Source organism: Vulpes vulpes, chromosome 8 (assembly GCF_048418805.1).
Source record: "Vulpes vulpes isolate BD-2025 chromosome 8, VulVul3, whole genome shotgun sequence".
In the NCBI taxonomy this organism is placed as follows: domain Eukaryota; kingdom Metazoa; phylum Chordata; class Mammalia; order Carnivora; family Canidae; genus Vulpes; species Vulpes vulpes.
Window position 1 is genome coordinate 62,779,600 of NC_132787.1, and position 130,033 is coordinate 62,909,632.

General features: G+C 46.5%; 1 protein-coding gene across 2 annotated transcripts; it reads left to right on the forward strand.

The window, feature by feature from the left end:
* Window positions 1–2,486: 2,486 nt before the first annotated feature.
* TET3 (tet methylcytosine dioxygenase 3) lies at window positions 2,487–107,457 on the forward strand. Of its 2 annotated transcripts, XM_072766942.1 has the most exons (12): window positions 2,487–2,607; window positions 3,448–4,180; window positions 19,582–19,638; window positions 55,951–58,090; window positions 74,562–74,652; window positions 81,777–81,870; window positions 88,321–88,529; window positions 89,851–90,001; window positions 92,676–92,765; window positions 93,275–93,412; window positions 98,708–99,044; window positions 99,641–107,457. In XM_072766942.1, exons 2-12 carry the CDS (start codon window positions 3,878–3,880, stop codon window positions 101,416–101,418), a joined length of 5,388 nt encoding a protein of 1,795 aa, XP_072623043.1. In that variant the 5' UTR covers window positions 2,487–2,607; window positions 3,448–3,877; the 3' UTR covers window positions 101,419–107,457. The 2 variants fall into 2 exon arrangements, with proteins under 2 accessions (XP_072623043.1, XP_025850312.2); XM_025994527.2 differs by lacking the exons at window positions 2,487–2,607; window positions 3,448–4,180 and adding an exon at window positions 18,996–19,269.
* The last annotated feature ends 22,576 nt before the right edge of the window (window positions 107,458–130,033 follow it).

The window sequence follows — 130,033 nt, forward strand, 5'->3', positions numbered from 1 at the left end:
TGATCCCACGACCCTGGGATCTCAACGTGATCAGAAGGCAGATGCTCAACCACTGAGTCACCTAAGTGTCCCCAAGTCAGAGGATTCTGTGAAACAACCCCCTCATAGGTAGCTGGTGGAAACTACTTTGGCACGGTAAATTGCTCTGAATACAGAAGGAAAGGTGCCGGCCTTAAATTCTGAATCTACCATTTACTAGCTGAGTGACCTTGGGCAAGCTACTTAATCTTTCTGTTTATCTGTAAAATGAGTTTAATGATACCACCTACTTCACTTGGTTGTTCTACGGATACAGATACGACAATAGCTGTTCTCATTTATTATGCCCTATGAAGAAAAAAAGAAGGAACTGATTTGAGGTAGCATTGTCCCAAAAGCCCTTGGCCAAGTACTTGGATTCTCTCAGAGATGGTACCTTGTCCAAGGTCACTCTGCTAATAAATACCACAGTGGGGTCTGGAACCCAGAATTCGCTGTCCCTAAGCCACATTCTTCACCCCATTGTCATACTAGATTGTGTAACAAACAGGGAAATGCTTATGGTATAATGTTAAGTGAAAACAGGGCCGCAAATTGCAGAGTGCATACAATCATGTTATTAAAAAAAAAAAAAAAGGCAACTAATCTACAAATAGAAAAGGCTAGATGAAAAAAAAAAGGCTAGAAGGAAATATAGCATATGGTTAAATGTGGTTGTATTTGGGTGATGTTTGTCTTCTAATTCTCTGTGTATTCTACATTTTCTCTAATATGTATAACTTTTATTAAAATGAAATTATTTAAAACATCGACAATTTCAAGTCCACAACCTGTTCTTCTGTTTGATTGAAAATTACACCAAGTATCTCTTTTCGGTTCTAGACTTACTTCCCTGAACAGAAACTCTTTAGTCCTCTCAAACACCCGGGTAGGAACTAGGTCTTGCAGCCATGTTCCGCACCCACCCACAGCTGACAACCTGGCCAGTGGTGCAGGCTGTCAGAAAAGAAAAAGGCCTGCGAGGAGGGAAGTTCCAGGCAGAACCCCGGCTTTTCCTCCAGTCTAGGGCTTTCTGGACAGCGCTACTTGAGATCAGTTACTTTTTTTGTTTCTTCTAAATAGCCCGCCGAATGCTCTTTTTCCAGTTCTGGCTGAGTTGTTAGCTTCAGCGGGTCGGGGATGATTGCCAGGCACCTGGCTCCCTGAGCACCGCCCAAACTGGTCAGGCCAGTCCGCCCCATGGTTGTTTCTGCCAGGACTTGCCCGCGCGCCAGTGTGTGTGTGTGTGTTAGAGACCCACCCTTCTCCCCAGCAACCCAGGTAGGTGGAAGGCAGCTGCGGGCACCAGCCTGGCAGTCAGGCCAGATGGGTGGAGCTGAACTAATATAACCTGGAATTTCAACTTGGCCTGAACAACAGGTGAGGGGGAAAAAAAAAAAAGCAGCAGCGAGAACGGGCAGTTTGGCAACTTGGAAATATTCTTGTGCCTTGCTCCTTGTCCTTTGCCTGGAAAATAGCCCAGGGTGACTTTCCAAAGTGTCTGCACTGGCTAATGGGGCTTGGCTGCGCCACGGCCCCCCTGGAGGCTCCCCAGCCCCTCCTGAACGCTGTCCTCCGCGTTACCCTCCGCGACGCGCCCGTTCCCCCTCCTCTGGGAGGCAGGGCGGGGGTATCGGATTAGTCTTTGTTTTCGACGCGAAAGAGCCGAGCGCGGCGCGGGGGAGGCTCGCGATGGCACGGCCCTGGGGTCCGCCTGAGTAGGGCGCTCGGCCGTGGCCCTCGCCAGGGTGCCCCGCGGCCGGCCCGCAGCCTCGGCCCCCGGTGCCCCCTCCTTGCCGGCCAGGCTGACTCGGTACGCACACGCGCGATGTCCCCCATTGTCCTGCCTCGGAATCCGCGAGCGGCAGCCGGGAGGGGGGGTCAGTCGGGCCCGGGCTCGCGGCTCCCGGGGGCTCCGGGCCGCCCCACGTCGCTCGGGCCCGCAGGGAGCGGCAGGAAGCGGGGACCCCGGGGCCGGCGCGGCCGAGGGCCTAGGCTGGGAGGTCCGCGTGCCCCACCCCGCGCGGCCCGCCTCGCCCGCCGGGGCTGCAGAAGCGCCGGAGGGCCGGGGCCGCTGGCCCGAAGCGGGCGGCCGGGTCCTGGGAGGGCCGGCGCGGGCGCGGGGAGGTCCTGCAGGTGCAAAGGCGCGGCGGCCGGGCCGGGCCCGCCGCCACCGCTCGCCGGCCGCCCGCCCCGTCCCCCCCTCCCCCTCCCCCCCGCGGGAGCTCCCCCCTCGCGCAGCCCCGGGCCCGGCGGAGGGGGCGGCGGGGCCGGCGGGGCTCGGCGGGGCCGCACGTGCGCGCCCTCCCGGGCGGGGGAGTCCCCGGGCGAGCACGTGCCGCGGCGCGCGGGGGGCGGGGAGTCCCGCGGACGCCTTCATTGCTGCTGCTGCTGCCGCCGCGGCCGCCGCTGCCTCTTCCTTCCTCCTGCGCCGTCCCCTCCTCGGCCCGGGCGGGGGGCTCCGCGCGCAGAGCTCGGCCGGGCCAGGCGCTCCGAGAGGCGGGCGCCCCAGGCGGCGGCGGCGGCGGCCGCGGCGCGGGCCGGGAAACTTTGCCCCTTTGTGCGCTCCGCCCCGGAGGCGGCGGGCAGGTCGGTGCAGTCGGTGCCTTTCCGGCTCCGGGGTGGGGGAGGGGCGGCGGGGAGGCGTGGGGGGCCCGGCCGGGCGGGGGAGGGGACGGCCCGGGGGCCGGCCGGGGGGCCGCTACTTTGTTGCGGGGGACGGGGCGTGGGTGCTACGGGTCACAGTGTAGCGGAGCCGGGCGGGGGCGGCGGGGCGGGGCGGGGGCTGCGGAGCCGCCGGAGCCGAGCGGCCGAGGCCCCAGAACAAAGGAGCCCGAGCGGCGGCGCGCGCGCGGCCCGGCCCGAGCTGGAGCGCGCCCCCTTCTCCGCGCCCCTCGGCGGAGCGGGCCGCCCTCCCCGGGTCTGGCCGGCGGGCGGGGGGCGCGGCGGGGCGGCCGGCGGGGGCCACCGGGCGCGCCCCGGCCCAGGCCGCTTGCGTGCGGGGGGCGCTCGGGCAGCAGCGCCGAGGGAAGCTCTCCGCAAACTTTATTTTGAAAGCTCTGCTCCCTTGGGGAGGCCCGGCGACCTCCAGTGAGGGGTGTGTGTGGGAATTTTGGTGAAACTCTCCCAAGCCCGTGGGGTGGGGTAGAGGACAACTTGCTTGGAAATCTCACCTGGATCACCCCTTCAGATCCGTGGGGCGGGTTCCCCCGCTGATGGGATCGCCCCACCAGGCGCTCACAGGCCTTCTGGCCCAGGCGGGGGGCGGGCGCTGGTGCGCCCTGCCAGAGGTTCTGGGCAGGACTTCATTTGAGCAAGCCCTTTCTCTTCCCCCATTTTCTCTTTTTCCAGAAGCAGGAAGAGGTAACATGTGAAAGTTGTCGCCGAGCCTCCAGTGATGCGCTTCCCCTTTTTCTGTCTCTGTTTTAGGCAGCGCTGCCTTCTCCATCATCCGGCCCCCCCCACCCCCCCGCCCCCGGAGGAGAAGTACCAGGAGAAACTCCTCACCCTGCCCAGCCCCCACCACACACCCACCTGCTTACCTCATGCCTGGGTCCAGGGCGGGTGAGGGTGAAGAACCCACCCAGCCAAGATGATCCCTTCTCTGGGGACCGCCGCTGGCGTCCTGCCCCAGATCCTGGGCCCCAGCAGATGGGAGAGTGGCCCCCAACTGAGCCCTATCAGACTGCTTCAGAGGAGGTGAAGAGGCGCCCATCCTGGAGACTGGAGCTACCTGCCTTCACCCTTGTGCACTCTTGACTGTTTTAGGAAAGAAGGACCCAGTGGTGGCCTTGGCAGGCGGCGGGAGGCCGGACCGTGGCTCCGCTCCGGCACCTATGCCCCTACCTCTGGCAGCATCATGAGCCAGTTTCAGGTGCCCCTGGCAGTCCAGCCGGACCTGCCAGGCCTTTATGACTTCCCTCAGGGCCAGGTGATGGTAGGGGGTTTCCAGGGGCCTGGGCTCCCAATGGCTGGGAGTGAGCCCCAACTCCGAGGCGGTGGAGATGGGCGAAAGAAGCGAAAGCGGTGTGGTACTTGTGAGCCCTGCCGGCGGCTAGAAAACTGCGGGGCTTGTACCAGCTGCACCAACCGCCGCACGCACCAGATCTGCAAACTGCGCAAGTGTGAGGTGCTGAAGAAGAAAGTGGGGCTTCTCAAGGAGGTAAGCTGGCCCTGGCTTGGCTACCCCGCCCTTTACACCAAGGCGCTGTACTCACAGGGTCTTGTTAGAGACCATCAAGCCCGTTCTTTCGTTTGGATCCTTTTGGTCTTTGAATGGGGCCGTGGGTAGGAGCCGGCTTGCTTGCGCGCATTTGCCGGGCTGACAGTTTGTACGAGAGTGCCCAGGGGGCTGGGGTCTCCGGTTAGCACTCTCATCGCTGATGTTTGCATTTGATGCAGGACCTATCCAGCCTTAGTTCTAGGAGGTTTTTGTTTTTTGTTTTTTGCCTTTTTTTGTCCTGCTTGAAGCCTCAGATGTATTTCAAGGTCACACCAATGCTTGGGTGATATGGGGAATGATGGATTTGGAAAGGAAGATTTGGGGTGATGGCGTGGTTTTGTGCTGCCTTGATGGAATGGAATGTTTCGTTTCCTGGAGCCTTTTTTTTTGGGTACCATCATTCTCAGAAAGAGGGCAGGAGAGCCATTTGGAACTGGAAATTTAATGACAGCTCATGATTTGGGTTCCCCTACCGGACTGAGGTACTTCTGGAGGTCAAAGACTTTTCTTTATCTCTGTGTTCTCGGGACCTGGCTCGGTTCCTTGATGTGTAGTTGGCACTCGGAGACCGGGTGAAAGAATGAATGAATGCCTGTGCCTTTGAGACACTGTCAGGCGCTGGGAAGAGTACTCCCTTTATTTGGAATAGGGGGACAGAGGGAGGAAAGGAGGAGTGGGGATGAGATGAGAGGGGGAAGTGGAGAGGTAGTGACCCTGCATTGGGTCTTTCCCATCTTTCCCTTCTATTCTGATGGCGGGCTGCCAGCACGAGGTTGGTGGCAGCCTCGATAGCCGAGAGTTGGCAGAAGTAGGGACGAGTGAAGTGGCGCAGCTTGGGAGGAGCGGTGTAGCAGCTGAGGTCTCTCCAGGCAGCGGAACCCGCGCTGGACAGAGCCGGAGGCCTGCGCTGTGTCTGCGGGGCGCCTGCGCTCTGCCACTGATTTGTCCAAGGGCTCAGACAGCTCGGGCCCCCTCTCTGGGCCTGTCTTCTCCCTGGGGAAATGGAGGGGTTGTGCTTGATGGCCTTTGAAGCCTTTTCCAGCGGGGCTGGGAGCTGCTACGCTTCTGAGGGCTAGGGCACCTGTGGCTTCCATGGGCTGGCGGCTGGCGCTCGGGATTTCCCTGACCGCTGAGCGCCCAGCTGTGCGGTGAGCGTGGTGGGGCTGTGGTCCTGTGGCCGAGAAGAAAGCTGCAAGTGTTGGGGGCAGGGAGGTGGGTGTTGCTGGGATGTTTTTTTTGCCCCCTTTTACCTTTTTCTTGTCCATTCCTGGTGGAAGTTGCATATCGTGCATGGCCCAGGACCACAGACTCTGTGCTCTATTTCCCTGGTCTCTGGCTGGAGCAGACATCTGGATCATATGCACAGCTCCCCACCCTAGCCTGGAAGACGGTGTCCAGCCGCTGTATGTTGCAGGTGTTGTGGGGAGTTGGCATCCTGCTGGCCTAGGGCCCTTCGGTCATTTCTGAAAGGGCGGGGGAGTAGGGGTAGGCTTCACTCCTGGGCATGATGATATCTTGTGTGTTGGTGTAAGGAAGATGTGCCTAGACGACTTTTAAAGCTTGGTTCCACTGCTTGCTTCCTTCAGGCATTCACCCCCCTTCTCACCCCTCAGTTTCACTCCATTTCTCCCATGATCAAACCGGAGGAGGAAGGGGGCTGAGCTTTCTAAGCTGGATATTCCTGGAACCAGTGGCCCTGGTGAACCATGTTTGAGCTTTTCTTATGGTGGTACCGATTCAGCATACCTTAGTGAAAGGGGCAGGGAGTAAGGCCAAGGTCCCGTCATCCTTGTACAGAAGCTGCTGGCCTGGGCTGTTGGGTGATCATGGTTAAGATACACGGATCTGGCTTGGCTGAGGCATAGAGACAGCCCTGCTGAGAGATCTATATATGCTGGTGGACCTCGCTGTGGCTGGCTGCCCCTCTAGGCCCCCAGGGTCTGTGGCTGGTGGCCCAAGGTGTTCCAGGACAGAAGGTCCACATACTGGTGTGTAGACCAGTGGTGGCCCACAACAAAGCTCTCCCAGTTTCTAGAGAAACAATGAAAAGGGGGCAATGGAGTGAACAAACTTTTTCTGACCTGCTTTAAGGATAGGTTCCTTTCTATTTGATGTTCAAAATGTGCTTTCTTTTACAAAATGAAGATGCTGATAGAAAGTAGACCTATTTTTTAAAAGTCTTGACTTGATAAAATACAAGATGGTAATAAGTATTTCTAGATTTATGACTTTCTTTTTATTGGTCCATGAAAGCTGAAAGCAGGGGAACCACTGTCCAGGCTACACTGCATTTAATGACTGTATCCCTGGAGTAGTCACAGAGCTGAGAAACGCCCAGAGAGGCTCTGTGATTGAGCCGGAGAACCAGCCCAGCATTTACCAGCCCCAAGGGGACTCCTGGGACCTTAACCATTAGATTTGAGCAGCCGTGTAGCAGACATCCTGGGATTGGGGAGGTTGGGAAAGGGGGAGACATGTTACTGGCATCTGAGGATTTTTTTTTTGACTCTGGAATAGAATTTTAGAGTTTGGCCCTGGTTTTTCAGGTGAGACAAGCACAGCATCCAGGAGTCTCTTGAGAACCAATCCATTTCCTTACATCCTGCTCCTGGGCATTTCTTCTCCTAGGCACCTTTTTCTTCCATCCTGTCTCCACCTCCACCTGCTGCCTTTGAGCTGACAGCTGCTTTGTGTCATTCTGTAAGGGGGGAGCATTATCTTGGGTATCCCATCTTTCTTCCCTGCTCCTCATTCTGTTTTGCAGTGTGTGTCTATATGTGTGGAGGGGGAGGTGCTGTGGAGCCCCTTCACTCAGAAAAGAAGTTCAGCATTTTAAGACTAGAGATAGCTCCCAGGGATGCGTCCTCCCACCAGAGCCAGGTGATTGCTTCTCTGGGACCAGAAGTGAGGTAATCCACCTTGATGTGGTTCATTCTTGTACGTGGCAGGAAGGATTTACATCCCAGGCTGATGTTCAAGGCTGTTAGTGTTCCTTCCCATTCTTTTTGCCTGAGTTTTGGCTTATAGTACAAGAAGATGCTTACTTAGTAAAGTAAGGTTTGGTGGGGGTAAGGACAAAGTAGGCCTCAGACCCCAGAGTAAGCATTGTGCTTCTTACTGTGTTATCAGTTTCTTGCTCATTCTCTCTCTCTCTCTCTCTCTCTCTCTCTCTCTCTTTTTAAGATTTTATTTATTCATGAGAGACACAGAGAGGGGCAGAGACACAGGCAGAGGGAGAAGTAGGCTCCATGCAGGGAGCCTGATGCGGGACTCAATCTCGGGACTCCAGGATCATGCCTTGGGCTGAAGGCAGGCACTAAACCGTTGAGCCACCCAGGTATCATCCTCCTCCTCCTTTCTTCTTCTTTTCCTCCTCCTTTCTTCTTCTTTTCCTCCTCCTTTCTTCTTCTTCTCCTCCTTTCTTCTTCTGTAGGCTTCACATCCAGCATAGAGCCGAAAGCAGGGCTTGAACTCACGACTCAGATCATGACCTGAGCTGAGATCAAGAGTTGACACTTAACCAACTGAGCCACCCAGGTGCCTCCTGAGCATTGGTTTCTTATATGTCAGATGGAGTAATTCTTCTCTGCAGGGTTGTTGTGAGGATTAATGGCGATTAAAATATGCATAATGTTGGGCACTTAGTAGTTGATCAATAGACAGGGACAAAACCTTCCTAGAAATCTAGAGAAGATGGTTGGGAGTGAACCCCAACTCTGAGGGGGTAAAGATGGGTGAAAGACAGTGTGGTATCTTCATGCCTAAACAATTATGCTTTAGTCTCTGAGTTGTAGTTGTGGAGATATAATACAGATTAAATATTTATCTCAAGACCTCTTCTAGCTTGTTCATAGAAGAACCAGGGAGCCAGACTGAAGGAGGGAGAAGTTTGCCAGCCTTTCTGCTGCGGGGAGGAACCTAGACCCCCAGGAGCAAGGAGCTGCTGTGGTCCGGGGCCTGACAAATTGCTCATGGATGAAGGAAATAAACACCTGATAGGAAGAGTAGGAAAATAATTTTATGGAGAAAAAAAAAACAAAACAGAACAAAACTTGCTTAGAGAAACACATGAGTAAGGTTGGGAGCTTGACTAAGAACATTGTGGGTGAAAAATGAAGATAAATGGGGGGGGGGGGGGAATATATATAGTGTGAAAACACTGTCCAGCCCTCAGTCAAGTGGATTCAGTGGCTGAAACAGCTCTCTATGCCAGTTTTGAGACAAAATACCTCAGAATTGGGAATCTCTCAACAGTATCAGAATTCTTGCCTTGCCTGTCAGGAGTTCTGTGTTCCTGAAGACAGAGGCTGTGAGGAAGGGGTGCTTTAAGTCTGGCCCCAGTTCCCACCAGCAAAGGGAGAACTGACTGATAGGTAAAATAGAGGTGATGAGATTCTTTAGAGAAAGGAATCCCGTCTTAGCGTTCATGAAGCCAGAGTGAAAGACCGGGCAAGGGGAGGCATTTACCACAGCCTTTAGAAATCGTTTTTCAGATGCAGTTTTTAACCCCATGGCCACATACTCTAAAAGGGAAGTTAGCCGGAGGAATGGGATTGCTCTTTAAAAAGGAAATGCTGACAGTACAGTCCTGAATGGTGCCCCAAGGAGGAAGGTGGTGGGACTCAGGGAGAACTGAACCATCTGTGTGGCTACAGGGGCTGCTGTGCAGTGAGGGCAGATGGTGGAAGACCACACTCCTGTGGGAGGGGGGTGCGTCACTGTAGGTAGATTCAGGAGTGGCCTGACCCCTGAAGAGGAGTGTCAGGAAGTCCAGAGGCCCGAATGTGCTGAGGCTGGTGGAAAATGCTCAAGACACAAATGTCTTTTATATATTCCCTGGGCAAGGATGAGAAGGAAGAGTAGTAGGTTTATAACTTTGGGCTTCGTGACTGTGGATGGGGAACAGCCACTGAGGCCCTGTCCTTTTGGGAGGAGTGAGGGTGGCGAAGACCACAGTGTGAGTGCTTGGGAAGGGGGGCCAGCCAGCTGCCTCAACCTGAGTCTGAGCCATTTGCTGCCTATGGAACACCTTCACCTGTGCTCACAGAGTGACAATTGTTATGTGATGTTAATTGTTGAAAAGGGGACCAGAGATGGGCAAAAAGTCCCGTTTTTCAGAGAGATTTTGGAAATTATTAATGCATAAGCTTGATGTCAGTTTTTGACAGCTCTAGAGCAGATTGTTAAAAAGGTGGTTTGTGAGACTAGAAAAGCAAGTGGTGAGCTTTGGTGGGGGTGTGGTCCCTGTGGCTCTTTAAAGCAGCCCAGCCAGATTAATAGATCTGGATTTCTGCAAATAAATGGCATCTCCTGCAGCTTCTTGGACAGATCAGAGGGCCAGTTTTTTTTTATTTAAAATCATCCTGAAGAGAGGCTACTGGCGTAACTGCCCTGTTCAGTCTTTTTATCAACCATGGGGATCAGGGATTCCAACTTGCAGTCCCCTGGGTTCCACTCCCAGGGATTCTGATTTAATTGGTCTGTGGTGAACCCAATTGGGCTGGGGCTCCCCAGGTGTATCTAATGTGTAGTTAGAGTGGAAATTCTCTGATGCAGATAAGAGACTGAGATGTTGGGCACTGACCTGGGCTCTTCTACTGCAGGTGGTTCACTTGCCCTGAGTTTTAGAGTAACTGAATGGTTCGTGACCAGATATCCTCCTTGCCTATCAGTGGACCAGCAGCACTGGCGTTACCTGGGAGCTTGTTAGAAATGCAGAATTTTGGGCCCTACCTAGGACATACTGAATCAGAATCTGTACCAGATTCCCAGGTGATTGGTATGTGCGTGAGAGTTTGAGCAGTTGATCTTCAGCACTTGTATAACTGGGAAAAGGGGGTGGAGCTTGGAGAAGGGGATGAGAAGTAAGTCTTGATGAGCAGCTAGAGAATTCCTGTTGCCAACAACAGTAAGGAAGATGACCCAGCTCCTCCCTCCTTCCTTCCCTTCCTTATTTGAGAGAGAGCATGCGAGTGAGCGCCTGTGTGTACACACACACACACACACACACACACACACACCAGGTGGGGGGAGGGCAGAGGGAGAGAGAAACTTAAGCAGACTCCAAGCTGAGCCTGGAGCCCAACAGACACAGGGCTCCATCTCACAACCCTGAAATCATGACCTGAGCAGAAACCAAGAGTCGGGCGCTCAACCAACTTGAGCCACCTAGGTGCCCCCAACCCATTTCTTCACCCTGCAGATCAGAGAGACAAGAACCTCTTGAGATTTACTTTGGGCTTATTCTTACTCTTCTGGAGCCCATTCCCTTCTTGAGTTATCAATAAAACCCCATAAGAACTTGGGGAACTTGTATGTGTGTGTGTGTTGAGAATGGTCAGGAAAGGGCTCTCAGAAGATGTCTGCTGGCAAGCAACCTGGCTCAGGATCTTGGAGCACATGAGGGAGGAGTAGTTGGTGGTGTTGTGAAGAGGAGAGGTGTGTTTGTAGAACCTCGGGTCTTATGGGGAGGCTTGGAGACTTAGTGAAGAGAAGACAGGTGTACCATCTAACTAAGATGTCGGTAGGGAGTAGGTGTGTCAGATCTGTGGGTGGGGTGGGATGGTGAATGGTGATGGTGGAGGTGTTAGGTTGAATGATAGAGTGAGGGGTTAAGGAGACTGGGGCAGTTTGGAGAAATGGACCCCAGCCAAACTTGATGGAATTTAGTTAGTAAATCCAGAGTCTTACACTTGTTTAAAAAAAGAAAGAGTAATGGAAAAGTAAGAATCCCTGGTTTCCTAGCAAGTAGGAAGAGCTGAAACTCTATGAGGGTTGTTGAGAGCTATCTCCAGATCTGTCAGAGTGATCATGGGCAGGGTAATTGAAGGAAATGGGTCTGTTCAGCTTGGACATGAAGAAAGCTAAGGTGAGTGTTATGTGAAAGGAGTCAATGTCTATGCGTAGAGGAGTGTGCAGAACTTTTAGTAGTGGGTGGAAGTTTATAAGCAGGGAGATTGAACCCATGTTAGAAAAAAGAATTGACTAGAGGCACCTGCTGGCTCAGTCGGTGAGCATGTACTCTTGCTCTCAGGGTTGTGAGTTCAAGCCCCACTTTGGGTGTAAAGCTTATTTTAAAAAAAGAAAGAAAAAGAATTATCTAACATTAACAAGTATTAGACAGATGTACCAAAAACGAAGAGCCACAGTGGTTTAGCGCCTGCCTTTGGCCCAGGGTGTGATCCTGGAGTCCTGGGATCGAGTCTCGCATAGGGCTCCCTACATGGAGCCTGCTTCTCCCTCTGCCTGTGTCTCTTCCTCTCTCTCTTTCTGTGTCTCTCATGAATAAATAAATAAAATCTTAAAAAAAAAATGAAGAGCCAACCCTGAGAGCGGGTGCCTCTCCTGTGCTTGCATGTGTCGGGGGATAGGCTGGGTGTTGACTGGTAGGGATGTTACGAGGACATTCCCTATTAGGTGGAGGCTTCCCTGCTTGGTGTCTTCTGCTAAGACTGTAAAGTATAGCATCAGGTCTGTTTTCATATTAGACAATTACATTGCAGAAGAAATATCTCTTTTAGGCCATGAAAGATTTTGGTCAAGTTCTAGACAATTTTAGACCTAGACCTAATCTCAGACCTACATTGGAATAGTGTCTCTGAACTTTCTGAAAATTTCTGCCAAATAATATGTGAAGGTGCGGAGGTATGTTTTCTCAGGGGAGAGGGCCCATGGTTTTCCGCAGAGTCTCAGTAGTATTCATGGCCTTCTGAAATTGAAGAAATATGCTCTGAGTTGTCCACTATGGTAGCCATTAGCCGTGGTGTGGCTTTTTAAATTAATTGAAATGAAATAAAACTAGATTCAGTGACTCAGTTGCACTAGCTACCTTTCCGTTGCTCGAAATCCACTTGTGGCTAGTGCCGTGTGTATGCGATAGTATAGATACAGAACATTACCATTACTATGAGAAGCTCTTTTGAAGATGGAGTTTTCTTGTGTGATCTCTGAGCCCTCACTGAAACCTGTATCTGGGTTGGGAAATCATTGTTTCTGCTGGCTCTTCTCAGAAGGATATTTTGGATTGGGATCTCTGTCCCCACCCCAAGGTAAGTGGTGAAGGGTGTGTAAGGGACTAGTGCTTTCCTGGGTTCTAACACACCCTGAAGCTCATTGCTTCTCCTGGAAGGCAAGGGCTGTGTTTTAATTGCATGCTATGGGGAAAGAATAACAATAGGTGTGGCTCCCCACCCAAAGGCTCTCTCCAAAGCTCCCTAGGGGGAAGTGGCCTCTCCCACCCCCAGTCTTGACCAGCAGCCTTGGCTAACCCTGCCTGTGTTTATATCTAGCGCTGTTGTCTCCTCTTTGCCTTGGGCCTCTTATTCTGGAGAAGGCAGTGCGGGGACCCTACCAGTCAGAAGACCACATCAGGGGTCACAGGAGTTGTCACTAATTCCCTACTCCCTTTCTCATCCCTTCTTTATATACAGCTCCCTTGTGGATCCAAGGCAGGATGCTTAGGAAGGAGAGGGGTTAGAAAGGAAAGGCACTCCTTCATCTTCCTTGGGCCCAACTGTGGCCTGGCTGGCTCTTCCGAAGGTGGGTGGGTGGGGGTCGTTCAGGGCTGCTGTAGGCCTCTCCCTGGGTGTGGTCATACAGGGCGGAGGCTGCTGGCACACCTGCAGTGGACACACCCCTCTCTGGCCTTGTCTTCTGTCATTTGCATAAGAAATCCGATAACCTAAGTTTTTATTAGTCTTGGAGGGAGGGAGAAAAGAAAGCTGGCAGTTTGGTTGCGGGGTGCCTGGCTGGCCTTCAGGTGACCGCAGGTCTGGGGGTTGCTCGCTTCTGTTGGGTTGCACAAGCTCTTCTTGCACTGCTGGCTCTGCCCTGTGTAAGTTCCAAGTCCAGTGTGCCCTACCTCCTCACACCCAGCCAGAGTCTGGATAGAATAGTGTACCTACTGCTGCTGGTAGAGCAGCAATTCTGGATTCTCCAAATGGAAGGGGAATTACATTGGGTAAAGTCATTTCAGGACACTTACCAGACTTCATGTGCCCCATAGGCCCCCACTGCTCCTAATTATTGCCAGAGGAAGCCTCAGGAAGGGATGTGGAGAGGCTGGATCGAAAGCAAATACCAAGGTACCAGACTAGAATCTGTTCCACTTCTGAGCCACCCGTGTGGGAACGACACGGAGTGACTCTCTCTTGCCTCATCTTTTTCTCTTTATTGACTGCTCTGTTCTTTAAGGGTATGCATTCCTGCTACAGCAAGGTGTGGGGCATTGGGAAGACCTGGTGCTCAGACAAGGAGGAGAGGCACCTTCCTGGTATGTTTCCTTGGTCCCAGGACCTGCAACGTCCCCTGTGCACAGGGAGGGCCGCTCTTCTCTCTGGCATGGGCTTTAGTTTCCCAGAGCAGGACGTCATCTGCTCTGACTTGTAGACTTGCGAGTTGCCTTCCCAGCCTCACTCAGGGAGTCTCGCCTGGGACTAGCTGTGCACAAGGCGCACTGGGCTCTGAGCCTCGGTGGGTGAAGAGGAGGCAGTGCTTATGCCATCCTTAATGAGCTCACAGTCTGGGGAGGGAGACAAGCATGGAAACAAATAATTACAGTACAGTCTGTCAGGGCTGTAAGGGAAGGACGCCTTGAGGGCAGAGACCAGCCTTACTCACCTTTGGGCCCAGTGGGGAAGGAAGGGCACATGTTCTGAGAGTTTTAATGTGGCCATATGTGAAGGATGAGGGGGCATCCAGGAGGAAGGGGGCATCGTCCCTGAGCCTGAGGTGTGTGGAGATGCTTCCTGAATGCTCATGGCTGGTGGCAGGGGCTACCTGAGGGTATTCCCAGATCCTGCAGGTGGTAGGTAAGACACTTTGTGTTCATTTCTCTTGGAAGTCTTCCACGGGTGCTTTCCCCAGCTTTTTAAACCACTCAGCATTCCTGTCCTACCTCTCAATGAGCTCTTCAGGTCTCCTGTTGTTTGCTTGGATCCTGGAACATTTGGTGACCCAGGCTGTTGAATTTGGGGTGAGGAAACGCTGATGAAGTTCATAGACTAGAAGACTTTCTCACCAGCTTCTAGGAGGGCGTGCAGAGTATGAGCAGAGCTACAACCGCTGTCTGGTGGGGGTGGGGTGGGCAGGTGCCTTCTGTTTGTCAGTGTGGAAGCACATGGGTGGAGTTGTTGGCTGGCTCTGACTGCATTCTCTCGGACATTGCTGGGTGTATGGGTTCATTCAGTCTGTCTCTGCTGCATCTACAGGAGAAGCACCTTTTTTCCTCCTCTTCCTCCTCTTTCTCCTCTTCCTCCACTTCCTTCACTTCCTCCACTTCCTCCTCCTTCTCCTTGTGACTGCTGTTGACACAGACTTCTGCTGCCAAAGCTAATTGTGAGGCCTGATCAGTGAATGAAGGCAAAGGCAGTTGCCATGACAACTGCAAAGAGTTTCAAATATAGGGGATGATGTATGTGATGCGCTGCAATTACTTGGTTGGAAATTGATGCGTGGACACCGGGGACTTCAAACATAGGCTCTGAAGGTGGAGGGGGTATTGGGTTTCTTTGGCACAATGCTTTAAAAAAAAAAAAGATTTATTTATTTATTTATTCATGAGAGACACAGAGAGAAAGAGAGGCAGAGACACAGGCAGAGGGAGAAGCAGGCTCCATGCAGGGAGCTCAACATGGGACTCGATCCTGGATCTCCAGGATCACACCTCAGGCTGCAGGCGGCGCTAAGCCACTGCGCCACCGGGGCCGCCCTGGCACAATGATTTGTGTGATGGAGAGGGAGGAAAGAAGGGTACGACTTCCCCCATAGTTGACTTCAGTTTCATTCAGTATTTGGAATGTTGGGCAAAACTCCTCAGGGGCTTTGGGAAGGCACAACTCCAGCCATTCTGGTGTGTGTGTGTGGGGGCAGGACACCTAGCCAAATAGCACCAAGTGTCAAATGAGAAACCTTAGAAGTACTGTCAGCTGGCTGAGGATTGGGGTAACCCTTAAAGGCTTCCTGGAGGAAGTGGGTCTTGAACTGAACTTTAAAGCTTTGTGGGGAGTGACCTCATTCAGGACACAGCTGTGCCAGAGAAGAGAAGTTTGTCTATCCTCTGCCAACTCTAGAAGAGGTAGGTTGATATGAAAATCATAGAACTAGGGAAACCTGGGTGCCTCACCAGTTGAGCATCTGCTTTTGGCCCAGGGCATGATCCTGGAGTCCCGGGATTGAGTCCCACATCAGGCTCCCTGAATGGAGCCTACTTCTCTCTCTGCCTATGTCTCTACCTCTCTTTCTCTGTGTCTCTCATGAATAAATAAATTTAAAAAAGAAAGAAAGAAAGAAAAGAAAGAAAGAAAGAAAGAAAGAAAGAAAGAAAGAAAGAAAGAAAGAAATGGGTGTAACTGTCTTTAAAAAAAAAAAAATCAGAACTATACAAAGCAGCCCCGACTGTTTCACTATAAGTGAGGGATGGCAAGAGCCCTGCTCATTTTCTTGTTGTGTGACCTTAGGCAAGGTGCTTAGTCTCCCTGTAAACTAATTTTTCTGTCTGTAGAATGGGGGTGAATAATTCTATTTCACTGGTTTGTTTTGAGGATTAAGCAAGATCTGCTCTGTAATGCTCCAAGTATGGGGTCCTGTATACAGTTGGGGTTGATGTTTGGTTGATGCTCTTGCATGAGCTCCTGAATCTTCGTCTGGATGTGTCCCCATTCACTAGTCTTTGCGTGGTTTCTGGCCTGTGGGTATCTGTGTTACAGAGGTTCTCAATGTTGGGGGTAATTCGTGTGTTCTGAGAGTGAATAAATCCATTTGCCTCTTCTCAATGGGGATGGCTATGTCCCTATTCCCAGTGGAGAAGTACCCTTAGCCCCTAGGGGTCCCAAGTACCTCTGGGTCAATCACTGAGAAGGCCAAAATGTAGAAAGAGAGGCCAGTAGAGATGGGAGAAGGTTGGTTGTGGGTTGTGGGCTGTGGAGAGTGTCTCTGCTGGGAGCATGGCCTTTGTGACTCCTTGGAGCCCTGGCATTCCAGTTGCCTCAGGAAAGGACAGGAGGCCAGTGTGGGACAGAGATGGGGGGCAGGTGGACTGCCTTGGGAGACTATAGGCTCTTCTAGTGTAGCCAGAGACTGCTGGGGGAGTGAGCTAGGATCCGTGGGTGTGGTAGGACTGAGTTAGCACTGAAGTTGGTGGAGGGAAGCGGGGGGGGGTCAAACAGTCTCCTGCAGGCTAGGGAGGAAGACATGTGCTGTCTGAACAGGGCTGAAGTTCAGCTGTAGTCTGGTTTAAGCAGGTCCTGCCCTCTCCAAAGAGCAGGTGTCCCTCCGATCCTTAGGGACCTCAAAGAGAAGGTCACCAGGAGAATGGCCTCCACATTTCAGCACCCAAATCCCCTGCCTCTCCACCCTCCTTGTCTAGAAACTCAGCACATTCCAGCTCTGTGCAGAGCCTAGTAAAGTGGGGAAGACAGGGCCTCTGCCCACCTGGGGAAGACCGCCGTGTAAATAAATAACTGTGCTTGATTGTGACTGGTGCTCTAGAAGAGGCTCTGAGCTGTGCTGTGAGGCCCCGGAGGAGTGGGGGATGCTTGTGGGGGCTAGAGGAGCTGGGAGAGCTGCACAGGGAGGGGACAGTCAGGGAGGGCACCATCTGAGGAAGCCTAGCACCAGGCGGGGGAGGGGCAGAGGCAGCGGAACTGAGTCCAGAAGCAGCCTCATGAAGTCTCTGAGGCATGAAAAACGTTACTATTCTCAGACCCATAGCTTGAAGGGAAGTGGTTAGGTTCAGATGACCCTGTCCCTTTTTGCATTTCCCTGGGGTTGGCAGAGGGAGAGAAGGGTTAGAGAACCGGAATGAGAAAGGCCTAGATTGGAATTCTAGCTCCCTGCTCACTAGCTGTGTGTTGGTGGGCAAGTGACTTAACCTCTCGAAGTCTGCTTCCCCATTAGAGCCAAGGCTGTGTGTGGAGGAAGTCAAAACCCCAGTCAGATGCTCCTATGGCATAATTGGCACCGGGCCTGGGACATAGCAGGGGCTTTGATAAACTGTGGCAGCCGCAGCAGCAACAGTATGAATTGTTACTGTCCAAGCATGTTAGTCACTCTTCCCCAGCAGCAGACTGCATGTGGGGTGACTGGGTGGGCCGGGGGTTCCAGGGACCATAGTGAAGAAGGGGCTTCACTTGGCCTGGCCCAGGTAAGAGCTATGTGGTACAGAAACCATTTCCCATCTTGAGCCATGGCTCAGGACACTGCATCACGCCTCACTTCACCTCACCTCGCTACCTACCCTGGAGAGGAGCCAGAAGGGCTGCCCTCTATCCCCAGAGGGGAGGCAGGTGTGCGCCCTAGCGCTTCTTGGAGTCTCCTCACCGAGGCCCACTTTGCCGTCTCTCCTAAGGCAGCTCATCCTGTTCTGAGTATCCACCTTGGGGCCTCATGGAGGAAGCAGCAATTGGGCATCTGTAGTGGGACAGGTAGCAGAGCGTGTCCCTGAAACAGAGGCTCTCACGCATCCTGATAAGTCTGACCAGTCACCTTTTCCTCTGTAGCCTCAGCTGTTCTATCTGTGAGATGAGGAGTAGCACACAGCGAGCTCCCCCAGGAATTAAGATGGGAGTGGGCTCTGCTTGGTCATATGGTGGTCTCCGTGCTCCGTTTCTCTGTAGAATCCTCTGTAGAATCTGTCCAGGAGTTAGCTGTTATTTGTAGTTTCATTTGACAAGAGAGCAGAGTGAGGCTAAGAGAGGTAAAGTAACTCGGCCAAGGTGCTGCAGTGAGCTGGTGATGGAGCCAGGAACTGAACCAGACATACGAGCACCAGAGTCTGTGGGCTGTCCCCTTCCCAGGAGATGGAAACTCTAGGATGTTCAGCTCCAGGGAGGGGACAGTGTGGAGCAGGGTGTACCCAGGGATGCCCAGGCAGTGAAATCCAGGAGTGGTTTGAAGGACCTTCCTCTCCCCATTCTGTTCTTTCTTCCCTTGCCCTTTTAGTCTCCTGGGTGTTGTAGCGTTCAAAGGCTCAGAGTCTGGGGAGTGGAGGCCAGACCTCTTAGGGTCTGGGTCACTGCCCCTCCTCAGCCTTTCCCAGGGATGGGAAGCCCTGGGATCTGAGAGACCCCTGAGACTTGATGGGCCACCTTCAATGGCCTTTGAGAGGAGGAAACATCCTAGTGGTGGTGGTGGTGGTGGAGGCTGTCTGGATGGGGTGGGGTATGTGCAAGCATGAGAGATGAGTGATCTAGGGTGAGGTGTGGGTGTTTGTGTGTAAGGGGAGGGCAAGGCTGACTTGGTGAGGCTTTGAGCCACGGGCAGTGTGGGCTTCAAGCAGTCTGTTTTCTGAGGTGGGCGCTCGAGGGAGGGAGGAGCCAGGACTGTGTTATGGTTAAGAGTCTGGTCTTTAGAGCCAGATGGATCCGGCTTAGACTCCCGGCCCTGCTGTGTTCTAGCTGTTGTCACCTTGGGTAAGTTCCCTTACTTCTTGCCTTGTTTCCTTATATACAAAAATGGGGTAAAGGTTCATACCGCCAAGACTTCTTTCTGTTTCTTCTTCTTGGAAGGTTGCTGGGGCCGGGGCCTGCTCTTACCGGAGCACCGTCCTAGCTGCTGCGAGGATGAGGCAGCTTGCTGGTGTCCCGGAGAGGGGCCGAGGGGGAATCCCGCCAGTCCACCCCAGCTCCACCCGGGCGCCGTCTGTCATCCTTGACCCTGGAGGCGCAGAGGACGCCCTGGGTATTACCTTCAGAGGCCCCTCCTCGGGAGGAAGCGGGGTGCCCCGGGATCCCCGGCCTGCCGGGGAGCGGCAGCAGACCTGGGCAGCAGCCAGCGCGGCTCCGCGGCACCCTTGGCGGCGCCCCCGCCTCCCGGCTGGGCAGGTCCAGCCCCCGGCGGCCCTGCCCCCGCCCGGCGGGCCGCGGGGATTGGCTGGCGAGCGCGCCGCCCCCTCCACACCAGCCTCGCCGGCGGCGGGGAGGGGAGCCGAGCCGGCAGCTGGCCGCCGCCTCCTCTGCAGTGCCTCCCTCCGTGCGCTCCGGCGGGGATAATGGGAGGCCCGGCGGCCGAGGCGCCACGGGAGGCCGGCCGAGGTAGAGCGGGCAGGGCGGGGAGGGACGGGCCAGCCGGACGCAGGAGGAGGGGCAGTGCCCTCCTGGGTCTGGGGGGGCGGTGGAAAAGGGAGAAATGAAAACAAAACCACAGGGAGGTGAAGGAGCGCAGCCACCGGGAGTCTGGGCGGCAGCTGGAGCAGGAAGATGGTCCCTGCTATCCTTTCTTCCCGCGGCCCTCTCCCCCCCACTCTCCCGCTTCCCCTGCGGTGCTGCTGGGGGCGTGCAGCAGCAGGACTTTGCTTCTTTCCCGGTGTCTGCCTGGCTCATCCGCCTCTCTGGCTTCTTTTGCAGGTGGAAATAAAGGCTGGTGAAGGAGCCGGGTCGTGGGGACAAGGGGCTGCTGTCAAGGTACCTTGTGTGTGTGTGTGTGTGTGTGTGTGCGCGCGGGCGCGGGCGCGTGTGCACGCGCGCGCGCGTGTGTGTGTGTGTGTGTGTGGTGGGGGTGAAGTGTTTGACTGGATTGGATAAAAATAAAGGGTCTCCTCTGGTGATCCCTTAATCTCCCGCTGCGTGTGTAGCAGCAGCTGAGGGGGAGGGGTGGTGGGGGTGTGGGCGACCAATGAATTCTCAGGCCTGTGTGGGTTTTGTTTGGATTCTTTTTGCTTTCTTAGCTGGATGGTTTGGGTGCAGTTGGGATTGGGTTTGTTGAACTGTTTTGTTTTTTGTTGTTGTTGTGTGTGTGTCTCTGTGTGTGTGTGACATGCAACCCACTCCCCACCCTTGCCTCTGGAAATCTCTCGAGAATGTCCCTGGTACTGTTGGTTTGCATCCAACCTGCAGAAATCCCGGGGCGCGGTGGTGGGGGGGGATTGTGCTCCTGAGTCTGAAGCTGATAGGGTGTCATTAGTCATGCTGTCACCATGGAGATGGCTGGAGAGGAGAGGAGGTGGTGGGGGTGAGGATATTTTGGGTAGGGTGGGGGCTGATGCAACATCATGACTGGGAATCCGGCGGGCGGCTGTTGTTACTCTGTGTAGCTTGGTGTCTGGGGGACTGGAAAGAGAATGTTACCAGGTGCGTGGGAAGCAGAGAAGGAGGCACTGTGATCGTCTTGAGGGCCGGGACTAGGGTATTTGGGGCAGTGCAGGCCAGAATCTGGTGGGGTATCAGCCATTACTAGGGAATACAGATGTTCCTCTCAGGTTGGCAAGGACCAAGATCAGTAGGATTCCTTGGGCTTTGCCCCTCTTTTCAGGGCTGGGGACCCGCCGAGTGTTTGGGATTACTCAGCAGTATCCTCTGCTGGCCCAGGGTGGAGAAAACAAACTGAGCAGGAGGCAGCTTCATGTGGCTGCGCTCAAGTCAAGAGCAGAGAAGCTGGGGAAGGAGTGTGGGGATTCTTGGGCAGGGGTATGCAGGGAGGGGGCCTGTCCCTGCCCCTGCCTCAGCCCTACTTTCCCCTTTGGCTCGTGGAGCCTGTGGAGAGCTGTAGGAATCAGGTTGCTTGGGTAGCAGGTGGGCAAGCTGCTCAAGTCCCCAGACGCTCTTAGACTTTGGTCCCTGGAAATCCTCCCCCCTGCTTCCTGGGAAAGCTGTGGGAAGCTCTGTGGAGGTGCTGGAAGTGGCAGCCTGCCACCTCACTGCCTGGGTGGGGACACTGGCAGGGAGGGGCTCTGCTTCTCCACGTTGGATGGGGGCTCCTGGGTGAGGTGGCTGCTGGATGGATCAGGAGCCAGGGTGGTTCCCTGGCCTCCTCCCAAGGAACTTGAGGCAGGGAAGTGCTCGGAAGAGGGCATGAATTTTGTTTCTGAAGCCTATTCTGGGGGAAGAAGAAGAGCCAGGTGGCATTAGCTCCCCTGGGGAGCCGGGCATGCCTCGGTGAGGCTGGGAGTAGTGGGCGGACCCTGAGGCAAGCAGAGGGTGGTTGATACTGGCGGTGCTATGGGTGGGGAGGAGAGAGAGCTGTGAGCTCACTCGCTCACTTCTCCAGAGCAGAACCCCCGTTCCACCTCCACTTCCTTCCCTGGCCTCCCACTGCTGACTGAGGGAGCTGTAATCACTGTGCGCTGAGGGCTGTGGGCATGGAGATCATGCAGTGCACCTGTTCTGCCCCCCACCCTGGGGAACACAGGACAAGGGGATGAGGACAGATGGGCTCAGGGAGGAGGCAGTTCCCCCCCTCCTCTGTCTCCGGCCTTGTCAGCCAGAGCTTCCCTCTCTGCTGGAGGAAGGACTGCTGGCAGGTTTGTTTACTCCCCGAAGCACCCCCCTCCTGCCTAGTGATGGCTTCTCTTCAGTTCTTTCCAAGTGTGTTCTCCATTTCTCCCTGCCTGCATTCTGCTGGCCCTGCAGTCCTGCTGGAAGCTCTCAGCCTAATACCTCAACCTTTGGTGTTGTGAGCATGCGGCAGAGGCTACTGCAAAAAGCAGAGGAAGCCTTTCAACCATGTCTTCCTCCCTCCCCCTTCTCAGAGTAGGGCCTGAGCTGGCTGCATTTTTGAAGTTCTGAGATTGTGTCTGTGCTTATTGTTATTGTTCTCTGTCTGAGAATCCTAGCCTCCCCTTGGCCTGGCTTGACATTGCCAACAAGCACTTAGATCTGACATCTCCCCCTTTCCCCAATTCCTGGTGCGACCTTTCCCTCACATGGAGTTTTCTTAGGTGGCCGATCGGGTGTGGTGTCCCACATACCCCGATGAGGCAGTTTTACCAGATCCTCTTCCCTCAGCAGGTCATGGTGTAGGAAGATGTGTCTGGTGCGTGAGCTCCTTCTGAGACCAGGCCAAGACTCTGGGACGTGGGACAAGGGGATGTCACATGTCACAGTCTGTGTTCCCACAGGATGGGTGCAAGATGGGTAAAACCTCATGGGTGAGCAGTATGCAGCAGGCAGTGAGCGTGTTCCGCTCATCTGCTGTGTGCTGAGTCCTGCCAGAGTTTCAGGAATATCCATGATGTAGGGTTTGCGTAATGCCTAGCACAGGCACAGAGTCGAGCTTGATAAACGCGATTTGTCATTTTACTGGCTAGTGTGTTATGTGTCTACCCATGATATCCCAAGGAACATGCCATAGCACACACTGTTGCCACCGCCTCCTCCTTGGCAGCCTGGACAGGAGTGAGTGCCCAGTGCCGAGAGCTCCAGGCCACCCCTGCTTTCGGGCTCCCACGCTGCTCCCACGCTCTGCCTCATGGGAATCCTTGACTGGCTGAGGATGTCTGGAAACTATTTTGGGACTGTGCCCGGGATCTCTGCCTTCTGTCTCTCCTTTGGACCACTGCAGAAATGCCCCTTTGTCGAGGATCTATGATCCACACACTGTGGGTGACTCCTACTACTTCTTGCTTGCCTGCTCTTTCTTCTCTCCAGCCCTTTGTGAGGGTCTAGCAGAAACTCCTTTTCTCTGAGGTAAGTTTACAAGCAGCAGTGAGCTTGGGGAGATAAGGACTCAGGTGAGTGTGTCTGGCTAGAGCAGGAAGGGAACCAAGCCACCCCACCCCCAAGTGATAAAGACTGCAGTTAGAGTCCCAGAACCCGGCCCCACCTCATTAGTGACCCCTTCCACTTTTAGAATGTCCTGGGAGGGGAGAGGACAGTGTAGGGTAGATGTGAGAGTGAGCTGAAGGGAGAGTCTTCCCAAAGCCTGCCACAGTGCAGGGGCCACTGCCCCTCAGGGATCAGAGTGAGGACTCCAGTGGTCCTCTCGCTGGGTTTGCTGAGGAGGGGCCTGGACTCCGGGCTCCCCCCCCTCCCCACCCCCCCCCACCCCCCAGCTACTAGAAATGGTCTTTGTGGTCCTGCGGAGTCCCCTCCCATACCCTGAGGCTGTAAGCAAAGGGTTTGGCTTGCTGGGGGTGGGGGCAGGGAGCATGGGAGGGGCTTTGATTTGGCTCCGCTTCTGGGTCTCCCAGCTCTCTTTCCCATCCTGACCTCTTGGGCTTTTGGCCTCATTTCCTCTCACACTGGCACATCTGGGAGTCAGCTGAGCACTCCCCCTGTTTCCAGCATGTGTGCAGCTTCTGAGGTGGCTTCCTTGGGGGTTAGTTTCCAAAGCTTTGGGACAAATAGGGGCTAGGCTATGGCTCAGATGGCGAAAATCTCTTGATTATCATATTATCCAGGACTGTGATCCTACTCCTCTTCTGTTCCTTTGTCTTTCAATATTTACGAGCATTTACCAAGTTCCAGGTACAGTGCTAGATCCTGAAAAAGAAAATAAGTCATTATTTGCTCTTCACACTACCACTGGAAGCAAGAGACATTGCCTAAATTATCCAAAATCATAACTCGAGTGACAAGTTGTGTTTTTTGTGCAGCGAAGCCTTTTGAATTTTGTGTTTGGGGCTGTGAACTTGCACATGGCTGACCAGACCCTTCACCCCCAGCTGTGCCTATATCCTAGCTCTTTCTGTTTGCTTTCATCGCTGGGTCAGTGGACCTCAAGGGACTTTGCAGGAAGAATCCATATGCCAGACTTGTTTTTAGTAAGTCGGTGTTTCTGGAATCTCTTGCTTACAGATTAGGGTAGTGCGGTCAGGAATGAAATAGTGGAGAAGAAAGCTTAGTTTTGAAAGGAGAGTGTTGGTGTTGGTTCTAGATGTGTTGCGTTTGAGATGCAGGTAGAGCAGGCTGGAGATACTGTGCCTGGGTGTTCCTCCTTGAATCATGAATTGGCCTTCTGCTCAGTGGGAATGTGTGGGTCCTGCTGCTTCCTGCCTCAGGGTTCCTGTGGAGACATGGACTGAAAAGAGGAAGCGGGGAAGTACAGTTGTCTGGTTTCTTCTCTCTGTTCCCCACTCTGTTCCTATGCATTAGGCATGGGGATATTTCATGTTCCTGGACTTCAGTTTTCTTTTTAAAATGAAGGGGTTCCCCAAAGCTGGTTTTTCTCAAACTAAATGTGGCAAAGTGCCAGTTTTCTTTTCTTTTTTTTTCTCTTGCCTCCCAAAATGTTGCAGATAGAAACCTAGTCTACTTTGTATAAGAGTTTGCAGCTTGCGCCAGGCATGGCTCACCTTGGGAGTTCAGCACCTTGCAGATTGGTGTGTGAGCCACTGACTGGGGCCTGGCCAGCGAACATGCTCTTGCTTGTCGTGGCAGGTGCAAATAGCTGCGATAGCTTTAGAAGTTGTGGACTGGTGATAAACAGTTTATGGGCCATATCCTGAGCTGCATTACTTCTGAACTTTGCTTCTAGGAGAGCAGACAGTCTCTGTTTTGACCCCCTTCCTCTGTCCCTTTCTGGACTTGCCCTCTTTTCTGTACTGTCCATCTGTACACTTGGAAGAATAGGGACCTTACTATCCCAGAGATTCTTTCTGAGTACCTTGAAAGATATCCTTATGTAGTAGATAAGGATGCCTCCTCTTTGCCCTTTCTTCTTTCTTCTCTGTGAGTCTCAGATTCTGATGGAGAGGTGTCAGAACCTGTGGAGGACCCTGAAGGGGCGGGAGTGTCAGTGCTTGTGGGCGTGTGTGTGTGTGTGTGTGTGTGTGTGTGTGTGTGAGAGAGAGAGAGAGAGAGAGAGAGAGTGTGTGTGTACCACATGCCTGAGAGGAAGAGGACAGTTAAGGAGAAGCCAGGTCTCCTGCAGATGCCAGAGCAGACTTGGGCCCTGCAAGACACCAAAGCTCCATTGCCTCAGGCAGGGCACCTTGACTTGAGCTTTCTCCGTTTGGCAGCTCTCAGTTATCCAGAGGTGTAGCTCTTTTTGTCTGAGGGCTGATCATGAACTCTGTGCTGATTTCTGTAAGGACAGGCATCTCAATATTTTTGATGGCTAGAGTTTGTACATTGCCTTCCTTCTTGATCCCACCTTCCACCCTACACACTCTGCAAAGCTTATGGCTTTTTTTTTTTTTTTTTTTCTGTTGAGGCTCTCTGATCTTTTCATTTAGGTTGCTAAAGACTAGACAACAAACAAAACAAAACAAAAAAACCCCCAAGTTCCGACTATCCCGGCTGCCTCATCCTAGAGGAGAGTGGGCAGGGGCTCAGGTATAGGTAACACTGTCCTGCCGCAGAAATATTCCTTATGAGGCAAACATCCCAAGGATGGCAAGATTAGGGTCTGAGCAAATCCTGGTTACCTCTGAAGCCTGGAACTCTGGTGCCCTGGGTGCTTAAGTAATTGGATTTCTCAACCCCGCCTCCAAGCATTTTTCACATGTAATCCTAAACTCATGGGCCTTGGGAAGGAAACAAAGACATTTGAAAGGGTTTGCAACTTGTCCCTGACACTGAGCTCCTAAACTCCCTGCCCTATTGACTGAGTTTTCCTGCTTTGCCTCTTCTGCATTATGCACCCACATCCCCCTGCCCCCTCAGTGTTCTCCTCCCCCAGAGTCTGCTCTTTTTAGCCTGTGGACTTTGGTTTTGGGCCCTGCTACAGAAGGAGCTCTCTCTGCCCATCCACCATCCTGTACCTTAGGAAGTTTCCATCCCTGATTCTGCTGGCTGCTCTGCAGAAGGTGGAAGAACTAGGGAGACGAGTATCTATGGCAGAGGCAGGGACCCTAGAAGGGTACTAGGCTGAGAGTCCCATCTGCATCCCAGGACAGACTTCTCCTCCATCTTCTCCCTTGAGTGTGGGCCAAGGTCCAGGTCCCCTGTGCCAAATCATTTTTCTACTGGCTTGAACAAGTTCAGGCTGGGTGCAGGGAGCACCCTCTGACCACCAGGCTCTGCTGGACTCAGAGAAGGGAGGCTGCCTTCCTGAGTGGGATCATTGTTGCCCTTCACCCTAAGCTCAGTGATGGTGGGGGGCACACAGAGATGGATTTTTCAGTGCAGTGGAGGAGGCGATGCCCCAGAGATGTCCATTGTGTTTTTCCTGGTGCAACACATCCCTTTGACTTCTCTTGCTGTGTTCTCCATCCTGGAACATTGTTCACAGCCTCAGCTCATCCCCACTCTGACCTCTGTGCTTTGTGCTCTGCCCCAAGTTCTAGACTGAGCAGAGAGGGCCTTTCAGGGAGCTGCTTTGTAGGGTATAGGCCCGGGACTCCTTTGTGTCAGTTATCTAGGAGCTTACAAGATGCTGTGGGGCTGCTGGGCCAAGATACCCATCTGCTGGGGTCAGACTTGTGGGTTCCTCACTCACACATTTAGGTAGAGTGAATGCAAGATGAGAGTGGTATGGGGGTCCCAAAGATGAGTGTTGGACACTCTGGGCAGGTGGTCTGTGTGGCTTCCCTTCCTCACTGACCCTGCCACTTGTCTCTGAGCCAGGTCCTATGTGATGGTCGAGTTATACACTGACCTCTGCCCTATAGTCTTTCTTCTCACTGTTATTTTTTCCTCAGTTTCCTGTTTTCCAGCTGTGGGTTCCCAGTGGTGTCATTTGGACCCTGGGTAGTAGTTAGGGCTTAGTTCTGGGGTTGTGTGGTTGGAGTGGTACATGTCTTGGGGCTGTACTGGCAAGTGATCCAGAGTACTCTGAACACTTGGCTGGGAGCCAGAGCCCAGGGTTCTGTGTCCAACCCTTGGGAAGCTCCTCTCCCACCCTTCCAGAGGCTGCCTCCTTCGTGTGGGGGCATGGCTCCCCACTGGTTTCTGCATGAGGTCTGAGGGGAGTGGGGTGTGGAGGAGGACCTGGGAGGGTGCCAGGGCACTTCACCCCCAAATACTCGCTCTTACCCCCAGAGCCTCCACCAGGACAAGCAGGGACCATGCTTGAGCTTGCTAAGAGAGTGCCTGGTGGCCAGTCCCTCCGGTTCAGCTAGTTTACTGGTTCTCCATCCCACTGCATGCTAGAATCATCTGGGGAGCTTTGAAAAAAAGAAAATATCAGTGCCTGGGCCCCAGCCCCTGAGAGGCTGATGTAATTAGTCTGGAGTAGAGCCTGGGTACCAGCATTTTTCAGGACTCCTCAGGTGATTCTGATGTGTGCTCAGGGTTTGAAAGCCAATGCCCTCATCCGGCTTGTCTTTCCTGTGTCTCCCATAGTGCCCCCCAATTTTTTTCCCATTGATAATTTTAGTAGTAATCAACAAAGAGTCTGGAAAAATTAAGGCAACGAGACACGTCAGGCAAAATACTGGATTGAATATTCTGTTACATGAAACTGATCCATGAGTTCATATTTATTAAAACCAGAATTTAAGAATTTAAGAGGGAAACTGTCAGATGACAGAAACTGCATATTCTCCTCTCAGTTTTTAATTATTATTATTTTTTTTAAATTGAAGTATAGCATACACACAAAAGAGTACATGCTATATGTAGTTTGGTGAGTTTTCACAAAGTAAACACACCTGCATAACAATCACCTGGCTGGAGAAATTAGTCCTCTCACCCTATTCCCATCATCCAGGATTTCTGTGTCATTTGCACAAAGTCAGGTCAGGATATGCATAGTGCAGTATTGTGCCCTGGCTTCAGGCCTGGAGGGCTTCAGCTTGTCCTCCGCCAGGAGCACCGCTCCGCACTTGTGTGAGTGATAACCGAGGATTTTTCACTGCTAGGACCCAGGGTGGCAGAAGCCCGCAAGCCCCTCCCCTGTGGAACTGCAGCTGGCTACCTGTAGTTCCATCACTCCCTCAGCCTTTAGGCTTGCCAGCCCTCAATCTTGGCTAAATCCAGAACTCTGTTACCATTTTTTAGCTTTTTAGTCTCTTTTTGTATTTTACAGATAACACACGTTCTTTGGCAAAATTAGAAAGTAGAAATAGAAGGGGAAGAATTTTCCCATAATTTCACAACCCAGTTAACCACCGTTCACCCGTGTTCCTCCAGCCTCGACTCTGTGCACACAGGTGACCCTTGAACAACATGGGTTTGAACTGTGTGGGTCCACCGATACGTGCATTTTTTTCCAATAAAAATTGAAAATTGGGCAGCCCGGGTGGCTCAGTGGTTTAGTGCCTGCCTTCGGCCCAGAGTGTGATCTTGGAGACCCGGGATCGAGTCCCACATCAGGCTCCCTGCATGGAGACTGCTTCTCCCTCTGCCTGTGTCTCTGTCTCTCTTCCTGTGTCTCTCATGAATAAATAAATAAAATCTTTTTTAAAAAGTCATACAGAAAACACACTGACAATACCATACTGTCAATTTTCAATTTTTTAAAAAGATTGGGCCCCACCTTTCAGATAAGAAACCTGAGATTCAGGCCAGTAGCCTGGCCAAGGGCCGATGTTTCCTGAGGGGTGGAGCTGACTTCAGACCTGATCCACTTGTCAGTAAACTACTGCCTCTCTCCTAGGACTGTCCTTCCATGTTAAATTCATTTGGCAAATATTTAGTGAGCAGAAGCCATTGTTCTCTTTAGTGATTTTTTTTCCCTCCCTTTTCACTCTAATATGAATGTCTCTAGTGTTTTACCCATAAGCATGGTATTGCTGATTGTTTGAGGTCTTTATGTCATGTTCGGGAACTTGCCTCTTGTTCCATTTTATTAAAAGTTTTTCCTTATTAGTAGTGGATGTTTCATTTTGTCACATCTATTTAACGTGGTTTGAAGGTGAAATATTTCTCCTTTGCCTGTTATTTGATAAGTTGTGCTAATGCATTTTTTAATACTGCACTATCTTTACATTCCTTAAATGTTCTATACTTGATAATGGGGTTGTTGTTTTTTTAGCATGCTATTTGATTTATCAGTATGGGAGTTTTGCATTTATTTTTGTGAAAGAGATTGACCTATAATTTATCTTCTGTGACTGTTATAAAACATTTACTCTGTGTTTTCTGTGAAAGTGATCTGTTTTCAAATTTAATAGCATCATATGTATATATTGTTGCTCTTTAGTTTCCTAAGTAGCTGTGATTTTTTTTTCACTTCTAACCTCATATATTAATTTCTTTTTTTAATGTAATTTAAAAGCGCATAGATTTGTCAGTTGTGCTTTCTGTTCCTTTTTTTTTTTTTTTTTTTTTTTTTTAAAGTAGGCTTCATGCCCGACGTGAGGCTTGAACACACGACCCTGAGATCAAGAGTCATGTGCTCTACTGACCGAGCCAGCCTGGCATCCCAGCTTCCTGTTTTCTAAAGCATGAATTTCTGCTTTAGTATTTATTGTCTTCTTAGGTTTATTTGGTATGTGCTTTTTCTAGATTCTCCATTGGATCTGTAAGACACACTATTTCTTTTTCTACATTTTTTTTTTTAAATCACATTTAAAAATATGACATTTTTCTCTGAGTTCTGTTGAGTCCTTTTTTGCAGGTTTTGCTATTTCGTGTCTGCTAGTGCTCTTGGGGAGATGCTGATGGCACACCCAATGTGAGAATACCAAGTCCTGATGCAGTGTGGCTCCCTTTCCTCCCAACCAGGGAAAATGACTGGATGTGGAACAATGGCAGGACCAAAGAATGCCCTTGATTACTTTTAGGGGCTTTGTCTCTAAACTGCTGGGCTGGGCCTTCATAATAGCTTACCAGCTTAGCAGCCAGACCTGTGGGGGGAAAATTTTATTTTATTTTATTTTATTATTTTTTTTAATTTTTATTTTTTAAGATTTTATTTATGAAAAAAAATTTAAACTAAACAAAATCAGTTTGAATGTATTGCTTAGGACTAGAGCATATCCTAGGCCCATATAGAAGTTTCAGTAGTGTTTAGAAAAGTCTCTTGCATTAGCAGCAGAGGAATTGAAGCTAGATGCTAAGGAGAGTAAAGTTGCAGGGGGCGGGGGGGGGGGGTGGGGGGAAGATAAAATTTTGACCCAGAGCTCATGACCTAGCTGAGCTGGCTTAGGCTGTAAATTCAGGTCTTGCTCTGTGTGTCTTTCATGCACTTCTGGAAGATAAGGCCCAGTTAGTGCCCTGAGGCTGTGAAGAGTGCTCTAGAATGGGCAGGACATTAGGGTAGGAGAGAGAGATACATAGCATTACGAAGAACAGTATGGGCATCTTTTGGGGATAGTCTCCAGTGTTCGACTGAGAATCCATGTCTTTATTCCCCCTAGAGCTCAGGGTGTAGGGCAATGATGATCCCAACTGAAAAGGCACAGTCTCCCCTCTTCAGGTCCAGCAGAGTCTGGTGTGGTGGGGAGCCTTCCTCACCCGAGCCTGAACTTGTTGAAACCAGCAGAGAAATGGTTTGGCTCAGGGGTCACACTGGAGGGAGGAGGTGCAGCACATCAGGGGTAGATTTTCTTACCCTCTACTTTGACTCCATGGAGGGCAGTAAAGGCCAGGGACAGAGAAGGGGTGGATTTTGAGTTTAGCCTAGAAACCACTAGCAATATTATTTCTTTTTTTTTTTCCCCAAATGGGAAATACAGTTTTGGACCTTAAATAAAAGTAATACATGCTCATTTGACAAACTCAAATAATATAAAAGGATATAAATTAGAAACTGAAAATTGCCATTTCTTCTCTATCCTAGTATAATCTCTATTATCAATCTATGCATATCTTTGTAGACTTTAAAGTGAGTACATGAACTTACTACTTTTCCTGCAGTAATGTGTTTGTACCATACTATATTTTTGGTGTTCTTTTATTTGCTCGTTAATATGTTGAGGGTATCTTTCCACGTCAGCACATCTATCTTAGCCTTTTAAAGGCTGTAGAGTCTTGCATGTTGTGTGTTTATTGTAATTAAATTGATTCCCATTGATGGACGTGTACAGTTCCAATTTTTTGTAATTATAAATGTTGTGGTCATTAAGGTATTTGTATATATATTTTTTGGCTATTTGTTCAAGATATAATTTTGTATATGATTTGATAGGGATTGAATTATTCCCAGATATCTCTAGTCTATTTATTGAATATTTATAGTATTCCAAGTGGTTTATAATTATACCTTAAGCATTTTATAAATTCTCATGTATTTGTGGGCATTCTAGAGCCTCTCTTCAGTTCCACTGAATTATTTATCTGCTTCTTTGTCAATATTTTATTGTTTTAATTATAGCAGTTTTTATATAACAGTTGGATTAAAAAAAAAAACTCATCCCCCCCCCCCATTTTTTGGCTTTTCTTTAGTATTGCCTTTTCCAAATAAGCTTATAAACAACTTGTCAAGTTCTGTGAAAAATGTGATTTTTTTTCAGTTGGAATCACATGGAATTTATAGATTATTTGGGGGAGAATGGAGAACTTTACAATGAGTCTTCCTATCCAGGAAATAGGAAGTATATTTTTCCATCTATTCTAGTCTTTTTGTATGTCCACCAGAGTTTTAAAGTTTTGGCTCTCACACATTTCTCATTAGGTTCTTTCTTTCTTTCTTTTTTTTTTTTTTAAGATTTTATTTATTTATTCATGAGAGACACAGAGAGAGAGGGGGGCACAGACACAGGCAGAGGGAGAGGGAGAAGCAGGCTTCATGCAGGGAGCCGGATGTGGGACTCGATCCCGGGTCTCCAGGATCAGGCTCTGGGCTGAAGGTGGAGCTAAACCGCTGAACCACCCGGGCTGCCCCTCATTAGGTTCATTTCTAGGATGTCATAGGTCTTGTTGTTACTGCAGTGAATGGGATCTTTTTCTCTTACATTTGCTTTCTTTTTTAAACAAAATTATTTATTCATGAGAGACACAGAGAGAGAGAGAGAGGCACAGACACAGGCACAGGGAGAAGCAGGCTCCATGCAGGAAAGCCCAATGTGGGACTCAATCCCGGGTCTCCAGGATCAGGCTCCGGGCTGAAAGCAGCACTAAACCACTGAGCCACCCTGGCTGCTCCTCTCTTAAACTTTCTTAAAGTTATATTTACTCAAGTAACCCTTACACCCAGTGTGGGGCTCGAACTCACAACCCCAAGATCAAGAGTCATGTACTCCTCTGAGCCAGCCAGGTGCCCCTGTGTTACTCTTTTTAATCTGTTACTGCAAGTATATTGGAAATACTCTGGGTTTTGTCATCTGCTCTGTGATGCGATCTCTCACACTCCCACTGTCTGGCCCCCAGAGGCCCCTCGGTCCTCATGCACAAAGTCTATACTTCTATAGGAGTACTTTAGGGCCTGGTATGAGTTCTTGTGGTGAGGTGCTTGTTCCTCTTACTCAATTTCATTTCCCAGTAGCTGGCACAAAGCCTGGCCTGCAGTAAATCCTTTTAATAAATGCTATAGAATCAAATTGATGAGAGAGACAATGAGCTTCACCTCCTCAAAAATGTGACAACCTAGGCCAGTCTGAGGAGCAGAATCTAAAGCAGCCCTGGCTGTAAGCCTGGAGATTGTAAGCTGGATAACAGAGATGGGGCACCTGCCTCATCCCCCACAGCAAAAAGAAGGTCCTGGGTTGTTTTCACACAGGCAGACATTAGGGAGGGGCCCTGTGAACCCAAACTTTGTAATTACCCTGGGACTAAGAGCCCACTTATCATTAACTCTCATTAGTACTAACTAGTAGGGAGAGTTGCCTTCTCAGTTCCCAGATAACTGAAGGTCGCATAAAACACAAACTTACGTGCAACTGCTCTTTGGGGATGAAGATTTCAATGAGGCTGCAAGTATGGCTTACAAAGACCACTGGTGAAATTGGCTCCACTTGTGTGTGCCTGGTCTCCTTTCCTGAGGTAGCAGCTTTGTTCTTTGCCCTGCTATTCTCCCGAGTCTAAGACTCCCACAAGTGTCTTCTTAGAGCCTGTCAAGGCATTAATCCTTCATGTTGTGTTTGCATTTTTATTTACTTATTTTTTAAGTAGGTTCCAGGCCTAGCATGGAGCCTAGCTTAAGGCCTGAACTCACAACCCTGAGATCAAGTGCAAGCCCCTCTGTCCTGCTTCCCCTTCCACTCACCCCATAACTGTAGCTCCCTGGTCTCTGCTGCCCCGAGAGCTAGGATGGAGATTGGAGCTGTCTGTCTGCCTAGGAAGGCTGTGTCTACTGAGAGCCATGAACCCGGAACATCCCCCTGCCCTGGGAGATTTGGGAATCTCTGCTGTTGTAAAGCAGGGGCCAGATTCCTGCCTCCCCAAAAAGAAGGTGGGGGGAGGGATCACTTGGCTTGAAATGAAATGCCAAAAGAAATGAAATGAAATGCCAGTTAAAGGTGGGCTGTGAGCCACTTCGCAATCACCATAAGAGTTGTTGAGCATCTGGTTCAGGGTGTCACTCTGGTTGTGTTTGCAGCAGCAGCAGTGAACAGTGCTGGGTTAACTGGTGATCTACACTCCTCCCCTTTCACATTCAGGTGGCATAGCAGACAGGAGCACTTTCTCTGGCTCCTCTGCTAGCTTAAGTCCCCTGGGAAACAGTGGAACTGAGGGATACCCGAGAGGTTGAGGAGGGAGGGGAAACCTTGCTTTGGTCTCTACCCCATCTGAGCCTTACTCCCTCTCCCACTGCCCGCCTGGGGCAAGGGAGCAACCCCAGGGCTGAAGGAGGTCACTGTCAGCCCTGCAAGCACCATGCCAAGTCCTTGAGCCCCTTGTGGCAGCCATGCTGCATCTCTGCCAGCTCTGGATGAACTGCCTTCCTAGGGTGCTGAGCGGAAACTGATAGATGGACCTCCATGAACCTGTGGAGCTGTTCCAAATGCCTCTCCTGGAGCAGAGCACATTCTGGCAGGGAGGCTGGGACACAGGGCTGCTCTGGACTTCAGCTCACCTGGTGGAGGATGCCTTTTCCTACCCCTGCCTCCCCTGCCCACTTGTTGCCCTCTTTCAAGAACAGAAGCCCTGACCACTGACTGGTCGAGCCTGCATGTGCACATAGTGGGGGGTGGGTGGAAAGAGACCACTGTCCCCTGCCAACCCCGTAAGACCGTCTGTTCACCCAATTTCTCAACTTGTTGAGACTCCCTTTTTCTGTACTTACCCTCATTCCTCTAGGGTTATCAGCGGGGCAAAGACTTCTCAGAAGGTATTTTGGGGACCACCTGGTTCCAGATCCCCTCCGTGGACACACAGGGTGGATCTCTGAGGGTAGGACCCAGGGATCTGCAGGTGATTATTGTGTCCCCTGGAGTTTGAGAATTTCCAGGCTGCAGAGTAATGTAAAAGGGCTCTGTTTATTTGGGGCTCCAATACTTGATGAGGATTGAAAGGACATGCCTTTACAAACGTGATTTGTGGGGCAGCCCGGGTGGCTCAGCAGTTTGGCACTGCCTTTAGCCCAGGGCCTGATCCTGGACTGGGGGTCGAGTCTGACATCGGGCTCCCTGAATGGAGCCAGCTTCTCCCTCTGCCTGTGTCTCTGCCTCTCTCTCTCTCTCTCTGTCTCTCATGAATAGATAAATAAAATTAAAAAAAAAATCTTATAAAGAAAAAAAAGACCGTGATTTGTGAAAAGGCCAAATATTAGGTGAGGATTTGTGAAAATCCAAGAGAGACGAAGCGTAAAAGCTGTTAAATTTTAGGTAAGGTCAAACTCTAGGAAATAAAACTTTTTGTTGTTTGTTACAAAGAATGCAAATTCATTGCAGAAAAACTAGGAAGTTTAGATAAGCAAATAGAGAAAACACCTATAATTTCACCACTTTGAACTCCTGTTAATATTTGGGCCTTTTTAGAACAATCATATATATGTTTTTGTTTTTCATTTTAAATGTCTTTATTTTCTCCGATTACCAATAAGATAATACAGGTTTATTATAAAAGCTTTATTTTTTATTTTAAAGATTTTATTTATTTATTTGAGAAAGATCATGAGTTGGGGGGAGAGGGGCAGAGAGAAGAGGAGAAGCAGGCTCTCCTGCTGAGTGACATGGGGCTCAATTTCTAGGACCCTGGGATCATGACCTGAGCTGAAGGCAGATACTTAACCAACTGAGGCACCCAGGTGCTCCAATAAAATCTTTATTTTTTAATTGGTATAAAAAATTGGCATAACATTTGATTTACAAATTTCTTATTGCTATGTTTAGTTGGATGTGCACTTCTATGTGAATTTATTTTTATTTCCTTTGCCTACTTGTGTGTGTGTTTATGAATTAGCTTTGTCTATTAGTGGTATTCTTATCAGACTGTGATAAATATTACTGAATTTTAAATTTTTTAATGTTTTATTTTGCTACACTTTTGTTGCACATGGTTATATGATCAGATCTTGTTCCAATTGTTTATCAGTTGATTATTTACTTATTTACTTATTTACTTATTTATTTTTGGTTGTGCTACACAGAACAGGCACTGCTTTTGCAAATTTTAAAAGGGATTGAAGGAGATTGGACAGCTAGATATAGGACAGACCAGTGCTTCTCACATTTTAATGTTCATCCACATTGCCTAGGAATCTCTTTATGGTGCATTTTCGATTCAGCAGGCCTGGGGTGGGGCCTGATATTCTGCATTCCTAACAAGCTCTCAGGTGATGCTGCTGCTGCTGTTTTTGAACCAGACTTCAGGTAGCAAGGGCCTAGAAGTTCCTAACCCTGGCTGATCACAGAGGTACTTGGGCATTTTGGAACACAGAATTTTCTGGGCCTTACCCAGAAATGTCAGGCTGTGGAACTGAGTCCCAGGTTGGCCATGTGTGGCTAGGTAACTTAGAGACAATGCTTGAGCCCCTCTGACCCCTTGGACTCCTTGTCTGTGAAATAGAAAGATAATGCTTACCTCATAGGGAACTGTGAGAATTAAATGAAAGAATAAAAGAGGTCAACATTTTTATAAGCTAGAAAAATAATGTAATAACTCTTGGGCCTGGTGCCCTTTTTAGGGGGAGGGGTAGTCAGAGGATATATTTCTACTTGTCTGGTAATTGGTATTTTTAATATTTCTGCCTCTTCCTAGAAAACTGTCCTTTGGTTAATATTTTCAAAGTTTTTAGTAATGCACTTCATGCCTTATTCACTGATAATAGTTATATTCCTTTTCACATTTCTAATATTGTTTTTCTTTTTCAAATGATCAGCCTTGCCAGAAGTTTAATCTGTTAGTCTTTTAGAAAGCCATCTCTTAGATTCCATTTATAAATACCACTACACTTTCTTTTCTTTTCTTTTTTTAAGATTTTGTTTATTTATTTATGAGAAACAGAGAGGGGGGGGGGGGCAGAGACACAGGCAGAGGGAGAAGCAGGTCCATGCAAGGAGCCTGACGCGGAACTAGATCCCAGGTCTCCAGGATCATGCCCTGGGCTGAAGGCGGCACTAAACTGCTTAGCCACCCAGTCTGCCCTACACTTAGTTTTCTAATCAACTATTTCTGTCTTTACTGATTCCATTTTTTCTACATTTTTATTTATGTTTTATCTTTTAAAAGGTTTTATTTAGTCTCTATACTCTACATGGGGCTTGAACTCAAACCCCGAGATCAAGAGTCCCATGTTCCTCTGGCTGAGCCAGCTAGGTGCCCATTTCCTGCAGTTTTGAAGTTTTTATTATCTAGCTTCTTGGCTTGAACCTTAATTTATTTTCCTTTGTATTTAGTAAAAGTATTTATAGAAGCAGCTTTAGAAGAATATAGAAGAATTTTTCTCTGTAAAATAGCTATTATTTTCATTGACCTTAATCTTCAAATCTGTGATTGTGATTTCTTTCCACAGAAACAACTCTATATTTATACTCAAATCAGTTTCCATGTTAGTGATATTTAAAGTACATACTTACCATGACATGTACAAGTAGTGTAAATAAATTGGAAAGAAATATAATTGTGATTTTGATTTTTCCCCCCCTTTGACTCTAGAGTTATTTAGGAGACTGACAGGATTTCCAGATGTTGTGCTCCTTTTGGTTGGAGACGGATGAAGGCTGCCCTCTCAGGGCTGTACTGCTTGCCTAGGTTGTGTTCTGTGTTCCCTGTGGGGCTGTGTATTCTGGTAGAGTTAGTGCACACGTGTTACTGAAGCTTCTGGTTAGCCTCTGGGGTGTGCATGAGAGGAGCTGTCTGTGCCCTGCGCACATGGAAGGGTTTTGGGAGGAGAACAGGGTGGTCTATTTTCTGAAGCTTTCTACTTCTCCTCACAGCCTCCCAGACACTGTGCAGGTGGCCCCTTTCTTACTGCCTTTCTTACTGTGCTGAGCTTGCCTTCAGCTGCTTATCCAGTGCCTGGGGTGGTGTCTGGGGCTCGCCGTCCCTTTGCCATTTGGAAGACCTGAAGTCTGGGTGGAGGGGGGACTTGAGTGTCCCTTGAGAGAGCCTGAGTTCTGGAGCCCTCCTGCTGCTGCTGAGGAGCTGTCCTCTTCCCGTTTCCTGTCCTTGTCTGTAAAATGTGGAGAATGTTACCTTTTTTACAGAAGCTAGGAGAGTCTTAGCAATCATCTAGTAACATAATTCTTTTAAAAACTATTTTAATTTTGGCACACTTTCAGAGTTTCAGAAAAGTTGCAAGAATAGTGCAAAGAATTCTCTTCACTCAGATTTCCAAATGTTAACATTTTACTACATTTGCTTTGTTTTCTTTTTCTAATTTTTATTTGAACCACTTGAAAGTAAGTAGCGGACATGATACCTTTTACATCTAACTACTTGAGTGTGGGTTTTCTTTTTCTTTTTCTTTTTCTACATTTTTATCTTTTAAGTAATCTCTACTCCCAACATGGGGCTTGAACTTTAAAACCCCCAAATCAAGAGCGCATGCTCTATGACGGAGCCACTCAGTTGCCCTGAGTGTGGATTTTCTAAAATCACATAAACTACTACAGTGCCATGATCAAACTCAGGAAATTAACATACATACAAATACTGCTACAGACCTGATCTACAGACTTTACAAACATTAACATTATGAACATTAATCTACAGGCGCTATTCAGATTTTGCTCATTGTCACAACCAGATTTATAGAGGGGTGAAAAAACAACCCAGGTCACACATATTCAGTGCTCAGGATTCTTAGTCTCCTTTAATATGGAGTGGATCTTCAGTTTTTCCTGACATTTGTAAAGAATTATTTAAGAGCAGATGAGGAATTTGAGGCCCAGAGAGATACAATGACTTATCCAGGGCCTATAGCAAGACAACTTTGGAAGAGGTGGGGCTGGCAATCTGCTGTCTCTGCTAAAGTGCTGTTCTGGGCACATGCGCCCAAGCCACCCACCCCCACTCCAGATGAACACCTCCCTACTAGGTCTTTATCATCAGCCACTTGCCTTCTCCTGCCTTTGCCCTTCCATCTTTTCAATGTCAGGCCACAGCACCCCACCCCTTTCCTAGCCAATTTGGTATTGGCCAGAGATCAAGGCCATAGTTGGAGAGAGAAAGGGACTTTAAAACTGGTCCAGTCTTTCCCTTGAGAACAAGGCTGAGGAGCAAGGATAGTGGCCTTGGGTGGGGCACAGCTGCTGCTTTCTGAGGAGTGACACACTCAGGTTGGGGATGTGATTTTTAATCTCCCTCCCCTGGCAGTTTTGGGGTTAGTGGCTAGGACTTGTTCATCTCTAGCCAGAAGTGGGAGGCTGAACCTGAGTATACACTTCACCTCCTTACCTGCCCTGGATCCTTTCCTGGAGGTTCTGGAGTGGTCGTTTGCGTGACAAGGTGGGGACACTTAGCCGGTAGTTGACCATAAGGTTATTTGGCAGTAGCAGTGTGCTCTTGTATTGTGGGTATTAAAAACACGATTCAGTTTTTCAGCAAAATGGTTTGCATTTAACTTTTAAATTTTTTTTTAAAGATTTTATTTATTCATGAGAGAGAGAGAGAGAGAGAGAGAGAGAAGCAGAGACACAGGCAGAGGGAGAAGCAGGCTCCATGCAGGCAGCCTGATATGGAACTCGATCCTGGGTCTCCAGGATCATGTTCTGGGCTGAAGGCAAGCGCTAAACCGCTGAGCCACCCAGGTGTCCCATGCATTTAACTTTTTAAGGGCATGCTAATTGCTTAATACGTATTGTTTTATTTGCTTTTATTATACTGAGTCTTTTGCGGACTCCCCTCCCCAATTTTTCTTTTCCTTTTCCTTCTCTTTCTTCAATAAGGACCTTTTGAACCAGTCTCCATGTTTCATGACTGTTACCGGTGGCTGCTCAGCTGATCACTGGAGTTTGTCAGTGGTTCTTGGTTTGAGGGACTGTTGCCTACTCATCTTCAGAGCACATCCCTTTCTTCCTAAAACCATACCTTGTCACCACAGCAGCTTGCTTTCTGCTCCTCACAGGAGGTACTGTGCCCCTACCATGCTGGGTGGCTCTTCCCTTCCAAGTGCAGTGGTGGAGTGGAAGGTGGTCTCTGCATCCTGACCACTAGCACCTCACCCTGAGAAAAGACCTCTCTTGTTTTCACTCTCACTTGTGACCCAAGGGGGAAATAAATGTCAAACTCTTGTGAAAGGATCACAAAGGAGAGTCTCTGCTGGGGTTCCTGCCATCCCTCTGTCCCACACCCTTCGTTGTCGGGGTGGGCTCACCAGCTCAGCCATCTTCTCTTGAGTGCATGTAGTTTCTGCTTTTGTCCTAAAACTTCTTAGGGTTGGAGATGTAAGTTTTCTCTAAAGGATTTTTTAAACTTACAATTTGATTGCGATATAATTTACCTGACATATAATTCACCCATGTAAATTATACGACTTAGTGGTTTTTAGTATATTCAGAGTTTGTGCAACCATCACCACAACATTTCCATCACTCCAGAAAGAAACTACTCAGTAGCATTCATCTCATTCTTGTCTCTATGGATTTGCCTAATCTGGACATTTCATGTAAATGCAGTCATACAATATGTAACCTTTTATGTCTGACTTCCTTCACGTAGCATTTTCAAGGCTCATCCAGGTGGTACCATGTACCAGTACTTCATTCCTCTTTATAGCTGCATAATATTCTTCCCCACAGGCAGATTAGAGACCTGTCTTGTAAGTTGTCACTGAAATGATGTGAAACCCTTGTGCTGATGTGATTTAAGTCCTATCAGTTCTTAGCAGGGTTGTTACCTACAGCCTTTGGGCTGATAGAGTCTAACCATTCAGCTGACCAGAGCTCTAGCTCGTGGCAACTTTCTATTCCTGTTCTTAGAGGAATCCTAAGCCCAAATAGAGGTAGGAGGAGAAGGAGAGAAACTACCCTAGTAATCACTATATGCCATGGAAATGCAGCAACACACGAGAGAACCTTGACCCTCACCTCAGGGGCTCTATGTATGCTCTGTGTGTATGCTGTGCATGTGTGCCATATATGTGCTAGAGAAAGCAGTGCAGCTGATTTCGATGAAACCCTAGAAGAGCTAACGCTATGGGAAAATACCTAGAATACAGTCACAGAAGAAATGAGCATTTAAAAACCCTGAATACACTCAGTGACCCCAGTTTTATAAACTACATGCATGTTGCATAGGAAAAAAAGGCACCAAATGTAAACTATAGTCCTCTCTGGGAAGTGGGAGTTCTTGTTTTTACTTCACTTTCCAACATTGCAGGGAGAGAACTTCCTGTTTTTCCATCTCTCTCAGCATCTTCTATTGAAACTCTTCTTTACCTTTCTTCTCTTTCTAAGGACTTTTCCATATTCTTTTGGGTCACCCACCAGAGTTTTTCTTGGCTCTCTAATGAGTTTTCATGTGCCTGTGATAATTCTATCAGTAGCTACACAAGGGGCAGCTTCACTCAGAGATAAACTCATAATTAATAGCAGTTTCCAGTGCTTTCATCACGTACTCAAGGCCACAGAGTATGTGACATAGGTTTATGCTGCCATACTTAATTTAGAGATAGTGGTACGGTCGTCCTAAAGGAACTTTCCTTTGAATGAGACCTAAGATGAATTCAAACATGTCTAAAGTCTTTGTTTATGAGGCATTGACTGTTCATTCACTGCTGCATCCCCGAGGCCTAGAAGTAACATTCATGTAGGAAGTATTCAATACGTGTTTGCTGGAAGCATGCCTGAATTCATACATATGTATGCTATATATGAAAGATGTGGTTGTTATGATGTGCCGATAGCATCATTAGGTGAAATTTTAGGATTCTATGGGACCACTATACTGTTCCTGTTTTTTAAGAAAACTCCCTTCCCTCTTGTGTCCTTTGCCTGCATGGTTTTACCTAGTCATAGTCATGACCTTCCTACAGTATGGTATTCTGTAGGGGTTATGGGGTTTTTTTGACTGATATTCCATTGAGTTGTATTATAGTTTACCCAACTGTTGCCCTCATCCAGAGTTTTCAGTTGCCACTAATGCATGGAAAAGATTTTTTGAAATGCAAATTTATAAACCTAAGTTCCTAAGAGCGAGATGGCGGGATCTTTATTGCCCTTGATACATGTATCTATTTGTCTACCTATCTACCTGCGTATCTACTTATTTGCTTTTTTTTTTTTTTTTTTTTTTTTTTTTTACCATTTGAACCAAAAGAAGAGATTGAAGTAGTGAATTAGGCAGGCTGGCCTTGGAGTTGGGGGCCATGTCCAAGGCTCAGTGGATTGAATAGTGATGGACAGTGTGTGCTGAGGTGAAGGCAGAGGTGGGCTGACCATAACGGAGCCTGGGGCTGCAGTTACCCCCTGTGAGATAAGTGAGCAGAAAATGGAGAGAAGACAGATCTGAATCACTGTCGGGAGGAGCTGTTGGCAGGACTAGGGTGGGCTTGCATATGGAAGCATAAAGGGGAAGACCTCAAAAGGTGACGGGAGGTTTGAGCTAGGATGCCCAGCAGAATAACTCTTCACATGAATTTTTAAAAAGCGATGTTCAGGGCAGCCCGGGTGGCTCAGCGGTTTAGTGCCGCTTTCAGCCCAGGGCCTGATCCTGGAGACCCGGGATTGAGTCCCATGTCAGGCTCCCTGCGTGGAGCCTACTTCTCCCTCTGCCTGTGTCTCTGCCTCTCTCTCTCTCTCTCTCTTTCCCTCTCTCATGAATAGATGAATAAATTCTTTAAAAAAAAAAGCGATGTTCAGAGGAGGAGTTGCTGGAAGAAAGGGGACAGGTGCTGAGTAGCGGGGTGGTGGTGGGTTTTTTGGGTTTTTTTAGGACTATTTTTAAGTAATCTCTACATCCAATGTGGGACTTGAACTCAAGATTCTGAGATCAAGAGTCACATGCTCTTCCGACTATGCCAGCTGAGATCAAGAGTCACATGCTCTTCCGACTATGCCCACTGAGTTAGATTTTTTTTTTTTAAGATTATTTATTCATGAGAGACAGAGAGAGAGGCAGAGACACAGGCAGAGGGAGAAGCAGGCTCCTCGCAGGGAGCCCGATGCAGGACCCAATCTCGGATCCTGGGATCATGCCCTGAGCCAAAGGCAGATGCTGAGCCAACCACTGAGCCACCCAGGTGTCCTGTCCCCCAAGTTAGGTTTTAAATGTGTTGGGCTTACATTGCATCCAGGTGGAAATGTGTTCTGGAGCTGGAGAGCAGGGTGGGGGCCTGAGGAAAGGTCCAGGAAAGAGGAAGCTTTAGGATTACTGGTGCAGGCTGAGCTGTGGAGCCTTGGGTGGAGGGGAGGTTTCCAGGAGAACAGAGGGTAGAAGGGTAGAGAGTAGCTTGGTTGAAGGGATAAAGGAGGAAATGGAGAAAGGAAGACCAAGATCTAGCAGCCTTATGGAAACTGGGAGGGAGGTGATTGGGGGGTGCGCCACAGGAAGGCCGGAGAGAGGAGGACTCCCACGGCCTTTCTCATCACCCCTGACCCTCAGAGAGCAGATCATGTATGAGGAGGACTGGGGTTTCTGTGCCCTTTTCTCCAACACTGCAGATAGGACTTCCAGATGAACATATACAAGAACCCAAATTCTTGGCATCTTTGAGTTATCTGGGTTTATCGACCAGTAGTGCCTGCAGATAATGAGACTTGATGCTGAGATGTGTTGTGTGATTTTTTTTTTCTAGGAGTTTGGGGTGAATAGAATTTATTCACACTCCCTAATTTCCCGTCACCAGGCTTCCCTAAATGGCAGTCTCCCCACCACCCCATCTCCGGTTCCTAGCAGTTCCTAGTCCACTGTGTCAAGTCAGTTTTATGACTGATGGCTGGAGGCCCCTCTGCCACAAATTACTTTAACTCCAGATTTTTGGGTGATGGCTTAAAGATCCATTTCTTTGAATGAAAAAAAAAAAAAAGAGTAAGTTCTCTTGAGTCCTTGAGAAAAGAGATGGGGGCAAACTCACCTGACAGGGGTCCAAGGGAGAGGCTGAAATCCATGGTTTGTGTGATTCACATACACATGTGGGAGCTCATTCTCCAAAAGATGAGAAGCTTGGCAGCTGGGAAGCCATGGGCATCCACACTCCCCTCCTGAGTTCCGTTGGCATCTGCCACTCACCACTGTTGAGCCTTGGGGGGGGGGGGTGGTGGTGTCCCTCATTTATCTGTACATCCACTAAAATGGATGTTGGTTTGTTGGAGGACTTGAAAAGGTTAAATTTGAACATCAAAGTGCTTGCTTAATCCGGGATTTCCATCCGCCTCTCCAAACTGTTAGCTGCTCCCCTTGTCAGCCTTGTCCCCTAGCCTCCCTGTTTTGAGACACCTGAGGGGCCCGAAGGTTCTGTGGGCTTTGGGCACCTTTAGGGAACGTGCACGGGGCGCCTAGTGGACCCTGCTGATGGCCAGTTTGCTTTCTCATTTCCTCCGTTAGACTTTGGGGTGGGGAGGTGGGTGGTGAGAACCGGGTGTGGGCAGTCGGGTGGGTGGAGCTGTGGGAGTGCCCGGCCTCGCTGGGGGCTGGTGGGGGCTCTTCTGGACGTGCACTGCGTGGTTCGGGCGATGGCCCCAGCGGCTGCCGGAGGGGCGCGCGCGTGCATGTGCGCGCGTGGGGGTGTGGGGCTTGCTGTCTGGCCAGGGAGCCGCCTCTGCGTCCTGCCCTGGTTCTCGTGCGCTGGCGGCTTCGGAGGCAGCTGCTGCGCCTTTCACCAGGCCTCAGATGTGGTCGGCTCGATTTCCTCCGGCTGGCCCCCGGCCGGCCCGCACCGGCTGCTCGAGGCCCGGCTTCCGTGCGGAGAGCTGGGCGCCTTGGCTCAAGAGCAGGAGCCGCCGGCGAGGGCGCCCCGCCCCCACCCAGCGCGCACCCCTCCTGCCCCGGTGGCCCGGGTGGCCCGGGTGGCCGGGTCGCGTGGGGAGAGGGGGCGGATCGCGCCGCTGGGGGGAGGCGGCTTCGGCGAGGGGGCCGCTTGCAGGGCTTTACCTTGGGCTTGGGGTGGGAGCACAGCGAGCCACAGAGGACTTTTAACAAGTGGGGAACCTCAGCCTCTGCGCCCCACTTCAGCCAGACCCTGTCTTCCCACTCCCGTAGTGCTGCTCATCTTGTAGGATTTTTCCTGCTTGCTCCGTGTGTGTGTGTGTGTGTGTGTGTGTGTTGGGGGGATGGGTAACACAAACACTTCTCTAGCAACAGAAGTAGCAAGAAGAAGCTTCACCCACAAATTCCTCTCGGGGAAGCTGCCGCCAATCTTTGTTCAGAGGCGGGCATAGTGTATGCAAAGTTTCAGGTGTGTTGTGCCTTCAGTATTCTTATACTTTCCCTCCCTAAATAAAAATCCGATACCTACAATAAATTTATAAGACTGTGAACAAGAAAGTATTCCTATTCCATACCACCCTGAGATGAGCATTGTTAACATTTCTGCATATTTTCCTTTGGTGTTTGGTTGGTATGCCCAAGCCTGCATCGTGGATGGAACTGAATTCTTAAATTGGGCAATATTTTGAATCTTGTTTCTTTTCTCCACTTCAAATAGTATATAAATACTTCCCCTGTCATAAAAACCCTCAGAAAGCATCTATTTGAGTCCAAGTACATTCTCGAGTTTCTTTTTTCATTTAAGACATTTCCCTGTGCTTCTATGAAAATGTTATTTTTTTATCATTTTAAGCAGTTTATACATCTGATGAAGTAGTATATATTATAATTTAGTTATATATTATTTGAAATGTATACTTGACCTAGTGTTTTATGTACATCAAACAGATAAAGCATGATAATGTACCCATGAAGTACCTACCCAAGATAAAAATTAGAACATGGCCAAGATCACTGAAACTACCTGGGTGTTTCCCCTAATCCTACACCCCTTATTCACCTCTAGAGGTTGCCACTCCCATGAATTTTGTGTTTATCATTTCCTTGTTTTAAAAAAGTTTTAATTAGATACATTTAATTTTATATTATATGCTACATTTTATTTTTTGTTTGAACTCTTTTGAATTGGTAGACTATAGTCTTTCAAGACTTGCTTTTTTTTTTTTTAACTCAGTCTAGTTTCTGAGATTTGTATTCCTGTGGTTCATTTGTTTGCACTGCTGTATAGTATTCCATTGTCCCTCTGTGGTTGGTAGGCACTTAGAATATTTCCACAATTTGGTTTTTATGAGTAATGCTGCAGTGAACATTTGTGTGCCTATCTCTGATGCACATGTGCAAGTTTCTCTGGGACTGGAATTGCAAGATCATAGGGTAAATGTATGTTTAACATTAAAAGAAAGCACCACAACCCTTTCTCTTTTGCCCTCTACCAGTGGTATATGAGAAAAAAAATTCCTGCTAACCACGCCTCCCCAGCATTTGGTATGAAACTAAGATTTCACCCATTGCCATGTACTTAGTACTGTTAAAAGTGTTCTTCATATGTTAATTTGTTTAATTATTACAACTTTGTGAGGTTAGGTACTATTATTACCCCATACACAGATGAGGAAACAGGCACAAAGAAGTTAACTTTTAACCCCAGATTTACAGATAAAGGAATGAGACAAAGAGGTTAACTAACTTGTGCAAGGTCACACAGCTAGTGAATGGTATGGGCAGGATACAAACTCAGCATTCCTTTTTTCTTCATTTTGAGATCTTGTTCATTTTATTAGATTAAGTTATTAAAATAATAAGGTAAGCTAGAATCCAGTTAACCAAGACTGTATTCAAATGATATCGTAGCATCTTGTTATATCATGAATGAAATAAAGAGGTAATGTAAATACATGTACAAAATAACACTTAGGATGAAAGAATGCATATTTATACTATATTTTCCAAGGGAAGGTTGCCCATGAAGAAAAAGCCAGAGACAAGTATTCATAAAAGAAGCAACAACATATCCTATGGTCACCATACCAGTACTTATTTCAAAAATAGCCAGTGAGACCAGAAATGATTGAACATTGATGATTTTGCTCTAGTGTACACCAACAGAATCGAACTAAATACTCTTGCTATTCAATTCTATATAGAGGATATAAAATGAAATCTCACAGTGGTCTTGTATTTCTCTGACTACTAAGAAGTTGAATATTTTTTTTCATGTTTATTCCCATTTCCTTTTCATGAAGAAAAACCAACATAACATTTAAAAACAATTCCCCTATCGTTGGGGCACTTAAGTTATTTGTAATTTTTTACTGTTAACGCTTCAGGGGAAATCTTTGGCACATGTAATTTAATTTTAATTTCTTCTATTTATTTTGTTTACATTTCCTCAAGTGAGATTAGGAATACTTAATGGTTAAAAATCACGGTGCTCAAAAAAAAAAAAAAAATCACGGTGCTCTTCTGGATGACTGTGTGATCCTGGGAAAGTTACTTAGCCTCTCTGTGTTCAGGGTCCTTGTTTGAGGAGGTACATCACTACCCTGTAGGAGTTTATGATGATTGGAGGAGATAAGTGAATGTGCAGTGATTAACATGATACTCTAAGAGGTTCCATCAAAGTTACTAGACTTTTCTTAGTTCCTCTTCTTTTCCTTTCTTCCCTCAAACCACATTGGTTACTGTTGGGTCAGAAGGCAGGAACAGTCTCAGCCCTGTGCTTCTGCCAGATATTGTGACCTCAGGGAATTAGGCCTGAGGTCATTGTGTCTAATTCAGCTTTTTCCCAAGCATCACCCCAGCCATTGAGAGATCTGCTGCATCTGTATCCAATTTGTAGTTGGAAAAAAAATTAGATTTTAAAGTGTTTTATTGAGACGTACATATTAACTACAAGAGCCACTATCACCCCCCACCTCACTCAAGAACACCCTTTGCCAATGCATGACAGTCTCCAGAAGTTAGATATAAACCGCACTCCCCACCCCCACCCCCAAGATTTGCTGTCTGCAGAGAACTTGTGTGCAGGAGAGTGTAGACATGGGACAGGGCTAGCCAGTGTACTCAGACCCCCCGCCCCCCAGACATATGCAGGCAGATGTGCACAGCCACTGAAACGGCTCTCATAAGTCTTTTTCCCCACTCACAGATTTGTTTCATCAGTAAATCCCAGGAGGGGAGAATCCTCTTAAGAGATGAATAATTTGCTATTGTGGACATTGCTGCTATAAACATTGGGGTGCAGGTGTCTCGGCTTTTCACTGCAAATCGAACTCCAATAAAAAAAATACATTAAAAAAAGAGAGACGAATAATTGATCACCTCGAGACTGAACCTGAACAAGCCATAAATACAGCCCCTGTGCTGAGAGGGAGTGGGGCCATTAGTTGGGGGAGGGGAGGAAGGACTTGGCTGCTGACCTCTAGGACTAGGGGAAAGGGCGGAGCTGAGAAGTCCAACCCCTTGAACAGCTGCTGGAGGGCAAAGGAGCTGAGCTGTTGGCGCAGGCTGTTGGGAAAATGCTGGGTGGGATCTATTGGCCAGCTGGATGGGGAGCAGCCACTGCTATCTTGGAATTCGAGGAGAATTCATTCTTGGAGATTCCACTGTAGAGGATGCATCCCAGACCGGCCCTGCCTCCCAGCCACTGGCCTTTAGTGGAGGCTGACTGCAGACTTAGCCATCCTGTCTGGAAACACCTTCCCAGACACATTTCTTCCAACATGGTGCGTAAGTGCTGAGGGTCTGAACAACCCCCTGGACTCTGTGCCTCTTCTGACTTCCCCTTTCCTGGAGGCCCTAAGATGGTGTGGTCAACAAGGACTTTGATCTCGAGATAGTAGTCTTTAACCTCCTTCCTTCTGTTTCCCTTTGATATAGGGTATTGCCGATACTCTGAGAGCCAAGAGGATCTGGAAAATCTAGTGTCTTTTCTGCCCTGCTTCCTGTGTTATAGACAAAATGAGATGTTTGGTGGTGGAGTTCCTCACTTCTCTGGAGCCCCTTGGGGAGAGTGGGCTGTTGTTGAATACCCGCAGATGTCTGGGCGACCAGTGATGGGGGCATTGGGAGCAGAAGGGAGTTGGCTGTAGGGGAGAAGGTGGATGGGACATTGGGAGTCCTGAGCATGCAGGGTGCAGGGACCAATCCCAGCAGATGTAAGCCTCGGAGTTTCCTCAGGGTGAGAGTCATGACTGGGCTTGATGTGCTGTATGCACATATCAACTCTTCAGAAAGTGGGGTAAGGGACTTAGTCTCTTCTTGGATCTGAGAAGGGCTTTTACTCTGTCTTCCAATAACAAGCTCCTGTTGCTCCCCATTGAGGGGAGAGTACCCCCAGCTCGGACAAGGCTGAGCCTGGGTTGGGTCAGAGCCTTCCTGGTAACACTGTGAGGCAGGGAATGGACTGGGTATAGTTGGGTGTGTGGATCCCAGTGAGACCAGAGTGAGGTTTGGTACCTGGAAAGTGGCTATAGAAAGGAAGGTACCCACTTTTGGTGGGCTTTGCATGGAGGACGGATTAGGGACAGGCTTTTCTAAGGTCAGCTGTTAGGTTCTCGAGTCATTTATGGCAAAGGTATTCCTGATGGCACTGGCAGCCTTGCAGACCTGGCAGTGCATGCTTTATGATGGGGTTGTAGCAGAGTAGCAACCAGCAACTCTGCCCAGAACTTGCCCTCCTCCTCCTTCTCAAGGTGCAGAGGTGCAGGGGTTGGTACCAGCCAGGTCCTGGGAGGAAGAACTGGCACATCCTTTTGAACACCTGCTGAGTGCTCTTTGCTAGGTTCTGAAGGTGTGATGGAAGCTTTAGTGGAGGAGCCTAGTGTCATTGGTCATACTCACAGGGACATACTCACAGGGAAAGATCCCCCTGCAGAAGGAATGTTGACTGTATGTTGACTGTAGGAGCTGACTCAGACCCTGTGGTCAGCAGGTCTGGTGAAAGGAGGACTTTATCAGGAGGCAGTTGATTCTGTTTCTTGTCTCAGCCCCTACATGTAATCATCTGTTTCCACAACCATGGCCCATTCTCATTTTTCTGCTGTTGCCTTAGTTCAGGCCCTTATCACTGATTTGGATATTAGTCTCCTAACTGGTCTTTAGGCCACCAGCCGTGTAGTCTTCAGTCTGAGTTCTACAGGGGACCCTTGATGGCATCTCCAAAAAGGTAAATCTGCTCTGTTTGGTTCATGCAATGAGCCACACACCTGCCCTCCCCATACTTTATACTCAGATAGTGCTCAACAGCTTATCTTTCCCTGGGCCCACAGGCCTTCTCGAGATTGTGTGCTTTTGCATACACTCCTCCCTCCATCTGGAATTCCATCTCCCCTCCTCCCTCACAAATATCTGCCCATCTTTCAAGCCTCTCAAGCTCCAAGGTTACTTTGAAGTGAGGTGGTTGTTTGTTAAGTAAACTCTGTGCCCAACGTGGGACTCGAACTCAGGGGATGAAAAGTCTCATCCTCTACTAACTGAGCCAGCCAAGCACCCCAAAATGAGATCTTTCTTGACATACATGTCCACCTGCCCAGACAGAAATGACCCTCACCCTATGCTCCTGTGTAGACTGCTGTCACAGCACTGATATACTTTAGGGCATTTGTTTATAATCTCTTTTCACTTATTAATGTCTTGGTGTTCCTGAAATGGAGTCTGGTCATTATGCCACCCCAAAATTTAGTGGCATAAAGAAATCATTTTATTATGCTCATGGAGTCTTTGGATTCAGAAGTCAGGAAGGACATAGCATGGGAAGCTTGTTTCTCGTCCTTGATGTTTAGGGCCTCAGCTTGGGAGGCTCATAACCTGGAGGGAACTTGACCACTGGGCTCGAATCCTTGAAGGGTTTCTACATTCATACATTTGGTGATGGATGGCAACTGTTGGCTGAGACTTCCACAGGGAATGTCAGCTCAGACACCTGCATGTGGCCTTTGTATGTGGTCTGGGTGTGCTCACAACGTGGTGGCTGGGCCCCATGCGTGTGTGTCCCAAGAGAACCAGGCAGAAGCTCTATTGCCTTTAGCAGTCCAGCTTTGAAAGCCCCTTCCACCATTGTCACAGCCCAGCCAGATTCAAGAGGAGGGAACATAGACCCCACCTCTCCATGGGATAAGTACATGTGGGATGGAAAGATGTAATGGCCATTTTGGAAAATATAATCTGCCGCACACAATAAGCACTTTATGTGTACAGATGGTATTCTTTAATTCTGGAAGCTGAGCAAGGGTGGAATAGGAAGAGGAGTTACAGAATTGTGCTGGGATTCTTGAGGGAAGTTGAGGCATCATCAACAGAAATGGTGGGTGGGGTAGCGTGGGACTGAGGGTACACAGGGTTCTTTAAAGGAGCCACTGGCAGATTGGCAATTAGACAATGTGCACACACACACCAAGGCTCAAATCAGGTGGGCAGGAATGGAGAGGGAGGAGATGGGACAGAGAGATGTTCTCCTTTAGAATTGTTTGGGTCACCTGTTTGGGTATGCTGACCAGGCGCATTGAAAGAACACGGGTGATGCTGGGGTTGGGAATGTTGGCAAGTGTAAGAACATGATCAAGAATAGGAGCTTGGAAAGGTGGCTGTTGCAGACAAGCTGCCTCTCTATGGGCTTGTAACGCATCCCGGGACTCAGAGCTAACTGGAAGTCAGCTGAGAGGTCCAGACAAAAAAGCAGACATTGGGGAACATCCTTGGAGTAGCATTTTCTGGAGCCCAGAGGGGAGTGAGGATTGAGGGAGACAGCATGGAGGGTCTTAGAGCTGGGACATTTCTGAACTGAGATTTTGAAAGGGTCTTAACTAGCCTCAGTCCTCTAGCACTGCCCTGCCTCTCTGCCAGTAATCACCTGATAACTGCCTTGTTCCTTTTTCAAAGTCTCCACTGATAAGAATCTGCTGCCTCCTGCGTGTTAGGGAGACAAAGTTCAATGTATTAGCATCTCTAAGTATTAAGTCTTCCCTAAATTGAGCCTACAGTACACCTCTCTAAAGCTTTGTCTGTTTTGTTTTGTTTTTCTTTAATTTTATTTATATATTTGCCAGAGAGAAAAAGAGCACAAATAGGGGTGGTTGTGGAATGGCAGAAAGAGAGGAAGAAACAGAGTCTCCACTGAGCAAAGGAGGCCCATGCAGGAGCTCCATGCAGGGGCTCCATGCCAGGCTCCATGTGGGGCTCCAGGCAGGCTTGATCTCAGATCCCTGGGATCATGACATGAGCCAAAGGCAGATGCTTAACCAACTGAGCCACCCAGGCGTCCTGCTTTATCCATTTTCTGATTCCATCCCTTAGAGTCCCTCAAAACGACTCTAATTCTGTGCCAAATTGACAGATTCAGGTGTGTAAAGACTTTCATGAGTTTGTCTTCTTCAGAACCAAAAAGGACCTGTTCCTCTGGTTTTGAACTATCTTGCTTGCTCTGCTCTGTGTCCCCTCAAGGGTAGCCCCAAGGGAAGCCCAGGTTCAGGTAGGGACTATCTGGGCAGAATGGGGCTGTCACTGCCTATACTATGGGGCCTGTTCTGGTCAGGTCATGACTGTGTGTGTGTCCAGCTATGGCTTGAAACCCATTAGTGGACTATGAAATCAACTCACAGAGTTGTAACCTATAAAAAGCAGAAAGGGAGGGATTTGTGTATATAGTAAGGGGAAATAGTATTTCCCAACTATTTGCCAACTTGTCATATATATAAGTATATGATGGATCATGTTGTAAGTTGTATTTCTTACTGTGGATTGTAGTAAAGAAGTTGGAAAAAACCCTGGGTTATAGGACCCTTGAAGCTGCCAGATCATCCTATTGTGTGGATCATCAGCTAGTCTTTCACCTCTCCTGATCCCTAAGACATTTTATTTTTAAAGATTTTATTTATTTATTCATGAGAGACACAGAGAGAGAGAGGCAGAGACCCAGGCAGAGGGAGAAGCAGGCTCCATGCAGGGAGCCCGATGTGGGACTCGATCCTGGGTCTCCAGGATCCTGCCCTGGGCTGAAGGCGGCGCCAAACTGCTGAGCCACTCAGGGTGCCCCCCTAAGACATTTTTATGTGCACTACTGCCATCTTTGATTTGCACATATGTGGTTTGGGGACTAAGTATAAGACCCTATTTATCCTGTTAGATTTTCTTTCTCTCCAGTCTGTGACCTTTTGGCACTTTGTCTGGTCATTCAGCATGGCTTTATCCCTCTTATTTTCAACATCTGCCTATTTAATAAGTGTGCCTTCTCTATCATTATTGATAAATATTTGAACAGGACAGTTCTGAGGACAGAGCCCTGTGGCAGACCTTTAAAGACTTCCCCTCTCCCTTCCCCTACCAGAGTTTCTACACCACTTGTGTTTGAGCATGGTCATTCTGCCAGTGGTAAGCCAGCCTGTCTGGCCTGTAATTCTCTCCAGCTGGCCCTCAAAGGGGTCATGGTAGGCCCTAGAAAACTTAAACATCTGTAGTTGAAGTCACAAATGCACATGCCTACAAGGGCTTGGCAAGTAACACAAATAATGAAGTGATAATTAATCCGGGCAATCAGTAAATAACCTGTAACCCTTGGCCTTGGTTTCTTTCTTTTTTTTTTTTTAATAATTTATTTTTTATTGGTGTTCAATTTGCCAACATACAGAATAACACCCCGTGCTCATCCCGTCAAGTGGCCTTGGTTTCAAGAGTGCATCGTGGAATGGCGAGGCTGGGGGCAGGCTGGAGCAGTAGCCACTGCTCATCTGCCAGGTAGAAGTGTGGAGCTTCAGGACAATGTGGGTTTCATGTAAAATTTGATTTTTTTAATGTTAGCAAGACAAACACACAAGAACCTAACACTGTGCAGGCCAAACAAAAACAGATCTGTGGCTGATTTGGCCTACAGCCCTTGAGTTTGTGATCTATCAGGCAGGATATCTCCCTGTCTCCTTGGTCCAATGACCATAGGATACAAAAGAGTGAGGTTAGTTGGATATTGATGGCATTTGTTGAACCTGGCTCCTTGTGGTTACCTTAGTTACCCACACAGGAATCTTATTGGGACTGATCTCAGTGTACTAGAGTCAAGAGTGATGCTTGCTTTTTTCTTGTCTGATGGCATCCTCTACTCATGGTATGTTTCTTCCCAAATCAGTGGCAGGTGTTGAGGAAAGCATCAGTGGGATCCCCTGACTGAGAAACTGTAATTTAGCATTTCTTAAAATACCCCCCACCCATCCTGGCTTCACTTCCTTCATTTTAGTGTCCGCTCTTCCCTCTCTTCTCCTTTCTGTCTAAGGAGCATTTTCTTTCCCAGGGAATTCAGAGGCATAAGCGCCAGCCTAGCCCTTCCTTGCTCTTATTCACAAACCAAAAATAACTTTTTAAATCCTTTTAGTTGTCTTGACCATTTTGGGGAAGCCTCAGCTCCCGCAGCATTAGTCTTCCTGACACTGTTTTTGTAAATCCATGCTACTCTCTCATGTTTCTTCTGGGTTGTGCATGCTCCTTCTGTCTTTTACCCATAAGCATGTAAAATTTGGCCACTTTGGACTTCATAGCCTTTGCTGTCAGGTTAATTTAGGTTTCTGAGAAGGGACTAGTGGGTGATCAACCACGTCATACCTAGTTCCATGTTCACAGAGATGGTCAGGGAAAGGCGGCATGGTCCGTGATTGGTGGGGGATGGAAAGCCTCTCACTGGGTTGAGAGAGTATTGTAGCCGCTTTGGGCAGAAAGCACTGAAGTGGTTAAGACTTGAACCTTGTCTTGAAGGTTCTACCATCTGGTGGGGGAGGCAGCTGCTTGAATGATAGCAGGGGCGTGTGTGAAAAGTGCTATTAAGGTAGTGTGAGAGCCCTGGGGAAAGGAGCCACAGGTAAGTCTGCTAGCCAGGTCAGGGAGGAGGTGGCATTGAACTGGCGCTTGAAGGATCAGCCAGAGTGGTCCCACAGCAGCTCAGAAGGGCGTCCCAGGCAGCGAGAACTGCGTGGGCAAAGCTCAGAAAAGCATAGGGTCCTTTTTGGCCAGAATTGGGCAGCGGTGAGGATGAGGTGGGAACCGTGGGCTGTGGTCTCTGCTCTTCTCCCCTGGGTCTGATCCCACATCCCACCTTCCCACCACTGCTTTAGAGCCCATGCATAATGGTCTCCCACAGTCTAGGGACTGGTATCATTCTAACCATCTGTTTAATACACTTTATGTTCCAACTTACAGAAAAGTTTCAAGAAGAGTACCTGAGACTCTCACATACTAAAATTGTTTGCAAAAAGAAAAAAATTTGCATCTTGCTTTAATTTGCTTTATCATTTTCTCTGTGTATATTTTTTATGTGCATATAATATTTTCCTGAACCACCTCAGATTGTTAGAGATACTGTGTTCCTTTACCCTGAATACTTCAGTGTGTGTGTGCATCTTAAGGACAAAGACATTCTTTTACATAATCAGAGCAAAATGATCCAAGCTGAGAAGACTGAGATTGACAGTGTGATCTTATCCGCGGCCATATTCAAATTGCATCAAAGTCCCAGTGGTGTACCTTCCAGCTGTTTTCTCCAGCCTGTGATCTAACTCATGAGCATGCATTTCTGTCTTGTCTCTTCTGTAAGCCGAAGATGTTTGCAAAGATGTTTGTCTTTAAAAAAAAAAAAAAAAAAAAAAAAAGATGTTTGTCTTTCTTGTCTTTGAAAGTTTGAAGAAAACAATCCAGGTACTTTCTAGAATGCTCTCCAGTTTGAGTTTATCTGATGTTTCCTCATAATTAGATTCAGGTTGTACATTCTGGCTGGAATTCTGTGTGAATGATGTTATATCCCTGTCAGCATATCATGTCAAGAATCTCATGATTTTGGTTTGTCGCAGTATTGGTGACGATGATAACTCTGATCATTTGGCTAAAGTGGTATCTGCCAGGTTTCTCTTTAATGTTGTAACTCAGTGAGTTTTGAGAAGACGTTTTGAGATCATGTATATATCTTATGCCCCATTAAGCTTTTAATTGCTAGTTGTAGGATCCGCTGATGATTTGCCAAATCTATTGTCCCTTTTATATTTTTTTGTTGGCATCCTGCTGTAAAGAAGAGCTTTCCTTCCTAGAGGGATGAATTCTGAAAATTGAATTTCTCATCTTTGTATTAGCTTTCAACTTGGTGGGCTTGGCCCCCAGGCTCCTTTCTTTTTATGCTCTCCCATATCCTGTCTGTGTGCTTTGCTGGACATCGGGTGTATAGTGGTGGTTCTTAGGCTTGGGAATAGACCTGGATCTTCGTCCAACTAGCAGCTTACTTGTCACTGGCATGACTGGCACGGCAGGGGGCTAAATGCACGTGGTGTCTGTTCATCAGTGTTTCTCTCAGGGCTGGCTGGGGCTGGGAGTGGGAATGTCATCTTGTCACTAGCTCTCAGGGCTTATGTGAGTAACAGGCAGAGAAAAAAAAAAAAAAACCCTGTGGGTTCCTTTCCACTGAAAAACTCTAGCTGACCTCTTGTCCAGGTTGCATTTTCCTCAAAGCTGCTCACCCCCTCCCTGTAAGCACAGACACTACACACTTACAGCATATAGCTTCTTGGTGTGCTTGGTTAGCTTTTTCCTGACCAAATCTGAAATCAGCGTGGTCTTGGTGTTGCTTTGGTTATTTTGAGTTAAAGATCTTTTGGTGAGTCCTTAATAAATGCATGGTTTCTGGGGAGCCTCTTCAGTCTTAGCTCAAAAAGGATCTGAGTAGCTTTCAGAATTCTAGATTAGGACCTCTTTAAGATCTGCCTTACATTTCTATTGGTGCAGCTAACTGGGAAAGGAGACATTAAGATGAATTCAGGTTCAAGCGGTGTCAGGGACACAATTGGCAAGAAAAGCAATTTTTTCTTGTGGGTTTAGGTATGCATCTGAGTGGTGTGAAGCAGGGCGATGCTTTTCTAATATTATGGCTCATCTTTTTCCTTTTTTTCTCTCTTTCTTCAGACAGGCTCAGAGCTCAGCCCAGTTGATGGACCTGTTCCAGGTCAGATGGACTCAGGGCCAGTGTACCATGGGGACTCAAGGCAGCTAAGCGCCTCAGGGGCGCCGGTCAATGGTGCTAGAGAACCCGCTGGACCCAGTCTGCTGGGGGCTGGAGGTCCTTGGCGGGTAGACCAGAAGCCCGACTGGGACGCTGCCCCGGGCCCGGCTCACACTGCTCGCCTAGAAGATGCCCACGATCTGGTGGCCTTTTCGGCTGTGGCCGAAGCTGTGTCCTCTTACGGGGCCCTTAGCACCCGGCTCTATGAAACCTTCAACCGTGAGATGAGTCGCGAGGCTGGAAACAACAGCAGGGGAGCCCGGTCAGGGCCCGAGGGCTGCTCTGCTGGCAGCGAAGACCTGGACACGCTGCAGACGGCCCTAGCCCTCGCTCGGCATGGCATGAAGCCCCCCAACTGCAACTGCGATGGCCCAGAGTGCCCTGACTACCTCGAGTGGCTGGAGGGGAAGATCAAGTCTGTGGTCGTGGACGGTGGGGAGGAGCGGCCCAGGCTCCCAGGGACTCTGCCTTCTGCTGAAGCTGGCCTCCCAGTGCCAAGCACCAGGCCACTCCTCAGCTCTGAGGTCCCCCAGATACCTCCCCCAGAGGGCCTGCCCCTGTCCCAGAGTGCCCTGAGCATTGCCAAGGAAAAGAACATCAGCCTGCAGACAGCCATCGCCATCGAGGCCCTCACACAGCTCTCGTCTGCCCTCCCTCAGCCTTCCCACTCCACCTCCCAGGCTTCTTGCCCCCTCCCTGAAGCCTTGTCTCCTCCTGCCACTTTCCGATCTCCCCAGGCCTACCTCCGGGCTCCCTCATGGCCTGTGGTCCCCACTGAAGAGCACGCATCCTTTGTTCCTGACAGCCCTGCCTTCCCTCCAGCAACTCCTAGAACAGAGTTTCCTGAAGCCTGGGGCACCGACACCCCACCAGCAACTCCCCGGAGCTCTTGGCCCATGCCCCGCCCAAGCCCTGACCCCATGGCTGAACTGGAGCAGTTGTTGGGCAGCGCCAGTGATTACATCCAGTCAGTATTCAAGCGGCCTGAGGCCCTGCCCACCAAGCCCAAGGTCAAGGTGGAGGCGCCCTCTTCCTCCCCAGCCCCAGCGCCATCCCCGTCCCCCATGCTCCAGAGGGACGCTCCTGCACCATCCACAGAGCCCGACACTCACCAGAAGGCCCAGACCGCCCTGCAGCAGCACCTTCACCATAAGCGCAGTCTCTTCCTGGACCAGGCCCACGAGGCCTCCTTCCCTCCTCCGACGGAGCCTCTTGCTCCAAGCTGGTGGGCCCCACCAAGCTCGCCTGCCCCACGACCTCCAGACAGACCACCCAAGGAGAAGAAGAAGAAGCCCCTAGCACCAGCTGGAGGTCCCACGGGAACCGAGAAGGCCACCCCTGGGATCAAGCCCAGTGTCCGGAAGCCCATTCAGATCAAGAAGTCCAGGCCACGGGAAGCGCAGCCTCTCTTTCTGCCTGTGCGGCAAATTGTCCTGGAAGGGCTAAGGTCCCCAGCCTCTGAGGATGCACAGGCACATCCACCTGCACCTGTTCCTGCTTCCCAGGGCTCTGCTGTCCCCCCGCCCCCAGAACCTTCTCTTGCGCTATTTGCACCTAGTCCCTCTGGGGACAGCCTGCTGCCCCCTACTCAGGAAATGAGATCCCCTAGCCCCATGACGACCCTGCAGCCGGGCTCCACCGGCCCTCTTCCCCCTGCCGATGACAAGCTGGAAGAGCTCATCCGGCAGTTTGAAGCTGAATTTGGGGATAGCTTTGGGCTTCCTGGCCCCCCATCTGTGCCCATTCAGGACCCCGAAAACCAGCCAACATGTCTCCCAGCCCCTGAGAGCCCTTTTTCTACCCGTTCCCCCAAGCAAATCAAGATTGAGTCTTCGGGGGCTGTGACTGTGCTCTCAACCACCTGCTTCCATTCAGAGGAGGGAGGCCAGGAGGCCACACCCACCAAGGCTGAGAACCCCCTCACACCCACCCTCAGTGGCTTCCTGGAGTCACCTCTTAAGTACCTGGACACACCTACCAAGAGTCTGCTGGATACACCTGCAAAGAGAGCCCAGGCCGAGTTCCCCACCTGTGACTGTGTTGGTAAGTCCACCTGTGTGTCGGGCTAGGAAAAGCCTGGTGGGCTTGGGTTTCTAGGCTCACTGTCTTGTCTGGCAAACATTTATCATGTGCCAACCACCCTGCTGGAGCCTGGGGACACAGAGAAGAGTTCACAAGCTATTGGAAAAGACACTGAAGGAAACCGATAGTGATGTTATGTGGTGTGTAGCATATTGCTGGAGGTGGGCGCAGGTGCTTTGTCAAACAGATTGAGGCGAAGGCATCATAGAGCCCTTCCTGTGGAGATGGTGATTGTGTTGAGGTCTGAGCTTGGTGGCTTTGAGAGGGTGGGGCTTATTTGGATTGTTCTTGGTCTAAGGGGGAGCAAAAAGAGAGGAGTACGTGTGGGGATGAACAAACGGTGGCCTGAGAGGCAAGCAGGGACCAGATCTTACAGAGCCCAACAAGCTGAGGTCAGGAGTTTGACCTGATTTCATAAGTAGGTATAAGTGAACTTCTGAGGGTTTTAAAGCAAGTAATCTGTCACCTTGTGCTTCTCAAAGACTTTGCTGGCTTGTGATGGGGAGAAAAGCTGGTGGGGAAACCTGTAAGAAAGGTGTCATGAGCCAGACAAGAAGAAACAAGGGCCTGACTTGAGAGAGAGTGGGTGGGCAGAGGGCCTCTCAGGGAGGGCATGTGGGGTGAGGACAGTCCAGGTCTCTGCCTCGGTGGTGCTGGTCCCTGAGAACATATTTGAAGGAGGGGTGATGAGTTCTGTTTGGACAGGCTGAGAGCCTAGAGCTCTGAGTTGTGGGTTTGGATGTAGTCAGCATCCAGGTGGTGGCTGAGGCTGTGGTATGGGTAAGAGGACTGACGAATTGGTCCGTTTCTGAGCCTTGCCTTCTAGTAAAAAATCAGGACCAGGGCTGCAAGGACTGCTTCTGGGGGCTTCTGTCTTGGGAGGTTACTGATGCCTTGGGAAGTCCCATGTCGACTCTAGGGCTGTGGCTCTCTGCTATTTCTGGACTGTTTCATAAAAGAACACAAAAAAGTGTTTAAGTTGTTGCTCGAAAAGCACATTGATGCTAGTGAGGAGCATGTTGAAATTCTTGAGATTTTATGATACACAAAACAGGTCTTACAAAAAGGCTATACTCTCTATTTGTTAAAATAAATTACTATCAGGTCAATTGGGTAATTCATTGGGATGCTGTGTCCTTGTCAGTAAGGTGGAGCTGGGATGTCTTGCCCACTCTGACTACCCCAGACTCCTGTACTCCAGACAAGGAATCACTTGGGGAACAAGGAAAAGTTGGCTCCAGTATTTCTATCTGGGGGTAAACAGAGGTGCAGGGTCCTGCCAAACACTCAGGGGTTGTAGCCCCTATTCATTATTGGATCTTAATAATGAGATGACTTCGAGGGCCTCTTTCTCAGCATTTTGGAGGGGCTTGTTCTGATCATGGGATTTGGGCTCTTCCCTTTGCCCTTTTCTCTCCTTGCATCGGTATGTATCTGCCCGTCTGCCTTGTACTTAATATATTATTAGGTGGTTCTCCTCCTGCAGTGGAAGACAGAACTTTACATGGTGCCTACACCATAGTTGGTCCTTACTAAATATTTTAATTATTAAATTCAGTTATTTGGATATGGTGCTTGATCATACTAGTTTTTTTTTTTTTAATTTGAATTCTAATTCCATCACTTCCTTGTGAATAAAGTAAAAATGATAGTAGTATCCTCTCACCAGGACTGGTGAAAGATTAAATTAGTTCATATGCATAAAGCACTTCAAACTGTGTCTGACACCTAGTAAGCACTATAAGAGAATTAGTGGTCATGAAGCCTATTGAGTGCAGTAAGGCAAGAGAAAGAAGTAAAAACATACATATTTTAAAGGAAGAGAAGTGTTGGCTATCACTTTATTCATCAATCATTTATTACTAGCTCTGTACTACAAACTGTAACAGATAAAAATTAGGAAACATGGTTCATCTCTGAAAGACTGTGTGATGTGCTTGAAGCGACAACCCAAACCATAAGATACTCAGTCACCCCTTCAGCAGGCATCAGGCATTTGCCTGTACAGTCATATGGATGTGGCTGGATGGTTAAGAGTGTTCTGAACCCCCAGGCTTGGTTGTCATTATGGAAGGTAATGTTTTCTTGTGGAAACTCTTGTTCCACACTGGGTTTTGAAGCCTGCAGTGAGCACAGATGGGGAAAGGCAGAAAGGCAACCACTGATGCAGCCCCAAGAATGCATGAGCACCGTCCCCTGGGCAGCAGGAGCCAGCTAGATGTAAGGCCGGTAGCACAGGGCTGGGTCTGAACCCTCAGCGTCTGCATGCCACCAGAGAGGGCAAGTCTCAGCTTGAAGCCAGCGAGTGGAGGAGCAGATGGAAGAATGTCAGCACCCCACACACCCAGCAATAGCAATGCTGGCAGCTGCTGCCCCTCAGCTGGGGAAGGGCAGGGCAGTGGGCAAGACCCACTACCACCAATCCTTTATTGTTCCAGTTTGTGTCTTATCTGTATCCAATCCTAAACAGGGAATTTGAACCAAACCTACCTCGTGTTGTTAAATGTTAACTTATGGGAATCAGTAGACACAAACAGTACATAAATAATCATCGTGTTGTTAAATGTTATGCTTAGTGGGAACCAGTAGACACAAACAGTACATAAATAATCATCTCACCTATGTGGAAGGAAGGGACTGGGAGGAAATATGTCAATAGTGGCTGTCTCTGTGGTCAGACAGTGGGTGACTTTTCTCATATATGTTTTCTGAACTTTCTATAATGAAATATGTATTTTATAATCAAGAAATGTTTTGAAAGTGTATCCTGGAACAGCTTGGAAGACAGTTTGGTGAAGGCTGGTAACCTTGTGGCAGAAGACTGGAGAGGGAGCTACTGAGAATAAGAAAAATCGTAGGAGTAGTAATAATAACATTGATGAAATACTTGCTCTGTTCCAGGCACTGTGCCAAGTACTCTACAGTTACCACCTCATTTAATCCTCATAACATCTATATGAGGGGGTACTGTCAGTAGTACCATCTTAATGATGAAGGAAGCAAACTTAGATTCAGTCACACATACCCAGGTCCCATATTCAGCATATGACAGAGGTGAGATTTGAACTAGGCAGTTGGACTCTTACCCACCCTACCATAATACTGTGATGGAAATTGTTTAGTTGAGAAATGAATCCTAAGTAAAATAGTGGTATTAAGAGTGAAGAGGGCCAAGGAAGAGGGGATTCACTTGGAAACAGCTTCTTGAGGTGCTGGGGTTCATGTTAGGGAAAGCCATCCTGTTTTCCAGAGGTAGTTGGAGATCCCATTTCTGGACAGTTGCTTCCATCAGCCAGTATGGCAGAACTTGTCTCTGTGAACTCAGGCTCAGGACAAGGGTTAGGAGTAAAGGCTGCTCACTCTGGGATTAATGTCAGATGGGAACCGTCTCATATTCCAGAAACTCATCCCTTCCAACAGTGGTAGGTAGAGAGGTGCAGATTGCAGGTCAGTTTAAGGAAGAATTTTCCATAGAAGGACAGTGAAATTTGGAGACACCATTATGTGCTTAAAATAAACAACTTTATAAAAGCATGAAAAGGTTTTATAGCATAGCAAAAGAAACAGTATTCAGTGTGATGATTTTTTGCCAAATTGGCACTTTTGACCAATATGGGCTTCACCGGGTAATCAAAATCCCATATGCCAAGAGCACGGTTTTTCCTTGTATAAAGACTGTGAGTTTCTGAAGGTATGGGTGGCATTCATATGGAATTATTCTCCAAATCTTGAAATACTAGAATTAAAGGCACCCTTTGAAACTTCAAAGAAATAAACTCAGAAGATGTGAAAGGAAGTGCTTTTCTCCAAAAGGCAATGGTATATATAGGTCTCAGAAAGTCTGGGTGAGCGAGGGGTGCTGTCCAGCAAATGTGGCTAGTAGTAGTGTCTATTGGGTAACTTCAGTCCAGACCACAGTTCTGAATGGGAGACAGAGAGACTTACCTCTGTTTACAATAATAGAAAGTCTACTTCCTGTAGTTTCTATGAGGAGGTATCCCCTCCCCCCACCCCTGCCTCTCATTTAGTTTGAGATGAAGAGGAACTTCATGTGTTTGAAATATTTTTTTTTAGACAATGGAATATTTGGATCCTGCATAAAGGTGGGGAGATCTGACTCTGGGTCAGAACAGAAAGGTATCAGAAAGAAGCTCCTGGAGGAGGTGATGTTTGATGTGAGAAGTTTAATGGATTAATAGGAAAAAGGTAGAGTGTTCCAGGCAAAGGAACATGAAGATTACGGGGGTGAAAAATACATGAAAAACCACATGAAGATGTAGAGTTGAGAAAACCTGGGGAAATGCAAGTAGTTCTGGTGTGACTGGTACACTGGATAAAAGATTGGGAGTGGCCAGACAGAGGAGCTTCAGGGGAAATGGAGACGATACTGAAGGCAGAGAAACCAGTTTGCAAGCTCAGGCGTGGTTCAGGCAAGAAATAATGGGTTCCTGAACTCAGGGAATGACGTTGAGTGGGAAGGAGGAGAGGAGTGGATGGATAAGAGAAAGGTTAGGAAAAAGAGCTAACTGCTGGCTGTAGGAGTAAGGAAGAAGAAGCAGTCCCAGGTGACTCTTGAGATTCCAGACTGGGTGACAGGGTGGACAGTGGTGCCATTCACCTAGATTCAGAATCCTGGGAAGGAAGCAAGTTTGGACATTGAGATATCTGTGGGACCTGGAGGTGTGCATCCAGGTGGGCCCTGCAAGTTGGAGGTCCTAGAGCAAACTGATGGTAGTTGACATTTCAGCTGTGAGCGTTCCATCAGGCTGAATGTGTAGGTCAAGAAGAGGCCCAAGAAGTGAGGATACTAGCTCAAACAGGAGACTGTGAAGGAGATATGAAAGAGATGTGGAAAGAAATTGAGGTGGGGGGAAGGTTAAAGAACCATTGGAGAGGTTGGGAGGGGTGAGAGCCTGGGTCTGAAGAAGGGTCAGAATTTAATGCTGGATTATTCTTTGTCTTCCAAGATTTGTTATATGTGCACTAGTTTCATCGATTAAATCCCAGGTTCCTAAGGAAACAGGGACTGAATGTTATATTCCTAAAACATGGAAACTGGTACCGAGCACTTGGGTAAATGCTCTTCATATTTTTCGGTTAACTGGGCAACCTTATTCTGCCTCCATATTTAAACTCTACAAAGACATCAGATGAGTTTAGGCATGATCTCCTTCCCTTTAATCTTTGTCATCAGTGAGTGTATCTGTGTAATAAAGGCATTTGTGTCTCTACTACCTGGAGGCCTGGTGCACTGCCTACTGACTCACAGGCAGCTCACCCATGATTTTAGTTAAAAAAAAAAAAAAAAAAAAAAAAACTCATCTTGCAAACATAATCTAGGGTAGGGCCCAACCATCTTCCTACCCACTGTGTGGATTTATGACTGCCGGGAGGCAAGGAGCGAGCAGTTAGTTATTGGCTGTCATGGAAATAGAGTCTAATTATTATATAAGCTTAAGCTGTTTAGCTTGAAGTCCCCTGAAACGACATCAGGAAACAGGTATTTCTCTAGGATTGTTTGGAAAAAGAAGACTGGTACATAAAACCTTTGTGTGATCTTGACACCTATGCATTAATTATACCAGTTATCAGTCGTCTGTATCAATGCATAGAGAGGAGAAATGCCTCGGCTTGTGCTCCCATGTCTATCCCTGGCCATCATATTTACCACTGGGAAAGTGGGGGTGCTTCAGTCTCTGTAGAGAGGGGTGGGAGGAAGATGTGAGGTTCACTTAGAAATTAAGGATCCTTCTTGCTGTTAGGCAGTCATGAGTAGTTTCTTGTGTTTAGTATCTCTTGCTGATAGCAGAAAGGATACATTTCATTCTCTCTTTAGCCTAGTGCAGAAGTAGAACAGAGCATATTTTTCTATCTTAATGAGCATAAAATTAAGTGCATGGGGTGAAGAAAAGCACTTAGAGGTACATAACCAGCATTTTCTCAAAAATCGGATTTTTCTCTCCTGAGCTCTGCCCCAGAGCTTCTGTCTTTTAGGGAGGGAAAATCACTTTTGTCTACTCCAGCTGCTCAAAGCAAGACATAAAATAGATTTTTCTTCAGGGAGAGTTGAGCTGTTCCCTTGCTCTGTCACTTCACTTCCGAAGAGTAGGAAGACACACTGCACTGGGCACTAGGAGGAGGATCAGTGACTTACTGGCAAGATAGCAAAAGAATCCTTTCCTAAAAGGAACAACAACAGAAACAAGAGAAAATTCATCAGCTGAAGTTTGGAAATAGCCCCAGTCTTAAACCGTGAATTCCAGGGCTGTCTACTAGCTTAAGATCAGTTGAATTAAAATAAAGAATGATATGGGGTATATAGCTCCCAGTGTTAGGTGAAACAATAGTGGACTCTCAGAGGGACATGAAGCTGGGAGAGAAGGGCTAGAGACTACTCCTCTGGAGGGCATTCTATGTGGACAGTGTGGAATGTCAATGGGCATTCCCTCCTAACTCTAGCTTCTCATGGGGATCAGGTACAGGGTGAGGATGGCCAGAGAGGAGAGACTGGAAACCATATCCTAGGAGCCAGCTTTGTAGCCGAGGGCCAGCAGCACCAAACAAAGGCTATTGTGCACAGAGAAATATTTGCTGAACCACCAAACAAAAATCCTTCAATCTGTGGGACTTTATTTTAACTTGATGTCTTATCAGAGTGACCAGCTCACTCCCATGTGAAGAAATAAACCAAAATCCTAGCATCAGGACAGAGTACAACCCAATCCTCAACACAAACATACATACATGTTTAGAGGTGTTGGCCCCAGCAAACTCTGCCTAAGGATGAAATTTCCTAGTTCTAACAGTCCACAGCCAGCCCTAATTCCTCCCCTGTGCCTTCAGGCTGCTGAACTTTTGAACTAATAGTTGAAACCTCTACACCATCTAGTTCTTTAGCTTAATTCCAAGGGAAGAATTTGATCAGTGTCCAGGTAAATAGGAATAAGGACATTCCACCCACTGTTTGGGGCAAATATGTAGACCAGTAGCTTTCAACCAGGAGCTCTTTTGCCCTTCTTTTCCCCAGGGGACATTTGGCAATGTGTGAAGACAGCTTTGGTTGTCACAACCGGTGTGGTACTACTGGCATCTAGTGGGTAGAGGCCTGGGATGCTGCTAAGTCTTCTATATTCTTACACAGGGCTTTACAACATAGGGTTATCTGGTCCAAAATATAGTACCAAAGGAGAGAAACCCTGGAGATAAACTTTTCCATGGAAAGATTAATTAATAAGCAAACAAACAAGCCAACATGCAACCCATTCAGATTCTGTGGGAAAAGTGAGGTATTAATATAGTATTTAGAATGAAAACTTTACATTAGAAAAAACAAATTGGAAGAACTGATATATACCATCAAGGAAGTTGAAAAAAAAAATTCCCTTTGAAACAGGAGGTGAAAGATGAAGGGTAGAATAAAATTACAGAGAAGTCACAGAGGTACAGATTAAATTCCAGAAGGATGCTGTTGTACAAGGCACACACAGCTGCACCAGAAGCTGGAAAAAGCGGAATCAGAGTTACATGAAAAGCAAATCAGTGAGGAAGAGGGACTTGGAGGTCACTGCAAAACAGGAAAAGAAAACAGAAATGGTCCTAGCCAGGGTGGGGAGATAAGGGGACTAGAAGAGGAAGGAAGGAATCCTGTATGCAGATTCACTGTCAGGAATGCTGGCAATGTTCACTGGTGAAGAGCATGAAACAAACTGAGCAAAGGCAAGAGTCAAAGAATAGAAAACTTTGGAAGTGAAAGAAATGAATGAATAAAAATGGCCAAATAATGAGCCTGGCGAACTTACTGAATTTCAAGGATAAAGAATCACTGACAAATGAATTAACTGAAAAATTAAGTCATATATACTCCTGTTTTAAGCTTAAAAAATACTTTTAAAAAACGTTCTTTTAATTGAAACACTTATAGGAAGGTATACAAACCTTAAGTATACAACTCAGCCAGTTTTACAAAAGGCACACACTTTTGTAACCACAGTTAGATCAAGAAACAACTTTTCCAGCACCTCAGAAGCTCCACACCCAGTCACCTACACCTGACTCCCTAAAGCATACTGTAGCTTGCAAACCAAATCTGGCTCTTATCTGTGAGCTAAACACAATTTTTATGTTTTTAAATGGTCCCCCAAAAAATCAAAAGAGGAATAATGTTTTGTAACTCATGGAAATTAGATGAAGTCCAAATTTCAGTATCCATAAGTTTTAATGGAACATAGATGTTCTCGTTTGTTCATGTATTATCTGTGGCTGCTTTTTTTTTTTTTTAACTACATCAGCAAGGGTGAGTACTTGCCACAGAGACTACATGCCCTGCAAAGCCTAAAATGCCATCTGGCTCATAACATAGAAAGTTTGCCAACCCCTGTCCTAATGTAGCTACTTTTATGACTTCTAACCACATAATGAGTTTGCCTGTTCTTGAATTTCATATGTATCATATCATAAATACATATGTATTCCTTTATATTCTGACCTGTTCAGTGTTGTGTTTGTGAGATTCATATGTGTGTGTAGCAGTACCTATAGTCCTTCCTTCTTATTGCTACATAGTATTGTGTTTTATGATTATACCACAGTTTATCCATTTGGTCATTGATGATCACTTGGATTATTTCCAATTTGGGAGTTATGAATCATGCTGATATAAAATATTCTTCTCTATGTCTCTTGGAACATGTATGTATACATTTACATATTTCCTTTGGACATATACCCAAGACTGAAATTGTGGTTCAGCTTAGTTGCTACTATTGCAGTTGTGACAGTTTAAACTCCTACCAGCAGTGTCCCATATCCTCACCAGCAAATAGTATCATGGTCTTTCTACCATTGTGGAAGGTGTGACAGGGTTATCTCATCATGGCTTTAATTTGCATTTCCCTCAGGATTAATGAGGTTGAGCACCTTTCATACCTGTTCATATTCTTCTGTACAGTACCCACTCAAGCAATTTGTCTATTTCTCTATTGTGTGTCTGTCTTTTTCTTATTGATTGGCAAGGGTTCTTTATTTTTGGTGGATATGTGTATTGCAGTTCTCGGAATATTAAAAGTTGACCCAGGAATTCTATACCTAGTTAAGTTGCCATGACACATAAAAGCTTCATTAAAACATTTCCAAATACACAAGAACTCAAATTTTCTAGAGATGAATCAGATAAGTAATGGATTGGAGAACTTATGTATATGATGGGGCTGATAGTGAACACTAAATATATTCAAATGTGAAATCTGCATTTAAATAACTGATCATTGTTTTTCTAAAATGGGGTGATTTATTTACTTATATATATTTTTTATTTACTTATATTTGAAATTGTTTTATATTAAATACCTCTTTGATAACAGAAAAAAAATATGTTCAGAGGATACCCACAAAAAGCAGGAGACAAAGTGAAGGAGGGGGGAGAAATTGTAGGGGTGCTAACTTCTTTCTCTGCAAAAGTACAATTAGCATTACTAAAGACATACTATAGATTTTTCCAGATTACAAGGGGTAGGGAATGGGTAGTAAAAATATAAAACCTGTAAAAAAAAAAGACAGGAAAGAAAAAAAACAAGGACACAAGCATGGAAAATATAAAATGACAAGAAACAATGCATATATTATGACAGATATAAAAAGGGGAAACTCGTGTATTGAATTTAAGATGAATAGCATTAAGCAGCACCAAAAAAGGTTAATAAACTTTATTTTACTACAAAAAAACAGAAGCATATATTGCTCACTGATTCAGAGTATATACTGCATTCTATAGAACATTACCCCAACCTTGCCAAGTATTGTCATCTGTCTGGCACCATAACCTAGTAAAAGCCTATTGCTACAGAGAAGATACATGTATACACTCACATATGTATGTGTGTGTGTGTGTATATATATATGTATATACACATATAGAAATAACGTGTATATGTATATATAATGAGATGTATTTTCTCAGGTATATGTAAATATATATAATGAGATATATATGGCCTTATGAATATATACACATATACATGAGAATAATAAACTTTGTAAATGTATACTAGTTTTATAACTAAGTGTATTTGATTATAAGTTTAATTTTTTTCCATAGAATATCTTCTCCCTGATAAAATCAAGGAAACGGATCTATCTCCATATTTAAATCTATCTATCTAACATGTTTTTATATATGTAAAATCAGGAAAAGGGATGTAGTTAGAAGAAGCAATGCTTTTAAAGGGCTCCTTGAGCTGCCTTGGAAACTGCTACAAGGGAAGGAATGACTGCTTTTGTTTGAAACTTGGAGCTATGTCTGCCTTTTGGTTTTAGTCGCCTTCCCCAAGAAACCTATCTACTGTCAAGGCTGGCTTGGTCTTGGATCTGTATGTTTTTTCCTAGCTGCTGGAATGGAGTAGCCAGGATTTGGTTTGCCTCTTCTTGAAAATCTCCTTTCTCTACCTTTAGCTGGGTAAGTTTTGAGCTTTTCTGATTTGGGGCAGAAAGTAGTGACGAAAAGCTACATTATGTTCTAGTTCCAGTGCAAGATCCTGCAGTCAACCCATTACTTTGACTTTTCTCCAGACAATAGAAACTGGAATAGAGCCCAGAAGTTCTGGCATATTCTTATATTCTATTTCTTTATACCATGTAGTCTCCTAGCGCCTATAAAGAGCTTTCAGACCACTACTTCCAACACCCACATTCTTTCGTTTTCTTTCCCTAGCCTCCCCTGGTCTCCCCTCTCCCCCACCCCCACTCCATATGCTTCCTTCTGCAGTCCTCTCTGTTTTATGTTCAAAATAGTGTATATTTAGAGCAAGTCCTTTTTAATCCTTTACTTGAAAATATTCATTCATTCATGAAACATTTAAGCATTGACAGGTTGAGAACAGTGCTAGGTGACTCCATCTCAGCTAATCCTCGACAATTCTGTAATGTAGGAACATTATTTTAACTGCTTTTAAGGCTCATAGGGGTTGTGTAACTTGGCCACAGTCATACAATTTGTTTGGCAGAGTCTGGACAGCAGCTGCCTATTGAGTTAGTACTGTGTGCCAAAGACTGCACGGAGCCCTCTGTATAGTTTGCGCAGGAAGGCATGAGGATTAGATTGGGAAGGTAACTCATCACAGTTCCGTAGGTCTCTGCAAAATCCATGTTCTTTCTGCTGGGCCATGCTAACAATAAAAATGTGCTGTGATACCTGCCTTGATATTTTTGTTGTACGCAAGGTGCTCTGGGGATCCAGAGGGAAAGTGGACCTGAGAAGTGCCCTGTGGTTTGAGAAGAGGTGGCATTTAAACTAGACCTTAAGAGAGGAGTTTTTCCAGAGAGAAATAAAGGAAGCTGCTGCTGTCAGTGAGGAAACTGGTTTAAAGACACGCAGGGATTGCACAATTGTGTGATAGGAGTTGTGCTGGCCTCTGCAGCATGCAGGGCTGGGAGGTGTACAGAGATGGCTCCCAGGGGTCTTGCAGATTGTGTTTTGGAATTTGAGTTCTGTCTTGTCTAACATGGAGTTATCAGTGGGAAGTGGTGTGATCAGAATTTTGTTGTGGGTGTATAAACTGGTGGAAGTGGGTAGAATAACTTAGGAGAGCTGAGATCAGTTAGACCATGCCAATAATTCAGGCAAGAGCCTGACCCAGGACATTAGTGGGGGATGAAGAGCCTATATGAGCAGAAGCCATAAGAGGCAGGCACGTCCCATCAGTTCATCAGCTGGACTGCAACACACCATTGCAAACCTTTTTGGAGGGATCAAACTATTTTATTGAGGGCCTTCAGGTAAATGTCAAAGGTCTAGGAGTTCAGTGAGATCTAACATCCTCAGCCTGGCTGGGACCTCCCCAGCTTCATAGTGGCCTGAAAGTACTGCAGACCTTTTCTTCCTTGTTTTTATCTTATTTATTATGTTTTTATTATATTTTGAGAGAGAAGGGAGGGGTGCAGAGGAGAGGGAGAGAGAGAATCTTAAGCAGGCTCCATGCCCCATGCAGAGCCCGATGTGGGGCTTGATCTCACAACCCTGAGACCATGACCTGAGCCGAAACCAAGAGCTGAACACTTGCTTAACCAACCAAGAGCCACCCAGGCGCTCTTTCTTGTTAGTTTTTAAAGCCAGGCACACAACTGAACTCATTTTCACACACTTGCTCTTATTCTTAGTGTGGGTAGTGACCCAAACACCATTTTGCTTGCACATAGTGTGTATGTGATGTATGTACACTGATGTACGTGTAATTGAGTGTGTATACTGACTATAGTATATGACACATGCAATACTGAAATTTGCTTTTCCTTTCCCACTTAAGATATCTGGGAGGGAGATCCCTGGGTGGCGCAGTGGTTTGGCGCCTGCCTTTGGCCCAGGGCGTGATCCTGGGGACCCGGGATCGAGTCCCATGTCGGGCTCCCGGTGCATGGAGCCTGCTTCTCCCTCTGCCTGTGTCTCTGCCTCTCTCTCTCTCTCTCTCTGTGACTATCATAAATAAATAAAAATTAAAAAAAAAAAAGATATCTGGGAGGTCATTTTCTGTCAATAAAGCTGGAGCTGCCGGATTGGTTTTGATGCTGCTTAGTATTTCATTATATGGATGTGCCATAGTGTCTTTAGAATACATAATGTATCATGATGGACATTGAGATTTCTGATAGTTTACCATTACAAATGATGCAGTGAGTATTCTTGTATATATATATCATTTTGCGCATATCCAGATTTCCAGAAATGAGTTCTTAGAAGATTTGAAATTCTTTGAAATTGCGGAGTCAAATGGACTCATGTGCATTTGCAATTTTAACATCTTGCTAAATTACTTTCTATACTGCTTGTTTTCCTTACTCTCATCAACACAGGACGTTGATGGTGACTCATCTGGAAGTTAAAACTGGGACCTTATTGTAACTTTACAGATGCTTGAGCCATTTGCATTTCCCTTTTTATCCTTTTAAATTTTTCTGAGTTATTGACCTTATTTAGCTACAAAAGCTCTTGATATTTTAAGGAAATTAGCCTTTTGTCTGGTAGTAAGTGCTATAGTTTTTTTTTTTTTTTCAGTTAAATTTATCAGGATTTGTATGTGTATGGGGGCTTCAGAATCTCATGTGATACTTAGAGAAGACTTCCTTTTCCAGGATTTTTTAAAAACTTGCATTGTTTTCCTATCAGAACTTGCATAGCTAAATATTTTTGTATTTAAATCTTCCAACTCTTTGGAACACATTTGGGGGTCTTATGTGTAGATCTTATCTACCCAGGTAGACCCTAAACTTTTAAAAGGCAGCAATCAGGTATCTTCCTTTCTTGAATCCCCCATAAACCTGAGCATAAGGTTCTACATAAAAGAAGTATGATAATATTTTTTTACATTTTAAAAATTGTGAATTTTTATAAATAGGAAAGTACACAAAACATTCATACACAATTCAAGGAAAATTTACAAAATGAATGCCTGGGTAACCGCAACCTAGATAAAGAAATAGGCCATTTCCAGCTCCTCAGAAGTCCCCTGTACACACATCCCAGTCACATTCCTCTCCCATCCTCCAGAGGCAACCACTCTCTTGACTTGTGACAATGATTTTCTTGTTTTTCTTTATAATAAGATTGGAGCTTATAAAAATCACCATTGTTTGTAGGTAAAAAGCCGTTGAATGTCTGCAATTTCATATTCCAACCTAATAATTTTTCCACTTCTGTGTGGGTCTTTAAACAGTATAGTTTAGTTGAGCCTGCTTTTCGATACTCTTTAAATGTAATATCACCATATTTGTTCTTTGCTATGCTTCTTTCCTTTACTCTGATGTTGTGGTATTCATGTTGTTGAAGGTTGTCAATTCTCACTGCTACATAGATCCCATTATACGACTGTGCTACACTTTATTTATCCATCCCACTGTTGCTGGATTATAGGTCTCCAGTTTTGTCTATTACAAGTAACGTAGCTATGAAAATCTTTGTACATGTGTTTTGATGCATGAAACTAAAATTTGTTCTAGGACAGAATCCGCAAAGGAGGGCCCACTGTCTAGTTTTGTTTTGTTTTTTAAATGCCAAATGATATATATCTATTTTTAAGATTTTGTTTATTCATTAGAGACACAAAGAGAGGCAGAGACATTGGCAGAGGGAGAAGCAGGCTCCACGCAGGGGAGCCTGATGGTGGGACTTGATCCCAGGACCCTGGGATCACGCCCTGAGCTAAAGGAAGAGGCTCAACCACTGAGCTACCCAAGCGCCCCTAGTTTTTTATTTTTTAAAGCTTTTAATTTTGAGATGATTTTACATCTACAGAAGAGTAACAAAATTGGTAGAGAGTTTCTGTATACACTTTATCCATCTGCCCCTAATGTAAACATCTTACATGATTATAAATACATTTAAAAATCGGACATTAGGGGATCCCTGGGTGGCGCAGCGGTTTGGCTGCACCTGCCTTTGGCCCAGGGCACGATCCTGGAGACCCGGGATCGAATCCCACATCGGGCTCCCAGTGCATGGAGCCTGCTTCTCCCTCTGCCTAAGTCTCTGCCTCTCTCTCTCTCTCTGTGACTATCATAAATAAATTTTAAAAAATTTAAAAAAAATCGGACATTAATATTGGTACAATATGATGAACTGCAAACTTTGGATTTCATCAGTGTTTCCACTAATGCCCTTTTACTTTGTTAGGACCAGTGCAGGATACCACATTGCACTTAGTTGTCACATTTCTTTATTTTTTTAAGATTTTATTTATTTATTCATAGAGACAGAGAGAGAGAGAGAGAGAGAGAGAGAGACAGGCAGAGGGAGAAGCAGGCTCCATGCAGGGAACCTGACGCAGGACTTGATCCCGGATCTCTGGGATCACGCCTTGGACTGAAAGGCGGCACTAAACCCCTGAGCCACCCAGGCTGCCCCACATTTCTTTAGACATAAAACAAACTTACCAACTATAGTGCAGTATTTGTGTAAAGTTCTTTTTGTTTTCAGTCTTATACCTTAGCTGGTCAAAACTGTTTTCCAAAGCTATTGTTATGTAGTCATTTGGGTCTCATTTTTTTCACTGAGAAAAATTCATTTAAAATTCGCCCCCCCAAAAAATAAATAAAAAATAAAATAAAATAAAATTCGCCCAAGTTGTGTGCATCAATAATTTGTTCCTTAAAAAAAAAAAACATTGCAGTGAACATCATATAACGTAAAATAACCATTTTACAGTAAGCATTTCCTTGGCATTTAGTACATTTACAGTGGGCAACCGCCACCTCTGTCTAGTTCCAAAACGTGTTCTTCATCCCAAAACAAAACCCCATGCTTGTTACTCAGCACTCTTTCACCTCTCCTAGCCTCTGGCAGCTGTCTGTTTGCTTTCTTTTTCTGTGGCCTTGCCCATTCTGGATATTTCCTGTGAGCGGGATCATACCGTCTGTAATGGTTTGTGTCTGGCTTCTTTCACACAGCATCATCATTTTGAGGCTCCTCAGCATTGTAGCACATATCAGTACTTCACTTCTTTTTTGTTTGTTTGTTTGTTTGTTTAAATTGTGGTAAAAATATGTATAACAGAAAATTTGCCCTCTTCTCCACTCCTGCCAGCCCTGGTACCCTCCAGTCTAATTTTTATCTCTTTGAATTTGCCTCTTCTAGGTATCTCATCTAAATGGAATCATATAATAGTTGTCCTTTTGTGTCTGGCTTATTTCACCCAGCATAATGTTTTCTAGGCTCATCCATGTTGTAGCATGTGTCAGAACCTCCTTCCTTTAAAAAAAATTTTTTTTATTTTTTAAAAGATTTTATTTACTCATGAGAGAGAGAGAGAGGCAGAGACACAGGCAGAGGGAGAAGCAGGCTCCATGCAGGGATCCCAACGTGGGACTCTATCCCGGGTCTCCAGGATCAGGCCCTGGGCTGAGGGTGGCGCTAAAACGCTGAGCCACCCCGGCTGCCCAACCTCATTCCTTTTTATGGTTGGGTGATATTCCATTGTGTGACTACCCCACATTTTGTCCATCTGTTGATGGACATTTGTGTTGTTTTCACCTTTTGGCTCTTGTGAAAAATGCTGCTGTGAAATTGGCATACAGGTATCTGTGTGAGTCATTATTTTTTCATTCTTTTGTGTATATCCCTAGGACTAGAGTGGTTTGCCTACCCCAGTCTAGAATGCAAACAGTGGTAAACTGAATTCCAAAGTGGTTACACCACAATCTTATCAACACTTGATTTCATCAGATTCTTCAGTTTTTGCCAGTATGCCCTGTGTGCCATGATGTTGCACTGTGATTTTAATTTGCACTTCCTGGTTCCTAATGGGATTGAACACATTTTCACATGTTTATAAGCCATTTGAATTTCCTGTTTTATAATGCATCTGTTAATTTTCCTATTGGTGGTTTGCCTTTCTAAATTAATGTTGATGAACCGATGCCTCCAAATAATGTTTACTCTGTGTTTCTGCAGAACAAATAGTGGAGAAAGATGAAGGTCCGTATTATACTCACCTGGGATCTGGCCCCACGGTAGCCTCTATCCGGGAGCTCATGGAGGAGCGGTGAGTGACGCCCAGGTGTCCAAGCAGAGGTGGGCAGTTGTTAAGAGAGCGTGGCATTGAAGCGCCTCTCATTGTCATTGCCTCATACCAGACAACGTACAGGAAGGAAGCCATGATATCCAGACTGTGGAAGGTTGACTATGGGTCTCTCTCTGTCTGTAGGTCTGCCCTCTATATCTACCCCTCCCTTGTTCTTCTCTCTCTCTTGAAATATTTTTATTGATGAAATGTGGTTAAATGACTGTGTCCTATAGTGTTTCCCAAGGTCTGGATTTTCTGCTGGCTTTTCTGCAGTATTGTTCACTGTGTTCTTCTGTCCTCTCTATGGCCTATACATTCACAGTTAGAGCTAAAGACTTCATGGGAATCAGATAATTTTTTCTTTCTTTTTTTCAAAACTACTTCATAGGTGGTATTTTGTACCTTCTCCAGGAGTAACATAAGTCTTATCATTGGCCAGTGGCTGCCTATTCAGGTTGTGTCCTAAGTTGTCCTGACACTGTCCCAGCAGTCTTTGATAGCTTTTTTGATTCCTCATATGGCATTATGTTCTGGGCTTGCATTCTACATTTATCCAAGAAGTCCCAGACTTTTATTGGGGGAACAAGTATTTAGAAAACAAACGCTGGTACTAGGTATGCTCGTTGCTTCTAGGCCATTTCAGTAGAAAGAGCTAAGATGTATATGTAGGGTTTTTATTTTTTGTTATTGATTAGTGATTAAATACATCAGAGTTTACATTAACACTTAGAATTCAAACTCAAAACTACAGGGTTTTTACTTAAGAGCCCTGTTTTATTTATTTTTTTAAAGATTTTATTTATTTATTCATGAGAGACACAGAGAGAGAGAGGCAGAGACACAGGCAGAGGGAGAAGCAGGCTCCATACAGGAAGCCCGACGTGGGACTTGATCCTGGGCCGAAGGCAGGCACTAAACTGCTGAGCCACCCAGGGATACCCCTGTTTTAGTTTTTAAGCAGCTTGTATAGATAGAAGACTTTAAAGTCTATGTACATGTACATAGCAGGTATTAAATGCTACGAGTTCCGGTGTACAGAAAAGTAAAATAGCTTGGTGATTGAGAGCATGCAAACACTGCATTAGACTAAAAGGTCTAATCCTCGCCCTGTCACTTCCTGCTGAGTCCTTGGGTAAGTTGCTCTGCTTTTCTGTGACTCGGTTTTCTTATCTGCAAAATGGAGATGATAGAAACACACATACATTGTAGGAGAGTTATGATGATAAGTCAAAACAATGTCTGTGCTTGTAAGGAAGGACCATGACCATATACAAGGCACCTATCTCATATATCCATGTACTGATCGAAATTTTATTTTTTTTATTTTTTATTTTATTATTATTTTTTTTTATTTATGATAGTCACAGAGAGAGAGAGAGGCAGAGGCACAGGCAGAGGGACAAGCAGGCTCCATGCACCGGGAGCCCGATATGGGATTCGATCCCGGGTCTCCAGGATCGCGCCCTGGGCCAAAGGCAGGCGCCAAACCGCTGCGCCACCCAGGGATCCCTGATCGAAATTTTATAACATTAGTGTTTTTAATAGCAAAGGCAAAGATTATATAGACCTACATACATGCTTGTACATATGCATACAGATGTGTAGAAGGCTAAGTGGCTTAAAGTTTCCATATTTAGGAACCATATTTTGTCTGATCAGGGGGGCCAAATGAATCCTGTCATTAATGTAGCAGGGAGAACATGATTTTGAACTGAAAAACTGTAATGGCATCCCTGAGTAAATGTAAGATGGATGGAGGACTGTGATCTCCTGTAATGACTCTTAATTGTCCTCTACCATCTGGAAACATTTATATACAAAATAGCCCATCAGAAAAGCATTTGATCAAAGACCCAGTCTGCAAATTCAAGCCTGATTGAAAGGGTACCTCTGAGTCCATAAGAATGAAGCATTTAAGACAGGGTGTGTGTTGGACATGCATGCCTCCCCGTGTTAGAATGCGTATGCGTTGCAGTGCCAAGGTTGGGGCAACCAGTGTTTTGGTCAATGATTTTTTTTTTTTGTAAGAAATCTTGATATTCATTGGCAGATTGAGGGCTGAAGGACAATCCAATGTACAAGTTGATCTGGGACAGGTTTTTTTGTGTGTGTTTGTTTCTTGGTAACAATTTTACAAAATTTCTAGACACCTCTTTAAATAACTTTTAGAGAAGAGTATGTTTTGTTTTTGTTTTTAAAGACTTTATTTATTTATTCATGAGAGACACAGAGAGAGAGAGGCAGAGACACAGGCAGAGGGAGAAGCACACTCCTTACAGGAAACCTGATGTAGGACTCGATCTCGAAACTCTGGATCACACCCTGAGCCAAAGGCAGACGCTCAACCACTGAGCTACCCAGGCATCCCAAAGAGTATGTTTTGAAACAAGGATTAGGAGATAGTGATAAAGTTGAGATTTGTCCTTTTTTTCCCTCATTGCTTTAAAAATAACAGCCAACTGTGGATTCTTCAGAAACTGATCCAAGGGAGGAATTCCTTTCAAGACCAGGAATACTTGTGTTTTTCCTCAGCAGCTGGTTTATTTTTATCTTAAGGACCTTGTAAATTATGTAACAGATTGCATTTCCATCTTTGTTAGCTGCTGGTAAGCTTAGAGCCAGATTTGCATACCCCTATTAGGAGCAATGTAATTTCTCATCATTGGCCCATGGGAGCGCCCATCCAGGTTCACTCCTAAAGTCCTTCTGACATGACCCAAAGGAGTCTTCATTAGTTTCGTTTATTTCTCATACGATGAAAGTTTCTAGGCCCATCTCTCAGGAATACATATAAGACCCTACTGTTTGCATTTTGTGTGCCAACATTATGTTCACCTTTTCCCCCTTCACTCTGATTTCATCACCTGTTATTTTTATCTTATAGTCATCTTTTTTAAAAGGTTTCTTGTGGAACAAGGAGAGGAATAAACAGTCAGTGAACATCACTAGGCTGGGAGTCTAGCTTGTGAATGGTCCAGGCTGTCTCTTTCCCTAGACTTCTCCCCCACCGACCCTCTCTCTGCAGGACCACAGTACCACCAGAAGTTGGCCAAAGTCAGGAAAGGGAAGCAAACTGAAATCAAGGAGACATTGGTGATTTTAGCCTCTCTGGTAAAGATTTCAAAAAAAGAGGGGGAGGTCAAAAGCAAATTCTAAAATATTTCTCCCAACTTATTTATGGGTTCCATTCGTGGGAACCTAAGTCCCCATTGACATAGGTAATTTTAGTCAGATGTTCCTTTAAAAAAAAATAGTTTTATTTATTTATTCATGAGAGACACAGAGTGAGAGGGAGGCAGAGACACAGGCAGAGGAAGAAGCAGGCTCCATGCAGGCGGGACTCGATCCCGAGTCTCCAGGATCACGCCCTGGGCTGAAGGCAGCGCTAAACCACTGAGCCACCTGGGCTGCCCTAGTCAGTTGTTCAAACCCATATCTGAGAATGGTGTGCTGCAGAGCCCCGTGTCATCTAACTGGGAATGGGATTCTCTGCAGCCTAGGAATTCATTAAATCCTCGTTCTAAAAACAGAACAAGCACTGTGCTGGCAAATCCTCTGAGTTTAGGGGAACTAGTCTCATTGTTCTGTGATAAATGTAACCCCAAAGAAGTCCAACTTTAGATTGGCAGTTTCAAACTTTAGCATGCTCCAGAGTCTCCCAGAGGACTCATAAAAGCACAGATTCCTGGCCTTACCCCAGAGTTCCTGACCCAGCAGGTCTGGGATGGGACCTGGGAGTCTGCCTTCTTCCCAGGTTCCCAGGTGCACCACCCTTTGAGAACCACTTGCTGAGATGATCAGATTATCCTTCAGAATAAGATTTCAGCCTATCCTTTAAGACTTAGCTTAGGATCCAGAAGTTCATCTGTATACTGGGACGAACACAGTCTAGACATTCTAGAATATCATCTTAATGATAGGCCAGTGAGGAAGACATTTAAGGAAAAAAAAAAGTCAAATTCAGAGTTGATTGGTTGCCTTTAAACACAGAGAGTTCTCGGTAGTTGTGTGTTGTTGTCGTTTTTAAAGGTCTAGCTCATCAGTTAGAGCTTGGCCCTTTTATTTATTCTTGAATATGAAGTTCAGCTCAGGAAGTGTTTCTCACATGGGTGGGATGGTGGGGAAGGTACTGGTCAGAAAGCTCCTGTCAGTGTCCTCAGCTCACCCTCCTGTGGGGAACACGATATCCTGTCCGTTTCGGTGAGAGCAGTGTGGACACCTCAAGCTGTTCTTCCCACAGTGACCCCAGGACACACCAAGTACCCACGCTTTGTACTTGGGGGCCACTTCCTGATAAATGTTTGTAAAATTGAAAGTTTTCCAGGAACCAAACAAAAGCAGCACTCTTTGGTCTTTTCCTCTTGAGCCAGGCCATACTATATACACTCCCCAGAGTCCTGTCCCCAAACACATTCTATAAAGGGACTAATAACATAGCCATAGAATTTTCATGTACTAATCATCAAAAACACTTCTTACCTCTTCAGTGAGTGTTGTCTGTTTTACTCAAGATCTCCATGAACTCCAAGAAACTGTACTTTTAACAGTATTTTAAAAAATAATTTTTCTTTCCCAATTACAAAAATAAAACTTGTATATAAAAGTGTTTTTTAAATTATTTTTTAAAAAGATTTTTGTTTATCCATGGGAGACACAGAGAGAGACAGAGGCAGAGGGAGAAGCAAGCTCCCTGTGGGGAGCCTGATGCGGGACTTGATCCCAGGGCCCCAGGGATCATGACCTGAGCTGAAGGCAGATGCTCACCCACTGAGCCACAGAGGCATCCCTAAAAGTCTTTTTTTTTTTTTAAAGCTAAGAAAGAAAAAAGCTCTCTAGCAGTTATCCAGAAGAAACTAAAAAAAAAAAATTTCATGCATACCCTTCAGTTTTTTTTCTAAGCACTTATACACATTTGTATATGAATTTTAAACCAAATGGGATCAATCATAAGGTACCCACTGTTTGCAGCTGCTTCCCCCCACTGCTTAATTTCTTCCATATTAGCACATTGTTGTGCTAATTTCTGTTAGCTTCTAATTTTTCAGTTGATGCAACAATGAATATTTTATTCCTAAGTCTTGGTGTATTTTTTATAGTTACTTCAGAGATAGAAATTCCCAAAAGTAAAATGGATGAGATAAAGAATATGGGTCTCCCCTGCTATCCAAAAGTAGAGCATCCCCTTGAAAACTTTCCTAAACCAAAAATAACAGTAAAGCAAGGAAGCAGTTACCATTAACTTACTTGGAAAAATGTTTGAGCATTCCTGGACTCCCAAAATAATCTCTTTTAGGCTTCTCTGATACCTTAAGACACATCTTGCTAACAAATGCACAGAATAAATCAAAGCAAAGCACAGATGCTCACAGATCAAGTTCAGAACTCTGGCCACTGGATGCTAAGATGCTGAGTGGATGTTCTGGGGAAGGAGCTTAGTGGGGCCACTGTTGTCGTGCTGCTCGGGGCACGCGCTGCCTCCATAGCAGCTCATTGTGAAATAAACACCGAACACTATATTTACTTTTTGCCTTTTTTCATAAAAGCAGAAATTCTCTTCAGATTTCTTTCAGTTACCAAAAAACAGTTGCTGATGTAGGTGTTTTGTAAAAGCAGAATGGGTGTAACATGAACTTCTGAAACATGAGGGATACCTGTATGTGTACCTGTATGTGTGCTTACGTAGAGAATATAAGCTGTACTAGGTGTGATAACATTTTTCTCTATTAAATAGTATATTAAAAATAATAGGCCATGACTAAATTGGAGTCATTACAGAAATACAAGGATAGTTCGATTCAGTCTGTTAAAATAGCACACTGAATTAATTGGTCGAAGAAAAAAAAAAACCAGTCATCTGTGTCCTTTGATGCTAAAAGTACTTGGATAAAAGTAACAATTCTTGATTAAAAGCCTTTAGAACAGGAGACCCTTAGTAGATACCTTCAAAGTGAGGCAGTCTCTGTCTCTTTCCGGAAGTCTGCTAGCTTCATGCTCAGTAATGAATAGTTGGCAATATTTTACAGTTGAGGTAGGAAATAATCAAAGGTGGCTTCTAGCATTTTGGGAGCCCTGGCTGGTGCAGAGAGACAGGAGACTGAAACGGGGTATAAAGAGTGGACAGGGTGAGGTGACAAATGACCCTGTTTGCAGATGATATGACTTTGTGCCCAAAACTAAAAAGCTATTAAAAATAAGATGGTTCAGTCAGATGGATAGTTACATTGTTAAGAATTAATACTTAATGAGCTCTTTCCTCATGCCGGGAACTTCAGAGTATTTTAAATGGTGCACCCTCCGGGACTATCTCATTTGTTCTCTTTCCAAGCCTAAGAAGTAGGAGCCCACTTTATCTTCATTTTACAGGTTAAGAAACCGAGATGTAGAGAGGTTCAGTCATGTGGCTGCAGTCTGTGGCCAGAAAGTGGCTGGGCAGGCACGCAGGTCACCACTGTCTGCAGCACTGTAGCCATGTAGCCTTGGGTAGGGCAGTTCAGCTCTGGGGTCGTAGCTTCATCACCCTGAGGTTAGATGGCCTCAGAATCCCTGAGCATGTGTGTGGACACCAGGGCTGGAGTGTGTACAGGATGTGTGTGCTGTCCGGGGCAGTGACAGAGCCAGTTGGTGCTTGGTAGGGTCACTGCCCCCAGCCTCAGCTCTCTATCCTCATCATACTTCAATGGCAGCTGGGGATTGTGGAAAGAAAAGGCTTTCCCCATTTATTTTTTTCTGTTGATTGAATTTATCAGTAACTAACTCTCAAGGTGGCTCAACTAACAAGGCTGGGTACAAAGGTCTGTGTTTAGCCTTCAGTTTGAGTATCCTTCCTGGAGGCTCAGAGGTCATAATCAGGGATGTTGTGCTTGCCAGCCCCCTCTGCCCTGGGATAGAGCTGGGCAACATAGACCAGAGGCCCTGGGAACCTGTAAGTAGCCAGTGTGTCTCCGGAGGCTCTAAGCACAGAACAAACATTTCAGCTCTCCTTCTCTGTTGAGCCCATGGCAATCTAACCCATGCTGATGCACACTGAGGCTTGCCTTCTTGCCATAAGCTGCTCTCCTTTGGGGCTTCGCTGTATTAATGGTGGTTTCTGTCTCCCTCTCCAGGTATGGAGAGAAGGGGAAAGCCATCCGGATCGAGAAGGTCATCTACACTGGGAAGGAAGGGAAGAGCTCTCGCGGCTGCCCCATCGCCAAGTGGGTGAGTGTCAAGACCCTGTGGCCAGGGCTGTGCTTCACCTCCCTCCCTACAGGCCTGGCCAGGGGTGTGCAGAGGAAACAAACATGCTTACTGTCCAGGGGAACATCAAAGCTGGCATCTGTGCTTGGTTAAGGTCATCCCCACCCTTCAACCCCTGGCCTGAGCTATTTGTCCTCGTTTTGTTTAAGTGCCAGCCCCTGGCATCCTGGGCTGGCCTCAGAAATGCTCTAGTCCTTATGCTCAGTTCATACTCTCCCTGTGGTTGAGGGGAGGCGTAACGATGTCATCTCACTCAGGGCCGGGCCCCACCGTGGACTATGTGACTCCCCTGCCCCTCCATGTGCTGCCCAGCATTCTTATCTCCTGTCCCAAAGAACTAGGTCTCCAGGCAGAATTGGGGATGGTCAGGCATCTGCTTTACTTCTCAGCCACTGTTTCCTGTGAGGCAGCCAAAATGGGCTGAGACTCCCATTTTGCCACCCCACTGACAGTTTTCCGACCTTGCCCTTCCAGTCCTCAAGGAGATCTTTTAGTGTCACTGCAGAATCCGTGCTTGTGACAGCAGCAAGACGATCAGGTAGCCATGAGCCCAACACTGTGCTGGGTGCCTCATAGGGGGATGTGCACGGAAAACGGAAGGCTGTATCCCTGTGCTCAAGCTGCTTGTGATGTAGAGACCCATGAGATAAACTCACAGAGACTTGAATAATCAAGGTCCAACTTTGAGAGGCAGACTCAGTGCTGTAAAGTTCAGGATCCAGGGGCTCTGATGGTGGGAAGAATGTGAGGCTTGGTTTCTCAGAGGAGGGGGATGTGCATGGGGCCATGAATATGGCACTGTGAATGCAGAGCCATATTGAGTGGGCTGATGGGAGAGTAGAAACGTTTCTGGCAAGGAGAGTCATGTGAGCAAAGGCAGAAGGCTGCATGAACATACAGCTCACTTGGAGTGGAGGAATGGGTAAGATGACCTTTGTCAGCCTGTATCCATCTGTGCACATGCCTGTTTTTATCTGGTATATATGCCATGCCTTTGCACCTTTGTTTTTAATGAACATAAAAGGTGTCTGAACCTGAACTACCACATATCTATTTTTAGAAATTTTTGGTCAGTGTTGCAGAATTATATACAATAAAAGAATCTGGCAGGCACCTGGGGACCTCAATTGGTTAAGCGTCTGCCTTCAGCTCAGGTCATAATCCCAGGGTCCTGAGATTGAGCTCCGTATCAGGCTCCCTGCTCAGTGGGGAGTCTGCGTCTCCCTCTCCCCCTCCCACTCATGCTCTCTCTTGCTCATTCACTCTCTCTCAAATAAGATATTCAAGAAACAACAACAAAAAAAGTGACCTGGAACTACATAGAGCATTCACAAGTATGAAGAAGCATACTGTCCCCACTCTCCTGAAAGGTGGGCATCGTAGTGGGGGGTGGACTGAATCTGTCTGTGGCTGATCAGGGTGTGGTGCTATCCCCCAGAGAACCCATTTGTGATGTGGCACCTGCCCCTTATTCTTGTTAATTCATGTAGTCCTTGAGGAAATCCAAAGTCTTGGGTGGGAAACTGAAGATCCTTACACAGGTAGAGCCTAGGGACTTCTCCATCTTCAAAAGAGTGGCTCAGGGGAAAAAAATGGCTATATGGGTGGTATTGAAGAAGAGAGTATGCATTTCCAGCCCCAGATACCCCTGGTGAACAGCACATGTGGGTGTCTGCAGGGCCTGAGGTCAGAGGTGGCCAGGTGAAGGGTGAGCTTAGTTCCTGGAGAAGTGAGAGAGGCTGTGAGAGGGGAGTAGAATGAGGGGAGGAGGACCTTGGTCTGCACATGTTGATCCTCCAGGGTCTGTGGACAGATGCCCAGAGCAGAGCACACATGACACCTGATGTTTTGTCCAAAGGAGGAAACAGCTCATGGCTATCCCTTAACCCTGGTGGGTGATGCTGGCTTTGAAAGAAAAGTCCAGATAGAAGGGAATGCACTGTGACAGTGTTCCCAAAGATGGGAAAATTCCTGGATCTGGTAACGGAAGATAAAAGGAGAGAGGAAAGAAAAAAATTTTTTTAAAGATTTTATTTATTGGGTGGTGGAAAGGGAGGTGGGCGGGGGGTGGGGGTGACTGGGTGATGGGCACTGAGGGGACACTTGATGGGATGAGCACTGGGTGTTATGCTATATGTTGGCAAATTGAACTCCAATTAAAATATATATATATATATGAGATTTTATTTATTAATGAGAGAGACAGAGAGAGAGAGAGGCAGAGACACAGGCAGAGGGAAGCAGGCTCCATGCAGGGAGCCCGACACGGGACTTGATCCTGGGTCTCCAGGATCCCGCCCTTGGCTGAAGGCAGTGCTAAACCACTGAGCCACCTAGGCTGCCCAAGAAATTGTTTTTATAGGCAAAAGCAAATGGTGGTAGGTCACAGATTATTACAGTGGTAAGAAAGCAGTGGGGCCGAGTTGTGTGTTTTTCTTTTCTAGCCATCTCCCCTAGTGCAGTGGACTTCTCTTGCTGTTTGCCTCCAGAGCCACCAAATATCCTATCTGCTTTGGTGGTAGAGTTCATCTACAGAGTTCTACCTCCTTGGAAGTTGGAGAACTTTTCCTTTTCCCTGTGCACCTCCATTGGGAAGTGACCCATAAATGCAAAAAAGGGCAGATTATTCTTGGAGGCATCATGGCATCAAGAGCCCAGGCAGTGGTAGTCTGTAGCTCTGGGCAAGTGGCAGCATGTAAGCTGCCTGTGGTGGATAACACTTCCTTGGGTTCTCCCTGCCCTCCACCTCATCTGGTCTCCTTTCTAGAGTCTGAGTTCTCATTTCCAACCAGGCTCACATCTGTCTTTACTGCCACAACCCCCAACCAGTACGTTCATCTACAAGTGGCATGCCTGACAAATTCAGGACTTGACTGGCCAGCATCTTGGCAACAAAGTTGAGGCTCACCATGGGTGCCCAATAAATGTGTGTTGAGAGAAGGATCTAAGAAAGCAGTGGGATGACCCAGCCAACCCCCTGTAATCTCCCATCTTAAGGCGGCCTCAACAAAGTGTGGACATTGTCAAGTGTGGGAGTAAGAGAGTGACCCAGGTCACATTGCTAAAGCTCAGTATACACAGAGATGTGCCAGAAGCAAACACCAGAGACAGTGAAAGTGGGATTTTTCGTTCAAGAGCCATGGAGATGCTGCTTGGGCCAGTCTGTAAAGGTAACTGGGGGCAGAAGGCAGGTATGTGAAAGCCCACTGAGGTCATGGTGGACCAGATCTCCTGGGGAACCCCAGGGGTCAAAGCTGAGTACCAAGAATAGGAGCCTGCACGGAAGACAGATTGGGACTTCTGTTGGGTACAGTGGTCAGGGAATTCCTGCCTGGAATCTGAGTGAGCTGTCTGTGGTTCTGTGGTAGCTTCTGAACTGCCAGTGTAACCATGCCGTGCTCAGGTGTTGGTGTCTTCCTGCCCTTCTGTTGGCCTTTTACTTTTGCACTTTGTGCATTCAATCCTGCTGGTTTCCTTTGAAGGGCATGTCGGGAGCTCCGCTTTAGTTTTCTTAGAGTTTTTTTTTTACTGTAGCCATAGGCCTGTGAGGGCATGGCCACAGAGAGCTGAGCAGAGATTGACAGTAGTGCCTCAGAAACCCTGGTGACGGGGACTGCTGTGTGATCAGTACCTGGGATGTACGCAGATGCTCACGGTATGCCGGAGTTCAGTCTGTGGAGGCCAGGCAGTCACACAGGGAGCCCTGTCACAACCTGACTTAATGACATGTTCATAGGTTACTTTTCAAATAACAATGTCACCGATGCCTCCCTGGATTGGGCTCAAAACAGGAATTCATGGGCAAGGGATGTGTTTTGTTTAGCACACAGGTGTCCCTTAAAATTTTGAAGGAAGTTTTGACATCTACAACGTGGATAAACCTTACGGCTGTTACACTAAATAAAACAAGCCAGTCACAAAAAGACAAATATCATGTGATTCCATGTATAGGAGGTACTGCGAGTAGTCAGACCCTTCAGAGAGTCAAAAAGTAGCATGGTCATTGCCATGGACTAGGGGCAGGAGACAGGGGAGGGAGTGTTATGTGAGTACAGACTTTGGGAAGATAGGACGGTGTAGAGGTGGACAAAGTTCTGGTGGTGGCTGTGCAGCAACAGGGAATGTACTTCTACCGCTTAACAATGGCCACAATGGTAGATGTTATGCCATGTATATTTTACTATGATTTTAAAAATTGAATTAAATGCTCACATCCTTAAAAGGAGAAATTTCATGTAAAAGTCTGGATTTCTATTTTCTTGTTGTTAAAATTGGGCCAGATCGCTGTACTAGTCCCTCTAGGCAGTGGTTGATGGAGAGAAGGCCCGGCTTATTCCTTTTGAAGAGGAAAGTGCTTTTTTACTGGGCCATGGTCCACACAGCTCCCCAGTCATCCATCTGGCCCATTCTCCCATTTATACTGCCTGTCTGGCTGCCTCTCTGGTCATCTCCCTGCACTAATGTATGTATAACCAAGAGTGTCTCCAGCCCAGGCATTTCCTGACCCCGAGACCCAGTCTGTTGGGGCCCTATTAGAAGTAGCCACTCAGATATTCCCGAGTCCTTCAGCCCTCGCATGTTCCCAATTAACATGGGAACAACCCACACCTCACCCACTGTCTTCTTCCACAAAAGTGGGAGTCCATTTAAGACTTTCTTCTGTCCCCCAGGCCCTAGAGTCAGATGGTCCCAAAGTCAGCTTTGTCCTCAATGTGTCTGAAGGCATTCCTTCTCCTGTTTCATTCCCCACTTCCCTAGTCCAGCACTTCATCCACTTGGCTTGTGTTATGTTTGAGTGGTCTCCCTCTCTTTCTCTCTCTCCCACCCCAACCACCTGCTCCCATTCTAGAGCAGGAAGCTGCTGTGAAAGCCCCCTGTGAAACCTGCCCTCCTCCCCAGTCCTGGTCCCCTCAGGGCCCTTCCCAGTCTGCCCTCCTCCTGCCCCTCTTCACAGGCCCTCATCAGGTCACAGAATTAGTTGGGGTTCTTGAAGGAGATCAGCCATCTTGTTGCCCCAGTTCCTGGGCCCTTTGCCATGCCATATCTTTGGAGCCAAGACAGAGTTCTGGGAGTGAGAGAGAACAAGGGGAGAACCCAGCTGAGGAACACTGCAGGGCAGAGCCTAAGGCCCTTGCTTTTTGTGTTGATAGCCTTATGGAGATGTAATTCACATACCATACAATTCATTCAATCAAAGTTCACTGGTTTGGGGTATATTAGTAATTTTTAAAAATTGTGTTAAATTATATATAACCTAAAACTGGCCATTTTAACCATTTTTAAGTGTACAGTTCAGTGATACCAACTACATTCACATTCTTATGCAACCATAAGAATGCTCTATATCTTCAAAACTTATTCATCATCCCCTACAGAAACTCTCTACCTGTTAAATAATAATTCCCCATTCTCTCCCTCCAAGCCCCTGACCACCACCATTATACTCTCTGTCTCTGTGAATCTGACTGTTCTAGGTACTCTGTGTAAGTGGAATCATACACAGTATTTGTTTTTAGTGTCTGGCTTCTTCCTTCCTTTTTAAAAAGATTTTTATATATTTATTTAAGAGAGAGCTTGTGCACAAGCAGGTGGGGAAGGGCAGAGGGAGCCGGAGAAGCAGACTCCCTGCTAAGCAAGAAGCTTGATGCAGGGCTCTGTCCCAGGACCCTAGGATCGTGACCTGAGCTGAAGGCAGATGCTTAGCCCACTGAGCCACCCAGGTGCCCTGGCTTATTTCACTTGTCACATGAGTCAGATTTTCCTTCCTTTTTGAGGTTGATGACTGTTTCATTGATGGAGAGGCCACATTTTGTTTATCCATGTATCTTGGGTTGTTTCTGCTTTTGGGCTGCTGTGAATAGTGCTGCTCTGAACCAACACCTGTCCTGGTCCCTGCTCTCGGTCACCTTGGGTATATTCCTAGGGGTGGCACTGCCTGGTCATATGGTAATTACATGTTTAGGCATTTCAAGAAAATGCCAAAAACTGTTTTCCACAGCACCAAAGCCCTTTCTTTTTTAACTAAAATCATATAGATATGCAGCATTTTCTCTGCAGATATTTTAGGACCATATAAAAAAATCTCTGAATATATTTTTGCTTATAGTTTTATTTGTATATTTTTAGTTTTCAGCCTATACAACTCATCGATAACTTAGATTTTGTAATTATTTTTTATTTTGCTCTTTAAAAAATAACGTTTTCATTTATTATTCCCTAATTATTATAACGGTCTCTTAGTCTGTATGGTTGCTGTCGCCAGGTTGTGATACCCTGTTGACACTGCCCTAAAGACCTGCACCCCCTGGTCTGATTGGCAGAGGTGAGGCGGGGTGTGGCATCCCCAGCAGAGGAATGTGAGGGCCAGGCTCCTATAGTTAACAGTGCCAACCCCACCCCACATCCCTGCAGGTGATCCGCAGGCACACACTAGAGGAGAAGCTGCTGTGCCTGGTAAGGCACCGGGCGGGCCACCACTGCCAGAATGCCGTGATTGTCATCCTCATCCTGGCCTGGGAGGGCATCCCCCGCAGCCTCGGAGACACCCTCTACCAAGAGCTCACCGACACCCTCCGGAAGTACGGGAACCCCACCAGCCGGAGATGTGGCCTCAATGATGAGTATGTGGGGTGGGGAGGGGTGGGGGCATCCCCAGCATTGAAGAGTGGGACAGCTGGGTCAGGTGTCCATCGGCAGGGTCTTGGGCAGCCCATGCAGGGGACTCTTCCCCTCCCCCCACCCACCCCAGGGCCCTGTCTGTCCTGCAGTCAGGACTGTGCTGAAAGGAGCTCTCCCATGATCCTGACCCCTGGGTTCTTCTGGTCCTGGCAGGAGACGGTCTCTTGCTTTGGCTCAGCTTTGCTGTTGAACCTCATATGAACTCTGAGGCTCTAATGGTAGAACCATCGTGAAAAAGTGTATGAGTGTTCTGCAAGTAGAAGGCATCAGTGGTATTCATAAAACCTGCCCTTCTAGGGTCTTTTCCCATTTTTACAATTAAGGTATTTTTACTTAAAGTAAAAATTCATCCTTTTAGGTATACAGTTTCAAGAGGGTTTTTAAGTTTTTATTTAAATTCTAGTTAATTAATACACAGTGTAATAGTTTCAGGTTCACAAGTTTGAAGAGTTTGGACAAATGTTTACACTCATATGGCCACCACCACCAAGATCTATAACAGTTCCATCATTCCCTCCAATTCCCCTGTGCCCCTTTAGAAGCAAGTCTCCTCCTGCCTTTGGCAACCAGCAGTCTTGCTTCTTGTCCCCCTAGGTTTGCCTTTGCAAGAGTGGTCCATAAATGGAACGAGACCGAGGATAGCCTTTGGGGTCTGACTTCATTCCCTGAGTGTAGTTTCTGAGCTTCATCGGTGGTTGTGGGTAGCTCATTCCTTTTTACTGCTGAGTAGTATGCCCCTGCTGGATGCATCACCATTTGTGTATCCATTCCCCAGTTGAGGGGCATCTGGATTGTTCCCAGATTGTATTAGTTGTTGAATTATGATGTCAGTGTTTATTTGTTTAAAGGCCTGTCAGCACCTGGGCCTGAGGGAAGCAGGTGTGTTCAAGCCTGTAGTTTACATTACTTCCCTCTAGTGTCATCTATGTTGGAAGCTGTCATGATATTAGAGTCAAGGCAAAGGATAAACTTTATTGGGGTTTTGACTAGATTCTTTCCACTGACCTCAAACAATCTATGAGCTTCTCCCAACAACAGATTTTTAGACCTCCAGGCTCAGGGGTGGGAGCAGAACAGGCTGCTTAGAGCACACTCTGTACCCAAGGACATTTGGGCAAAGGGGCTGAAGGCAGGGAAGGATGTGGTCCCAGTCACTGGGAGGCCACGGAAACCAGGCCTCAGCGGGACCTCCCCTGGGGGAGAGAGGAAGATTTGCAAACAAAAAAGTGTGTATGTGTGCCTAACATGTGACGTACATTGCAGCCGGACCTGCGCTTGCCAAGGCAAAGACCCCAGCACCTGCGGCGCCTCCTTTTCCTTTGGTTGCTCCTGGAGCATGTACTTCAACGGCTGCAAATACGCTCGTAGCAAGACGCCTCGCAAGTTCCGCCTTGCAGGGGACAACCCCAAGGAGGTGAGCAGAGCCCCACAGAGCAATGCAGCCCTTCCACTTGCCCCCTTCCACCTGGGGGGGGTGGTGGTGTGGGGTATTAGCACTCCTTGACTCAGATGTGTGGGGAATGCCACTTTATTTTTTTGAACTGACCTGTTCTTGCTGTGAAATGTAAGGTATGTGGGGTGTGGTGTGGAGGGATGTGATGAGTAAAAAATTAAACTTAACCAACAATGGCTACCTCACACTCTTCCAGCTTTAAAACAGTCTCTTTATGATAAACGTTCAAATTCCTCATCCGAATGTGACCCTCTTCACAGATCGTTTCTTTTCTTCATTCTTCCTAAGATGTCTTTTGGGGGTGGAGGGTGGGTGGGAGGTTTAGCAGGAAAAGGAGCCTCCAGGCCATGGGCCATTTTCTGGAGCCAGTGTTGGACTTCCCAAAGTGCCCCCTCATCCTACCTGGCTGCCAGGGAACCTTTCTGTGCAGTTGGCCACCTCTCTAGATCCTTGGTCTCTCCTTACTGGAAGCCTGGCCTGGGTCTTAGACACCAGACTGGTGTCTGCACAGGATGGCTTCTCCGTGACCACCTTATCAGGTCAAGCTGCCTTTTGCTCTGCCCCTTTCCCTCTATTGCTCTGCTTGTGAAGGCCACCCAGAGAGGTGGTTTCCCCTCTGAGTTCCAAATGCTGAGAGGGTACAGGCCTGTCTGGGCCTCTTGTCATTTCCCCTTCAGCCTCCCCCCCCCCTTCCCTCATTCCTGATCTCCTGTGAAGTAAGGTAGTGGGTCCTTTTGAGGGGGTCTAGGCAACATCTCGATCCCCTGGCTCTGCCTTCCACATCTCCCTGAGCTCCTTATATCAGAGGGTTTCCCCCTTTCCCACAGGTATGAGGACCCCCCCCCCACCCTTGGGCACATGTTTTTCTACTGTACATACAATAAACTTTTATGCTTAGAGTTCCCAGCCTTGCTTTTCAGAAGTAAAAGGAAGCATTTTCAAATGTAGAACCCTTTTACCCTCAAAGCTGGCATTTATTTATTTTAAGATTTTATTTATTTAAGAAAGAGAAAAAGAATGGGAGAGACAGAGAGAGAGCATGAACAGAGGAGCAGAGGCAGAGGGACAAGCAGACTCCCCACTGAGCTCAGAGCCTGACTCAGGGCTTGATCCCACAACCCGAGATCGCTACCCAAGCTAAAACCAAGAGTTGGACACCCAGCTGACTGAGCCACCCAGGCACCCCAAAAGCCTGGCTTTTAGACTATTGCATGAGCTAGTCTAATAGTCTGATTTGACACTAGACCTTTACTTATGGCGGCATCCGCCCTCCCCTGGAAGAGCAAACACAGTTGTTTCAATGAAGAGAGGAGCCCCAGGGCCGTGGGAAGTAGGAATCACTAGGAGCGAAAATGCATTGCTCTGATTTCTCTCACATACTTGCCCTGTTCCATCACCTGGCATTTCCGTGCACTTATGTAGTGCTGAGCACTCTGGCCAGCACCTCACAGGTGAGCATCTCAGGCTCACGACACCCCTGGGTTGTGTGCTGCCACTGCTCACTTTAGAGAGGAGGTGCACGACTTGCCCGAGGCCGTATGGCAGTAATGGTGAAGTCAGGCCTGGGTTTTTCTAGGCTCACCATCCTTACCCTGTACTCTGCTGGCCTGGGGCCCGCGATGTTGGTGGCAGCCTCTGGGCTGTAGACAGGGGTTGGGGGTGGCTCTGGCTGCCCTACTGGACAGACAGCCAAGCCACTGTTCCTGCACTTCCATTTTCACTTCTATATCTGTCTTCTTACTCTTTGTTCTGTGTAAACTCTTCATGCCTGTGCTCAAGGCTTTCTGGAGATCCCTGGGCCCACCCCTGCCAGCTCCACGTGCCACCCTCAAGAGGGCCAGGCTGTGGGTACCTGAAAGCTTGACCCAGGTGTAGCTGGGGTGCTGCTGCTCTGTCCGGGGTGGTGGTGGAACTTCTGTGAGGATGGCAAAATTCTCTATTAAAAAAAAACAAAACAAAAAACAAAAACAACCATAGCATGGGGCCACATGGAACCACTGAGTATTTGAAATGTGCCTAGTAAAACAGGGGGACTGAATTTTTAATTTTAATTAAAACCAGTATATATTTCAGTAGCAACTCATGGTTCGTGACTCTTGCACAATGGTGCAGGTCTGAAGCATAGAGCTTTGAAGTGTGTGCAGCTGGCCTGTGGCAGGCTCTGGGCCTGGCTGGCTGTGGGATTCCTAGCACAGACCTTGAACCACCTCTCTCAGCCTTCATTTACCTATTTGTAACACTGAAAGAAAAAGCCACGCTTGTTGCTCCTGCTTTTACATGCCTTCCACACCACATTTCTGACTTGGATGTTGAGCACTCCAAACCAACAACCTGTTTTACGTGTTGTGAGTGGTGCTGAGCTAGCACCTGGGAGGGCAGTAGCCGAGTGGTCAAGATGGCAGGACCTTCTGGCCATGACTTTTCCTGAGCCTCCGTGTCTTCCCACTCTAAAACAGACATGGCACCATATCCCTCCCAGAGGGAACTCTGTAGAAAACAGAGAAAACCTGTTGGCACATTGCTTCCGACCTTCCCAGCAGCCCAGTGATGGTTCTCAGTGATGGTTCTGGAACAGAGGTTAATTTCCAGTGGGTGGGGCTGCTCTGGATACGTGTAACTACTCTTCTCTCCACAGGAAGAAGTGCTCCGGAAGAGCTTCCAGGACCTGGCCACTGAAGTCGCTCCCTTGTACAAGAGGCTGGCCCCCCAGGCCTATCAGAACCAGGTACTGGGTCTTAGGCCTTTCCCTACCCACATGTCATCCACAGCTGTGTCCGTGCTCCCTGAAGCCAGGAAGTGGAGACTGGGCTCCTCCCACTGTGCTCCATGTAGGAAAGGCTAGAGCAATGATGTAGGTCTTTAATAAGATCCTTTCTTTACACTGAGCTAACTGTATCCCAGACCATCTCTCCTCTATCACTGTATTCATGCCTCTCCCCCTAGTAATCTTCCACCTCCTCTGGTCTGGCTTCTTCTGGGGAGGCTTGTGTTTCTTTCTCCTGTCACCCCTTCATCTCCCAGGTGAGGTGAGGGGGATTTGAGATAACTCAGAAGGATGTAATTCCTACAAAGGCTTCAGTGAGAAAGCCTTCTTTCTGCAGCCCATGCACAGGGCAGCTGTGGTCCTTAACCAACCAACTTCCCTCCCTTCCTCCCATCCCTAGCCTCCCTGGTTCAGAATCCAGGCCACTGACCTCAGGTTACACAAGCTCTACTCTTTGGCTGTCCACTCAGGTGACCAATGAGGAAATAGCGATCGACTGCCGCCTGGGGCTGAAGGAAGGGCGGCCTTTCTCGGGGGTCACCGCTTGCATGGACTTCTGTGCCCACGCCCACAAGGACCAGCATAACCTCTACAATGGGTGCACAGTGGTAAGGGACCTGGGCCCTGTCACAGCGCCCCCTGCGGGATGATTTTGGGGGGGAGTACTGGTTTGTGCAGACCGGTGGCCTCAGAGTAGGGAGGGACCTGGAGACAAGAGTCTCAGATCTCTGGGAGGTGCCCTGCCAGACTGCCTGCTCCTGCCCACTTCTCTGAGAAATGCATGAACTGGAATGCTTGGACAAGGCTGGCCTTGCCTCTGCGTCTCAGGCAAATGCTGCAGAGTGCCATCTCTGGGACACCTGGAGGCCCTCACTTACTGAAAAACCATTCTAGGTCTCCATGAAACACTTGGATGTAAACCCAAACAACCTCTTGATTCAGCCATAGAGTAAATGTTTATTGTGCCCCAGGTGCTGGTCTAGATGCTGGGGAATAAAATGGACCAAGTCCTGCCCAAGTGTGTAATATTAATTATATCAGGTAGTCATGAAGGCTGTGAGGAAAAGATGGAGTAGGGGAAGGGGGAAGATGAGAGCAGATTCTGTTTGAAAGGCCATAGGCAGAGAGGCCCTTCTGAGGAGGGGCACCTGAGCTGAGACATGAATGAAGTGAGAGAGTAAGGGACAGGGGGTGGGGTAGGGTGGGGGGTGGAGTGTCTAGGGTTGGAGCGCTCCAGGCAGAAGGACCAGCACAGGCCAAGGCTTGGAGGCAGGCAAGGGTCAGTCACAGGGAGTCCAGAAGGCAGGCAGGGCTGGGAGTGGTAGGATCTCCTTTATGAAGTTAGAAGCACTCTCTTGCTCCTGCAGGTGGAGAGTAAGTATGGAGGCAGTGGGGAAAATGGGAGGAGGCAGCCAGTTAGAAAGCTGGGACAGTGTCCAGCCTAGAGGTGATGGGGCTTGGGCAGGAGTGAGGGTGGAAAGAGGGTAACTGGACAACTTTGGGTGACTTTGAAGGTACAGCCAAGGGGATTGCTGATGGGTGACTTTGAAGGTACAGCCAAGGGGATTGCTGAGAGGGAAGGACTAGGGAACCGCTCAAGACTTTTTGCTTGAGTACCTGGCCAAGTGCTGGTATGATGCACTGAGTTAGAGACTAGTTGGAGAAGGCCAGTTTGGGAGTAAAAATGAAGAATTCTGTTTTGAGATGCCTGCTAGATGTCCAGGTAGACCTGTGGATCAGGCAGGGGAGGGGCATGTCTGGAGAGCACGTAGTTCACAGGTGCAGCTACAAAGCCGGATGCAGTCACCAGAGGAGTGAGTGCAGATGGAAAAGGGGAGGTTTGCACTTAAGTGGGGACCACCTCGAAGGAATGACCCCAGCTCTCTTCTTTGCTTTTGAACTGGGTTCTGGGCAGGCAGGGCTCCCCGGGAAGCTGGGAGAGGCAGAGGCACTGGCAGTTCATCTGAAAGGGGGCTTCCAGAGTCTGGGTGGAGCTTGGGTCTGCCACAGAGATTGACTGCTCTGCTCTGAGATTTCATTTCTCTACCTTGTCCTCTTCCTTGTCCAGGGCTAGAAGCCAGATGGGGCAGGGCCTTGTCCACACGGTATCATGAGGGTTTCTATCTGAAACAGAGAGAAAGGGAGGGACCTCCAAGATTAGGAGAGGGTCAGGGAAGGAGGAGGAAACACCAGGAGATAGGAGCACAATGAGATTATTTTGATCCCAGAGCTTGTAGAGTTTAGAGTGGGGGGAAAATGAACAATATTTTTTCTAATTAAAAAACTATTCATTGTTTTAAATATAAACAATATTAAAAAAGTATAAAGTAAAAGTTGCCTGAAATCTCATTGAGATAACCAGTGTTAGCATTGTGATGACCATTCTTTGATGCCCATACACACTTGAGTGTATGTGTATGTACAGCTACATACATTTTACACAAATGTGATCACATTATATGTATGTGCTGTTCTATGACCTGTTTTTCTCAACTTAAGAATACATAATAGACAGCTTCTGTGTCACTGGATGTAGATTTACTTCACCATGTGGTAAGGCTGTATGTATAGCTCTGCCAGCATTTATGTGACCATCCCCCTATGGATGGACAGTGGGTGCTTCCAGACTCCTGCTCCATAAATCAGAGGTAGGGTCCACCCTTACCACATCTTGGTGCAGAGGTGGAATGATCTCCTTGAGGTCCCAGGGAAAGGCCATTTATAGGCTTTAGAGTGCTGCTTCTCTGGCTTACTTGTAACACAGGGCTTTCTCAATTTCTTTAGTCTTTGCCCGCCTGAGTGGTAAACATAAGGTCTCATTGTAATTTGTGTTTCTTCTATTACTAGACAGGTTGAACATCTTTGTCTATATTTCTTACTCATTTAAATTTTATCTTTGTGACTATCCTTTATGTCCTTTTCTAAAAAAAAAAAAAAACAAGGATGGGGCAGCCCGGGTGGCTCAGCGGTTTAGCGCCGCTGTCGGCCCAGGGCGTGATCCTGGAGACCTGGGATCGAGTCCCACATCGGGCTCCCTGCATGGAGCCTGCTTCTCCCTCTGCCTGTGTCTCTGCCTCTCTCTGTGTGTCTCTCATAAATAAATAAATAAAATCTTAAAAAAAAAAAAAAGGATAGCCACATCTGTTGACATTGGTAAGGTATCTCTGTTAAGGAGAAAAACACCCCTTCTGTCATATCTTATTCTTTTTGTCTTTTACTTTTGCTCTGTTGTTTATTACATTGGGTCTTAGGGAATTATTGGAAGCAGGGCTGGTGGTCAGTCCAACCCAGAAGTTATGCAGGGTTCTGATCAGAGCAGATTCTGAAGGGCCACACATACTTTGGAAAGAAACATACGTGGTAGAGCGTGACACCAAAGGAGAAGCTATAGGTGGAAGGATGAATACAGCTGACTTCATAAAAATGAACAGTTTCTGTTCAACAATAAAACACTGTCATCAGCACACCTGGGTGGCTCAGCTGTTGAGCGTCTGCTTTTCAGCTCAGGTCATGATCCCGGGGTTCTGGGATCGAGTCCCACATCAGGCTCCCTGCATGGAGCCTGCTTCTCCCTCTGCCTGTGTCTGCCTCTCTCTGTGTCTCTCATGAATAAATAAAATCTTTAAAAAAATAAAAATAAAACACTGATCATAATTAAAAGGCCAGTACAAACCGGAATACAGTATTTATAACAAGTGACAAAGGGAATGATAATGTTTATATACAAAGATTACATGAATGATTAAAAATGAATAGTGTCGTATAAAAATGGGTAAAAGGCATAAAACTCATGAAAAAAGGAAGACATTTGTATTAAAATATACCCCCCTCCAAAAATAAAATATACCCAAGTATACCCAAGATTTATTTAATCAAATATGATAAGACATGAAGACACAGACATGACTATCAGGAAGGCAAAAGTTTATACTCACAGAGCTTTTTTTTTTTTTTTTTTTTTAAAGATTTTGGAGACAGAGAGGCAGAGACACAGGCAGAGGGATAAGCAGGCTCCCAGCAGGGAGCCAGATGCAGGACTTGATTCCGGGACCCTGGGATCATGCCCTGAGCTGAGGGCAGACGCTCAACCACTGAGCCACCCAGGCATCCCTCACAGAGCCTTTGGAAGCACATGCCCCACCAGGCCATGCAGAAGCACTGGGGTTGGTCAGGAGGCAGAGGGATGAGAGGGATGAGAGGGGACAGTATGCCTCAGAGCCCTTATTGGAGGTTTTGTGGGAAGGAATGGGCAAGGCCAAGTAGGAGAGCTGAGTAAACCCAAGGATTTATTAGAGAGGTTGAATAATTTCTGGGTCTCTGGGCCATATGGGGTGGTCTCCAGGTGTCCTCCCCGGTCCTGGGTGATGTAGGGCAGTAGGAATACTGGCTCAGCGTGTGAGAGTTTGATAAAGGAGAGGGTTGGCTGTGTGGGCTCTGGATTGGTTGGTTTGTATATCAGGGTGCACCTAAAGGAGGTCATTTGCTATCTCTAGGAATTAGATAGTCTTGGGGGAGAGACAGCCCCTCTAGAGTCAAGGCCCCAAATGCCAAAACATGAAGAACACACAAAATAACATAATAATATAATATAATAATATAATAATAATATAACAATAATAATACAGCCAACACAAGAGTGAAGAGTAAACTTGAGAGGGAAAAAAAATAAAACCTCATTAGTAATCAGAAATGCAGATCAATGAGATACATTTTGATAATGAGCAAAATGTTTTTAAAAATTGATGGCAAAATTATAAGCAAAAGTGTAGGAAAATGGAAACTCATCTTCTGCCAGTAGGAGTGAAATACTGAGGAGAATCATTTTGGAGGGCAGTTTGGCAACGTGTAGCCGTTTACTTCACCAAGTTTATTCTAGGAATTATGTTTTTTAGAAAATTTAGCTAAAAGTATATAAAAGTATTTATGATACAAAAAATTGGAAACAACTTTAAATGGTGATGAAGGATTAAATGAATACATTGATGCAGTAGAATAATATGCAAGTTCTTAAATCACATTGGGGGAGAATAATGCATAATAAAATATTCATACTACGTTTAAAAAGAAGTTATTATAAAATTGTGTGCATAATGCAATCCTATTTCATTACCAAAAGTGAGTGTGGGTATGCGTGTATGCAAATATGATCAAAGTGTTTATAGTGATTATTTCTGGATGGTGGGATTATGGAGATAATTATTATTTCCTTTTTGCTGGCCTAAATTTTCTACAAGCAGCACATGTAGTTTTTTAATACAGAGTATTTTAAGAGCAAAAGGAGGCTGAGTGTTCATCCAGGGCACAGGGGAATAACAAGGGTGGGAGGTCTGCGGTGATGAAGCGTAATGACAAGAACATTCCGCTGGAGGGCAGAGCACAGCTGCCAGTCCTACTGGGCCCCTTCCCAGCCGTGTGACCTTGGGCCAGTCATCTCCTCCCCTCTCAGCTGCTTGAGGGTCGCAGGAGATAAAAGGAATGGATGTTCTTTGAAAGCTGAAGAGCAGATTCTTTTTTTTTTTTTTTTAAGATTTTATTTATTTATTCATAGACACAGAGAGAGAGAGAGGCAGAGACACAGGCAGAGGGAGAAGCAGCCTCCATGCAGGGAGCCCGATGTGGGACTCGATCCCGGGTCTCCAGGATCACGCCCCAGGCTGCAGGCGGCACCAAACCGCTGCGCCACCGGGGCTGCCCTGTAGAGCAGATTCTAAATGTTGGTGGTACTGTTACTCTGTGAACCAGGGCAAATGTGCTTTTAAACACTCCTGGGAGAGTGGATGGCTGATGTCAGGACTGTGTGGGGAAGGTGGGAGGGAGGTCTTGTATGCAAGACGCTCAGTCCCTTCCTCCCAGCGCTCAGCTCCTCCAACCCCGTGCATCCTCCCTCTCTCTGCTTGGGGCAGGTCTGCACCCTGACCAAGGAAGACAATCGCTGCGTGGGCAAGATTCCTGAGGACGAGCAGCTGCACGTGCTTCCCCTGTACAAGATGGCCAACACAGATGAGTATGGCAGTGAGGAGAACCAGAACGCCAAGGTGGGCAGCGGGGCCATCCAGGTGCTCACCGCCTTCCCCCGCGAGGTCCGGCGCCTGCCTGAGCCTGCCAAGTCGTGCCGCCAGCGGCAGCTGGAAGCCCGAAAGGCAGCAGCGGAGAAGAAGAAGGTTCAGAAGGAAAAGCTGAGTACTCCCGAGAAGATCAAACAGGAGGCCCTCGAGCTGGCCGGTGTCACCACTGACCCAGGTGTGTGGGGAGAAGGTGCCCACCAGAGGTGGCACTGTCCGGGTGGGGGGTTGTGGCCCCGCCCCTCATCCTGCCTTGAGCTAGAACTCCAGCCCAAAGTTCTGGGGCCTCTCTCAGCCATCCAGACCCCACATTATCTTAACTTTGTCAGCACGGCGTCCACAGCAACGCCAGGACATCAGGGCCGGGGAGCCAGTGGCAGGAAGGTCCCATCTTCCCAAGGAGGAGCTGGACTTCTCTTCCAGCTAGTCTGAGCATCTGCAGAGTGTGCTGTGGCCTCAGGCATGGGGTCTGCAGTGGGGGTGGCAGCGATTGTGGGTGTGGGGCAGCTCTCCTCCCTCCTGAGCCTTGTCCCCGCAGAGGCTGGCACTCAGTGGGTGGAGCTTCACTGAGGACCTGTGGGGTGGGCCAGGGAAGGGAGGAGGAGGAGGAGCACTGTGGGGGGCCCTGGGCTCCACCAGCCACTCCTCCCAGGGCTTCAGCAGGGCTGAGAAACCCTCAGCAGAAGAGGGAGGTTCCATCCCCAGTCCTCTTGCCCAGGGCCTTTGTGGGATATGGTTCTCTCTGCTCCTTGTCCTGCCTCCTGTCTTCCCCAGGCCTGGCTCTGAAGGGTGGATTGCCCCAGCAAGGCCTGAAGCCCTCCCTCAAAGTTGAGCCACAGAACCACTTCAGCTCCTTCAAGTACAGCGGCAATGCAGTGGTAGAGAGCTACTCGGTGCTGGGCAACTGCCGGCCCTCCGACCCCTACAGCATGAATAGCGTATACTCCTACCACTCCTACTATGCACAGCCCAGCCTGACCTCCGTCAATGGCTTCCACTCCAAGTACGCTCTTCCATCATTCGGCTATTATGGCTTTCCATCCAGCAACCCCGTCTTCCCCTCACAGTTCCTGGGTCCTGGCACCTGGGGACACAGTGGCGGTGGCAGCAGTTTTGAGAAGAAGCCAGACCTCCATGCTCTGCACAACAGCCTGAGCCCGGCCTACGGTGGTGCTGAGTTTGCCGAGCTGCCTGGCCAGGCTGTTCCCACAGACACCCACCACCCCACTCCTCACCACCAGCAGCCTGTTTATCCAGGCCCCAAGGAGTATCTGCTTCCCAAGGCTCCCCAGATCCACCCAGCATCCAGGGACCCCTCTCCCTTTGCACAGAGCTCCAACTGCTACAACAGATCCATCAAGCAAGAGCCAGTAGACCCATTGGTCCAGGCTGAATCTATACCCAGAGACCCTGGTAAGATGGGCAAAACACCTTTGCCCGAGGCTTCTCAGAATGGGGGACCCAATCACCTATGGGGACAGTACTCAGGAGGCCCAAGCATGTCCCCCAAGAGGACTAACAGTGTGGGTGGAAGCTGGGGTATGTTCCATCCTGGGGAGAGCCCTGCCATCCTCCCTGACAAGCTCAGTTCTTATGGGGCCAGCTGCCTAACCCCTTCCCACTTCCCGGATGGCCAGTGGGGGCTGTTCCCTGGTGAGGGGCAGCAGCCAGCTCCCCAACCTGGAGGACGGCTTCGAAGCAAACCGTGGAGCCCCTGCAAGTTTGGGAACACCACCTCGGCCTTGGCTGGGCCCAGCCTGACTGAGAAGCCTTGGGGGGTCGGGGCTGGAGATTTCAACTCTGCCCTGAAAAGTGGTCCTGGGTTCCAAGATAAGTTGTGGAGCCCCCTGAAAGGAGAGGAGGGAAGGATTCCCACCCCAGGGGCAAGCCAGCTGGACAAAGCCTGGCAGTCCTTCAGCATGCCCCTGGGCTCCAGCGAGAAGCTCTTTGGGGCCCTGAAGTCTGAGGAAAAGCTATGGGATCCCTTCAGCCTGGAAGAGGGGAGTGCCGGGGACCCCCCCAGCAAGGCCACGGTGAAGGAGGAGAAGAGTGGCGGGGCCGAGGAGGAGGAGGAGCTGTGGTCTGACAGCGAACACAACTTCCTGGACGAGAACATCGGTGGTGTGGCCGTGGCCCCTGCTCACGGCTCGATCCTCATCGAGTGCGCCCGGCGGGAGCTGCACGCCACCACGCCCCTCAAGAAACCCAACCGCTGCCACCCCACCCGCATCTCGCTGGTCTTCTACCAGCACAAGAACCTCAACCAGCCCAACCATGGGCTGGCCCTCTGGGAGGCCAAGATGAAGCAGCTGGCGGAGAGGGCCCGGGCGCGACAGGAGGAGGCCGCCCGGCTGGGCCTGGGCCAGCAGGAGGCCAAGCTCTATGGGAAGAAGCGCAAATGGGGGGGTGCCATGGTTGCTGAGCCCCAGCATAAGGAAAAGAAGGGGATTGTCCCCACTCGGCAGGCGTTGGCCGTGCCCACAGACTCAGCAGTCACCGTGTCCTCCTACGCCTACACGAAGGTCACTGGCCCCTACAGCCGCTGGATCTAGGTGCCAGGGTGCCAGGGAGCCAGCGTACCTCAGCGTCGGGCCCGGCCCGAGCTGCCTCTGTGGTGCTTTTGCCCTCACACCTGGGGGCGGGTTGGGGGTGCAGAAGTCTTTTTATCTATATATACATATATAGATATGCATATATATGTATTTATGGTCCAAACCTCAGAACTGACCCGCCCCTCCCTTCCCCCCACTTCCCCAGCACTTTGAAGAAGAAACTACGGCTGTCGGGTGATTTTTTTCGTGATCTTAATATTTATATCTCCACGTTGGTTTTTTTTTCCCCTCCTCCTTGTTTGGGGTGGGGGGGGCTTTTATTTCCTCTTGTTTTTAAAACTCTATCCTTGTATATCACAATAATGGAAAGAAAGTTTATAGTGTCCTTTCACAAAGGAGTAGTTTTAAATTCCATTTAAAATGTGTATTTATTGGATTTTTTAAAAAGCGACAATAGTAATGGTAAAGGATCGGCAGGAAAGGCCAAAAGCGCTCATTCCTGCCCAGTCGTGCTGGGCCCAGCGAGCCTGGCCCTCTTGGGAGCTGGCAAGGTTCTCTCAGCCATCTGCCCCTCATGAGCCAAGTGCAGATTGTAGCCACCCGGTCCATCCCTCCTGACAAATAGGCCTTCCCTTCAGGGGAGGGAGCCCTCAGGACAGCCTGTGTCCTCCAGTAGGATGGGAGAATCTGTAGAGAAACATCCGGGGTCCCTTTTCTAGTCACCGGCTTGGAGTCAGGGACGGGGAGGCAGGTGTTCCCCAGGCCAGGCACCTGAGATGCTGGCGTAGATTTCCCCAGAAACCAGGTTGGAAGTAGACCGCTTCAAGCTTGCTAGTCTCCACACTGAATCCTCTCTGTCCGTTATTTGTCAAGTCACACGATGTCATGGTTCCCTAGGCAGCACCTCCTGATGGAGCTAGAGTTGAGAGGCTCTTAGGAGCCGTTTCCACCGGGTTGACAAGCCAGTGAATCCTGGGCTGAAGGAATTTGAGTGGCAGTTTTTCTAAAAATGCCCCAAAGCCTATGCTGATACTGAAAAAGGGCTACTGTATCTCTAAAACAAGAAGTTGAACCCAAGCTGTGAAAAGCCAGCGTGGCCGTGTCGCTCGGCGCGGCGCTGTGCAGAGCCTGGTGCTGTAGTATCGTGCTGGGACTCGCTCCCCTGGCTCTTGGGCAGGTCGCCTCCTGCGGGAGCTCAGCACACCAGTGTAACAGCAGTTAATGCATCTCTCTCTATTCCTGGATTTCCACCTCCGACAATGGTGCAGGCCTCACAACCCAAGCCCTTACCCCCGCCACCCCCCACCCCCCCACCCGTGCTGTTGTGAGCGGGGCTGGGCTTGCACTTAGCGATTTTCAAATGCAGGAGTCAAACGTTTTCAGCAGGTAGCTATGATTTTTCCTCCCAAATTGGTGCCATTTCTCTATTGGATCATTTTCTCCCTCCCTTCCTTCCCTCTCCACCCACTTTAACTTCCCATTCTAAAATTCTGGTGCATTCATTCAGTTCTTTGAAATGAGAATGTGGTGCTTAATTTTTGCAACATTGTTGAGAGAGGTTGGGCCTAACTGGCGGAAGCAAGATTCATGGACAGCAAGTCAAACTTCCTGAGTGTTTGTTTTTTCTGTGGTATTAGCAGAATTTCTATCAGGCTACCCATGTGGATGTGTGTGGTGAGTGGGAAGCTTCAGCAGGACACGCAGAGGGGACCATGGCCACACAGTGAATGACAACCAAGCCCTGAGAGAAATGTCAGATATTTATTGAGCAGTCTTATTCAGATGTGGGTCTTCGTAAAACGAGTTTAACAATCAGATGACGATGCTAAAGGCAAGTTCCTGAGCTTCCAGGTGCCTTGTGTATGAGCTGAGAACCGAGCCGCTGGGTGTTTGCTGTAACTGTTCAGAAGCCCTGGCGGAGAGTCGCTGTAACATGTCCTGAGCATTTATGTGGTCTGGTTTTAACTGTAAATAGTGAAAGATTTTTTTAAGCACTTTTGCCTAGATTTAAACAGCAACTTGAAAAAAAAAAGTATGTTTTAACATGTCATTGTGGGAGAAATTGTAAATAGTAGCTGAATATTTAACGTGCTTTGTCTATCCTTCACTTTTACCATATTCTGTAAAGTTGCATTTATTTTACAGGACAAAAATGAAATATTATTGCTTTTGAAATAAATACCCAAGAGCTTATCAGGATTTAGAATTATTCAGAACTCAGATTTATAGGAAAACCTCTGACCTTCAGTTTGACAAGCTAAAGGAAGCAGAGTTCTTTAATAAGCATGCTGATTTTCTAGTTTTGAGGAAAAGTTGGGTCCTTTAAATGCTATTTTGCTTATCGCATCAGTACTTTTATGCAGGTCTCATTTGACTCCGTGCTTAGGTAGATGCGGGGGTGCCTTGAAAACTTCATTTTAAATGATCTTAAGCAAGAAATACAATATTTTACGAAACATTTTGGAGAATGTGACCGTCTGTATGACCCGGGAAAGCCCCAGGTTGGCTGTTGGTTTGGAAGGTCCCGAATGTAACCCAGGTGATTCGGATACTTGGCATGTGTGAATCTTCCTGATGTATGTTAAATATAATCTTTCCCTCGTCACCCTTTGGTAGCAAAGCCATCAGATGAAAGGAGAAACCGATACAAGCTCAAAGCATGTGATGTCTGTCCCGCGGCCCCAACAGCCTCTGGTCCGTAACTTTCTAGACTAGTGTGTAGGCTGCTGTAAGTTGAGTCAAGAGGCAGTCTCCATTGGATGTTCCCGTTCCCCTCAGAATGGTGTTTCAGAAATTAGGTGGTGCTGTTGCCATGCTTGAGTCCATGCTGATTTTTACACACTACATGTATAACCTACCTCAAATCTCAGTCATTAAAATTAGCATGCTTTAGACGTATATTTAAAAAGTAACTATGCACAGCTCCTTATTCCCCGCCCCTTGCTGCTGAAGGTTTCTTAAAGAGAAAAATCAAATTTTTATTTTTTACTGGCACTATCATTTTTTAAGTCCTAAAGATGATTAACAGACATTTTTATCATGAGAAGAAAAATAAAGCCATTGCAACTAACAAACCTAACAGCATGACCAAGTTGTAGAGTAATAATATAGCAACGAGAGATGACGGAGTCTTTGCGTCCTCTCCCCAGTGTGCCCTGTCCACAGACGCCATCCACATGCAGCGCGAATATCTGGTTCCCCTTTTGTTTGGTCTCCCCTGCCTTTTGCATGCAAGGAAAGTGCTTGCAAAATTCTGTGCTAAGAGATTTTTAAGATAAAAATCGCTTTGCGGCAGGTTCTCACAAAATAACTGGTGCTAGCTCAAGAACCCATTATCAGAAATCTTGACTAAAGTTGTTTCATGGATTTTGAGGTTTTGTTGTTTCTGGTGTTGTCATTTGGTTTGGATTTTTTTTTTTTTTTTTTGCCAGGGCCTAAATTTCCCACATGTTGGCTTTTGTGGGTCCTGCTTGCCCTCTCGCTGGGGTGACCATGGTGTGTGTGGAAAGAGCTCATACCCTGCCCCTTCTTGGTCCTTCCACCAGCCTCTTTTGGAAATGGTAGCTTGCAGAGCAAGGGATTTTTAAAGTGCTAAAGCAAGGAAAGGAGCAGAGCTCAAGTGCTTTGTATGGAACAGCACTAGATGTGTGAGGACAGTTGATGAGTAGATGGTGATCTGATTTCATGGAGGAAAAAATGCAGTCAGACTTTGTGAAGTGGAAGCACCGCCAGATCTCAAACCAAGGCAACGCTGGTGGAAAGTTTAAGTGATACCCCTGACGTGCCTCAACCAGTCTCTTTTCTTTTGTTACTGAAGTGTGTTTTATGGACTAGGAAGCATTTTTATGAATTGAAATAGTCTAAATAAAATGGTGCTATGGTGTTTTAATGTGACTGTCCCTGATCCTGTCCTGCTGAGGTGCTATCAAGGTTCTGAAACCGCAACCAACCAAAAACAAGGTGGGCTCCAGTCTCTCTTGGCTTCCCCCTCTTCCCCTTTTGGTGCTGTCTCCTTAGACCTCTGTTTACCGTGCTAAAACTTGCTCTGAGCAGTTTTTCTGTTTCATTTGATTATTCTTCCCTTGGTGGCCAAACACAGGAAGGCAAGTTCTAAAGGCAGCTGGCTCCCCTGACTGTGAGGGGAGTGGGCCTGTCTGGCGTGGCAGGTGCTCTGGTTACACGTCTGTCCTCTCAGGCCTCACAAGAAAGAAAGGGGAATCTGATCCTCCTGCTGTTTCTACATGGCAGGCATTCTCATAGCGAGGACACACAGCTTCCTCCTCCAGCCCAGGGTGCCAGGTGGACACCTGTGAGGGTCTCCCAAGGCACTCGCATACTACGGCATCCTGAATGGACCTCCTTCCTCCCCTGGCCAGGGCCAGGGTGGGAAGCAGGCTCACTCCTTGGCTCCTCACAGCACTTGCCCCAGCGTTGCTATCATCAGTGACCCCCCTCCCACCCACCCTGTGTTCAAATAAAGGAAGGAGCTTTCTTTGCTCACTTGAGGCCACTGAGGCTGCTTTTTAGTTGGTGCTAATCTAAATTTCTTCTTGGGTCCACAGAAGTTGTTTGAAAAACGTAACAGGAAGCTCCATTTTGTGTCATCCACTGTCACAATAATTTTTTTAAATACCTCAAAAACAGGACATTGTGACAACTTCAGTGAGGTAGGTTCTGTGAGGGTCCGATACCTGCAGGTTGCCCATCTGATGACTTACTTGACCTTGAAGAATCCAGGGTCATTTTATTTTTCACTCTTCGGCAGTTAATAATGGCAGGCCATCTAAAGGAAGGCGTGTGGTTGACTTTATTTCATTTTCTTTGTAAGTTTTGCTCTCGAATAAAATGTGAATCTCCTAGGCCCATCTCATTGAGCTTTTTCAGGCATTGTTGCTGTCATTTGAAATGACTTCCTCAAAACCTACTTTGTTAGCCAGCGGCATCTGCTGTAGTACACGGCCAACATCGACATACCCTGGACCAAAACGTTTTGAGGTGCATATCCCAGCATAGGTTATACAGCCCCACACCCACGTGTGCATAGAGCATTTCCACGTGAGACTCCGTCTTGGCGCTCCCAGCCCTTCCTCCCGCAGAGCTGCCCCCAAGAGCAGAGCAATAGGCTTCTCCCCTGAGCAGAGGCTGCAGCACAGAAATGCAAGGCCGAACGTTGCTTTTGGCCTAAGGATCAGTGATGATTTGGCCTACTTCCTCAGTTGCTTCTATTCTGATATCAGGGATGCTTTTTGTAGTGGTATCATTTGCGCTCTTCTCATTTTGACTACCCGTCGTCATTCAGGGATAATTCATCACTATTCACATGGGGATTTAAAAAATACTATTTGGCTCATTTGAACATCCAAATTTTCTTGATTCCAGATTTTTTTTTCTTTTGAGGGGAAAAAGGAGGAGAAAAACAGGAGTGATGTCATTTCTTTTTCACATATTCTAATTATAAAAAGAAATAAGGGCAGGTCATATTGTGGCATATTAATGCATTAGACTTAATCTAGAACCCTTGTAGCTTTTTGATGTGTTTTATTTCTTCTCTCTTTGAATTCCTGTTTGGTTACTTGGCTTCCAATGGAGGTGAACTTAACAACCATACTTGAATATTCCGTCTTGACTTTGTAACTGTGGCTACTTGAAATGAAGTTTATCTGGGGTTGATGGATGAATGGTAGATTTTTGCAATGTCTCAAGGCAATAGGATGTGTATTATTAAACTGTAGATATTCTTAGTACAGTAAATTTATGCTGATAATTTTATTTTGTATAATTTTTACCTTTTTGTTAATATTTTTTCCTCCCACTTTATTGGTTTGCCTCCTGAGCTACCCCTCCTTACCCTCCCTTCTCCCCCAGTGTTTCAGTAAATTTAATTTAGGGTGCCTAGAAATTGCAAGTATGTATCCTTTTTTGATTTGTATTTTATTATAATTTACACAAACAACTGGGTTTGTGAACTGTATTACTCCTGGTATCTTTAAAATATTGTGGGTGTTTTAATAAATTTTATATTTATTTTTTGCACTCAAATTCAGAGTGGGTCCTTTTTTCCTTCACCAACCCAACCCTCCCCCCACCTTGAACCAGACCCAATTGTGCTATTTAAGGTTTCCTATAACCCTGCCATCCCACTGTAGGTTGTACATGCACCACTGAAGCCCTCACTGACAGCAGCGGTGGAGCCCGGCCTCGTCTCCTCCTGCCAGCTGCATAATGTCAAAGGCCAACAGTTTTTAGAGCTGCATATGCAGAGGCAAAAGAGATGGCCTTTTTCTCATCTATGTTTCTGCTTTTGTTTTTTTTTTCCCTTTTTTCACTCAGTTTGGAGACTTCCCTCCTCCCACCCACCCCCATTTAATGTTCACTTCTGATGTAATATTTGCTAAAGAATGGCTGAATTCAGCTTCATTCTGATGACCTGAACACTAGGTCTAGTAGGGAGAGCCACATAGAGAGCCCTAGACTTTGCTGTCCTTGGGAAGAGGTGCATATGAGGCCCCTTTTTAGTTTAGATTGCCAGGGCTGCTGCAGCAAAAGTGGTTCTAAGAGGGAAGATGATAGCAATACAGGCCTGCCTCAAGAAGCAAGAAAAATCTCAAACTGATCTTACAAGTAAAAGAGCTAGAAAAAGAACAAAAGCCAAAACCATCAGAAGGAAGGAAATAATAACAGATTAGAGAAGAAGTTATATAGAAACAAAAGGAACAGATCAATGAAACCAAGAGCTGATCATTTGAAAAGATGAACAAAATTGATAAACCTCTAGACAGACTCATTCAAAAAAACAAAAAAAACACAACTCACTAATGAAAGGAGAAATAGGGCAGCCCGGGTGGCTCAGCAGTTTGGCACCGTCTTCAGCCCAGGGCCTGATCCTGGAAACCTGGGATTGAGTCCAGTGTCAGGCTCCCCGCATGGAGCCGGCTTCTTCCTCTGCCTGTGTTGTGTCTCTGCCTCTCTCTCATGAATAAATAAATAAAATCTTAAAAAAAAACAACAGCCACAGAAATACAGTTGTAACACGATTATGACAACTTAGAAGAAATGGATAAATTCCTAGAAACACAACTCACCAAAACTAAAGGGGAAATAGATTTGTACAGAGCAATTACCAAAAATGAAATTGAATCAGTAATCCAAAAACTCCCAACAAACAAAAGTCCAGGACCAGATGGCTTCATAGAACTCTACGAAACACTTAAAGAAGAGTGAATATCTATTCCTTCTCAAACTATTCTAAAAAATAGAAGAGGAAGGAAAACTTCCAAATTCATTCTATGAGGCCAGCATTACCCTGATACCAACACTAAAGACACTACAAAAAGAATAAATACAGGCCAATATCTCTTGAATACAGAAGTAAAATTCCTCATCAAATATTAGGAAACCAACAATACATTTAAAAAATCATAAACCACAATCAAGTGGGAATTACTCCTAGGATGCAAGGGTGGTTCAATATTTGCAAAACAACATGATACATCACATCAATAAAAGAAAGGATAAAAACTATATGGCCATTTCAATTGATGCTGACAAAGTACATCCATTCATGATAGAAACACTGCAGAGTAAGTCTAGGGGGAATATGCCTCAACATAATAAAGCCCTTATGTCAAAACCCCACAGCAAACATCATCCTCAATGGGGAAAAAGAGTTTCTTGGGGCACCTGGGTGGCTCAGCGGTTGAGCATCTGCCTTTGGCTCAGGGCGTGATTCTGGAGTCCCGGGATGGAGCCCCACATCAGGCTCCCTGCGTGGAGCCTGCTTCTCCCTCTGCCTACATCTCTGCCTCTCTCACTGTGTCTCTCAAGAATAAATAAATAAATAAAATCTTTAAAAAAAAAAGAAAAGAGTTTTCCCCCCAAAGGTCAGAAACAAGGATATCCACTCTCACCACTTTTATTCAACATAGTACTGGAAGTCCTAGCCACAAGAAATCAGACAACAGGGATCCCTGGGTGGCACAGCGGTTTAGCGCCTGCCTTTGGCCCAGGGCGCAATCCTGAAGACCCGGGATCGAATCCCACGTCGGGCTCCCGGTGCATGGAGCCTGCTTCTCCCTCTGCCTATGTCTCTGCCTCTCTCTCTCTCTCTCTCTCTGTATGACTATCATAAATAAAAAAAAATTAAAAAAAAGAAATCAGACAACATAAAGAGCATCCAAACTGGTAAAGAAGCAAAACTTTCACTGTTTGCAGATGACATGACACTCTACATAGCAAACCCTAAAGACTATTTGTTTATTATTATTAATATTAATATTAACTAGAACTGATAAATGAATTCAGTAAAGTCACAGGATACAAAATCAGTGTACAGAAATCTGTTGCGTTCCTATACACTAATAACAGAAAGAGATTAAGAAAATAATCCCATGTATAATTGCACCAAAAACAATAAAATATCTAGGAATAAACTTAACCAAACAGGTAAAAGACTTATACTCTGAAAACTGTAAACACTAATGAAAGTCAGGAGAACACAAAGAAATGGAAAGATATTCCATGCTTATGGATTGGAAGAGCAAATACTGTCTATAGGATCCAAAGCAATTTTCAGATTTAATGCAAACCCTAACAAAATACTAATAGCATTTTTCTTTCTTTTTTTTTTTAATTACTTCTTTACTCATGAGAGAAACACACACACACACACACACACACACACACACACACATACAGAGAGAGAGGGGCAGAGACACAGGCAGAGGGAGAAGCAGGCTCCATGCAGGGCGCCCAACATGGGACTTGATCCCACATCTCCAGGATCATGCCCTGGACTAAAGGCAGCACTAAACCACTGAGCCACCCGGGCTGCCCCCAACAGCATTTTTCACCAAACTAGAGCAATCCTAAAATTTGTATGGAACCACAAAAGACCTCGAATAACCAAAGCAATCTTGAAAAATTTGGAGGCATCACAAATCCAGGTTTCAAGTTACATTACAAAACTATAGTAATCAAAACAGTATGGTACTGGCATAAAAATAGATCACTGGAAAAAAAAAATAGATCACTGGAATACAACAACTACATCAAAAGAGAAATAAGTCCATGACTTATTTGTCCATTGACTTTGTCAATCTTTGACAAAGGCAAAACATATGCAATGGGAAAAAGTCTTTTCAACAAATGGTGTTGGGAAAACTGGACAGCTACATGCAAAAGAATGAAACTGGACCACTTTCTTACACCATACACAAAAATAAACTCCTCGCTGGACATGGAGCCTTATACTTAAAGAAAAACCCAAAATGGATTAAGGACCTAAGTGTGAGACCTAAAATCATAAAAATCCTAGAAGAGAGCACAGGTGATAATTTCTCTGACATTGGCCATATGTTTTTTCTAGATAGGTCTCCTGAGGCAAGGGAAATAAAAGTAAAGATAAACTATTGGAACTACGGGGAAAAAAAAAAAAAAAACTATTGGAACTATGTCAAAATAAAGAGCTTCCAGACAACAAAAAATTGACAAAACAAAAAGACAATGTACTGAATGGAGAAGATATTTGCAAATGATATATCCTATAAGCGGTTAGTATACAAAATATATAAAGAATTTTAGGAAAGTCCGGCTGGCTTAGCGGTTTAGCGCTGCCTTCAGCCCAGGGCCTGATCCTGGAGACCTGGGATCGAGTCCCACGTCGGGCTCCCTGCATGGAGCCTGCTTCTCCCTCTGCCTCTCTCTCTCTCTCTCTCTCTGTCTCTCATTAATAAACAAAACTTTTAAAAAATTTTATACACCAAAAAATAATCCAATTAAAATGGGCAGAATACATGAACAGACATTTCTCCAAAAAAGACATACAGATAGCTAACAGACACATGAAAAGATGCTCGACATCACTTACATCAGGTAAATGCATATCAAAACCACAATGAGATATCACCTCACATCTGTCAGAATGTATAAAATAAAAAACACAAGAAACAAGTGTTGGCAAGGATGCGGAGAAAAAGGAACCCTCATGCACTGTTGGGGGTAATGCAAAGTGGTGCAGCCACTGTGGAAAACAGTATGGAGGCTCCTCAAAAAATAAAAAATGGAATTACCATGTGATCCAGTAATCATACTACTGGGTATTTACCCAAAGAATAGGAAGCCACTAATTTGAAAGGATATATGCACCCCTATGTTTATTGCACCTTTTTTTTTTACAGTAGCCAAATTATGAAAGTAGCTTAAGTGTCCACAGATAGATGAATGGATAAAGAAGACATGGTACATATGCACAACGGAATATTACTCAGCCATAAAAACGAATGAAATCTTGCCATTTGCAACACTGGTGGAGCTAAGGAGTGGAATGCGAAGTGAAGTAAGTCAGAGGAAGACAATTACTGTATGATCTCACTCACACATGGAATTTAAGAAACCAAACAAGCAAAAGGAAAAAAAAAAGAAACCAGGGAGGCCTGGGTGGCTCAGTGGTTGAGTGTCTGCCTTTGGCTCAGGGCGTGATCCCGGGGTCCTGGGATTGAGTCCTGTGTCAGGCTCCCTGCAGGGAGCCTGCATCTCTTTCTCTCTCTGTATGTGTTTCTGTCTCTCTCTCTCATGAATAAATAAAATATTTTTTAAAAAAGAAGAAAAAGAAACCAAAAGCAGCCTTAACTATAAAGAACAAACAGATGATTGCCAGAGAGGAAGTGGGAGGAGGGGGAGTGAAATAGGTGATGGGGATTAAGGAGTGCACTTATGTTGGCAGTATATATATTGCCAATCCTGGTGGTGGCTGATCTGTGAAAAAGGGGGAACTGAATGGAGGAAAAGACAGAAGGGACAGTGGAAGAGAGTCCCTTCCTACTTGAAACATCTGACTGAAATTGATTCGATATCTCAGGCTGACCACAAAGCCAGCAGTCCATAAAGACTTCAGCATTCTTTCTAATGGATGCCAGCGTCCTGTTAGGTCACTAGACAGGAAAGCTAATCTCTGACGGCATCTGAGTGAAAACCCAATAATCATAAAAAGGCTGCCAAATGATAGGCTCATAGATTTTCTTCTCCATTTTCTTTCACTTGCAAATAAACCCTCTGGAAATATCTGGGCACACAAGACACTCCTGGGATCTTCATACTCATTCACATGTTTTACAAAAGTAGGTAAACACAGTACCCTGTGTTTGGTAACCTGCTTCTTTTCATTTGACATTTTTGGATTGAAGGAGACCTAGTCCTGTCCCCTCCTGAGCCAGAGCCACTGTCCTAACAGCCACATTTCAGGGCTTGAGGAGAGGGCGGGGAGATTCCTGCCTCAGCAGGGCTGGCTGACTCACTCCTGGGTAACTATAATTATGCTTTCATCTCTTGTTATATAATGCCATGTTAAATATAGAAAAACTAGATGACAGAAGTTTTTAAAAATTATCTGAAATCCCACCACATATTGGTTGCAAACATTTTCTGAGTGTGTAAATATAAACATATGTATACAAAATTCTAATGAAATCATGCAGTATTGTTGTAATCTTTTTTTACTTAATGGATCTTTAAGTATCCAATAATACAGAACTACATCTTTTTATTTTTTTTTTATTTTATTTTTTTTTAATTTTTTATTTTATGATAGTCACAGAGAGAGAGAGAATGGCAGAGACACAGGCAGAGGGAGAAGCAGGCTCCACGCACCGGGAGCCCGACGTGGGACTCGATCCCGGGTCTCCAGGATCGCGCCCTGGGCCAAAGGCAGGCGCCAAACCGCTGCGCCACCCAGGGATCCCCAGAACTACATCTTTTTAAAGAGTTGCTGTCAGAAGGTGGAGAAGGGTCAGTAAGGTGTTTTCCAGACTGAGAAGGCACGAGCCCAAATAACAAAGCAAGCCCCTTCCGCACCTTTTACATGGAGTTTTATTCAAGGTAACTTACTGACAGTGGGCATCAGGCAGGTGGATGAGCCACACATTACACAGCTATTCTCTGCCCCTATCTGGACCTTAACACACAGCTTTTGTAAAACAAAGGAATCACTGTGATGAGGTCAAAAAGTAGTCATCTAAGTGGAGCACTCCAAAAGGAACGCTTCTTAATTCATTCTGTGAGGCCAGCATTACTCTGATACCCAAACCAGAGAAAGATACTACTAAAAAAAAAGAAAAGAACCACAGGCCAATACTTCCAATGAACATAGATGCAAAAATTTTCAACAAAGTATTAGCAAACTAAATCCAACAATACATCTTTAAAAAATCTTTCACCATGATCAAGTGGGATTTATTCCCAAGATGTAAGGATGGTTCAATATTTGCAAAACAATCAACATGATATATCAACAAGAGAAGGGATAAAAAACCATATGATTATTTCAACTGATGCTGAAAAAGCATTTGACAAAGGACAATATCCGTTCATGATAAAAAACCTTCTGCAGGTTAACGGGAAACATACCTCACCATAATAAAAGCCATTTATGAAAACCCATAGCTAACATCATACTCGATGGGGAAAAACTGAGTTCTTCTCCTAAGATCAGGAATAAGACAAGATGTCCCCTTCCACCACATTTATTCAACATAGTACTGGAAGTCCTAGACTCAAGCAATCAGGTAACATAAAGAAATAAAAGGCAACCAGACTGGTAAAGAAGAAGCAAAATGTCCACTGTTTGCAGGTGACATGATACTCTATGTAGCAAAGCCTAAAGACTTCACCAAAAAACTACTAAAATTGATAAATGAATTCAGTAAAGTTACAGAATACAATATCAGTGTACAGAAATCCGTTGTGTTCCTATACACTAATAATGAAGAAAGAGAAATTAAGAAAACAATCCCATTTAGAACTATACCAAAAAAACAATAAAATAACTAGGAATAAACATAAGCAAGGAGGTGAAAGACCTGTACTTTGGGGGCACCTGGGTAGCTCAGTGGTTGAACCTCTGCCTTTGGCTCAGGTCATAATCCCAGGGTCCTGCGATCGAGTCCCGCATCAGCTCCCTGCATGGAGCCTGTTTCTCCCTCTGCCTATGTCTCTGCCTCTCTCTCTGTGTCTCTCATGAATAAATACATAAAATCTTTTAAAAAAATAAAGACTGGGATGCCGGGGTGGCATCCCAGTCTAGCACCTGCCTTTGGCCCAGGGCATGATCCTGGAGTCCCTGGATCAAGTCCCGTATCGGGCTCCCTGCTTTGAGCCTGCTTCTCCCTCTGCCTGTGTCTCTCCCTCTGTGTGTGTGTCTCTCATAAATAAATAAATAAATAAATAAATAAATAAAATCTTTTTTAAAAACCTCCTAAAATATTTACATAAACTATAAAAATTTTCTAAATAAATTGTCAATAAGAACAAAAAGATCAACAAGATTTTACTCAAAAAAGTATGAATAAACAGGAAGACCAGTTATCTGAAACCAAAAAAAAAAAAAAACCTTTTATTGCACAAAGAACAAACGTTAATTAAGAATTCAAAGACAGCAATGAGTCCTTGCAAGCAAGACACAAGGGTAGACAGTGACTGCAATCTATTTTCAAAAAGATGGGCAGCCCCGGTGGCGCAGTGGTTTGGTGCCGCCTGCAGCCTGGGGTGTGATCCTGGAGACCTGGGATCGAGTCCCACGTCGGGCTCCCTGCATGGAGCCTGCTTCTCCCTCTCCCTCTGCCTGTGTCTCTGCCTCTCTCTGTGTGTCTATGAATAAATAAATAAAATCTTTAAAAAAAAGATTAAAAAGAATATCTCACCTACTCAACAAAACCAATATTACTAGATAATAGACCAAATAGTATCTATGCTGAAAGCATAATTGATGTGCAGAGAACAGAATAATCAAAGCAGATTAGCAAACAGCTATTTAACAGGAAGGAACATCCAGGAGGATGCACGAGGCCATAAAAGACCATAAGAATAGATGCCCAAGAGCCTCCTGAGAATCTTGAGAGTCCTCATAAAGGACACAGAATAAATGGTTCTGAATCAGTAATCAAAGGTCTGAAATATTCCGAATGAGGTCAGATGAGAACACATACCTCCAAGGCTGCTCCAAGGCACTACAGGCTGTGGCTCATTCCACTGAGAAGTGAGCGTCCTGGAAACTAACTTCCTCCTAATGACCTGAAGATGCATTTCTGCAAAGACATTTTGACTCTTCAGCATGTTCGCATTTGGAACCTGGAGCAAAAGCTGCTGCCCCACGTCCAGGACCCACTCATTCCACAGCTGCTGCTGAACACCTGACTCCTAGCAGCTGCTGTGCTGGGTGCCGAGCAAATGTGCCCAGGCCCACACAACCAAGCAGTTACATGTAAAACATATATATTTTTAAAAGATTTTATTTATTTATTTATTCATGAGAGACACACAGAGAGAGAGAGAGGCAGAGACACAGGCAGAGGGAGAAGCAGGCTCCATGCAGGGAGCCCAAAGTGGGACTCGATCCCGGGACTCCAGGATCATGCCCTGGGCCTAAGGCAGGCGCTAAACCTCTGAGCCACCCAGGGATCCCCTAAACATATTTTAATATCAATGTTTATCATATAATTTAATATCTAGTTACCACTTGTTAACAGCTAGTGTACCTTCATTGCTCTTTTTTCAGGAGTTTCCTAGCGTTCTTGTCTATTTATTTTTCTATACGAACTTTGGAATGAACTTGCCTAGTGTCAGGAAAAAATACTGTTGACACTTTTATTTGATTCACATTAAATTTATAAGTTACTTAGAACTGACGTTTTTATGTGGTTGAGTCCTTCTATACAAGAACAAGTTTACATTTTCCATTTGTCCAAGTCTGCTTGCCGGTCATTTGCAAATTAAAGCACAGAGGATGCAGGGCAGAGTATAGGTGAGGAGTCATGGGGATGAGGTTGGAGAAGACCCAGGAGGCAGTGCTGCAGGATGCATTACAAAGGGATGGGATTCTCTGGGGTTGGCAGAAGAGCGACTCACAAGGAGCCATGCCCCCTGGGAAGCACCCACCGAGGCATCAGTTTGACCTCAAACCACACAAAGTGGGAAATTGGTATTCTTGAAAAATACACCTCATTTGTCAGGGAAGAGACAGAGATTGAACTTAGCTATGCAGAGCAACTCAGGATCTTTTGAAGAAATACCATCCTAAAAAAGAAGTCGGAGGAGGAAGAAGCGTATGCGTACACATCATGGAAAGCTTTCCCTTCCACCCTGTGAGTTGAGTGAGTGACCCCGTAGGGCAGCCCTAACTGACCTGCCAGAACTTGACCTCACAGATCACCGTGGAGTGAGCGGCCTATGGTCAGGACCTGCGCAGGAGTGCAAATCGCACTGTCATGATACACGGAAGACAGATGCTCCCTGGAAGCAACTTAAATCGGTTAAAAGACAACGTCAGCAAGACTGCAAAAAGACTGGCAGAGCACAGCAGTGTTCTGAGAAAATGATGCCGACAGGAATGTTTTACAAAGTAGATGGTGAGGGGCACATGGGTGGCTCAGCGGTTGAGCATCTGCCTTCAGCTCAGGTCATGATTCTGGAGTCCTGGGGTCGAGTCCCTGCATTGGGATCCTGCAGGGTGCCTGCTTCTCCCTCTGCCTGTGTCTCTGCCTCTCTCTCAAATAAACAAACAAACAAATAATCTTTAAGAAAAGATGGTGAAAAGGCACACCAATAAGCTTGAACGTGTTGCCAATGACAGAGGACAGCAAAGCAGAATAGGCATCAATTCTCCAAGAAATACCACCATGAACTGTGTGACTATTACCATCTTCAGAGTTCCAACATCTTGCAGAAAATACAAAAGGTGGAGGCAAGGGGGAGAGTGAGAACGAGAGAATCAATGAAGATGTACAGAGATTGACTGATGGGCAATAGCAATCCATGAAAAGTTCTCAGACGTAACAGGAAAGGCCGCTGAATCAGTGATCGGGAAAATGTCACAGCTGGTAATAGAAATGTCAGATCAGAGTTTGAGCCTCACAGAGACATCTGAGGATGACACTCAAGCAAAGAAGTGTACTGTGTCTGAGAACAGTCTTTCAAATTCCAGAAAGGCAACCCAGAGGTCAAATCTGTTAGCATATCCAAAAAGGAGTTATGGCTATTCAGAACAATAAATAAGTCTCCTGAACAGAAAAAGGAACTCAGTGTTTCATGATCTTCAAATTCCAAATTCTCTGCTTCAAAAAGCCTCAAGTACAGGTGATGCAATGCCAGAGGATTTCAATAATCTTCCACCTCAACAAAGAAGGAAGAAGCTATAAAAGAAAGTCAATGAATTAAATAAAGAAATCCAGATGGAGATGGATCACAAATGTTGGAGAGGATGTGGAGAAAGGGGAACCCTCTTGCACTGTTGGTGGGAATGTGAACTGGTGCAGCCACTCTGGAAAACTGTGTGAAGGTTCCTCAAAGAGTTAAAAATAGATCTGCCCTACGACCCAGCAATTGCACTGTTGGGGATTTACCCCAAAGATACAGATGCAATGAAACGCCAGGACACCTGCACCCCGATGTTTCTATCAGCAATGGCCACAATAGCCAAACTGTGGAAGGAGCCTCGGTGTCCATCGAAAGATGAATGGATAAAGAAGCTGTGGTCTATGTATACAATGGAATATTACTCAGCCATTAGAAATGACAAATACCCACCATTTGCTTCAACGTGGATGGAACTGGAGGGTATTATGCTGAGTGAAGTAAGTCAATCGGAGAGGGACAAACATTATTTGGTCTCATTCATTTGGGGAATATAAAAAATAGTGACAGGGAATAAAGGGGAAAGACGAAAAAATGAGTGGGAAATATCAGAAAGAGAGACAGAACATGAGAGACTCCTAACTCTGGGAAATGAACTAGGGGTGGTAGAAAGGGAGGTGGGTGGGGGGTGGGGGTGACTGGGTGACGGGCACTGAGGGGGGCACTTGACAGGATGAGCACTGGGTGTTATTCTATATGTTGGCAAATTGAACATCAATAAAAAATAAATTTATTATATAAAAAAAGATGGCATGAAGATGATCATAGAAGAATGATTCTCTAAAGACTCCTCAGATAGGAGACTCAGCCATTTTGGGTCACAGATTAACAGAAGTTGCCCCAGATATAGAAGAACCATAACTAAATCTGGCTGGCTGAGGTTGAAGGCAGGCTCCCAACAGCAAAAGAATGGGCCTGACAACAGAGTAAACTGTACAAAACCCCCAAACCTCCAATAATGGTGCGCAAGCCTTGTGGGGGCACAGGTGGCAGTTACAGAGAAGAGCCAAGTCAGGAGAGTGAGGGGCCGGTTCTGGGCATGAATTTTCAGCGAGTCTGATGACGAGGAACCCCTGCCCACCGCAGAACTTATAAAGCTCTCTGCATAGTGAAGGGCAGAATGAAGCAGTCATCCCAGCAGCTGAAGCAGAATCACTGCACGGCTCAGAGGAAAATAAAGGCGCATCTGCACTGGGAGAAAGGAAAGGAACAGGGTTACATTCCTACTCTCTTTGTCAAAGTCTGTTTGCACAAAAACGCTAAAGGTGCCAAGATGTATATTTAGTATCATTTTTAAAACTTTGTAAAACAAAACAAAACAAAACTGAAATTGTTTCTCCCCACAACTGTAATTGTTACAAGCAGTTCTTCAAAAGACAGGATGGATGCGCCACAGTATATGTTTTTACGGACTCACATAGTAGGCTTTTAGGCACTGTACACCTGAGGTTCCCTCTGCTACTTTTTTTTTTCTAGTTAGACAAGGATTTTATTGCTTGAATACACAGACGCATTTATGCAACCAGGGCAGAAGCTGTGAATGACTCAAATTTCCATTTGGTGGGGCAGGGGGAGGACTCATCTGGCCTTACAATATCAAGCCAACTGGTGAATACAGCTCTTGATCAGAATTAGTCTGAATTTAGCATCCTTATCCTTTCTGTTCTTCTCAAAATGCTTTCAATTGGCAACAGCTTTCTTAATCAAACGGTAGAGGTCCTCAGGAGGATCAGGAGCAAGTCCTTTAGCCCTAAAAACTCTCAAGATCTTATTGCCTGTCGCAAAAATGTGCTTGTACAACACCACACAAGTCCCTCCAGATCACACCGATTGCCCAGGAACGTGCATGTGACCCATGACAGCGGCTCTCACACGGGAGAAAAAATCCCAGCTACTTTGAACTCTAATCCAGTCTCTCTTGCTAAGAAGTTTTACACTGAAAGCTGTCAACTGCTAATTTACAACTGTGCCATTCAAAATCTGATAAACCTTTTTTCTCTTGGCAGTATCTGTATACAACAAAAAAGTTGGGATTCCACCTCCTAACCATTGTTTCTGAACCAAGAAGGATAACGTCATGCAGGTGCAGAAGACCTCAGCTCTCTTATTTATATACAGTGTCTACCATGAATTAGACTACATCAGAATGTTACATTTTGTAACTTAATAAATTGACCTAAGCTAGTTTGTTAAATTTTCCCGTCATTTACTTAGGGGAAATCATGAACAAAATAAAGCCTCAGCTTTCTTGAGTAAAGAATGAGAAAATACTTATGCTGGCAATAAACATTTGTATTTTTCCTTAAATGTGGTTAAGATCATGGTCAATTCATTGTGATTATGCTAGCATATGTATTTGATCCCACATGACCAATTGAAATCTGGAAAAGTTTGGACAATTATCCTGTTGATTTTTACACATGACATCAGTTGACCTCCCTCAACAGAACTAACACAATAGATCAGATGTTCTCATGCTGTATAGACAGGTTTATATGCAAACAGTGCTTGTCTACTTCTCAACCATCTTGTTTCTGTTTTAGCAGGTTTTGTGGCAAGAGTAGGTGTGTTCAGCTCCCACTTCCCTAGTCTGGCCTATACAAGAGTGCAGTGTGGCAGTAACTATTGTCACACATGGACACTCAGCATATTGCTTCTCAAAGGGCAGATAAATCATTGGCGTCTTTAAAACTTTAGTTTCAAATTGACTGGGATTTTTAAAATGTAAAACATGTAAAGGCTCACTTTAGAAAATAATATGATTAACTTCAGCCAAAATAAAATAAAATTTTCTCACCAACTTTAAAAACCTGCCCACATAGGATTTGCATTCTTAAATTGGTACTGAAGCAGGAGGATGGAGAGTGAAATGAGTCCGTGCTTAGATAGCTACCAAGTCCAGTGTTTTACCATGTTCAGGAATGAGATCTACCCAGAGATCATGGAGAACCAGCTATTAAATTCAACGGGTCAGAAGAAAAGTGTCAGGTTGAGATGTTTTCCTCTCTCTCTCTCTCTCTCTCTCTCTGGAGAAATATTTATTCATGTCCTTCCTACTTTTATTTATTTTTATTTTTTTAAAGATTTATTTATTTATTCATGAGACACACACACACACACAGAGAGAGAGAGAGAGAGAGAGAAGCAGAGACACAGGCAGAGGGAGAAGCAGGCTCCATGCAGGGAGCCCAGTGTGGGACTTGATCCCAGGACTCCAGGATCACGCTGTTGGCCAAAGGCAGGCGCTGAACTGCTGAGCCACCCAGGGATCCCCAAGTTCTCTTTTTTCATGTATTGTATCAAGAAAATCAGCTGATCCTCAAATCATGAGTATTTGTTTTAATGAAACAAATGCTTGTCCTCACACAGCACTAGAAGATTCCTAGTTTCAGACATTAAACCAAATGAAGGGGAGACCAAAGATATAAGAAATCTGACCTTCCTATACCAGATGATAAGCTCATTTTCAAACTGTTAGCTATGAGAGGAAGCAAAATAAACACCGAAAAAGCCTAAAATGGGGCAAGTCAACATAAGCTTCTAAAAAGCTGCCTTGAAAACATCCTGGTCTTTGAACTTTTTTTTTCTTTTGAGTTGTGCAAATCTGATTCAGAAAATAGCTCAGTTGGTTTGGACAGGGCGGGGCAGTTGGCTGTGTGCATACACCTATGATCATTAATTTATGCTGTAAGCCTCAGCTCCAAGAACAGAGGAAGATGTGGGGCAAGGATGGAGCAGCTTAAGACAGTTTGTATTTTCAGTTCCACTAATTGGTGCCTGAAGTAGTAGAAAAAGTACTGAAACAATTTCCAAGGCATCATAACTTTCGACTTCCACCCAAAATATTTTTCTGCCAACAGTTCTCTGTTAAATAAAAGAGGGACAATCTCAGCTTGTTTATAGTTTTCTTCTTTTGTTTCATAGGTTAGTAATTATACACTTTATAGGTTAATGATGTGTGTGGAAAAGACTTTCCCTTTTTTTAAAGATTTTATTTATTTATTCATGAGAGACACACAGAGAGAGAGAGAGAGAGAGAAGCAGAGACACAGGCAGAGGGAGAAGCAGGCTCCATGCAGGGAGCCCAACGTGGGACTTGATCCTGGGTCTCCAGGATCACACCCTGGGCCAAAGGTGGCGCTATATCACTGAGCCACCAGGGCAGCCCTGGAAAAGCCTTTCCTACCTAACCTTGTTTATAAATCTACCAAACCTCACCCAAGACAATGCCCTCCTTTAAACCTATCCTGTCCAGATTAAGCTGCTACTTTCTGATGCCTCTAACTCAGGGTACTTGTTTTATTTTTAATAATGCCAGTGTATTTTCTTGGTGTGGTGTCTTAAGGTGTGACTATTTAATGTTTGCCAAAATGTTTAGAACAAAGTAATATTCTTTTTTTCTTTTCTTTTTATTTTATTTACTTGAGAGAGAGAGAAAAAGAGAAAGCATGATCCAGGGAGGGGCAGTGGGAGAGGGAGAAGCAGACTCCCCACTGAGCAGGGGTCCTGATGGGGAGCTCCATCTCAGGACCCTGGGATCATGACCTGAGCAGAAGGCAGACATTTAACTGACTGAGCCACTCAGGCACCCCTAGAGTAACTTTCAATTGGCCAACCAGATGATGACTTCTCTTGTAGTTTTGTTTTTGTTATAAAAATTGCTTTCTATAGCAAAAAAATAGTAAATAGATATGCAAACAATTAAGAGAAAGGAATCCAAGTATATCACTAAAAGAGCCAGCAAACTGTGAGAGAAGAGGGCAAGAGAATAAAGGAAAAGAGGAACTACAAAAACAACCATAAAACAAGTAACAAAATGGCAATACCTACATTCTTATCGATAATTTTTTTTTGTTTTTGTTTTTTTTAAATTTATTTATGATAATCACAGAGAGAGAGAGAGAGAGAGAGAGAGGCAGAGACACAGGAGGAGGGAGAAGCAGGCTCCATGCACCGGGAGCCCGACATGGGATTTGATCCCAGGTCTGCAGGATCGCGCCCTGGGCCAAAGGCAGGCGCCAAACCGCTGCGCCACCCCGGGATCCCCCTCGATAATTATTTTGAATGTAAATGAAATAAACACTCCAATCGAAAGACATAAAGTGACAGAATGGATAAAAAAGCAAGACCCATCTATATGCTGCCTACCAGAGACTCATGTCAGACCTAAAAACACCTGCAGATTGGGCGGTCCAGGTGGCTCACCGGTTTAGCGCCACCTTCAGCCCAGGGTGTGATCCTGGAGACCCAGGATCCAGTCCTGCATTCCGGCTCCCTGCATGGAGCCTGCTTCTCCCTCTGCCTGTGTCTCTGCCTCTCTCTCTCTCTCTCTCTCTGTATCTCTCATGAATAAATAAGTAAAATCTTTTAAAAAATAATAAACGAAGTAGAAACTAAAATACAATAGAACAGATCAATGAAACCAGAAGTTGGTTCTTTGAAAAGATCAACAAAACTGATATGATTAAATCAGTTAAATCTAATTTAACCAGACTCATTGAGAGAGAGAGAAAGAGAGAAAACTCAAACAAAATCAGAATAAAAGAGGAGAAATAACAATCGACACAACAAAAATACAAAGAATTATAAGAGGATATTATGAAGGGGCACCTGGGTGGCTCAATGGTTGACTGTCTGCCTTTGGCTCAGGTCATGATCCCAAGATGCTGGGATGAAGTCCCACATCTGGATCCCTCCCTCTGCCTGTGTCTGCCTCTTTCTCTCTGTCTCTCATGAATAAATAAATAAAATCTTAAAAAAAAAAAAACCCAAACAGCCAAAGCAATCCTGAAAAAAAGAGCAAAACTGGTGGAATCGCAATCCAGATTTTAAGATATACTACAAAGGTATGATGAGCAAAACAGTATGGCACTGGCACAGAAACAGATACATTAAATTAAAAATGATCCAGTAATTCCACTACTGGGTATTTACCCAAAGAATAGGAAAATACTAGTCTGTTTTTTTTAATTTTTTATTTATTTATGATAGTCACACAGAGAGAGAGACAGAGAGGCAGAGACACAGGCAGAGGGAGAAGCAGGCTCCATGCACCGGGAGCCCGATGTGGGATTCGATCCCGGGTCTCCAGGATCGCACCCTGGGCCAAAGGCAGGCGCCAAACCGCTGCGCCACCCAGGGATCCCGGAAAATACTAGTCTGAAAAGATATATGCCCTCCTGTGTTTATTGCAGCATTATTTACAGTAGCCAAATTATGGAAGCAATTCAAGTGTCCACAGATAGATGAATGGATAAAGATGTGGTGTGTATATGCACATGTGCACATGTGCGTGCATGTGCACACACCACACACCATGGAGTATTGCTTAGCCATGAAAAAGGATGAAATCTAGAGAATGTGAATGAATCTAGAGAATATAATGTGACTTATATGATAGATACCTAGAATCTATGTGAATGAATCTAGAAAACATAATGCTAAGTGATGTAAGTTGGAGAAAGACATTGGACAGTCACGTGCAGAAGAATGAAACTAGGGATCCCTGGGTGGCGCAGCGATTTGGCGCCTGCCTTTGGCCCAGGGCGCGATCCTGGAGACCCGGGATCGAATCCCACGTCGGGCTCCCGGTGCATGGAGCTTGCTTCTCCCTCTGCCTGTGTCTTTGCCTCTCTCTCTATCTCTCTCTGTGACTATCATAAAAAAAAAAAAAAAAAAAAAAAAAAGAATGAAACTAGACCATTCTCTTACACCAGACACAAAGATACACTCAAAATGGATGAAAGATCTAAATGTGAGACAAGAATCCATCAAAATCCTAGAGGAGAACACAGGCAACACCCTTTTTGAATTTGGCCACAGCAACTTCTTGCAAGATACATCCATGAAGGCAAGGGAAACAAAAGCAAAAATGGATTATTGGGACTTCATCAAGATAAAAAGCTTCTGCACAGCAAAAGAAACTGTCAACAGAACTAAAAGACAACCTACAGAATAGGAGAAGATATTTGCAAATGACGTATCAGATAAAGGGCTAGTATCCAAGATCTATAAAGAACTTATTAAACTCAACAGCAAAGAAACAAACAATCCAATCATGAAATGGGCAAAAGACATGAACAAAAATCTCACAGAGGAAGACATAGACATGGCCAACAAGCACATGAGAAAATGCTCCGCATCACTTGCCATCAGGGAAATACAAATCAACACCACAATGAGATACCACCTCACACCAGTGAGAATGGGGAACATTAACAAGGCAGGAAACCACAAATGTTGGAGAGGATGTGGAGAAAGGGGAACCCTCTTACACTGTTGGTGGGAATGTGAACTGGTGCAGCCACTCTGGAAAACTGTGTGGAGGTTCCTCAAAGAGTTAAAAATAGACCTGCCCTATGACCCAGCAATTGCACTGCTGGGGATTTACCCCAAAGATGCAGACGCAGTGAAACGGCAGGACACCTGCACCCCGATGTTTCTAGCAGCAATGGCCACAATAGCCAAACTGTGGAAAGAGCCTCAGTGTCCATGAAAGATGAATGGATAAAGAAGCTGTGGTCTATGTATACAATGGAATATTACTCAGCCATTAGAAACAACGAATACCCACCATTTGTTTTGTCATGGAGGGACCTGGAGGGTATTATGCTGAGTGAAATAAGTCAATCGGAGAAGGACAAACATTATTTGGTCTCATTCATTTGGGGAATATAAAAAATAGTGAAAGGGAATAAAGGGGAAAGGAGAGAAAATGAGTGGGAAATATCAGTGAGGAAGACAGAACATGAGAGACTCCTAACTCTGGGAAATGAACTAGGGGTAGTGGAAAGGGAGGTGGGCGGGGGGTTGGGGTGACTGGGTGACGGGCACTGAGGGGGGCACTTGACGGGATGAGCACTGGGTGTTATGTTATATGTTGGCAAATTGAACTCCAATAAAAAAAAACTTCAAAAAAAAGTTGAAAAAAATTTTTTAAAAAGTTGGAGAAAGACAAATACTATATGATTTCACTCATATGTGAATTTAAAAAACAAAATAGATGAACAAAGGGGGAAAAGACAAACCAAAAAATAGACTCTTAACTATACAGAATAAGCTGATGGTTACCAGAGAGGAGGTAGGTGGGAGAATCACAAAATGGGTGATGGGGATTAAAGAGTACACTTTGATGAGCACTGAGTAATGTGTAGAATTACTGAATCACTATATTATATACCTGAAACTAAGATAACACTGTAAGTTAATTATACTGGGATTAAATTTTGTTTAATGATCAAATGTAATCAGGAATATGAATATTATACAAATTGTTTTAAGCTTTAAAAATTAAACTATTATTTACATTCAACTCCAAACATTTTTTTCCCAAGAAGGGGAAACACACTGTAAATCTGAAATCCCTAAACACCCAAGTATTTACAAATATGGGTACAGTTCCAAGGTGCCCTAACAAAAAAGGTTTCCTGTGACCATATGTGGTTGAGGAATATGCCTTTGGTGTCTAAGGCACAGTTCTTTTTAAATCTAAAATAAGTAGAGGCTTGTCTCTCTTTTTTTTAAATTTTATTTATTTATGTTAAGTAACTCTACACCCAATGTGGGGCTCGAACTCATGATCCAGAGATTAAGAATTGTACGGTCCACCCACTGAGCCAGCCAGTTGCCCCAAGCAGCAAAAAATTAATGACCAAAAAATTGCTTTCTAAAAAAAAGAAAAAAATTGCTTTCTGCCAAACACATCCATAATTTCCTCACAGGATATATCGGTATGCACTATTTAAAAACTAAAGGGGGGAAAAAAACCTAAAGGGTCATCAAAAGCAAGGAAATTTTGAGAAACTGTTATGGCCAAGAAGAAGCCAAAGGGGACATGACAACGACATGTAAAGTGGTGTCGTGGAGGGGCACCAGGGAAAAGATATTAAGGGAAAAGTAAGGAAATCTGAATAAACTATGGGCTTTAATTTGTAATACCGTATCAATATGGGTTCATTAATTGTAACAAATGTACCACGCTAATCTAAACTGCTGAGAGTAGGGGAAATGGTGTGGGATACACAGGCACTCTGTACTATCTTCTCCATTTTTCTGTAAATCTAAAATAGTTCTAAAAACAGTTATATAACTGTCCTAAAAACCATTTATTTAAAAAAAGCTAACATTATTACTTGAACCTTAGTTGTTCTCATTTTTTTTACTCTTTCATCCATTTGTTTAGCTGGCTATTCTGCTCCCTGAGGACCTGTGGGTTTTTATAACTGCTGGGGAGGTGGCCTGCTGGCCGAGGCCAGAGACGATGACAGACGTTCAGGTTCTGAATAAATAAATGATGCTTGAATAAAGGTCAACGTGATTGAAGAAACCCTCCTATCTGCCTCTCTAATAAGCATTATATTTTTCTAGAACAAAACAAAACAAAATTAAAGTGCTTAAGTGTTCTTTGAAATTCACAGTGTCAGGGTATCTTACCACGACCTAAGAAATGAGATCAGTTTCCTGACAGCACCTAATGACAGACTTAATCCTATCAGCATTATTAGAAGAATGCAAATGTAAAAGATGTCAAAAGTCGGGCTCACTCGGGCAAGGGGAGAATAGTAAGATAGGGATGGTGTGGCTTCAGGCTTCCTGGGTTGCAAGCAAGAAACAACTCTGTCGACTCAAGCCAAAGGTTTCTGACATGCACCTGGCATCTGCGAGTGTGGGTGGGTGGGTGTCTTACCTTGCCGGGCCGGAGGGTGCTCCAGAAAACTCGGGAAACTCCCAGATGGCAGAGGCCTGGCCCGCCTGGGGCAGGTGGGGGACCAGGGCCCACCTCCAGCTCCGGTGGCCGGGACACTCTCCCACCGTCCCCGTTCCCCCGGTGGAATCAGGGGGTGGGGGCAGCCCCTGCAGGCACCCCTCACCAAGGTGGGTAGGGGATGGAGGCGAGCTGGCAAACACGCAGGTGCAGCCGCCCCATGGAAGGAAAGGGGGTGGGCAGGGCAAGCCTCACCCAGTTTTGGGGACAGAGGTAGGGGGTCTGTCCTGACTCAGGAGGCTCTAAGGCACGCAGGGTGGTTCGCTTGTCTTTCACTGCCTGGTCTCTGCCTCTGGACCTGGAAGCGCCCCAGGTGTGAGTATTTTTAAACACCCCAGGTGGTTCTCATTTGCAGCAGGAGTGAGAATCATTGTCTACTTTATTTCCGGTGTCCGCTTCCTCTTAACTCAGATTTGCAAATGCCTCACAGGGCATCTGCCAGGCCATTTTTCCAACTTTCGTTTCCCCTGGATGGATTCTCTCCGTAGTTCCTGATTGGAATGCCCTTATTTGTTCGCTCAGAGCTTTCCACCAGCCATGAGCTGTCCTTGGTCCTTGGGTCATTTACTCTCACCCTTTCCAGTTTGGATTCGCCAGAAAGAGACTTGGATTCCTCCGCTCTTTGCCACTTCAAGCACATGGCTAGGGTTTGGTGGCCCCAGGGCCCCTCCCAGGCTGCTGGCCAGCCCGTGGGCTAAGCTGCTAGCTGGGTGTCTAATTAGGGGAGAGAGGGGCACTACATGAACCCTTGGGACCCAACCAGCCTGGGGGAGGGCTATGGGCAGGGCAGTGTCCCTTAGGTTGATTTATCTGGTCAGCAAGCACCTATCTCAAGGTGCTTTGGATTTTCTGCTGGAGAAGAGTACATTGTTTTTAAAAGGACACTTGACTCAGAAAATGTACCAAATCGATTCAGCAATTTCCACAAGTAGCACTTAATCAAAAAGCTAACCGTTGCCCGTATCAGATACAATGTTATACTCTGGCCACTCAGAGTAAACAATTTCTTCTTGTTTAATCAACTAAAAAGAAGCTCTGATTCCTCTCCCAACTTTCCTTTTAGTTTTGGAGGAAGAATAACTGCAGAGGGGGGCAGGGAACTCCTTGAAACGTTGTTGCCAGATTTGGGAACAGACATGTGGAAGTGGTAGGGCCCACACGTTTCTCTGGGCCTGAAGAGTCACCTGGGGTGGGAGTGGGGTGAAGCCAGGCAAGAGTCCGAGTTTCCCTGGTGTCCCCTGACTCCTAGGAGGCCTGCCAGGCCACATCATCTTTCCCTCCAGTCAAGAATACCTATTGTTGGGGTCATGGGTAGCCCAGTCAGTTAAGTGTCTGACTTCAGCTCCAGTCCGATCTCCCGGTCCTGGGATGGAGCTCAGCGTTGCGCTCCCTGCTCAGTGGGGAGTCTGCTTCACCTTCTCCCTCTACTGCTGCTCCCCCTGCACATGCTCTTTCTGTCTCTCTCTAAAATAAATACAATCTTAAAAAAAAAAAAAAAGAGCCTGTTGTTTGCCCCAGCCTCTTCTTGGCACAGAATCCTCACTTTTTTTGCCAATTGCTCTTCTCTCCACTCTAAACCAGAGTCCAGAGAAAGACTGCCACGTATTAGGACTCCTGGGTGGCACCTGATTCAAGGTGGGCCCATCAGAGGCCTTCCCTGGCATTCTTTGGACTGGAACTTGGAAGAAAGTTCTGCCCTTCTCGCGCCTTGGACATTAAGTATAAAAATTCAGAGCTCTGGACAGTACAGTGAGTCATACTCGGGCAGTATATGGTGAATGCCCATCTACAAGAAATGTATCTGTAATAAAGTCGATCTGCAGAGAGAAATAGACAGAAGATGCGGAGCCCCAGGGACGCTGTGGGACACTTAGCTATACCCCATCCTTTCGGCAGCTTGGCTCTTCAGCGTCTCCTTCAATAGGTGAACTGCCCCAGTGTCCTGCCCGTAGTGCACAAGAGCCAGTGTACAGTTATCCTTCCTTCTAGAGCTTCCCCCAAAACTTAGTGGCTTCAAACAACAAATATTTATTATCTCCCAATTTCTGTTGGTCAAGAATTGGGAGTAGCTTAGCTGAGTGGTTCTGGCAAGCTGCAGTCAAGATGCCAGCTGGGGCGACAGCTGTCTGAAGGCTTAGCTGTGACTGTGACTCGGGAGGACACTCTTCTGAGATGGCTTACCCAAATGGCTCCGGTTTGGGCAGAAGGTCTAGTTCCCTGCTGGCCGTCGGCAGGCCTGTTTCATTGGCTGTGGCTAAGAGGCCTCGGTTCCTCGCGAGGACCTCTCCACGGGCTGCTTGAGTGCCCCCACAACGTGGTGGCTACCTTCCCCCAGAGTCAGCAACCTGAGAAAGAGCAGGAAGCCGCAGTGCCTTCTACGACATAGTCTCTGAAGCTGCACCTTGTCATTTCTACTTTATTCTGTTCTTTAGAAGCAGAGGCTATGTCCAGCCCAGCCTCAGGAGGACAGCTGGGCTCCACACAGGTAACCAACCCGAGCCGAATCCTGTTCTCCCTGACCGCTACCTTCTCCTGGCCTCGGGACTTTTCCGAGGCGTTTCCTCCCTCCACCACCTAAAAGCTGTCCTCGGCGCTGCTCTTTCAGAGGCGCCTCTGATCCTCAGTTCTGTTTTATCCTGGCTTCTCAGCTCTTACACAACTCAGCTCTTATTC

Coding starts and splice junctions, on each gene's coding strand:
- TET3 (XM_072766942.1), top strand. CDS start 3,878: ATGAGCCAGTTTCAGGTGCCCCTGGCAGTCCAGCCGGACCTGCCAGGC. Junction 58,091..74,561: donor CCCCACCTGTGACTGTGTTG/GTAAGTCCACCT, acceptor GTGTTTCTGCAG/AACAAATAGTGGAGAAAGAT. Junction 88,530..89,850: donor AGATGTGGCCTCAATGATGA/GTATGTGGGGTG, acceptor CGTACATTGCAG/CCGGACCTGCGCTTGCCAAG.